The sequence below is a fragment of the Cygnus olor genome, chromosome 4 (genome assembly GCF_009769625.2).
Source record: "Cygnus olor isolate bCygOlo1 chromosome 4, bCygOlo1.pri.v2, whole genome shotgun sequence".
In the NCBI taxonomy this organism is placed as follows: Eukaryota; Metazoa; Chordata; class Aves; order Anseriformes; family Anatidae; genus Cygnus; species Cygnus olor.
The window spans coordinates 39,158,760-39,302,938 of NC_049172.1; the positions used below are offsets into that span (position 1 = coordinate 39,158,760).

Sequence of the window (144,179 nt, forward strand, 5' to 3'; positions counted from 1 at the left end):
TCAGCCCTGGCATCACACCAAAATGACTGGCTAACAAGCATCACGTCTCCAAGACAGCCAGTAATGGAGTGTTTATCTTAACACTTGGTAGAGTTTTATTAAGAATGACTGGCAATGTCCATCTTTATATTCTGACAAAGGTCAGAAATACACAGAAAGGTATTACTCTCATACTGAACATTATTCAGGCCATTTAGAAAGTATGTTTGTGTCACATCGCCTTCACATTACATTTCTGGGTTGCCTAATTGTTAACCTACTTGGATAGGTGACAACTGCATCTACCCAATGCCCAACAGCTTCTATTCCTAAAGCACAAAGAACAGTTCAAACTGATTTCTATCAATATTAAAGACTAAGGCATTCTTAAAAGAGAAGAGAGGAAGTGAATCCCCGCAAATGAAAGATATGCAGGATATATATTGAAAAGTATCTCCCAAACTGCAATTGCTTTGCCATGAGTGCAATCTGATGTCACAGGCTTACAGAAGAATCAGATTGCCAGCCTACAAACATCTGTAAACATCTGTCAACTTGCCAACTGTATGCATAGAAAGGGGGGGTGGGAAATGGAGCTAAATATATTGTAACTTTTTCATTGTCTGTTATCTGCACCTGTATAAATTTTAGTAAATTTTATGTTATGTTTAAAAAAAAAAAGTTACTTTATACACTGAGTATATCCAAAGGGCAATAGGATATATTTATAGTGCAGAACTTCATCTGGCTGCAAGGGCTAGTTTGGGAAGAGAAAACAGTGCCAGTCACCAGAAAAACACACACAGCAACACCAGTGTCCCTGATTCATGATCCTGAATGAGTAGTAGTGCCATTTATATACATATATACCTCCTGAAAGGACTTTTGAAGTGATATAGAAAAGGAGGACGTAAGACATAGTTCTGACAAAACTTCTCTATCTGATCTTTGTAAAAAACATTCTTAGCTTCTTTCATCTTTAAGAGAATCTTTGAACAGACTGACTACTTAGGTGTCAGAAAGGTTGTTTGTTTGTCTCTTCAAATAAGTTCAATATCTGCAAGCTCTTATAAATCATCTGTTTTCATACAATTTAGTATTTAAACAAAACATACAAATCACCCAATACAATCAAAAATTATAGCATCTAATGTGTACATCTACTTTCTATAAAAAATATCAAAATATTACTAGAATATAAAGATGAAATGGTTATAATGCCTAATTCTATAACCTTTTAAAAGATGGTAACCTGGGTATGTTTAATATTTTGAGGCCAAAATCCAGTTACCAGAGAACAGAGTCATCCTAAGTAATCCCTGTATTTCATTTTATGAGAGCTATCATACTATTTCAAACATCATAAGCACAAAACCAACTAGTTCCCTTAAATCTAGAAGAAACACAAAACAAAAAAATGGCTTGAAAAGACTTAATATTTCCATTTCTGTATGCTGCCTTACAAATTTACCTTGAAATTCAAGACCTCTTCTGAAAACTGTCTTTTTTCTTGATCAACCATAATATGAATACTGCTATAATCAACCTTAATGTATTGCCCAGCAACTTAAGACATTTCCACTAGCAAAAAAGTAACCTTTTCTTCATCACAAATTACTACTACAAAGCAAAGGAGAGCTTATATCAGATATTTAAATCAGCAAATTGGCACAAGTTTTGCTTCTTTAGTAAAGGATTATATTAAAGCTCTGAGGCTATGTTACCAAAACCTGACATAAAATAAGAGCTAAGAAAAACACCCTTGTGACTTTTTTTTTTAAACATATTTTTTTTTCCATTCCTAAAACTGTATTTCCTAACCTACGCTACTCATAGATCAAATCTGTATTAGCTGTAGGTAAGATTTACATTTCCAAATTATAAATTTATAAGTCTGTTTGAGAGATTTGGATCCCTTGTTTAATTTAAGATTTGAAGTTAGCAGTCCGGAGTTCATGAAGTTTTCAGAGATAACCTAAAAGGGTTTGCTCAGTAACATCTATGACAACCAGTTCACTAAAGATTGACTGTAAGAAAGTATTTCTTTCTAAGACTTGCAGAGGTGGCATTAAAAATGGATTATGCAGTGCATGAAAAGGACACTGAGCTATTTGCCTGTATCAGATAACCCTTCACTTGTCACCTGTAATATTTCCTCTTCGAAGCACAGCCAACATTTAGCAGGTAGCCTTCAAGTCTATCTAGTCTTCAATTCTCATACCAGTAAGATACTAGTAAGAGTGGAGGGGCCGGAATAACAATCTCTCTGGCTTCTACATGAGTTAATAAATAAAAAAGCCAGTGAATATGTGTTAGCTTTAGTGAACTGGATGCAATGACAAAGAGCCAGGCACCCATTGTGGAAGCATAACGTAACATTTCTATTTTATAGTGTGCACTCTTCTATTTTGTAATACACACACAAGGCACATTCAGATCAGAATTGGAGGACTTTTCCCCTCTGTGCTACTCCTTCCATACAGTTGCCATCTTCCCCTGGGACACAAGTAACAGTTAAAGAGGTGAGAGACACTCCCTTCAAAGCAATATTTGTGTTTGTACTGAACTTATCAGTGGCAGAAGCTGTAGAATATATAATGTAAAAGCTCACACTTACTTAAGTATGATAAAGTATGCAGTTTATGTGGGCAATAAATAAGGGTAGATTTTTCTTTACTCTTTCAAAGCATCTCGATACCATTACAAAGATAGCAATCTGTATCTTTGAAGCAGTCAAAAGACTTTACTTAGCTCTGAATGAGAAAAGGGGAAATAGTACAGAAATCCAGGTAGTGCAGTGAAATGCATTTAGCAGACGTGAAGCATATCCAGCATCATTGTCTGTTTTAAACAATTGCAAATTAGATACTCGAGATCAAGATGACCTAACCTGAAAATGTTTAGGGTGCTCCTAAGTATCTCACAGATCTGCTGCATCCCCCAATACAGACTTCTTTATGACATACAATTTCTGGCACATAGGGAGAAGCTATTATTTTAGATAAATTCCATCACAACTAAAAGTATTCCACATTCCCCGAAACACATCAGTAGGTCATTTAAGTGTAAATTACTGTAACAGATGACAACACCACAATCACTGAAAAAATATTCTCCAGATTTCCTGACAAGGGTGTTTTTAAGTCTAGTTGGGCACTAAGCAAGGCACTCTTGTAAGTAAGGTATAAATCCCTACAATTCAGGAAACTTGAGATTTACAAGTGCTAATTTGACAGAAGAAGAAAACATGGAGGTGCAAGTGGTAACAAACAGATATCATTCCCATGGAAAATAAGAAAAGTTAACCAAGGTATGGAATATTTCAGCAGATGAATGGCATAACATTTTATAGTATTTTATTACTATTTTCCAGTGGTTATATAAATTTAATCCACAACATGTCAGTAATAATATTTTTCAAACACATAACTCACCAAAAAATATTAACTTTTCATGAGTATTTGGAAGGGTTGCCAGAGAAATATTAAATAACTAAATAGCTTATGCTTATAGCACATGCATGAGATATTTAGGCCAACAAGCTTGTTCTAGTTTTGGCTCCTTCACAGTAGAATAGAGTAGTTCAGTTGGAAGGAACCAACAAACATCATCAAGCTGGTATGGTGCTGTGTTTTGGATTTAGGATGAAACAATATTGATAACATGCTGATGTTTTAGTTGTTGCTGAACAGCGCTTACACTGAGTGAAAGACCCCTGCCAGCTTCTCAGGCACAATCTACTACCAAAAACCACAGGTATTTATCCACTAAAAATTTAGGTACAATCTATTCATCAGTCACACATTTCCACATGGCTTCAGGTCTCAACTTTGACAGACTTTTAGCCACGGACTTGCAAAGTGTCCAACCTGAAAAATGAAGTAATGCTACTTCACTCTTTTAAAAGAGAGAGGCAGGATTGGTGCTTGTTATAGTTTTAAAACCAGTTTCCTCAAACTTTTTTGGAATTGCACTCTGTACTTATTTTCCTTAGTAAGTCATGATTTATTGGCCAATTTTAGCCTAGTTTGAGAGAATGATAGAGGTATCGAACAGATGAAGTTTCTACACGCTCTGTGGAAAAAATGGTAGCAGTCTGAAAAACTGAAGTAGGGAACATACCCACATTAAATGGTTTTAATGTGAAAAGGCAAGTGTGATGTCCGTACTTAGCTGTGTTCTGACAGAGCTGGTGACCGACCAACATGAATACATACACTTGTTAACCAGGGAACAACAGATGTGTTCTTTTAATTAAGGGACACAAGGACAAGCTGGGACTCCTGGCTGAAAAGAGATAGACACAACTGGAAGCATTCCAGAACAATAAACTTCAAAGGGAATAAAGGAAGAGCTGGAGTTACTGCAGTGGAAGTACAGGGATCAAGGCAAAATAGGCTTTCAATTACGGCTGATGAAAAAAAAGTGTTCCCTGTTGCTTGATGCAATTTCTCATGTTGACTGTGATCCTAGATTTACTAATATTAAATGGTAGCTTCTGCAAACCTCTGCATTTTAAAGCTCCAGATCAGTAATTTAGGAGAGCAAGGATACTTCTTACATCAACAGCATGCCAAGGCTACAAGAGCTTATAAAGATCATTTCAAATACCTGCTGGGCTACTGAGGTGTGACATAAGCTTTCCCGTGTATTCTAAGATAATTGTACAGTGAAAGCAAAAATGGATTCACTGCTAATCTCAGGACTCCAGCAGACAACTCAGATTTTCTGCCTACTGAAATTTAAATATGGATCAGATATAAACAACTGCAAACTAGGATAAAATGTGGAAAAAAAAAAAAAGTCAGAACAAGTTTCTCACTTTAACTGACAGGTAATCCTATCGTTCCTTGCATTTTGGAGTGTTCTTCCCATCTGAGAAACCAAATGAAATTTAATAAAGCAGATTTCTCTACTGCCCTACATTACAGTAAAAGAAACTAGAAGGAAGAGACATGCCCTTTTTGCCAAAATCACTACAAAAAATCTATGCATTCTTATACTAGGATGGAATTCCCAACATATGTAGGGAAGTGATATTTCATATTGGCAAGATCTCCAAGAGTAAACACAATTTTCATTTATATGTCTCAAATTTTGCCTTAACTAACAAGAATCACAGAAGTACTAGGGCTCAGTTTTCTTCTAGAATATTTTCTCAGTTCTGTAATCAAATCAGTAATGAACGTTTAAAAAAACAACAACAACAACAAAAACACCTTGTGCTCTACTTAATATGTTGGCCAGTTTATGGTGTAGGAGCTACTCTAGGAATACAGTTTTCTACCACTGTGCATTTAACTTCAACACAGACTCAACAGAGACACTATTTCCCCTTCTTGCTTATAAGAATGCTATACTGTATTTACGATATTGCTTAACTTTTTTTTTCTCCCTAATAAGCCCATTAGAGACAACATTCTGTGGAGAAAGAAATTAGAATGTTTTGACATCATGTTTTCTGGCTGTTTCTTCTCCCCTTTAGACACTTAAATGGTTTAGTAAGTTATTTATAAGTATTCCTTGTTATCAACATTAGTCTGACTTGTTCAAAGCTTTAATCTTCCTTCCTCTGCTTGTGTAAATGTGCTGTATTACTGTCATTCATCTAAAGCTCTATGGATGTTGTGATCATTTTGAAGTACTAAGAATTCAAATTTTTTCAGCTAACTCCATAGCTACCTGTATGTTTCATCACATTGTCCTTATTTAGATGTGTAGTTCATTTACTGTAATAAATAAACAAGTTTTACTCTGGACATACTGTTTTCCTATTCTTATTTTCATTGTCCTAATAGTTAATAGCAATTGCTTTGAAAGCATGCTCACCAATAATTAAAAAAGGTAGAAAGCAAAGGCATTAAACAACTCAGGCTCATTTATTTCACACATTATTTCCTTCTTCACTTAGGTGGCAGAGCCATGCTTTCCTTTATTTTTCCCTATTTTCAAATGTAATGTCAGTATTTCTAGAATCCTTATTCCTTAACTTGTCCATACGTGCTAATGTTATTTTACGTCTGTTTCTAGAAATATCCCCTTTGATGTTCTTGTCCAATTCTGTTTCAATTTTTAGGTCACTGAAGGGCCCTGGTAAATACACGTTTAGTATCTTGCTCTCCTTTTTAACACCAGAACAGACCATTACTGTGCCTTCAGTATCTTCCCTTTTCAAAACTGCCACGTGGCTAACCTGCATTTATTTCCTCTCAGTGAGATAAGGAATTCTTCATATACCAACTTTCTAACTTCATATTTTTTTTTTTTTTTTAATGTACAAAATTCTATGGTTCTAAAATTTGCTTTCTCCAAATACGCTATACTTTGTTTTTCACACTTGCATGTTAGCTGCTAACCTATTTAGTAGCTACTAGTTCCTCAGCAGTCTAAAATACTTTCCTCTTTTGTCTTATTAACATTATTCACAAGCATGTTGCTTAAATCTATGATACTGAAATCCTTTTTGTGCAATCATGAGTTTCTTCTACTGCAAAGAGATGGCAAGAGCAACAAATTTATCCAGGACCGAGACATCCCACTGAACACATTACTAAATTCTCTGCACACTTTGATCAACACCTGTTGATTGTCCAAGTCCCCCTTTTAAGAATAAAGCTGTTCAAATCAAAAATCAAAGATATGAGATGAAATTAAAGAACAAAGTACTTCCAGTAATAAAGATGATTATTTCTCACAGTGCCAGGTGAGGGAAAAAAAAAAAAAAAGAAACTACAGCACAAACATAAGACAACATCTACACTTTCCTTAGTACAGTCTGTCCCTCAGCATTCCTTTAGCCATGTGTAGCTATAACAGGGTCTGGGTGAACAAAAGAAAAAAAAGGTGATAATTAAGTAATTAAGCACCATCTTGTTCTTCTGCCTGCGTGATCTGCTTGATGTATTCAGTGATACTAACACATTACCTCCTATGACATACAATTTCACTACAGCTTCCAATAGTGATGATAGTGGTACCTCAGGTACCTCCATATGCATGAAGTGCAGCAGTAGTAATTGTAAAGCACAACTGGGATGTAACTGCAGTCAACTGCCTGTACCAGACGCAATCTAAGAAACAACAAATCACCTGTTCTTTCTTCATTTACAATCCCCTTCAGGCAGTTCAAGTAAGCTCCTCATTTTCCTTTTTTTTCCCCAATTGACAGTGGAAAAAATAAAAAAAAATAAAATGAACACAGTTTTCAACAAAAGCAGCATACTGGCACTCAAATTCTGAATTAAGAGTTTACTACTTTATGGCCTCATTCTCAAGCTTCCTTCATGTAATCCACTCCTGAGAGAACGTTCTGAAACTGACTGTAATTTACACCCAGGCAAAGTGTAAATTATAAGATGCTAGTGCACGCAAGGAGATAATTAAGATCTAACCTTGTTTTGCATCCACTGTGAAAAGGTGTACAAAATTTAACAAGATATGAGGTTACAGGAAATTTAGTAACTTTTTTCTTTCACTTGAACTCTTAATCCTTTTAATAATAAGAGGTTAAGCAGACTGCATACAATCATGTTAAAAAATCATATTTAATATCAAGATCTACCGTAAACATATAAAAGGAAGATTTGTTACAGGTATCATCATCTTTGTATATTTACCTACAGGGATTTTCTCCATTTCACTAATAATGTTCTAAGAACCGTAACAGTATCACCTCTTAATCAAACCCTCTGTTCTTATTTCAACTTTTTTTTTTTTTTAATCCATTACTCATTCATTCCATACAACAAAAAGGAAGATTCTCCTGCTTCTTTCTTCATCTCTTCAAGCCAAAGAAGATTGCACACAATTATTGTTTTGAACACAGCTAGTTAAGCTCATGTTACTTTTCCTTACCCTACTGCAGATCCCTCTTTGTTCAAAGATCTTTGAAGGTGCAGCCAGACAGGCTTCTGGCAATCGCAGCAAAGGGATTTAACGTATACTGCTCTGTGCTGCAGGTCCACCTCGCCCTGCTCCAGAAGGTTGAGAACAGACGCCAGAAATGATGGGGCTCACACTTCTACACACACCAACAGATAATGAATTTGACAGGTTCATTGTGTCAGCACAGTACAACTTGAGAGCAGTACCCTCCTGGTGTGGACAACGTCTTTGAGAACAGCTCTGTAAACAGGGGATCATACAGAACTAGGCCCGAACAGGCAGTTTTGTCTACTGAAGCATTTTCTTCCCCTTTTGACCAAGCTAATAAAGTCTTTTGGGAAGGACACATTTGCAAAGTTTATCTTATTTACAGATAGCCCAGTTACCACCACAAGGTACTGTATTGTACAAGACTGATGCATCTGAGGGAGCTTCAGGCTGCCAGGACTGTGAGCCCTGTTTCCAGTACAGGCAGGCATGAGGTATTGCAGGACTATGAGCTACAACTGAGATCCTAACTTGGGCAGTTACATAAAATGCCTTCAGTTAAAGGGGTATGATTACGCCCCTCAGTGTGCAGTGATAGGATAAAAATTAAGTACCTCATACTAAGTTAACAAAGGTGCTGTTCAACCACTAAAAACAAAAGACTGATAATCACTAGGGCTAAAGTAAGTGGTTTCCACAAAGCCTCATGATACTCAACTGTCTCTGCAAGTCCCATCAGCAGAACAGCCCAGTAGGAATATTAATTTTGGAGCTGAGATTTTGTGACAGCAACCAAGGAAAAAGAGGCAGATTCAAAAGAATGAGGCAAATTCACTAACGTTATTTGCTTTATGGGAGTGGGAGCTGGTAACGATAAAATCGGAGAATAATTTAGGTTGAAAAGGCCTTCAGGATGCCACCTGGTTCGGTCCCCAGCTCAAACCACAGCCACTTCACATTTGGATGAGCAATAGGAGGGGATACCCATGGCAGGCCTAAGCTGTAGCTTTGCTCCAGGTTCTGGGCAAAAATCTGGTGCCATCGCACTATCCCTTTGCACGGCTACTGAATTCCATTTATTCAGAAAGCTGATAAAGGAACTATTCTATTGAATTTCCTATATATGGACACAGCTTTCACCTTTCAACCATTTTGTTTTTTTTTTTTTCAATTGTGTGGTGGCAGTTTTAGCTAGCATATTTGAATAACTTTTATCAAATCATTTAAAGCGGTGTCCAGAGATATTTAATCATGTTTTTAATTAGGACCAGACATACAGCATTTGATCTATAATATGACTGTCCCAGCAACTTTTTATAATGATAATTCTTGAGTGATTACTATCCTTTGAGACTGATAGCTTCAAAAACAATTACAGAAAACCCTTAAGAAAAAGCAGTTCTTTCCGCAAATATTCTTCCTATTAAGCAACTCATTAAAATAGCTGGGGAAAGCAAAAAGAAAGTTTGAGCACAGGCAAGGGCAATTTAACATATTATTTTATTCAGTACAAACACAATTTTTTGAGGCATTTACTTGGCTGTAATTATTGTGATCTTGTATTAAGAAAGCATGTGTAAGTAATATTTTTTCAATCACATGATCAAGAAAGATAATCCAAAGCGCTCTACATCCAATGTTTCAATTAATTCTCTAAAGCTTTAGCTTTATTCTTGTTAAGAACACTGTGAAATTCTGAACTGTACCTCAACCTGCTGTATGTATTATTTTGTATATCACCGTTGGAGCATAATAAAGCTTTGGTTCCATTATATGTAATGCTGAAAATTGTATTAAACAGAGCTGATGTTTTCTTTGCATTTATTTAAGTTGTATTGACCAAGATACTGTGTTTCAGTAGGCAGTACACCTACAAAAATCTGTTGTGATTACTAAGTTATGAAATAAAGAATGATGATACAACATGACAAACTAACATTTGGAACATACTGTTAAAAACATACATAGCAAAAGTCAAAATATGCCAAGAGCAAAATTTTGCCACAATGTTTATTAATTAGAAAAGCAAGATCTGATATATGATTTGGGTATACATACCATGTGTCTTTCAGTATGTCGAGGCAGACAGAGCATTTTATAACCAGCTTGCCTTTCAAAGAGTAAAACTTTAATATTAGATAAAGCACGAGACACTGCATACACTATTACAGAATGATAAATGCATTTAATCAAATCAACCAACTTTTATGGCACTGTTAACATCATGAGATATGCATATAAATGGATACATAGGCAGACATGTTTCTTCTAGGAGGTCAAATTATGTGTCCAGATACTGCATATCTAGCTGACTATTAAACTCCTCTTCAAACATTAAATTTCATTTGGAACAAGTAGACCACTCTGTTTTAAATCGTTGACCTTAAATAGCTGATCATTGAAGTGTCAGCCATTTGTCTGAAAATATGAAAATGGATTTTGGATGGCTTCCAGAATCTCCAGAAATTATGTGTCAATGTAAAATGGATTATATATATTTTTTACAATGAGGAGCCCAGCCCGTCAATTTCATTTATTTCTCTTCCTGATGTGTACACAAGATATACATTATGCTTTTGAAACCTAAAGGTCAGCTTTACGTGGTGCCAATTAAACGGATAACTTGCAGTGCTGCACCTTCCTGTTTGTTCTATTATTTCTGCTGGCAAAGTTAAAAATGAGTAACACTTACTGCTCTGTCCTGTATTGAGTTTCTGATTCACTCTGACAGGATACCATTAGCAGTTATTCAGATTTTTGCCAGATACTAAATTTAGTTACATTATCTTAAGGTAATTCTGAATATTACTGAACAATTTTGTTGGAGTATTGCACACAACTCGATTTCCCCTGATGTGAATGAAAGTCAACAAATTGCAGGAAGTCTCAACAAAACAAAGCTGTTATTATGGAGTAAGAATATTTAAACAGGAAAAATCAGTTTAAAAATAACCGACAGTTGGCTGTGGTATTTAAGCAGCTAAGAAAATCTACAGTAACAAAGACAGATATCTATAAGGAATCTTATTTCATTGATTTTGAGTTTGTTTTGTAAAGTACCCTACCAGACACCGTACCATGCTGTACTGTGTACTGTCACATGCACTGCAAGAGCAAAGTAGTTTTATTACAATATCCTAAAAAAATCACATCATAAAGGAACTATTTCACACAGTACAATTAAAGTATAAATCCTAATCTCTACACCAGCAGGAGGCTTTCCAGTCATAACTGGGGAAAAAAAAAAAAAAAAAAAAAAGGGGGCGGGGAGGGCAGGATTTAAGAAAAATAAAAAAGAATGAACCACTCAAACTTTTGGTATCCTCCTAGGGTCAGGGTGTAGCAACAAGAATACATTTACAGATGCACGTAGGTATTTACAGCCTCACAAATTCTGAAGGTCCAATCTACCTCTATGCATTAAAATATGATTTGAAAACTTAAAAATGACCAGAGGATTGAGAATCAAAAACCAGACAGGCAACTGCTTTAGACACTGAGGTACATAGTATGAAAAGAAGGATTAGAAACTTTGCAATACTAACCTTCTACCGTTATTTAAAACACCCAAAATATTTTCTTGATAGCTTGTTAAAAAATTCTGAGAAAAACAATGCCTCTGTTACCTGAAATTGCTTTTACTTATCAGAGGCATGAAGAGAGCCTGTCTTTACAGAAATTTAATTTATAAATTAGATATCTGTATGAAATCCTGACTTTCAGACCATGTAAAAGACATTTTTTGCAGAGTAACTAAACCTGTTCATATGAAAAATAACAAAACAGATTGTGCCTAAGCTGCACACAGTCCTGAATGCAATGGTTTTCTTTTTAGTTTTAAAGAGGAAAAAAACAAATATACCTTCTTTAGAAATTGGTTTAATGAAAAGAACTGGTACTACCCACAAACCTTTTTACCCATTATGAAAAGCAACTGATAGTCTGTTTCTGTATGCATTATTTTTGTAAACATTCAGAGGCATATTTACTGATTTAAATATATAAGTGTTTCCATTCTCTCAAATATATGGAAACTGCTCATGTCCCTGTTTATGCCAATGATAAGAATCCTGAAATGCAAAAATCAAGTTACTAGCTATTTAAGTTTTTACAAATCCAAAACTCTATGCTTTTACTTGTCTGTTTTTCAGTTTTAAAGTCTAACAAATTTACAAGAGCAGGTATACACCTAATTTATTCTTTAACCTCCCAAATTCTGTCACAATAGTTAGACACCAACATAATTTTGACGTACATCCACATGTGTACAACTACACATGCAAAGTGCTTTTCAATGTCATTTTTTTTCCTTATGAAGTGCAACTCAACTTGTGTAAAAGTACACAAAATGCTAATAACCGAGGACACAATCACAAATTTTGCATTTTAACTAATAACTGCATTATACAAAGACATGGCAAAACACTACCTCACCAGCACTAGTTTCTCGGGATTCTTGTAGTCAAATACAGACTCCTTCTGAAATCGCTATACATTATTATGAAATTGGAAAGGTTTCCAATAGATTCCAGAAAGGTGACTGAAAAACAACCCTTTTGTTGATCTCTGCAAATTTTAATTGATTTTCATCAGGTTTGCATTGTTGGAAGCAAATTAGCAAGACAGTTGGGGTATCTAATCAGCAGGGAAAGAAGTCTGTCGTTCTTTAAAAGCAGAGTTCCCAGAATATTTGGGGAAGAACATGGATTTCAGGTAGATCTGCAGGAATTGAAGGAAAAAAAAAAAAAGTGGAATAAATTGAAATGCACATTAAAAAAAAAAAAAAAACACAACACAACTGTGGCTTAGAAACTTTGATTGAAGAAACAATATTACTCTGGTTCTAGGAAGATGAAGCTGGCTTCATCAACAAATCAAGAGAACCCAGTTAGAAGGGAACCAGGTCTCCTGGGTAAGTCAAGGCCAACACAAAAACCCGAGGACACCCTTCCCACCACCACCCCTGCCACCTGCCCCCTACAAACTCCAAGGTCTAGACATGCTGACATTTCAGGATACAAAAAGATCTGAAAGAAGAAATTCTCCCCATTTTAACAAAAGACAAGTTTTCCCAGGCTTTTAATTCAACAAATCAAGATTCTGCCTGAATTCACATGGAAGCATAATGAAGACTGTCTGTCCTAACCCAGCTTCTTTGGGCGGGAAAAAAAGCAATGCAAATGTTTTCCTTAATTGAGAAAAATATATTTTATTACATGGCATGAAGGCATGAAAATGTCTGCCTCAAGACTATTTTAATAGATGTTTTAATTCCTAGCTTGCCATCAAATCAGGGTAATTTTCTGAATATGAACATAGGAAATTACTGTAAGGTAAGCACCAGTGACATTTATACCTGGACTCTCTCCAATCTGGAATTGTATTTCCTGAACAATTCTGTAAAAGTATGCAAATGTGTACTGATTTTTCTTTTATTAAAATATTTTTTCTCATTAACTATATTTATATTTGCTACTTCAAAGGCTTTTAAGTTGCACGATGGTGTAGTGGTGGGTGGAACACTCCCTGGAGCTCTTCTTCCTCAACTCCCTCCCCGCCCCCAAGCAGTCTAAGTCATGAGAAATATTATTTCAGTCATACTGACCAGATTAGAACTAGACATAGATTTTTCTCAAGATTTGTCCAGGAAACAGGTATGAGAGATTTCATACATTTTATCATTTGTCTCATCTTTTAATCCAAGTTCATGCCAACAGGCCCACTGGTGCTTAGGTGAGTTAAAAAAAAAAAATAAAAAAATAAAAAAAACTTGCTTGTGTTTGGAATACGCAAGAAATTAATTTTGTGATTATAATCATAGCTAGTAACATTCCTTGTGTGTTTCAGTCAGAATTTCTGTCATTCAGCCTTAGACAACTGGATGATCTGGGGATTTCTATAATCTTGTCATGAAAATCTATGCATAAAGACTAGAAGGTGGTTCGTCTTTGTTCAGTGAGAAGCTATAGTCCGCTACACTTGACCCAGCATCATTCTAGAGAACAAAGATCATAATACCGTAAGACAGCTTTATCTTTCTTTCACTAGATTGACAGTAAGATGGCTATCTTCATAATGCTGTGGAATAATTCTGAAATTAAAGATTAACTTTCCACTTACAGAATCTTACTTTTCCAACTAATCAGGATGGCACTAGTAGATCCAATTCTACATTTTAAATCTGCCTTTAGCAATAAAACAGACAACGCCAAGCAACTAATAGTAAAGTAGGCTCCATTTGTTCAGCTTTCTCATTGCATTTCCTGGAAGTTACATGTCATCTTGGCAAATGTTTCTAAAAGACATTTAGCTAAATATTTTTTCTCCAGCAGAACAGGTTATTACTCTCAGAACAGGAAATCTATGTTTCTTCTCTGTGATCATATATTAAAAAGGCAAAATGTTAAGAATGTCAAGTTAGCTTGACAGTAGGGTGTTTTTTTACACACACACACACACAGTGCTACCACTCTTTATCAGAAGTTTTGTATTACTTATGCATTTTGACATTATGAACTAGTGCCTAAAAGCTTCCTCTTTAGCCACTGTCTAAGTGGCTGAATGGATCAATAAACATATAACAAATACTAAATCTTGAACACTTATCTTCAAAATTCTTTGCAAAAAGTTCAATTCTCATATCTTTGTTTTCTCAGATAAGGAATTATAATAAAAAAACTGAATCATGGGCAGTACATAACACAACTTGGTACAAGTTACAACTTCACACGTGCAAAGATTCACTCTGTGCACCCTTTCATCTTTGAGCATAGAATTGAACAAACCTAATTCTGCTCACAGTCAACAGCAATCACTTCACCTGTGTATGTACAGGGGAGAGGGGCATGTGAAGTAGCTTACTCTCCCCATAGTCTGACCTGTAAGGTTCATGGTCTCCTTGTGCTGCCCCCACATTAGTTTCTGCTGTATGAGCTCTTCTTCATTTTTCTTCTACATCTTAATGATATGCTTTGGCATTAGTGATTTTGTAGGGTCACTAAAACTCTCAAACCATTCTGAAAACTGCAAAGGAAATTGAACAGCAAGAATATGTTTTCAAATCATCTGATCTTGGTGGATGTCGTAGCATATGTAAAGAATTGGTTGACAGAAACACTGAGTCATCAATAGTACTTTGAGAGCACACAGAACATGTACGAACTATCAAATACTTGGATAAGGCCAAAGACAGTGCTGACTTCTAAGAAGTGAAATGAAAGGTCTTTCCTGATAAAAATACTGTGCAGGAGGTAAAACAGGATCTAAAAATCCTACAAGATTATTTACTGATCAAAATGGATCAACTCACCTAATGCAGTTCTGAAGGGTTTTGTCTGTTGAGATCACTTAGTTTTAGTCACTTATTCTTTAAAGCAGAGATGAGAAGTGCAAGTAACAACCTTTTATGTAATAGCTCAGAAGTTAAACTGTTCATGCAACCTGTGAGAGATCTCTACTTCTCAGCCATATCTCTTAGGAGAGTTCCCTAAAACATTTTAAGCTGTTTTACCAGATCAGAGCAAATCTGTCTCTCTTGCTGAGTCTTTTCTACTTTGTATCACATAAAAATATTAATTCAAAGAGCAGGCACAACACACCATCTTGGCACAGAGTCAGTGGTAAAAGAGGCTATGACAGCATGGAGGAAATTGTTGCTGTTCAGAAGACAAGTACCCAAAACAAACCTATTTTTTTATATAGTGGAGCACCACCTACTCCAACAGATAATCTAGAATTACAAACTACCAAGTATCATCAACTTTTGCTTTTACAACACCACATACATTTTTGATTTGCCCCGGATAATCCCTTTAAAGTATCATTAGTGTCAATGTAGATCAATAAAGTAGAGCTTTATAAGCTTCAGTGGCTTTTGGTGACATCTTGGATTTAGATTCCCTGGAGTCAGCACAACTCACAGTATAAATTGCTAAATTTTTAGATTATAATGTAAATGGTAGCTTTACTATTTTTGTTGGTCTGTACATCCCCATAACCTATGAAGTCAATGCTTCTGTCTAACACTCAGTTATGTTCTCTAGACAGCTTATTTACAGACATCCCAAAGAACAAAAGCATGTTCTGAGTAATGATCTTCAGGAAATTAAACAAACAAACAAACGAACAATAAATAAATACATTATAAAGTCTGAGATGAAAGAGGCAGCCCAGAAAAATATATATATATATATACACCACTATGCTATTTTCATAAATAGAAACCCAAATAACGTAACTTCTACCATCTAGTACCAAAAAAAAAATAAAAAAAAGCAGGCTAGATGATGGAATTCTAAACACTAAAGCATTATATAGGCCCTCCAAATAACATGTGTATACATGTATTTTTTCCTCCAATTTTTAAGTTTACTTTTTATTATGGAAGCTTTCAGGAGATGATTTCCTATCAAGTTAAAGCTGGGCCAAGTAACAGCTGGTACTTCATTTCTATCACCTGCTCCACAGAACACCTCACCAAATATCACAAAAGTCACTGAAATAGACTCCCTTTTTTTTTTTTTTTTTTTTTTTTTAAGGCATAGTTTAGTGCAATGCAAATAGCAGAGGAAATGGGCAGCTCTGGGCTGTGCCCAGCACCACCACTGCCCTCAGTGCTTCTGACTGCCAAGTCCGGCCACCACTGTAGCTGCTGATACCCACATAAGACAGTTCTAAAATGAGGAAAATCAGCAAATAAATAGAAAAAAGTCCCTTTTACCCCCCTGTCCCAGGCAGCACACAGAAGGAGGGTGCCGGCTCAGGGCCAGGGCTCTACCCACACACTACAACAACCTTCCACCTCCCTCCGACATTAGTGGAGCTGCAGGGCAGACACCCAGGCCAAATGGGGTGCCCAGGGCGGACACAGGGACCAGCAACCGGCCACGCCACTGGCGGCTAATGGCACCTGGGCCAAAGGCTACTGGCCACAGATGGTTGGGCTGGGGCCCCTAGCACCCTTCACGGTTCCCTGCCTTTCCGTGGGGCAGCAAAGCATTGTGAACCCCATTTACCATCTGAGAGGAAAAGAAAGTACCGTTCCTAAGGTAGCCAAGCCAGGTTTAGGGCCTCTTCGCTTCACACCTTTAAGGCTTCACCCTGCCCGGGGCGTGGCCCACAGGGAGAAGGCCCCAATCTAAGTTCCAAGCCCTGGTAGCTTCCTCGGCCTACAGGGCTACGCTAAGAAAAACAGCCAAACAACTGTCAGATATGTTTCTATTGTGTTTGATTACAAATTCTCTAATGGGAGGAAGGTATCTTGTTCCTCTCTTTATTTCTTTCTTTGTGGCTTTACGTGGTGATACTCAGTACATTAATGACCTGTTCCGTGCACAGCCTCTTGGCCTCTTGTGTGTGAGAAACACAGGGGAAATGCTGCAGGGATGTCTTTTCACCAGAGGTGGGAAGGGAAAGAAAAAAAAGAGGCGGGGGGGGCGGGGGGGGACACCTGTAACGTCAGCCATAAGGTAATAGTGCAAAAAACTGTAGCCTTTAGATGCTGTTTTAGGTATTTTCTGTTCCTGTAAGAAATGTAACTTACGTGTGTCATCTCAATTGACAGTTATGGGAATTTATTAATCGCAAGCCAAATAACCCATTTCATTTCCCCTTCTTTGGTTACCAAATCCACAGCCAGACAAGAGACAGCTTTAAGTTTCTCTGGCCAGGTTTACTGGCGATCTGTCTCCGCTGTTACTGTAGCTTGCCTGGTTGTAATGCTCAGCAGGGAGCATGTGTTCCTACATGCTTTCTGAAATATTAATACACAAAATTGTACTGAGGTTTCTGATAGCAGCAGATTGGCTTCTCTGTGGTTTTCTGATTAGAGGTGTATTGGTGATTCCGAGAAACCAGTGGCGCCGAAATGGGTTAAACCTAATAAGGTTTTGAAAGCTGATAGCATAATTTAAGAGAGCTCAGAGTCACAAAGCTACAGACCTGACTGACCCCAGCAAATTACAGTGTTTGTTAATGTTCCGTTATAGACATCTTCTATTCCACCAAAAGCAGATATATTAAGTGAAAAATTGACTTGTGGTTCACAAAGATAGGCTAGCCTTTCTGCCTTGTTTTTGACAGTTGGTCGACTTAGATGTAAAAGAGGGCATCATGGCTTCTGTTTTTATCAGGGCTCTTGGGAACGCAGCCTTCAAAAACATTAACTTCAGCTTCCAACTAAAGGAACATAATTGCCTTAAAATCTTTATCATCATAATCTTACACAATATGTGCCCCTTGGGAAATCTAAAAACAATTTAAGGAATGGAAGGTGCAGGAAAAATCCTTTTACTTTGAGCAGGGTGATTATAATCATATAAGCTTTAGAATCAGTGCAACTGGAATATAAAGAAAGAGTGATTAAAAAAAGCACTAAAATTTATATTGTGCTTTCAGAATCAATGTTAATTAAATGAAGTGGTAGCCAACTCGTGGCATTTTAAACTGAATCTTCTTACTAAATGTTTAATGACAATAAGTTGGCTTAGGAGCATTTCTTGCAATCTTTCAAGGGGGGGGGTTACTGAAATTCTCTTTCAAACCAGGACAAGCTGACAGCTTTAAGAGTCCAGCAACTGAATAGGGAAAAAGGATTTTCATCATTACTAAGTCTAAATTAATGCAAACAATAGACAGAGGTAACAGACTCTGACTCCTCTTATAATCTTGTTATGCTCGGAAGAGGGCATCTGAATTGCCCTGCCTCTGCTATTCAGTAAGGAAAACACTTTCTTAGGTGTAGGCCAACACAAATGGGAACAGCAGTCAGCAGATGAAAAGACTGGGCAAAACAGGAACAAAGGTGCAAAATGTCAACAGTACAGACCTTGGGTTATGTGTTAGCTGGTGTTCTTGAGACACAAACTACTAAGTCCTCTGCTACTCAAAGAATATAGCGTCAGCTGCACCATTTATTCACTAAGACTGTTTGCCGAGGTTCAATTTATCTTTTATTACAAAACAATAGTTTGAGTCCAGGCATGGCTGAGCACTCCCTTTTGGTAGCTTTTCAAGCCTGAGAACCTTGCAGTCCTGATAGGACTGTCTGAAGAAGCTAATCCCTCACAACAGCAGCAATATTGTCAGGGAGAAAAACAGACACTGGCTAAAGTCACTTTTGTTCTGTAAGCATGCTGCCTCTGCCTCTCCACATGGCCCTCCCTCCCCACTGCTTCATGGACTGAAGGGACAGTCCCAGTGTTAGAGAGAAACTGGAGTTCACAGAGAAGCGTGTGTGGAGTGTATTCAACAGTCTTGGGAAACATGAGGAGCCATGGACCACCCTACAAATGTCTTAAAACATACGCTGTCAGTGTATAATGTTGTAAACTCTCAAAACATCTTACCTCAGTATGTCACTCTAGAGGCAATTGATTTAGATGTAAAATTCTCTTTGTTAAATAACCATCTGACATGCGCCTTTCAGGAAATGAGAATTTAAGTACAGTGAGTAAAGTGAATAACCTTTGATGATCACAGATGGAATTTGAGTGTAAACCAGCATTAAAATCTGGGAGTTTCCAACTGGCAGTCTTGTCTGCGTCCACCTCTTTTAAGAAAATGAAAAATACTTTGTCAGGTGTGCATTCTACAGCAATTCGCATATTTGGTGAGATTTTTATGCCAGTTGCTTTAAAGTTTTAGCGTTTACCTGAATTCACTCTGTTCATCTGCTATGCTAGTGACTACAGTGTCACTGCTGTCAGTGGCTGCCTGAAGGCCCAGTTCCTTCAATGATCAAAATATCTTTGTCTGACAGTGCTTCTGGGGACATCATAAAGTGCCACAATTAGCTTCAGTAGGGAAGCTTTCAGCTTAGTTCTTACAGTGGCCTCTAATTCTTATTCTCAGGTAAATTTCAGAGGAGGAGACCTTGGCCTGCTGAAGGCAATATAGACTCTCACAGACTTCAAGAAGGGCTTAGAAGTCACTTCTCTTTGATTTTACTTCATTGTATTAAAGTTAAAAACAAACAAACAAGAGTTTCTAAATAAGCCGTAAGTTATCACATCAGTATATGGGAAAGGATCTGCCTCTGTGCTACCACTAATTTCAAAAGCTAAGATATGAGTGTTGAGAACACATTATTTTCAGAGAGAAAAAAAAAAAAAAAAGACAAAAAAAATAGAAAATGCTACAAGTGAAAATTGAACACTACCAATTTGAAGATGCATAAAGATTTACAGAAAAAATAACCAATTACATGGAACACCTTGGAATCAAACTGCTATTATTAAATCCTCCCAACTTTCATGTAATGATAAGTTACACTAGCAGGTCCACTTCTGAGAATGCAAAAACATCGGTATAATGTTACAATGAAAGACCAGATACATGTGTTGACACAATATTCAATGACTGACTTTTCACTCTTCCAGGTTGCAAATTGTTAGCAGAAAGAATAAAGAACTAATTCCCTTTGCCTTCTTGAAGCCTTAACTCTGCAAAGTATTCTTCTCCCAGTTCTTTAAATACATTTTTCTCTCTTCTCATTCTACTGATGGATAAAATTAAGACTGCCCTGTTGCTGATGGCAGCTCAGAATTTAGTACTAATCTGAGACAATGCAATACAGTTCAGTTACTATCAGATGAAATACAAAACCTTAAATCAAATTAAAGACAAGTTGTGTGTTTAGAGCTGTAAAAACATATTTTGTGTGAATAGAAAATAGAGGTTTATATAAACCGGTTGGTTTTATCTATTCCTGCCTAAAAATATGCAGTCAGTGTATGATTATAGATTTTTACTCCAGATTTAGGGACACTCTGAGTAGCTTTGCTACAGATCCAGCACTGTGAACTAGAATAATGGCAGCTTCAGTGACAAAAGGGAAAGCTGTTTCCCAAGAACTTTAAGGGAATTTGAGAAAACAAGTCCCTTACTATTCTTCTTATGGCTTACTGTAGTATTACATCACATTTTTAAAAATAATTATTTTAATCTTCATAAAAAATCACAACCATGATCAACGATACCTAGAAAGATAACGTGCATGAATTAATACTTCAAGGAAAGGGTAAGCTAGTGACATAATCATGAATTCCAGAATGCCTGAATGCCACCTATGTAATCTGCACAAATTAGATGTCACCTCTTTCAGATGTAACTCCTGTCTCATGAAAAGGTTTTAATTGAGAGAGACCTAAGTTCCAATATCTTCATGTATTTTTACATGTAGTATGCAGTATGTGAATCGATACAGCATCATTCAAACAAGGACTAGGTATCAAGACAGCTGTTACTGGTTCCATAGCCAATCTAATGCTGGAAGTCTTTGGCCAGCAAATCTTGAATTCATATAAGTAAAATGGAACAACTTCAGCAAAAATAAAGGCAAAAAATAAAATCTGTGCTCAAGATAATTAGGATTCTCTGAACAGATGGGATAAACAGGATTAAGAGGTCTCAGGCACCCAGTTCTCATGTTTAGAGAAGGTTTTTACATTAAACTACTATATAAACTACTATATAAAAAGCACTTCCGCTCAGCAACGAGTTAACAGAAGGATAGCTGTGTTAGTTATGGTCTGAGAACCCTTGGTATACTCAGCTCTTCAAGTCATCTAATTTATTTTTGTTAAAACACACAAAATTGCAAGGTCTAGCAGCAATGATGAAGAGTTTCCAGGAAGCAGAATCTTGTAGCTACCTGCACATGTTCTCACAATGGTTGAATATGTCTCTTACAAAATAAGAGTTTAAAGCACTTTCTCATAACTTTTGAAGGTGCATATCTGCCATGGGGAAAAAAAAAAAATATAATCAAAATTTGCAACTGAAAATTTCATTAGACATCTTTCTAAGAGAACAGATACCTCTTGTTTAAGGTGGGCAGATAACATATTTTATTTTCATGGTGGAAAGAAGAGAGAAAATGGATTTGTTGAGTGACATTTAGCATTTTCTTCACAAACAAAGACAGGAATGAGTATAGTGATGTTTCTTTGGTTTTCAAAGAAGTGCAAAGATTTCATAAGGCACAGAAATGATTAGAAATTATTTAGTGAAACCTTTTTTCATCATTCCTTTCCTCTTCATCCCTCAATGACTGAACTTTACAAAGTGCATGGCTGTTTCTTCTACTGCAATAGGAGCTCCTATCAACACATGATTAGTTTAGCCAAAGGAAAAAAGAAATGGAAATGAGGAAATGCGTAGCGCAATAAAAAGCATAAGGACTTGCACATGCAGCAGATACTCCCTAAATGGGCTGCAAAGGAAAGTAGACTGTGAATCTTAATCTGTTAGTATAAACACCTATAAAGGGTGTGCTTGTATTGCGAATGACAGTACTGATCAAACTAACAGGATCTCTCCTGTTCCCAGAAAGAGATGCAATGAACTGATTGGAATTCGACTTTGAGGTCATCTTTGATCTCAATTGTCTTTCCTAATATGTGTATATTCAATAACCACTGTGATGCTAGTGACAATATCCTATCAGTATAGCAAAATTCCCAGTGCAATCTCTGCTTGGTTTTGAATATATGCATGCATTCACTGACAGGAAAAAAAATATTTTAAAACATTCTATACTTATATAGCACCCTTCAGCCTAAAGGATTTCAGTAGGTTTCAGAAACTAAATGCCTCTAGCAGACTTAAAATAAATCACCATTGGGAATATTTGCAATGGCTCAGTGGTGTGCAAAAAAGTAGCCAAAGGCTTGCTTGGTCATCTTTGGGGATGTTAGTAGCAGTTTATTTAGAGAAAAATATATATATTTGTGTATATATATATATATATATATATACATACTTTTTTTTTTCCCAAACACATTATTTCATTTAAAAAAAAAAAAAAAAGGTTTCATATCCATTCTAAAGAAACAACTTTATTATTTCTTCCCGTAAGAGCTCCAAGTTATTTATGTGGTATCCAATTAATTTAACTTTGAAGGTTGAAAGCGACGGTCAGGTTTGTCTGAATGAGGATCCAGAGTTCCAGAAAGTCTGGAGATAAGATTTAGTGTTCAGTAGTATGGATGCAATTCTACCATATTAAATTAACTTCTCTCTGTATTCATACTAATGTAAGAACAATGTCAATATAATTCTTGAAGTGTTCTCAGTCCCATTTTTTTAAGCTAGCTGTTTAGTACTCTGATGACTTGTTCCCATTTTATTTATTTATTTATTTTTATTTTATTTTTATTGTCAGCTGCAAAGATGTCAGCATCTTCAGTTCTGTGGAGTGGTACCAAAGCTGTAAATGACCTGGTTAAGGATGCTATATCGTAATTCACAACAACAGCTGTACATAATAGAATTGTCCAATATTAATCAACTTTTAAGTTATTATATTATTATATTATATTTAAGCATTGTATTACTGCTATTATTACTACAGATGTTAAGTGAACGCTAAATAGTGAGATTTGTGACTTAAAAGGCCAGAAATTCAAAGCTGACACTAGGCTGTCACTTTTACATGGGCATCAACTGCTGAAAAAAGTAAAAAGTAAAAGTATTCTGGATTAAGGGTTAAATTTAAGTATCCTTTAGATATTGCTATGAATTAAATTCATCATTAGAATTAAGGTCACGCTTAACTTTTAGCTACATTGGACTCAAACCTTTTGGTGTTTAACTGTGTCTTTGCCTGTCTCTCAGCTAAAGCCAGAAAAATAACCCTATTTCTTTATAAAGAACATTTTAAGCATTCTTTTTCCTAGCATTTAGGCATAATAATGCACAGCTTTAAAAGCATATAATTATGCTACTTTTGCAGAAATACCTAGTGAGCACCATTTAAAAATAAATAACACAACATAGAATTGGATATTACAAGTGAAAAAATGAAAATATTTAGAGGAATAACATCAGTCTCTTTTTACTGATCTGCAAAATATATGATTTGAAATACTTATTTTGAATCCAACACTTTGCTTCCTCTTTGCTACAAACCAAAGCCAGTGCTATGACCATAGTTCAATGAATTACCTCTAATATCGTTTTTCAAATTTGCTGAGTCCAGATTACCAAAATGGATATAGTAAGATTTGTATGTAGGCTTGATCAAGCCAGAAGTTGGTTAAACCACTGACAAACATGAAAAAGTCAGCAGAAAGATCAGCCACAAATAATTAACTCGTAGAAACTGCAGATGATACAGACACATTTGTATGCTCCAGCTCCTTGAAATAACTCTTGGCAAGGAGGCACAGAGAGGCCTGGTAGTGGCAGATGGTAAAATGAGAGACAATGGCCACAAGTTGTGGCTTGGAACATTTCTTCTTGGTATTAGGAAAACCTTCTTTTACTCTAGGAGTGTGCATATAGTGTCTCAAAAAGCTGTGGAAACCACATTGCTGTAGACAGTTTTAGTCTCATATCCCTGGAGTTTTCCAAGTCTGAGCTAGAAGACGCAAATCAAGTTGTGGCGAGTGAAGATCTAAAAGGTACACCATTCACCTCTCTCTGCTTCCTTGCCAAGAGTGATTTCAAGGAGCTGAAGCTAAGCTCCCAGTCAGCCTGTCTTCTCTGGATGATGACAGGATGACATCCAGAAGCACCAAGAGATCTGTCTACTTTCATAATAATAATTATAATTTATAATAAATTATGCTAAAACCTTCAGACAAAACACACAAGTCCTGGATATGTAATTCCATGATATATATGATAAATCTCTGCCCACACTATTTTATTTTGTTGCCAGCTATACACATCTCTGCATTTTGCATCTCCCAGATGCTGTCAGTCCACAGAACTGCTGTAAAAAGTGCTGGATTGTAAGGTCTACTTAAATATTGTTGCAAATTTAACTTCAGTAGTTTAGATAGACAAAAAGTCTGACTCTCACAGCCAAAACAAAACAGGAGAATATTTTAGCCTTTTACAGAAAGCACTAAGCCATTTTACTAAAATCAATACTACAGAGGATACAGTACCAAGTTTTTGGTTTTATATCTCTTCCCTCCCTCATTCCCTTGAGAGTACTATACTGAATAGTTTACTATCTTGTGTACTTACTAATCGTACAATACTGTAATAATAAGTCATATGTCAAAGCTATGTTTTCAAGCAAAGTAATGCTGGGATTTTATACCAGACCACAGGTTTCAGAGTAATCAATGTATATTTATAGTGACTTAATTACAGTGATGAGGTATGTCTCTACTGCCATGAGGAAAATTGAAAGGAAAAATATAGTTTCAATTATATATAGCATAACCCAGCTGAGTGCAGTTTTGCAAAGTTTGCTATTAACAAAAACCACTTTGCCTCAGTGAAAATAGCTTTTTCAATAAGAGACTCTGGAGACGTACAATGGATTACAACAGGCTTAGGAACCTGTTGTTGAAAGAATCATGTCACCTGAAGCAATCAGAAAGGCTTTAACTAACTGAGATGTGGTTGAAACTCACTTGGGGTATCAGAAAAAACTAGTTCAAATCTTTCTGATATGCTGCTGTGACTTGAACCACAAGGCAGACCTAAAAAAGGGATAGTGAAGTTCTAGTCTCAGACTGTAATATTGATACCTCTTCTGAAATTTATTTTTTCAACTTCAGAAAGCAATCTTTAAAAAGTCACACTTGAAAAATATCCTTGTTTCTCACTTTTCCTAATTTATTTACAACATACCACAGCAAGAGAGACAAGAAAATTAAAAGAATTTCTGTTGTTTACTCAGGTGATTGTAACTTTGGTGTCCATAACTTTTGCCTGTGACAAGATGAAGTTTGGTAGCAAAGAAAGCATACAGATTCAGTTATTCATATCACTTAGCTACCTTCACCTATTTTGAAGTGAAGGGAACTGATAAGGAAAAAAGAAACGTATGTATTTTATTCTTCTTGACAGCAGTTCTGTAAGAAAAGAGTTCCAAAGATTCCTCACTATTCAAACCTGTGACTCTTGGTCGCTATCCAGTTCTGTGTTAGCAATTTTGGCTTGCACACTATGAGGAATAGAGGCCTATAGAAAGAGTACTATAAGAAAAAAAAAAAAGGGGGGGGGGGATCAGGATGCTTTCCATGACTCTTGAGCGCTTAGTCCACAGTTACTCTACACAACACAGCTCTGTTCTCAAGTGAGACAGTTTGCTGTCTCCTGCACAAGGCTGTCAAGTTTTCTTATACATTTCTTATACAAACAAAAAGGAGAAATCTGTACTCAAATAACAGCAATGAAAACACTTTAGTGCAATGTGAGAGATACTGTTTCAAAGCAATCTACCTGACTGATGCGTAGCATATCGTAATATCCCTAAGGAGTGCTTTGCAGTACAGTGGCTATCTTAGAGGGTTTCTCTGTCATTTTTAAAATCTAGTTTTATTAATTGATTATAAAACTAGACAAGACTATACTGACCATGGAGACTGACTTCCTATATCACATTCCTTATGGAAGTCCCCTAATAGATACTTTCAGCAGAAGACAGTAAAGTGAGTCTCATTTTGATGCAAATAATTATATATTCATCCAGCAAGTGTGTGGGCAGGGCCACTTTAGAGAGCAGCTGATAGGGCACTTCAGCAACAAAGTCAAACACCATTAACAAATTGCCTTTTTTTTTATATATATAAACATTTCTTTGTTTTCTAAGATGTTCATATGATTTTGTATTATTCTTTTTGTCTGAAACATCCAGTATAAATGTCCTGGAAAGCTATCTTACTCATATGACCTTTCTTTCTTCTTAAGGTCAGGCTCTTAAACCTGAGAGCAGATCCTCAAAAAAAGACTATAAATCTTAGAGATCTGCATTAACATAAAGTTAAGGATTTCACTGGAACATGAACATCAATAAAACATAGTAGTGAACTAAATGTGTAAAGCAAACATTTTGCCTTGATGTGCAAATGTGACTGTCAAATTAAAAACTGATTGTCAGAGCTCTGACAAAGACTGCCCAGAACTAGACTGACTATGAAACTGGCCTGTAAACATCTGAATCATAATGATTTTCTTTGTTGTTATTTCTCCTTTCCTCCCACTTATGCTACAGCCATCTCAGAGTTTGAAAGAGAACTGTGCATTTTATCCATCCTCTTTTCCTATTTCCAGCTTGCCAATCTTCTGTTATTTCGATAACAGCTCTCATTCTAAAAGGAAGGACCCAAGTTCTCCCACTAAATCTAAGATAAAAATAAAAGTTGTTAAAGGGTGTTCCATGACTTTTGCAAATGGTAACCAACCTGCTTTAAAGCACATGTCGCATCTTGCTTGTCCTGTTCCCTTTCCATTTATAAAACTATCTGCTGAAAATGAAGTTTTCTGATCCCTATACTGTAGAGTGATTGAATTTACCCACAATTTTATGAAAGTCTGCTTTGTCATACTGAAATACTCTGAAGTTAAAAATCAAAAACAAATAATCAAAAAGGAAATATAATGAGTGAATAGGATAATACCTTTACATAGTAATAACTTGAAGGTCTCTCTCTTCCCTTTGAACAAGAGATGAACAAAACAGAATTATTAAAAATAAACATCATGTAAGATAATTTCTTCATTCTAGTTTTCCTACCTCAGTATCACCTACCTAAACCTCTGATCAACCACTCTTTAAAACATGTGAAAATTTCATGCCTTAATGTTTCCATTTACTGTGCAGTTAAGTAATCAAACAACAATCCTACTTGCTTTCAAATTTGCAGTAGCTTATCATCACTTCTCTGTTCAGGATGCTGAAGGTTCTTGAAAAGGAGATGAATATTTTGTCCAATAGCTGTAATGCTAGCCTGAAGCTTTGAAAACACAGGTAGTTCTCTACTTTGCTGGAGACTTGCTGTGTGTGTGGTTTTGTTTTTGTCTTTAATTTATTTGGGGGAAAAAAAAGGAAAGGACTAGCACATGACTCTGATATTTGATACTCTTAAAGCTTCAGAAATGTACTGTGAAAAACTGTATGGTAGGCATAATGTTATATACAGATTTGAAATATGTGCTTTAGGATTAATTTTTTCCCCTAAGGATTTGTGTCACTTCTCTGTTTAGAATGTAGTATGTTCTTGAAAAGAAGACAAATGTTTGGTAAAATAGTTATAGTGGTAGCCTGAAGCTTTGAAATCTCACATAATTCCATGCTTCTCTATAGACTTACTGCATAACCTTGGAGAAGTCATTTTGCCTGTCTATTGCAATTTCACATCTGTAAAATGAAAATAATAGTAGTATTCCTCTGTGTCAGTGCGATGTTATAAAGGGGCACAGTTTTCACAGGGATGAAAACTACATCAGTGTCTTAAGTACATGAAGAATGATAAATCATGTGTAATTAGCAAAGACATTTTGTATGTATACTAAAAAAGAAGGGTGACATTATCATTGCTGATTTTGTCAGCCTTGAATGGAGGCAGCAAAAGTCCAGCTAACATTGTGGCACCTGAGAAATGAAAGGAGGAATTTGATTCATGGAAGCCCCAGAACGGTGCATGCATATTGACATATAATGCAAATCACTACGGCAATAAATACTGATGTCACACAAAGAGCATAAAAACAAACAAACAGAAAAACAATAACGTAGCTTCGGTATTATGGAACCTTATCACAACCCTCTTTTCTCATGTTAATGCATTTTGCATGCAGCAGAAATTATACTTCTGAGAAGAGCCACTTTTCTGTGTTCTCTAAAGATTATTCCTTTACTCAGTGTTGAATCATGCATATCCCTTCCTGAAATCATTTTAATCTTCTCTCTCAAGCTCAGCTGCATTGAAATGTATATTCTGTATGAATGCTACTTTGGTGGAGAAATTATTCCTTTTTGATTAGAGATGTGCTTATGAGATCTCCACAAACTAAAGTCCATTTTAAATAGATTCACTTTTGATACAGACCTGTCTCTTCCTATGAGACAAAAGTCTCCTGAGACTTCTGACATCTTTTACCACTTATGAGTGGCTTTTTTCAGATTATAGATCTAACTGGAGGTGGGGGAAAAGAGGGCAGGGAGAGAGAGAGGATCCAAAATTTTTTCATCTACTGAAAAAAAAAAGGTCTGGGAGATAGGATTTATTCTGGGACTATTTCTCCTAATGAATATGATTAGGAATGGTGAATATGAATTCTGTGTTGTGAGAAATACAAAATAAAGATAGTGTGCAAACATACAAGACCCCATTGAACAAAAGGTCTTACAATGAGTAAGCAAAAGAACCAGTTCAAGGAAGATGCAGAAAGTAGAGGGAAATCTCTCCTCCCTGCCAAATTTTTCCAGATAATCAAATTCATTTTCCTGGGACCACAGAAAACTTACTTGCGTGTATGTAATCATCTAAATAACATAGAACAACATAATTTTGTTCAGTCTTTCTTTCCTTCACATGCTTCTTATTTCTGGCCGAAACTATGAGATTTGGAAGACAAAATCAAATGTAAGGGAATTATAGCCTAAAGGAGACAGGGAGTGAACAATAAGCAGAAAATTGATATGAAGATTTTTACTGCTTATTTGCTTTTTTAGATTATCTCTATCTGTTGAAGAAAAAATTGGAAAGACAATCCTCTTCACATCAGGAAGGAATAATATAAGATGAAATGGGCATGCTATTTTGTTTTTACATATCCTTTAATTTTTCTTTTTGTTGATGTTGTCAGGTAGTGCCTAGCAAGCTGACAAATCTGAACGAAGCTGATAAAGCAAAAGAGTTCTCTGAATGAGAATTACACAAACGAAGCATAATGTTATTTTGCATGTTCTTACAAAGAAAATCTGCTTTGGCTGTGGTGCTAGCTGTGACAAATGGCCTTTCTCTATTGCCCAGTCCTAAAGCATTTGACAGACAGGTTTAATTTGCAAGAATGTTCTCATAGAGGCAAAGAGCTGAGGATACTTGCTCAAAAAGACTTGTTGAATGGTTCATATTGCAAATCTCTCTGTTATCATTTGAACTTAACTATTCATAAAACAAATTCTCAAAAATATGCTGGAGAATAGATGCTAAGTAGAAAACAACCTCTTTTGTTTATAATGCAAATAGTAAGATGAGTTATGTAAAAGTACTACAAAGCACATACAAAGATAAACAAGTTCCATACAATTAGCATTTCTCCACACAAACAGTATCTCTAACAAAAATCAATTACAAACAAATGCACATGAAGAATCAAAACCAATTCGCAAATAATTTGCAGGCAGTCAAAACGACTGAAGTCATAGAATAAACTGATCACTAGTAACAGCCTATCTCTAATTTGGAATGACACCAGCTGTCAGTAATTTACTGAGAATTCAGATTTTGGTATAGAAAGTCTTTTCATCCATCACAGTCTGACATTAGTGGGTTGGAAGATAAGGGGACAAAAAGTAAATAAATTCTGCTTGTTGCCCAAGGCAAGATTTAGTTTGTTACTCAGCTTGTTGCAGAATGCTTCACTTTTAATGAACTTTTTAATGAAATCCACTTATTTGATTGACTTTTTCTTATTATTCTGTGAAAGAATAAAACATGTTTGTATGTCTCTGATTTCAAGAAGTCCCAGCATGAGTGAAACATGAAGAATGAGACTGCCATGTTTGTTGAGATCTTGCACTACATTTCTAATTTAGAGGTTAAGGTAGCTCTCAACATGTTTGTCTCTGATCTCCATCAAGATTAATGAAATAAAAATCAGTATTCTCTTGATTATGAATAAATGAAACCAAAGAAACTACCATCCAAAAATTAAACTAAATGACCAAAAAAAAAAAAAAAAAGTGTGTGTGTGTGTGGGGGGAGGGAGTTGTAGAAAGAGGGGCCACAAGGCTCGGTTTATTCACCATTCTGTGAAAGAAACAGCCGAAAAACAGCACAGACCACAGATGGAAAAAAAACGTGAAACACTCATGTTCTTGTTATTTGTGGGAAAATAACAAAAAGAGTACAAAGTTTCCAAGATATCTTCACCTCCTGTAAATAACCCAATCAATCCTCCTTGGTTAATTGCTCAGATAAGATTAGACAGGAGAATTTTAGAGAGTATTTTTGCAAGTAAACCTTGAAGTTGGGAAAGGAGGCAATAACCAACCTGCACAAAAATTGCTTCCATTTCGCCAGTCGTCCTGATGGTGGCACTCTTCACTGTTAGATCTAGTTATCGCCTGTCACAGAAAGAACAATAAATAGGATTGATAGGATTGATTTAATGTTCAGGAATAGGTAATTTAAAGACTACCTTCCCCCATTTTTTACATGACTGGCTTAAAAAACAAACAAACAAACAAACAAACAAAAAAAACAAACAGCTGTATAAACGTGCTATTTTAAAAACAATGAATTTTAATAATGACAGAAGGAAATCATGTCATTCCAATTTCAAACGTTCTCTAGTCTAAAAGGCCTTCTCTTCTCTTTCTCTATATTTTTCTCCTCCCACTGTGAATGACTTAGAGGACTGTTTTTCCTACTCAGTGCTTTTATTTGATCCTATCACTCTCTTTTTCATCAAGTTAAAATGTTTCTGCAACATTCATGAATTCAGCAGCAGCCCAGGAGTGGGTGTAGGGTGTTGTTTTGGTACTGTTCCCCCTGCTGAGCCCCCTGCTCAAATAGAGAGTATAATCACAGTTTAGAAATTAATGGGCTCGAGTTGTGGGGGTTCTTTGGTGGTTTTTGTTGTTGTTGTTGCTGTTTTTTGTGGGTGGAACAAACAATGCTGGCAGTGTTCTTGTACTTCATACCTATGCCTGAAGGAAAAAAAAAAAAAAATTCTGAACATGATAGGATTGTATTGATAATTGCACTGGTACATTAATACCTCCTCACATTAGGTCAAAACTACTTTGTATATATACGGGTCTGGAAGTTACTGTCAAAAACCTGTAAACAGTTTGAAGGATAGCCCCAAACTGCCATCAGAAGATTAGAAATTGCATGTTTCTATGTACATGTTCCCATTTACATGTTAGAAACGACTGTGTTGAAATTTACATATATATTGGAATTTCTCAGAGAAATTAATCCTGTTCTCAGACAGCAGTTCAGTTCATTCCTCTACAAACCCTTGTGCAGATCAGCCAAACAATTTGTCAAGTGATTCAGATTGAACAGATACACCCAACCCAAGTATGACTAGACATGGATTTTAGCCTGAAATAAAACTGCTAGGTCCTTCTCTTCCCTTTCCTTCCCTCCCAGGATAACATTTGAAAAAAAAAAATAATATAATACAAGGAAAAAGTAGAGTGGTTTTTACCTCTATTGACAGCAGCGAACTAGTGAAACAATGATGCCTTTATTTGATAGCAATATTCAACAGCCTCCCCTAGGATTAGAGAATGGTTTTGCTAGCTGTGCAAACAAGTAGGGAAAAAACCAAAGCTTGGTCCAGTAAGTTTATAGATTTAAAAGGTGTAAAAGATGGATAGGCAAGAAATACAGATACAATGTTGAAGTACATAAGGGAAGAACTGATCTAACTATCAATTAGATGTTGTTACGATTTTTTTTTTTTCATTTAAGTTCAGGGAGAAGGTAGTGGGGAGCTTAACTAGAGAAAAAAAAAAAAAAGGAAAAGAAAAAGAAATAAGAAATAAGAAAAGAATGTTACAGCCTATCACTTCCCTCAACATGATTAACAACTAGAATTTTGTGGGCTGTAGGGCAAAGGTGAATCTTGAGGAAATATTTGAAAGAGCTATCATTTTTAGATCACATAAGGGAAAAAAAATATCTTTTAAATCATATTCCGCACAGGTAATACAGTAAAAAAAAAAAAAAAAAGGGAAAAAATATAAGAGAGATTTATTAGTCAGAACAGTATTACATCTGTGAATACTGTTGACAGTAAATTTGGTATTTGCATTCTTAGGTAATACAGGAGATTTATGATAAAAACTGGTGAAAGGTAAAGACAGCTGAATATTAGCAAGTGGAAGTAAAGAGTATTTTCTAAGATGAACCACTAGAGTGAAACAAAGCAAGCTGTTTTGTTGTTGTTGTTGTTGTTTGTTTAAAACAAACAAACACAATTTGCAAGAGGGAGAAGTTAATTTTACATATACTAATGGAAGAAAGAACATAGAGCTTTGTCATAAGGTGGCCACTGAAGTGAGAGAGATAATATCCAGTTTGGAGAAAGGAAAGCATAAATGATGAATTCAGGACAAGGCTGATTAGATGTCAGAGCTGAAAAAGTACAATATAGAAAAGAGACTGAGTGGTGGCCTGAGTAGCTATCTACATTTTCTTTAAAATCAGAGAACATTCTTATGCCTCAGGTTAGGGACAGAAAAAACTGATACTGCTGCAGTCTGAACAGAAACATGCAAACACAAAGTTTAAAGCTGAAGGAATGCTATGAAAAAGTGAAGTATGTTATTCGCCATGAAGTGCCGTACTTTCCTTGTGCGGTAAAACACTGCAGAATAGGTGAGAGTCCAGCAAGGATTATTCAAAGTCTGTGATTAGTATGAGGATAGGAGTGTTTGTTAGCTTTTTAAAAGTTTTTGTTTGTTTGTTTGTTTTTGAGACCCAGTTTTACAGTAGGAAGATTATTCAGGCTCTGTCCTGAAGTCATCAAGGTAAGTACATGTGTGGAAAGCATTCACTCTACATCATCCTATAAGCACTGCATGTTTTGTTTCTGGAAATAATTATCACTGCTTTTAGAGACTCAAAATGCAGCTGCTGGAACTGCTGGACTGATTTTTGATGATGCAAAATGGGTCTTACATGGCTTCCCAATGAAAGATGGGATTTCTTCTTCCACTCACTGGTAGATGGCAAAAGAACAAAGGTAAATTCTACCCAGGTAGTTAAAGATTGGTCAAATACATATTTTTAAAGTTTTCTTGGCAACGCTTTTTTGTTGCTTTCCATGTGCTGAAATAATCTATGTTAATAACACTGTATATTGTTAATAGCTTCTCATCTAAAAGTTATTTTAACAAATGATGATTATTTTAGCTGTCCTTGATGTGTGAACAACACAATGACCTTCTTTAAAATAATTCCTATTCAGTATTCTAAATACAGTTTTAAATAGATGTACAAAGAACAGCCATGTCCTCATATCCAGAAACTAATAACACTGCTGCCATCCTCTGCTTTTCATTTATGTACACTCATCTTACAATCCTGCACATCTTTCTCTGTGTCTGCCTGTACATGTTTCTGAAGAATAAAAATTGTGAAAGTCTGTAATCAGTATCAAGTATTATTTAATTGCCTAGAAGCCGGTAACAATGTTTGTGTGTGGCCAGTTGCAGGAATGATGTAATTGTCTAGGAGGCTGATAACATTCAAGGCAGCTAGAGATTGCTTTCATATTCCCTTGATGGTATCCAGCTGCACTATTTGCAAAACTCCTATTCTGTTTGCATTTGTGTATGTGTGTATGCACAGCTGCTTAGTGAAGAATGCAGAACTAAGTATATAAAAGAAGTAATCTAATCTCACTTTAGAAGATGTTTCTTCCTCTTGCTAAACAAGAATACAATTCACCAGTCTTGGCAGAGGTGGCTCAAGACATCCTAGAATGGCATAACAGAATTGTGAGAAAACATAACTGAGCTCTGGAGTCCAGAAGCACATAATATAGTATATACAGTACCTGTCTCTGCCATGCTCTGGTGAATTTTCTGAGTCTCTCATTTGCCTGAGGAATATAATTGTACACACATGCACTTGCTGTCCTCCCTTTACTTATCTCGAAAGCTGAAAGAGAACTATTGATGTGCAATATCTTATCATAAGAAAATGATAAAGAATATCTCACTTTTGGCTGAAATATATCCTCATGAAAACTACCCAGCCTTAGTTCAACCTGATCTCTGCAAAAGATTACCAATGAGAGATTTCTAGTGTCAGTACATCTTAAAGTGCACACTGTAAAGATATAATTTTTGTGGGAGAAATGGAAGGTTCTTTTTTTTTTTTTTTTTTTTTTTTTTTAATTTAGGTTCTGTAGCTGATGGAAACAGTGATTACTGTTACACAGTTACTCACCTTTCCAGTAGATGGTAGTACAGATGTGCTTAAAAGAATATTCTGTTTGGGACTGAAACAAACACTGTGTAGACATTTTCATGTACTGAATATAGAGGAATTTTTAGCCATATCAGTTTAAAATTAAGTCATGTGGAACTGCCATTGGGAAAAAAAGAAAAAAAAAAAAAAAAAGAATATTGAGACCTTTTTATTCCAGCCACTGATCTTTAGCAAAGTAAAATTTTTGTTTTGATAGAAAACTTGGTTGAAATGCAAATGTTCATAACCGAAAGGCGGGGATCTCTATAAGCCATTGACACTCATAATGATTTACTGTTATAAAATCTGAGTGGTGGTGCATAATATTCCCAGTGAATGCTAAAGCCTATGGCCGTTTTAGACTGTTTTATAAGCTGCATGTATTCATTTTTTTTTAAACAGGCTTGACTTAGCTATAAAAATAGAGAAAGAGAGAAAATCAGCTTTACAGATTTTTCCCTCACAGATCTGTCATGTTTGTGTATGCTGATAAAATCAGCAATAACTGAACATTCATATAATAACAAATGCTGTTCATTAACGTTCTAAATATACTAGGGAAATATGAGCCATGTAAGTTGGAGATATTTTTAAAATAATTTAATGTATTGCAAGTTTTCTAAGAGTTTTTTGTTTTGTTTTGTTTTCAGTATTAAAACCATTTAAAAATATAATCAAACAATGACTGATGGAAAGGAAGAGGATCACAGTTTATCTGATAACCAAAGCTCAGAATTTATTGAAGCCATTTTGATTATGACATAAATATAAGAAAAAATCAAATGTCAAAAAATTGCCTGTTAGCACATAAGTTTATAACTTTTTCCTGTTGGGGAATATTAACATATAGTCTCTTAATAGCTACAGAATATTTTCATAAATCATATCGACACATAAATTTCTTGGGATATCTTTTGTCACAATTCTTGCTATTAGCTCATCTCAGAGTTACATACACGTGTATGTATCGCTGTATATACTCTTCTGTTTAAAATAAATCTCCACAAGTTTCTGAACACTGGTATTAGCAGTGACAACTGATGTTAGTCAGTAATGCAGTCACATCACTCTTGAAGCCCTGCAGTATTATTATAAAACCATAATTAAGAAAAAATATATAAATATAAGACTTACAAGACAGATACAAAGGAGTGTAAAAAAATAAATAATTTTCTGTTTTATTGGCCTTGTCTGGTATATTGTAATGATTTCCACCAAGGAGACTCTTATGCAGGATTTACACCTGGGGGAAAAGCAGGTGGTTCATTTTAAATGACACACTCAAGAAATCAAGATTGGTAGCAAGGCAGAAGGGGAATAATTATGTGGAAGACTATGGATGCTGCTCCCATAATCTGTTTCCAGCAAAAATAGTAGAGAGATGGCAATAAGAGCTTCTACCTTCTGGATGATGTCAAAAGAGAAATTGTCTTGACAAATGAGGAAGATTTTAAATGGGAGATTTCTCTGACCTATAATACAAGAAAAGGTTATGCTAATATGTTAAGGCACAGGCCTTTACTAATGGCTGAGCTGCAGACAAGACAGTACAGCTCAAAACGAGGATCAGGTTTTTGTACTTCTTTCTCCCTGAGTGACTGAGAAACACTCATTATCCTGTCCTAGGTTATCCTATTATAAATGTTCTTATCTTATTATAAATGTTCTCTGATATAACAGTTGCAAACAGTGATTGCAGAGAGAAAAGTGTGAAGTTAGCATCTAGCACAAAGAGGACAAACTACTTCTGTTTTAAAATTAGGGACAACAATTGTCTTGTTTGAGTGACATTCTGTTCTTATGAACAGTCATCTATTTATGTAACCATCTATATATCAATTTTTCCCACAAAATACACATTTTACTGATCAAAGCCAAATTTGGCCTTGAATTATTCTACCTGCACTTTCTCCCATGAACAGTGAACTGAAAAAACATTAATCTTTTTAAAGCACCTTGAAGCCCATTGCTCTTTTCAGCTAATGAACTATGTAAAGGAGTCTCAGTCGCCTCAGGGAAGCTTGTCAAACCCATCACAAGGAGCCTTTATAAAGCCTAAAGGACATGTATCATAATGTATAAAATTTGCCATAGTATATCATTATTACCTTTTGGGAGTCTTATTACAACAATTATGGATGATTAAGCTATATTTAAAAAAGGGGGAAAAAGGCAGTTCCATGACCAATAGCACTAACAAAAGTAAGTTTTCCATATTTGTTTTGTTTTTGTTGTCATTCTTATCTAGTTTGGTGTGATAGAAAATGAAATCTTCCTTGAATATTTTCCTGCTGTACATGTGTTTATAGGAGGCCTCTGAGGTTGGGATCTCTGTGTCCGGTATTATGTTTATTCACAACTGTATGCATTTTCCCTCAGTAGATTGTCTACAGCTAAAAAACTCTAGTCTCTGTAATTATTTCCAAGACCTATACCTTCTACCAAATCTGGTTGCAATGAACCATGCAGGAATTATCAGAAGTTACTGGTGAATGTGGGAGGCATACAGGTGCATTTGGAAAGTTACTTAATGGCAGACTGATGACAACTCTGGGGAATGAGACTGAATAAGGTACTGACATTGAACCTTCTTTATTTTGATTTTTGTCCTGAATGTTTTCTCTCTCACTTGTTTTCCTTTCAGGCTGGAAACCAGTGCGAGCATGATTACACAGAGGAACTCATACAGCTCTCATCTGGCAGAAGGCTGGGAAGGACAGTTTGGTGCACGGGGCAAACCCAAAAGCACCAAATTTCTGTAATGTCAAGTACAAGCATGCCCTCCTCTCTGGTCTCCAAAAATCTTGCTCTCTTGGCAGTACAGTAAGTAGTCTCAGCCTCATCGGGAACTCAAACAGGTAGACTAGCCTCCAGGCTAGTGTTTTGGGCATACTTTGGAAAGCTGAGATTTAAAATTTTCATCATGAGGCAGGAACAGCGCTCTGGTCCTTAACTGCTCAGCTAATATGTAAAAAGCACACTAGTTTTATATCCTGCAGGCAACCTTACTCAGTATGCTGACTGTTTTGAATCTCCAACAAAAATGCTTAACTGTCCCTTTGCACTGTAGGCTTCCTTTTGTGTTTTTTGTTGTTACTGTTTTTTAATTGTATCTAAGCCTAAAATGAATTTGATGCCTGTCTACAGTGTATTTTGGGGCACCGGCCAGTAATCTCTAAACCCATCACAACCAGACCAATGGCAGTAAAGCTTGTCAGCTCAGCCATAATAAGCTGAGACAAAGTGCTGCTCTAACAGAGCTCTGATAATTTCAGGACAAACCAGTAGCTATGCACAGGAATGCATTGCACTGCACCACATGAAAGATACTCATACTAGTATTCATAGGCTAGCATTTCTAGGAGGGGTTCATAAACTTACCTTGTTTGGCACTGTTATGACTGATAACTATTGGTGGGGCTAGCAGAGGAAGATGTAAGTACCATTGCCAGTTGAGACTTCCGTGTCAGCCTGCAGATTCATATGCAATCCAGCTAAACATCAGCTAAGCATCCAAACTGAAACAGATTTCAAATGGCATTTTAAATATTATTTGGAAACAATTTTAATGAAAAAAATTAACGAAGAAGCTTGCTAAAATTCTAATCACTGTCAGTAATCTGGTACACAAATTTTGTTATACAAGCATTGAGAGTGAAACGTTGAAGAGAGCTACGTTCGGTAGAAAGTATCATTGTAAATTAGCTCTATCTAATAGACACTGCATATATATATATATATATATATATATATATATATCTCCTCTGATATAATTATATAGGACCTTTTTAATTCTGCCAATTTTTTTGATCTTCAGGAACAGCCACACTGGCTAGCAATCACGAATACAATACAATATCTACTATACAAGCAATCTATCACAAAGACAACAATTTTTAAAGTGTTCATGCAAAACAGATCAGTGCTCTGCTCCATCCTTTGTACATTTTTGAAATGAATACCACTGCCCTAAGTTATTTTCTTAAATAACATCCTTTATTATCCATGTTTTATGTTTTTTTTTGTTGTTGTTGTTTTTTTTGTGATAGCTATTTATCATAGCAAAAGCAAAGCAGAAACATACTTCAATGTGGGAGTTTTATTTTTTACAGTAGGAGGCTTTAGTGGAGATAGGATTGATACATCAAAGTCTTGATAACACATGTGTTTAAATATTTACCTTCATTTTTGTCCTCTACAGTTAATACAATATTTCCCTAACATAAGCTGCTAAATGTATTTTCTCCTTTTTTTATTCTTATTAAAATTGTGATTTGAAGATATATTCCTAAAGCTGTGCATAGTTATTAACATCTCTTTAAAGTCTTCAATATTTGAATGGCCAACTTCCAGCTTGAGTAATTACATTCTGCCTACTTAAATTCCCCACACAGTTTCAATTAGATAAGTTATTCTTCTACTCTTCATGGCCTAAAACTGTTCTGCAGCATTGCTGCCACTATTAAACAGCTGCTGAATTTTGCCCCAGAGGTGACTCCACTGATTCCTGTATACCATACAGAATATATAAAACAAACTGATTTTCTTCTGGATGAAAATTGTTAAACATAAGTTTTAAGGTAGCTAAGAATTATTTTTGAGCACCCATGTTTATGCTCATTTTAAGGGCAGCAATAATGAAACCCTTCCCACGGTATCCTATTAAAACTGCTTTAGAGAGAATAGGAAGATTCATCTTCCATAAATGCTCAGAGCATTTCCAGAGACTATCATCAAGGATACTGCCTGTAAATTGCAGGCACATTGCCTTATAGGAATGACCCCACCAAAAAGATAAAGGAACTGTGGGTGAGATTTTAAAAATGCTTTGTAGGTACTTAAAGCTTCAGAAAAGAAGCTGATAACTATGGCAGGCATACTGTGGAGGACTCTTCCACATCTGCTTTTGGAAATCCTGCCAGGGCCTTTAAAAGGAAGCACAAATCTAACTACCTTTAAAAGACTTTTACCGTATACTATGACCTCAGCCTCAAACTATCCAGTTGCACATAATTTTACTCTACCAAGCAAATCCTTTTCTTTCTACTGCTGTTAAACTGTTGAGATTTTCTTCCTTGAAGAAACAGGTAAGAAAGTATCTGAAGTAGCAAAGGACACTACCTGCATCATTAAGAACAGTTTTAGTGTCGTCCTAGGCTGGCAGTGCGTGATGCTTTAATGCACCGCAGACCTGTATTTCTGCTCCCTACAAGGGACCTGTTCAGATTAGTTGTTATTGCAACTTCAAGGTAATCCGATGCTCCTGGAGGTTGTGCAGGAAATCACAGGTAGGCCCCAGGTTTAGAAAAAAACTTATATAAACTGAAATGATTTCTGGGGTCGATTAAAAATGCATGTTTAAATACAGAACCTGTGAAGGCTGAAGGATTAAACATTTATAAATTTGAATGCTGCTGTGGCTGACTGTGGCCTTTTTGTTTTCCTTCCACATTTCCTGGAGTAGGTGACATATACTTGGCGAGGTATATGTACCTCAGAACAGGCATTTCCCTGTTTCTTTTTTGGCTATTCTGTCTTGCATAACACAAAGAGCTCTTTAGGAGAAAGATAAATACTTTTCCTGTCCACAATATTCTTTCTTAAGGGGTATAAGGTTTTTCTTTTTTCTTGATGAACTGGTGAGGTTTAGGGCATCACCTAAAACAGATTCTGCACTTTGAGTTTTCTGCTCTTCTTTTTTTTTTTTTTCTTTGCCTATTTCTTCTGATTTCTGTTTTTGTTTGTTTTTCCCCTAATCTATAATTTTCATCCACATATTTTCTGTATCTGTGAATCCTTCCTCCGTATAGTCCAATCTTTATATATATATATATATATATATTCCATTTCATATAGTGAATATCCTCTCTTGCTTATCCATCCCCATTCTGTCCGTTTCAGTTCTGTCTCAGCCCCAGGCTCTTCCTTACCACAGCATCAAGGGAACAATGCTGCTTACCAATCTATCTCATTATATTGAGCAGTACTTCAGGACACAGACCTGAGCTTGACCATTACCCACCTGCCTCTGCTTTTGCTGAGAAAAGTGAGAGAAGAGTTGTCAACCTTGGATAGCTGCTGAACTGTTCTTCACAACACCGTCTAAAACATAGGTGTTGAGATTGGTATTGCAGAATGGTCCAGGCTGCAGAGTCCTAGTGCAACTTAAGTACCTGGAGCAAATCAAACCGGGTAAGGACAGAGCAGTTTATGAATCAACACAATATTCATCTGGTAGCGTAAATCTAGAATGACACTGATAGTTTATTAGGACTATGCCAATTTTCAAAGACCAACATTTTAAATGAAACTATAATCAAAACATACTGGGATTCCTCTTAAAAATCAAGGTTGCCAGAATATTTATGTAGAGTATTTCTCTCTGCTAAACAAAAACCGCTCCTAGCTTCTTATCATTTGCACTCACTAGAGGAAGAGCACATACAGTGTTAAAGTTCCCATGGTGCTGTTGCTGCTGTGAAGACTTGACAGTGTCAGTCCCGTGCACCTCATGTTCCAAGAAAAGCTCTGCCATGGATGTGGGCTTTATTTAAAGGAGTTCATTCCAACATTTATATACTAATATATATATTTTTTAATTTCATGCTCAAATCATGCTTAAATTTTACACATTTCCCTAACAAACAAAAGCTCATTTCCACATGCTTTTGTTCTTGCTAAAAAAAAATAAAAAAATCTGTGTAGGTTAGTCAGTTGATAAAAAAATAGTGCTCTCATAGACAGATCTGTTTTTTTCAGACAGACTTCCTTATACACAGTATCTGTTCAAGATGAATCTAAAATTAAAATCTTCACAAAAATAAGGTATTGAAGCTATTTAGACATCTTACTTCTCCCCTAAATCTTTGCTCTATTTGAGTTTAGTTAGTTTTATATAACTATAAACAGTTACTTTCACTATACTTTTTAATTAGTATAATAACTGCAATAATTATAACGCCAAGATTCCATAGAAAACACCTTTAATGTTACAGAAGATTCAAACTGAAAAACTTGTACTTTTTCATGTATGAAGACAGAGACTCTTATTAGTTATTATTGAACACTGAATAATTATATTTGCCTTTTATATTGAATTTGATTTTTTTAAAATGATAATATTTCAGCACATTTACCATATGTTATTTAAGAAGCCATTATCCACTCTTGGAAATAATAGCGAAGATTCCAGGTCTCTATGTATAATTTTCGAATGTATTCTGCATTTTTCTAAAAGCCTACAAATGAAATCCTTACCGTTTAGTGACGAAAGGAATAATAGTATTGTCCTTCTGACTGCAAGAAGGAGAAAGAAATTTTTAATTTTTAAGGGAATTGCTTCAAAATCTGATATATTTTAATGATATGATTCTCTAAATGTCAGGGTTATAAAAAAAAATATGTGTTTTATTATTATTAATATATTTCCACCATATATCCTTAAATATATTTTATATATTAGAAAAGTACAGTAGCGCACACAAGCACAATGTTGAACATTAAAAATAAATAAAACTACAATGCTTAATATTCTCAGTTTGGGTTATGGTATCAAAGGTTACACTGACTCGGTGCTGGTAAGTGCATTTCTTACATTCAAAATAATTGGATTTTAAACTCAGACTATTATGCACTGGATTTATAGGACTGATATAGGAATAGGATTGATTCTCATTTTCCTCGTCATATGTGAACTCATTTCAGTGTATGACATGCAATAAGGAAACACATACAAAGTAATGTTACGGTGCACAAAATCAAATGCTTCCTTTAGACAGACATTTTGGATTTACCCTTTTCTAATTAGATTTGTTTGTCAGTGGATATTCACATGTGCGCGCGCTCATGCATGCAAACATATATATATTCCACTGTTTCTCCCTCATAACTAGGCCTAGCAGTGAGTGAAATACAAGGATCTAAGTCTGAAATGCTTCAAAGTTTGAACAAACCTCACACTTTGATCTTGGTTGTGACTGTTACTGTGATAACGAATCTTTGTTTGCAGTTTGCATCTTCACAAAAACATTTGCTTGCTTATTTTCATCAATCTTTGTGCTAGTCTCACTCCCTGAACATAAGGCAACTGCTTATTTGCCATGAAGGAGAATACTGTAAGACAATTACTGATAGTCAGGCCTATATGTTTAGTTATCTATTTTTGCATTCATATTATTAACTGATAAGCATTAAAATATTTTGGGCCTCTGAGACTGTCATTATTTAGGCCGACAGTATTTATCATGATAATCGACTTAGTTTCACTGTTTTGTCATGGTCCTTTACATTACTTCTGGACATGGGCCTAAATAATCTCTTCTGAATTTGTTCTCAGCTCAGTATGGAGGGGTCCTCAGGTCCATACGGGAAGACCCTAAAGCAATATGATAGGATAAACACAAATATGTCATTATGGCAATAGCCAAGCCTAAGCTACAAATTGGAGACCTAAGCTTCTTTGAAGTATGGGGTTGCTGGTTGGCAGTTCTCCAGTACCGAACAGTTATGTCCATGTTTAGTATTTTGCTTACAGTCTTCTCATAATTATGTTATATCAATGCCATCTCATGCAAATTGTCTATATAAAAAAGAAGCCATTCAAATGTGTTGTGTATCTGTATATGAATTTCAAAATCAGTTAAGATAATCATGTCACATTAAATAGCATAAGGTGACAGAAGGTTCAAGTGGGAGGCTTTGGCAGTTTTAGCAGACATCCCTAAATCAACAACATAAATTTTAATATAGTAATTGTATTACACCAAATGGATGTGTTAACAGGATACTGCTTCCAGACTATTTACAGAGAATGCAAGAGAAAACTAAAATAATATAAATGCATTCATATTTTTCACAACCTCTTTATTTTTTAAATCTCCTGCAAACAATCCAGCCCAAACAAATCTTTGTTTTAATAATCTACTCCATTTCTAAAACCCCTACTGGGTTAGAGTTTCCAATTAAAATATGATTCTTTATGCATGTTTTATAGAAAATGTTTACTCAGACACTGTGCAGTGTTTTCTGCAGTGTATGGCTTTGGCATTGCAAGAAAATGAAAATGACTATTTTCAGAATCTTGTTTAAAGATCAATTCTATTAATGCTAGAAGGATTCATAGACAAATGTCTGTTAATTTATCATATGAAGATAGAGGGGCCAACATATTTTGTGACTCTGTTTGGTGATGTAATTAGACTAAAATTTCTTAAGATTTTCCAAGATTCCTTTTTTTTTTTTTTTCGTATTGTGACAATGTAAAAAAAATTCCCTGATTTTATCACAATAATACCCGAAGTTCTAAGTTCACCTCTTCACCTAGTCTTGGTGCTGGTACTATTTCACCAGCCAAAAGAAATATCTAACAGGGCAAATACTACAGTACAATGGAAGCACACAAGTAAAGCAAAACAGTTCATGTTGAGAGTTCAATATTCACACTATATGTGCATTGTGAGGGCTACTTCATACTCACCCTGTGGACCGAGCATTTGTGGATGGCTGAAGTGCAGTAGGCAGCTTCTTGGAATGTGCATCTTCTAGTTTTGTTTCACCCAGAACATTTCACTTCTTAAGGTCTGAGTCTGTTTCACAAAGCAAACTGAACTTCTGTAAGTGGAGATGGGACAGGGGAACTATTGCTGTTCAGAGATCGTCCACTGAAGTTTTCACCATGGTGGGATAGCATTAATTTTTGATGGAGATGAGGATGTGGAAAGTCTGGAAAAATGCATGAGGGAATATACAAGAATAAATTGTTCCAGGTGGGCTACCTCCTAAACAACACATTGTTGGTCCTAATCCTCATTGAACATTAGAGGAGAACTGCTCAATAAGCATTGGTTGTCCAACATCCTCTGATGCATTTCCTCCAGCTCTGCAGTGGCAGTTAATTGCAAAAGCCTTCCTTTGCCTCTCTCTTTCTAGAGATAAAATCAGATAAAGAAGACATATTATAATCTTTATGTAACCACTGTTCCAGGGTGCCAATTCTGAGTTTTTTAATATAAAATCTACCATCCCAAACTTAGAAAAACACAATATCAAAATTATTCTAATTTTAATAATCAAAGAGATTTATTGTTATAATAAATCCCCAGATTTGCAGACTACTGACACAATGCATGCAAACACTGAGAAATAAAATATCAGTTGTTTACACTGATTGTAAACCAGATAAACTTTTAAGAAAGGTAATTACTATTTAACTCTAGCATCTTTGCAAGTGTCCATTTTAACCACCCACTGTCCCAGGTTTATACATAGTTTTGTAAGTATATATAGTCTATGTTGTACTGAGTTAATGTAGAGTGAGACTAATTCCTATCACTATGGAAATTAAGATTACATATTGATAAATGCCAGAACAATACCATGCTTCAGTAATCCTCATCAGTGCAGCCATGAAAATTAATACTATTTCTGGATTGCACTATTTTCTTCTAACAGTTCAAATGGAAAACATCTGATCTAGAATTGTTTGCAATGAAAAAAAAAAAGTCTCCATGGTAAAGGATCTGACATATTTGTAAACCAGCAATTATGGCATATACACAGCAATATGAAATATTTCTGAATTGTACAGCACATCTCCAAACTGCTCATGTAATGAAAGCACATGAAAATGTTATTATCATTGTTTCTAGTTGTCTTCCATTTCCCACTGGAGACTTTTTGTCAGCTTAATATATTTTTGTTTGTTTTCAGCTCTTGCTTTATTTGTTTTGGTTCTGGAATGAGAATCAGCTAATGGCACCTTTTGTTAGTCTACATAGGCTTCTGCTGTCTAGCAAGACTGGCTTAGTCAGTGCATGATCTCAGATTGAGATCGGGGTTTGCTGCTTTATTTTGAGTTATTTTGAGGGAGGGAGCTACACAATGCAGCTGTATAGGACAGTGTCATATACCCTGTCTGAAGGCAACTACTAATGAACGGTCACTTCATAACTTAAGAATGAACTCTTCACTGAGTGGTACACTTTTTTTCTAAATTAAGTGAAAAAATACAATGTAAATTTGAAGAATCTTGTGCCCAAGGGCCAACAAACCCACTCATCTTTTCAAGAGTTGAGAACAGAAGTGACTCAGAGACTAGGAATGACAGTTGCATCATTTTATCTCCTGATTTTCAGTCTGAAGTTAGTGAGGCTGGAGATCAATATTTACAGACACATTGCTTAACAGCTTAGAATAAGATACAAAAAGACAGTCACAACGTCCAACCGCAACCCCCCCCAAATGCCCCACATGTTGTTTTATAGACACTTTGTGCCCTGTTGGAAGCATACAGCAGCTGCAAACCAGATAAAATAGCTCTCAGATGATTTTCCTGCCTAATCCGTAAGTGGTATAGAGTTGCTTTATTCTCTGCAGTAACACCACCACCACAGCCCTGGACAAGTGGAGATGGCTGCAGTGCCTCTATCATCAGCTGCTGCCAAAAGGATGCCTTGTGAACACAGGCAGTCTCTTAGAAAATGGAGTTGTTCTCAGGATGCTCTGATTCACAGGGGACCAGGCTGGCACATACTAGAAAGAACTGGGAAATAAGGGAGGTTTACCTCAAAAGCAAATTAGCTAGTACAAAGAATTTTGATGATAGTGCCCAAATGAAAGCTCATAAAGAATTTAATTATGACAACTGCCATAACAACAGAAAGCATTGTTATAATACCAGATCATCTTACTAATTTGTTGTGGCATCCCTGAGGATAAGCAGGCATTTTAGTTCTCGGCTTTCCATTTTGTTTGAATGATATCAACCTGAACATCTAGACTGCAGTGCTCAAAACACAAACCTCATAGAAGAACATCAAGCTGCATGCATACAAATAAGAGATGGATTTGCCAATGCAATATATTGTCTCTGGTATAATTATTCAGTTACCAATAAAACCTTCACAAACAAGTATATCTTGCTGTTAAATATATATATATATATATATATATATATATATATATATATAAAATAATAATAATAATATATATTCTTTGAAACTGTAGAGCTAAACAAATCATCAGGCCGCAACAAAAGAATTATTCAAATTCTAAACCTAGTCATGAAGAGCAGATTTTAAGGATGTGCTTATTAGAACATAACAAAACATAGACAAAAATCAGATTACTTGGATCACCAGTAATTTCTTCTGAGTTTATACACCCTTCACAGCCCGAAGAGGCCTGGTCCATGACTGGGTCTCCTGAGCAATACTGCAATACAAGCATATGAAGAAAGTTATTAGCATATTAAAACCAACCTGAACAATTCACACCCATAGTTGGCACAGAGGGAAAAATAACGGTATGTTTAAAGTAAAAATAAATTTGTAAACATGAGGGATGCATATATCTGTTCTCTTTCTCCCACAAATTCACAGATATACTATTAGCATAGATATATGTCTTGAGGGAGGGGAAGTCATTGCCTTCACTTTCCATTTCTCAATTAAAGACCACTGGCAAAGGGACTACATTTCAAAGGCTGTGAAAGCCCACTAACTCCTTAACGATAACGTAGGTTGCGTAAGTTGGCTATCCAAAAAAAAAAAAAAAAAGTAATAATACATCTGATAAACATTTGTTAACTGTCACTTTTTACAGCTTTTATAAATAAATTTGATTCTTACAGATAAATTGCCTCCATTTTATCAGGCCTATTCTACAAGTGTACTTGTTAAATATACTACAGATACACAAATTTCTTAATTCTCATATGACAAGAATCTCTGTGCATGAGTTATTCAGTTTCATAGTCTGAATCTTGACCTGCGATGTTTATACTATGTAAAAGTGAAACTCAGCAAAATGTATTTTTATAATATCTAGTGCTTGCTAGGTTCATGATTTTGAAAAACAGAGTTATTTATTTCTTCTCAGCTTTTGATTAGAAGAAACTGTTTTTAATATTGTTTCCCAGATTTATGGGACTTATGGATTACTATGGAGTATTACTGAATACAATATGAAGTGCACAAAGTCTGTACAAGAATTAAAACATGACCAGAAATACCACTGACACTTCAGACATGCAGCTGTACTTTTGCCTGACAGTTTCTTCTTTCTTCCCTCTTACAAAGATTTTCTTTCTTAGTTTTCTTCTGGATTTCAGTATTTTCTTGAGATTACCACTGAGTTTCTTCATTCTTTTCGTCTTTGTCTGAGATCTTTTCCTGAGTCAAAATTACACTATCTGTGGTACTTTATCATTCTTGCACTAGTTTGAGTTTCTCTCATTTACTTTTTTTTATTTTATTTTGTTTTAACTATCTCTCCTCCTGTTTCTTGTCATAATGATTACAATAAATTGAAAGCAGTGGAAAAAAAAAAAAAAAAAGTTCATAATTCTCCAGTTGAAGATGAAGGGAAACAGAGGGAGAGCACTGCGGATGAGACGTCAATTGCTAAAATTACCTTGTCTCCGCGATCAGACAGGCCTTGGATTTATTGAACTACAGGGCACTCTACAAGGTCTGTTTAGTTTCTCACATTTGTTTCACAGCACTGTGCTGAAGGAACTGAATGATTTGAGCATGGTTATTGATTAATAGTGTTTATTGCATATATAGTCCCAGGCACTTAGGGAAAAATATAGGTATGTTTAGAAGGAAATAAATACATAAATAAGATGACAAGCTGGACTTCCTCTTTCTTTCTCCCTCTTTCTCTCCCACCATTTGTGTATGCATTAACATAGCTATGAAAAGCCACTTGAACAATTCATAACAATAGCAGGCACTTAGGAAAAAGTATTGGTATATTTAAAACTAAAATATATACATAAATAAGATAGTAAGGCAAGCTATATGTGTATGTCAGCAGAGATATGAAAGCTGCTTGAAGAAATCTGTCAGAAGTAAGTGCACCACAGGGCAACTGTGTGAATGTACAAAATAATTCCTTCCCTGAACAATACTCTGTGAGACTGTGGCTTGGCAATATAGAGTACATACACTGGACAACTGGGAATGTGAAAGCTTTGACTAGAGGACTGGCTACTATGTTTATCAGACTTTAAGAAAAGCTGAAATTCAGAATTCCAAACTCACACTAAGTAGTATAGGACTCTCATATTTTCATATTTTTGTCAGCTTAACTCACGTCAAGAGGAAATTTTTTACTTGAATCTGTTTTCTGAAACCAAGGTCATTAATATAGTAGTCTCTAGTCTGGCTCTTACTGCTTCTTAATAAAAACATTTTACTTTTATACCACTTGAGAAGCACATTTTAGCTAAATTGCAGAAAGGCTTTCAGCACAGACTAAGAATGCCGAAACTAAGTCAGTATGCAACAGCTCCTAATTCTTGACTCACACACTTCCTAATTTCCCAGTAGCATGCTCAAGTAGATAAATCCTTCCTAGTGACTGAAACAGAAATTCTAAGTCAAAAATGTCTCTTATATGTTGTAATGAAACAGTTTCATACTTCAAAGTGTCAAACTGTGTCACTACAAGACAAAGAGAAAACACTTTGATGTCAAAGTATGCCTACACAGTGTACTGAAAGTATGATTATAGTACAGGCAGCCATTTGAGTTTGAATTTAACTAGCATGGGTAGTGTTAAGAGCCTGCGTATCTCAGTATAAACTAGTATATTCCTGATAGGGACCCTTCCTTGGAGAGCTAAATGATAAAAGGAGCCAGTCTTTGTCAAGGGATTACTAACAAAATTAACTCATTTTATAGTCTGCAATTCAAAGGGTCCATGTGTAATGTTAGCACAGGGCAACACATTTTCATTTCATTTTATGCAAACCTTTATCAATAAGATATTGGTTTTTAATATTAATATGTTCCAGTCAGAAGACTTGCCTTATAAAATTCTGTTATGCTGGCTAAATCATAAATTCAGACTAAAAAAATACATTTTCATAGCATATTAAGATTTCCTCGTTTCTCATTTTTATTCACCATACTTCTGGCACTAGTGTGCAGCAAAGATTTGCAGCAAATTGATTCACTATTTTCCTGTTTGTATCTTCTTTGACCTTACAATGAATAACCCAGTCTTTCCCCTGTTTTTATATCCTCTTCCAAATTTTTTATCTGCTTATAATTACTTAGGACATTTTGTTTCTAAGTCTATGCAGGCCTGATTCTAGCAAAGTTATTTCGTTTTATACCATAAAAAAAAATAAAAATCTGTTTGATTCAGACAAGAGAAAATATTTCAATCAACAAGTGGCAAACATTCAGTGACAGATGTTAAAAATAAAGTATGCGTTAGGATACTTCAAACATTACTGCATGTCAGTTTTAGGTTGTAAACAGCCTACTGTTGCAGTAGGCTGCCGCTTCTGTGACACATTCAAATATACAAATAACAATAAAAAAATAACCATTTTTCTTAAACAAAAAATTCAACATCTTCAGAAAATTTAAATGTAAATTTAGATGAAACTGTTTCCTGATTGTGAAGAATATAAGATTTACATCTGCTATGAATCAGAATACAAACATATTGAAATGTCATCTTTTTTTCTTGTAAGATAGAAAATATTTTTTTTTAGCAGGGCTATTAATCCTTACTCTAAGTGTGGCTTACATGACATGAAAAGGATTTGGATCTAGGTACCACAGGAGCTGGAAGTTCCACTTGTTTGATGATGAAGAACCAAGTAGACATTCTCTTTTGTTAAAGTTCTAATTCACAGACTCTGCTAAATCTAACAGAATACTAATTATGTTAAGTGGATTTCACAGTTGACAGAGACCTTCTTTGCAGGGAAGATGAGTTTGACAAAGGCAATTGAAACTTCACTAATGAAGAATACTAGATCCACCTTTAAGGAATGTTAAGTGCGTGCTTTGTTTTTTATGAAAGGTACCTCTTTTATATGTAAAGTAACTGTAGAAATGTCAACATTTCATTCTTAGACACCTTGCTAAATTCTGCAGAGGGTTATCAAATTACTGTTAGGTTTTTCTTTTCCTTAATTATATTTATTCTTACAGCATTTCCTTGCAGTGAAGCTCTGTGGACCAATCCTGAAAAAAGCACACTCAACGTTTGCTTAACACAGCTTAATCAAACTAGTCTTCATATTGGCAGTCACTGTATGGCACAAATTTCTTCTTCAAGGGCACAAATGAGGGCTACACAGGTGTGTTTAATTATTATAGAATTGCTTGGAGTATACAAAAGTGCAGGTGAGAGCTGGGACTGTAAAAATGTTCTTTTGTGATCGTGTTACCTTAGGTAGCTCAAAATACGCAAATTGCTGTCTTTTGTAGTATTTGAAAACTAATACTAGCACATAATTAGTACAAAGTGGGATGCTTTAAAAGCTACTGAGAAATAGCAAAACAGTGAAGCCTTGGTTGGTTGGTTGCTTGGATGGTTGGTTGGTTAGCTGTGTGTTCTGTTTATTTCTTACATCATCCTTCTGTGATCATAAGCGAACTTCATATTCAATGTAAAATCTAATAGCAGTAATGTTATGTTGCTCCAGAACGCAGGACAGGAGCTGACAGGAGTGCAAGAGGTTTCTGAGAGAATATATTCACATACTTTGAAGTTCTAGTTAGAAATCTTGCGGGCACACAATCCACTAGATTTAAAATTAACTCTTTTCATACTAAAAGTTGCTTCCTCATTTTAGAAGATCTTATAATAATTGCAGCATTCTTACATTCTTACAAAGTACAATTCTGCAATTACTGTACTACTGATAAGTATTTTATAACTTACCTGGATTTTTCAGGGACTGAAATTTTTGGTTGGTTTGGTTCTCAGTACCAGTAAGACATGTTTCTATAAGCACATGAATTAAAGTTTTTCAGGTAATACAGAGTTTCAAACACTTTTGAAAGCCAGAAAACTGTTTATTTTCTAATTATTCAAGGCTTTACGGAAGAAGCCAATCAGAAAGATTTCTTTGAAAAATGATCTAGTTTAAAGTTTTTGCTATCTCTTTTCTGAATCATGTCCTACATGATAGTTTCAATTATTTATTATAAGGCAATGATAAAAAGGTGTTAATTAGGAAAGATGAAAAAGACTGACTCCATGGGAGCTCCTGTAAAGAAGCTCTTATTTCTAATGCCTGAGGTGACCACTAATTTACAGCTTTTGATAGCTTGCATGCATGGTTCACAGAATAAATTGGTCTTGGGGAAAAAATACTGTACACCTTATTCACTGTGGTTAATGAAGAAGGTCTAGGTTTTGCTTTTGTTTTGCCTTTTTTTTTTTTTTTAGGTCAGTCTGTTTAGTTTGAATAAAACGGTTTAACTTGACAGCATTAGAAATTAAAATATGAAATGAAAGAAAGTATGACTCTGGAACTGCAAGATTTTTCTCCATTGAGCTGAAATGCCCATACCCAACCCAAGGGATGAACTCTAAAAATAATCATGTTCATTTATTCTTTCTGTGCTGGTCTTAACTAGATAGTTTTTTCTGTCTTACAAAAACCTTCAAGATTATAATTTTAAAAAAATAAAATGGAATACTAGCATCACAAGATCTTTAAACTATTCTGTTTGTTTCAGTGAAAATAAGAAGAAAAACTGCATGCAATAATGAATGGTTATGTTAATAATAGGAATCATACAGAAGACAAAATTTCTCTTAAACATAATGCATCAAAATTACCTTTATATTTTATGTGTTTCTATTGTTTCATCATAGCTAGACCTATACAGCAGTGTAAAATAAATTCCTTAACAAAATGAATGATTTAAATTAATTGGAATATTCAACAAGGGCTTATAATGCAGTAGCTGGAGGTCCAGTCTAACTTTTTGTCTGTAACCTCCATTGGACATACTAACTTGTTTCTTGAAAGTTTTCTCACAGGATTTATTTTTATGATTGCCCTAACTAGATTTAAAAGAGATGTGTGATTTATACATGAAGGATTCTCTTTCTCTCTTTTTTCCTTTTCCTTTCTTCCCAACTCACCTACTCATTTTCCAAAAATGTTTTCAAATCTTTAATTTTGTTCATCCATTTTTGGCATTTAACATAGCTAGGTCAAGAGAACAATGTAAAATGTTTTGAGTGGGTTCCAAGCACCTAGGACATGTTTCACATCCCTCACACCAAGCCCTTGAAGGAAAGCAGGGGTCTTAAATGTTGTTTATCTTTTTTCTTTGCTTCACGTCACTGGTTTGGTGTTCAGCTAGTAGAAATAACTGGAATATTTTTTTCAATTATATGTGAAAATGATTTTTTTCAGCCAAGTGTCTTCCATCTATACTAATTCAGAATCCTGACTGTCCATCTTTTCTCTTTCCCCGTTCTGCTGATTTCACTTATACCTGCATATTTCATGTTGTTTCACAACATCACAACTGTGAAGGACCAATTCCTCAAACCTATAAGCAGATGAATTCACATGAAAAACTAACTGCTTTGTTAATTCCTTATGTTTGGATCTTCCAGGTCTTTCAGATCTTCCTCAATTAACACCTTTCCAATTTCCTATTTTCCTTGTTTATTTGTTCATTTTGCTGTTGTTTTCCTTATTAATGAGATATTAATTGACAGTCTCTGTGATGTTTCTTATGCTTCAAGCATTTTTCATCTCTGGACAAGCATTGCCAAACATAAAACAATGAAAAAAGTTGTTGTGAGATTTAAACTAAAAAGAACTAAAAAATAATAAAGTCCAGAATCAACAGCAACAAATAGAAGATTAACATCACTCTTCTGTTATGAGTATTTCATTATCGTCATGTTCCTAGTCAGAACAAAGGGTGAAGGGAAAGAAAGGAAGGTTTAACAAGTTTAGAATGTCATAAGAAAATAAATGAGATACCTATGGTCCATCCTATGTTGCTATAGGTATCAGGACATTTTAAATCCAGGACAGTTAAGATCCAGATTGTTAAAATACCTCAAAACTAACTGAAATCATTCCACAGTATGGATAGAAAGGTAAATTTACTGGTGTTAGTGTCTTAGACAAAGCTCTTCCTCCTCACCTGGAAGCTTTTTTTTTTTTAAACATGTTCTATTACTTGATTTTACTGTGTTTTTTTTGTTTGTTTGTTTGTTTTGTTTTGTTTTTTTTTTTTTTTGTTTTTGTTTTGTTTTATGATAGAAAGGAATGATCTTATTTTAGTTATCAATCCATTCTTCAGAAATGTATAGATTTTTATCATTCTGGAAAATACTTTGAATATTTAGCATTATTTAAGGTAGACAGATTTTTGCAAAGGCTGATTCTCGCCATTATTTTACAGAGGCTTCCAGGATAAATTTATTACTTTTTATTACTCTATATGCATTAGAGGGCCTAGGAGACCCATCAAGAGTAGATGTCTAGTTCTTACATAGCTGAGTTTGGACGTCGTGAATTTCATACAGGTTACCATACACCAATAACTGTGAAAATTTTTACTTCCTTAGATTCGTGTCCTCTGCTTAAAACACAAAAGCATATGCTATAATTGTATGAGAAGTCTTCATTTTTACCAAACAGTAGGCACTATTCAAAGAATGTGCTCTGATATTTCTTTCAGCCAGGGCCAGTGCCAACTTTAAATAGTAAAAATTAACTTGAAAATACAGTCACAGAGCAGAGGAAATCGTCTGCTGCTGTTGAGGAGGGAGCAGTTTCTTACATTGATTCTTTTTCTCTTTTGACTTTCTGGTAATGTATAAAATGTGGACTCTTGCTTTTAGAGAATGAGTCAGAGTGGATTCACTCTGGAAGCGGGCATAACCAATCAGGAAATGGGAGTCCATATCATGCAGTTTCTCTAGAGAATCATCGAAGGGGGTGAAACACAGCAAAAATGGATTTATTAAAGATAAAATTTAATTAAAAGTACAGAATATGAAATATAAGAAATATTAAAATAAAGAAATGCCTTCTGGGGCAGGTAGTGACATGAACATGGGATTAATTTTAATAAGGTGAATAACCCTTCACTAATATGAGCACTGGGGTCAGGGTCTAGCCTCAGCATTTGAATATTTTCCTTGGTTCAGATTATTCTTTTCATAGATAAGAAACAGTCATCTTTTTCTGGTTTGGCTGCATGACTATGATTTGATAATTTTGAAAATCGTTTGGTGAATGAAAAGAAATAAGAAAGGGGCGTTACAAGTTTGGATTTCATAAAACAGGGGGGGGAAAGCCTCTTCAGTTTTAATATCAGTGTCACTTGAGAAGACATTGGGGTACCAGAAGGCACACAAAAAAAAGTTGAATCTTGTACAAAAGTGAATGACAAGTAAAACTAAAATGCAAGGCATATTATGCAGATTTTTTTTTTTTTTTTTTTTGGGGGGGGGTGGCAGTTAAAGATTTACATAAAATTAGAATAACCTTTAAAATTAGGACAGCCGGTTCAGTCTAATGTGATCTGAATTACTGCGCTAGCGATAATCTTATCCCTGAATGTCCTCCAGGCACTGCCATTGAGAACCTAAACCTGTGCAGGAAAACTGGCCAGAAGACCTACCTTCGGAAAACCACTGCATACTTCTCTATTGATGATACATCTGAAGACAAGTTCTTAAGCAGATATTTAAAGCCAGAAATGACTGGAGTCAAAAATAAACAAAACAGTCATTATTTCATATTACTCTTCCATCTCCATTTCAGACCAGTGCTTCTTTATGCAGAGATTCAGTTTTGGTGCATGTTCTTAATATACTCTAAAGACCAAGACTGCACAGTCATCAGTTAGACAGCAGTAATGAAATTAGCAAATAATATTTAATTGATTTTCTAAAAAGTAAGTCAAGATCTAGCTGCATAAAAGGTACTTTTATGCTGTACTACTGGTAAAAAACAAACCTAAACTGGATTAAGTGGCCAGCTGGGGATACTGACTGCATAATTGAAGACCTGAGTGTTAAACAAATATTTTAATTATCTCAAAGAAAAGGGAGTCCTGTGTGGGGAGGAGTGGCCAGAGTACATGGTATTCTGGCAATCTTCTAAGGATCCAAGCAGCACTCAAGACTATAAATTAGAGCAATCCTAAAGGATATAAAATCAGTCATGCTTTTTCCATTTCAGACTGATGTCTGGATGCCAGAATCCAGGCTACTAGTTTTAGATAACCAGTCTTTACTGTCAGGACTGGTAATTTAACTTGGTAGTATGAGTACATCTTTTCTTCCTCTGACTCCTGTGTGTGGCAAGCTCTTTTCACTATCTTTAAAGGATAAAAAAAATGACACATTTTTTGTAAGATTTGTATATGGTTACCTGATACAATTTGTCTAAATTTACCATTAGACAAATTACAAATAGTAGTCTAGGAGCATCTCTTGCTACTAGAGAACACTTCCAACAACATATACATACATATGCTTCCAACGTACATACATATATAGGTATATGTATATATATATATACATTTATATATATGTATATATGTACATGTATATGTGTATATATACATATATATATATATAGGTATATATATGATATATGTATATGATTCTGAAGTAATTTGAGTCAAGCACTTTAAACATACAGCATTGTGGAATGATACAGGACTATGCTACAAGACCACTCTAGGATAAATGGTTCTCAATATTTTGGGCAATGATTTGGAAGTAAGCACAAAATCACTGCTGCTAAAATTTATGGCTGATGCAATGATTGGTTGAGTGGTAAATAATTATAATCAGGCCTCGCATTCATCTGGAATGATCTGGATTACAATAGTTACATTTATTTGACTTCTGTTGTTTTTGGCTCTGCTCTGAGGCAGCCAGACGCAAGCTAGCTCTGATTCAAAAGGCATGCAGATGCAGTCAGCCTCACAGCATGGTTGAAATCCCAGCAGTGTTTATTAGCTTATTGAGCACACTGTCCTGCTACTCGTGACTGTACAGCTTCCATTTTGCTGCTGTCTAGGTTTGGATTAGGGGTAGAAAGCATTTGTGCCTTCCTTAAAAATCCCTTTACCCTTGTTACTCTGAGCTCATTCCAGCAGAATGAGTTTTAAAAGAAGAAAGTGAAATGTTTTTCTTCTAATGAAAATGAATCTGAGTTCTACCTGTAGCACAGGGGACTGATCTAAGGTTTCCAAGGACAGAAGTCTATTGTAGAGATTATATGGGATAAACAAACTTAAGTACAGAAAACATGAAATTAAAATAAAGCTATCATATTCTTCTAAACTTGGAAATAATGGACAGGAGCAGTTATGTGGCGTTAATCCTTATAGGTGGCACTGAAGATACTGATGCTCAAGTGCTTTATCCCGATCTCATATCCACATTAAAAATGAAAAACTAGGAAAAAAAAAAAGAAAAAAGAAAAGAAAATGAGATGGGAACAGCTGTCACAAATACTAGATCATATTTTTGTAGTGAGAAAAAAAGACCTCAGTCTTTTTGCCTTTATAGGAAAACCATTAGGGATAGCCTGATTATGGAGTTATACGTGAAGAACAAGAAAATACTGAATTCTGAAAGGTTATTTTTTATCTCTTGTAGAAATGTATATAAAAAACCCAAGCACCATGCAAGCAGAAGTAGTTTGTATCAAAAAAAAAAAAAATCCTCATACAGGTGAGATGATTTCATTGTAATGGAGATGAAAAGTAGTGAAAGTGAAGGGAAGTTTGAGGTATTTAAGATTGGGTTATTGGAAACTATAAGGATATGCTCATGTATATGTACCTTTGTATGCAGTAAGGACGATTAACTATGAGAGAAATGAAAATAAAGCTTCTCTGTCTTTGGGCGGAATACCTGGGAGTAGGTAAAATGTAACACCTTTGGTACAGAAGAGTTCAAACTATATTATCTAATGCTTCTTTCTAGCTTTATTCTATGCATTCTTAAACTGGAAGAGCATATCAATGTGTTTACAACTAGCAGCATTTTAATTTTTTAACTACACATTTTTTTCCTACTATATTATGTATATGTCTATGTGCTTTAGTATAATATGTTAGAAGTACTAAGCAATATCATATCTTCTGAATGTAATATTGAAATGTAAATTTGCACATACACTTTAACTGTGGAACATCATGTATTTCCATCTCTTATTCATACAGATTTTCAGAATTTATTTATACATGAGACTATAGAGGATATACGAGTACTTCAGAGTCAACAAAGTTTATGCTTAATGACAATTTTTGTTACTGTGATCTTCACCTTACATTTTAGATTTAAGTGTCCAATGCGTTTCTTTCAAACCTATCCCCTGAGAATATTATCTAAAGAAATTCCGCATCCAGTTATCAAATAGGCAGGATTTCACTTCTTATTTCTTCATTTCATCATGAATGCATCTAGCTTATCATCAGTCTGTTATTATTGTTGTTTGCTAATTACTGTTTATTAATTAACTTCTTACTGGACTACTTTACTGGAAAGTAGACTTTCCAATATTCCTGGATAAAAGAGGGTCTAGATAAAATACTTTTCAGTTGCCTTAAAAATCAAATCTGAAAATAACATACTTTCCCAAAGTTCTATATCGAAAGAGAATTACGTTGATAAATATATGTATATAACTAAATAGAAAGTTGGATTTTTATTAAAAAAAAAAAAATGTTTGCTTTCACTAGCATAAGACATGTTAAAAGGTCTGATATACAGGAAAAAAAAAAAAACAACTGCCACTCACCCAGTGAAGATTTGCTCTTTTGAAGTTGCTTTGGTTGCTTCACCGTTAAACTCAGGTATCTAAAAGAAAGCAAGTAGCTACATTTAAAAATATTTTCTATTATATAGAAGTTCTTATTAATGGAGTGAACACTGATATTGACTCACATATGATAAATATTAATAAACCTCTAAGATAACCTCTAATAATATCTAAGAAAGTATTACATACATACAGAGTTTACGAGTGACTTGATCTTGATGTTCTTCCCCAGGCCACCATCATACATGTTCTGAGTTCTTTTTTACCTTGCTATTAATTTTTGCAATAATTTTGCAAAAATTTCTGCAGTGGTATTTGAATTGAGTTTTTGCTTAAGAGCTGTAAGTTCAGACACTATATACTCATTTTATCTCATTCTGTGAAAATTCATATATATATATATATATTTTTTTTTTCCATTATATTTTGACTGTATAGAACCATTTCCAAAGTTCCATCACCTTGGACATTTCATGCTACACTTCCATGGTATGGTTTCCTTATTTACTGAATGCTTCTTATGATACCCACCTTCAGAAAATATTCTGTGAAGACTTTAATTGAATGGTGGAATATGAAACTATTTAAATCAGGAGAAAGGTTGAAAAGCTGGAGGGTAAAGCTGCCATTCAAAGGGAACTTGACAAGCTGGAATAACTTCATGAAGTTCGATAAAAGAAAATGTAGAGCCTTGCACGTGGGATTCAACTTTCTTACCCACATGCACAGTCAGGTTGCTAATGGGGTAGAAAGCCACTGAAGAGTCTAGAAGAGACTAGAATATGAACAAGGCCCTGAGCAACCTCATTCTGCTCTGAAGTGGCGTCTGACTTCAGGGTTGACTCTGCTTTGGGTAGGGTGGTGGATCAGCTACCTCCAGAAGTCCCTTTGGAAACAAACAAACAAACAAATTCTATGGTTCTATCTCAGCACAGTTTCAGTGTGGCACGTGAAACAGTGGTGCTCAAAATTTGAAAGCACACAAAGGATACATTCATTCTCCGTGTTACATCCCCTGCAAAAAATAAAAGGTAATTTACAGTGTAAAAGGAAGTTATTGTCTGCTCATTTTACTGGTTTCTGATCTCTTAAAAATACAACTGCAAAGAGCGTCTTTCTTCTATGATTAGCTCTTAAATGCCAAGAGACTACACAGCAGATTGCTTTCTCAACTATAAATTTTATCACTACTACTTCCTGAGTCGCTACTTAAAATGGACAGCTTGTGAAATACTTCAACCTGTCTGGCTTCTGACAGGTCTTTCTACAAAAACCTGAGTTGTCCAAGAACAGTCTGTAGCTGTGATGGCTAACTATTACTCCACAAACCTCACTTCTAAAGAAAAATCATTTGAGAATCACAGAATAACAATAGCATTAGCCAAAAAGTCCACCTCTCCGTGGAAGACCACACGAAGAATTTATTTCTGTCGGAACTTTGAATTTGTGATAAATGTTGTTTCCAGTTTTATATAAATGACCAGATTACTGAGAACATTAGAATATGTCTATACTTGTTTTTTTTCAGGAGAACACAGATAAAGGTCAGACACTATTAAAAAAATAAAATAAAAAAAAACTCAATGGAATCTTACTGCTAGGTAAGTTATTTATTAGCTATTAATAATGACAAATTGAGTGAGTGGGTGCTTTAATCTATGGTTAAGTAGTTAAATAATGTTTATAATAACGATGAATACTGTGAATAGTGTTATATTCTACTGTTGCACTAGATACGCTCTTTGGTTTGGACACTTTCACTGTGGAAAATCCAGGGTACAAAAGGAAATATTGAATTTGTGTCAAGAAAATTGCTTACATAGTAATACACCTATTGGTTTAATCAGAAAATGCACAATGACTGTGCTTTATAACACTTAGATGACTTAATATTTCTCTTTTGACATATTAAGCTTTCTACCACCATGGCAATATATAAATGTCAGAGTTGTGCTTTTTGTTATTTGTTTGTTTTTAAGAAATGTAAGGTTAAACAATTTAAATTTGGTTTTCAACAAGCAATTATACTGGGATGGTTGGATATGATTTTACGACTATGAAGATTTCAATTTATGCTTCAATATATCTAAATTACTGGAACCTTAGGAATTAAATGAGTTTTTCTTCATGGATTCCCTTCAGTTTTCTCCATCTGGTTTTAAGTGCTCCAACTTCCATTAAGCTAAAGATTTTTAAGTACAGATCGCTTTTCTAGAGTTTCTAATGAGAAGTTTCTCCAGTATCACATTAACAAATTATATATATAGTTATAGTTATATATATAATATGCTTCAAAATACCTGTCTGGCATTCCTTGAGAGAGTTTTCTTGCCAGTACATTAATTAGGAAAGTGTTCTTTATGACTATATATTTAAATTACAAGTGTTTAATTAGATATTATTGCTAAATTAAGGACTGATTCCTCATTTCAGAATATATTGTGCCAGACTTCCACCTGATGTAGCCAAGTTCACTTGGATGAAAAGTGCAGTGAGAAGGTGTCCTTGGATTCTGGTGATGCCAGCTAATCCAATGGTTAAAGGGCAGAGAAACCCAAAGTTTGCTCTTTCTCATTTTAGTTGCCAACAACAAATAGTGATTGTACAGATAGACCTATTGCATTTATTAAGAAAGGTTTTTCTTTTTTTAAGAGCTATTATGAAAGTTCCGTGCCATCGTGCTTTCTCCAAAGACACTTTTGTTGCAGAGCAGGTGTGCTGAAAATGCCTTTGGTCTGAGGAGAACTAAGCAACGTTGGTGTAGACCACTATTGGATGCACTTCTGCACCAAAAGTTTGTTCCCTATTTTTAAGAGTTGTCTCCAAGTCTACTGAAATAAATATCCTTCTACAAATATTTGGATGCATACCTTTTGTTTATGCGGGATTAAAACTGAATAAACTATAGGCAAGATAATCTGTATCTCTAAGGTTCTGAATTGACAAAAGTTGCACCACAAACATTATCAAAAACAATACAAAAAAAAAAGACTGGAAGATTCAGCAATTTATGGGAAAAACTGGCTGGGATAAAGTAAGAACCATTTCTACTGAACAAAGAAAAATGGTTTCATTTTGTAAATCATACTAAAGAGCATATACTGAAATCATATTATTCTCTTGAGCTTCCAAATTCCTAGGCTAAGATTTTACTATTTGTGACATAAACGATTATGGACAGGATTCATGACTTCAATCCACTCCTACAGTGCAGCAGACCACTGACCTAAACTCTTGATTCATAGAAATCCATTTAACCTTTCTGGTTTTGTCATATTGGTGTTTTGAGTATGATGAAGAAATAAAGTTACAAAACCAATGGAAAATAGGCTGGTGTTGTAACATTTCTTGCCAAGATGAAACCAAACACTGCAAAATATCTCACAAAAAGAATCAGAGGTTTGAGTCTATGCTTTGGGCTTTTATTTATTAAGTACTAAAGGTGTTAATTGAAAAAAAAAAAAAAAAAAAAAAAGAATTTGTGCATACCTACCCAAGGTGATTGATGTGCAGATCATCATGGAACACCTTTTTTTTTTTTCTCTTCTTTCTCTTTTTCTTCTCCCTAGCACCTTCAGGGAAAAGCCTTATACTTGCTGGTAGGACAATAAAATGAGTTCCACCCAACTCCAACCTTTCACTAGCTTAACTCCCTGTGAAGTTTACAAATAATTATTTAAAAAAGATGATAAATAAGAACACTATCCAATACAATGGGGTCTATACACATCATCTTCATACAAACAAAATGATAATCATCATACAGAATGTACTTGCAGTGCTCTGTATTCCCATGATGGGAATATAACTGCATAAACTGAGCAGTGGCTTTATTCTAAGTTGTAGCTGCTTCAAAAAGTGAAAGGGATGAGCATCATTAAAGTATTTGGAGAACGAAAAGAGCTGTATAATTCATGGCTCCCCTCTTAAGTTGCAAATGGTGAATGGAAAATAATAAAACAATAGATGTATTTGATGCTAGAATTTAGAATACATCACTTCATAGACTCACAGTCATTATCTGATCTACATAATTATACTGAACATTTCAATAATAAAAAAAGAATAATTAAATAAAATGATCTGAACCTCATTTCAAAAGAATTCACTACAATTGGAAAATGTTTTTGCACAGCTACCTTAAAGTTTATGACAATATAAATGTCATCTAAAAATTACATAATTTGACCTTAAGGTAGGAATCTAATATATGATTCCATTATTATAAACTATTTTATTTTTAGATGATATTGCAGAGAAAAAAAAATATTTTTAACACATTGTAGCTCTCTGTGTTTTTAGATGGTACGTGATGCCACAAGGAAAAAGAAAAAAAAAAAAGTTTGTTGTTGTTTTTTTAAATGAATCAGTTCCCCAGTTCAGTTTCCTACCAAGCTGTGGAGTTGTACCAGCACAGCAGCAAGGGGAGCAGAAAGCAGTGGTTAAAGGACATTTAAGCCAGTATTACCTTCAAAGAAATGCATGTGGAACTCTTCTTCAGGGGGAGTATTCAAGTCCTTGGGAAGAGTTCATGCTCCTGATCTAAATTAGACAGCTGCTAAAACCCTCCTGTGCGTAGGCTGTACTGTGACCCCAATGGCTGTAAAAGCACTTTGGCTGTGACCACTTTCACCCCTAATCTGATCCCTAAAAACCAAGCCTTAGAAGATGTGTAAAGTACTTATTCACTTCTGAACATGTTTTAAAGCTATCCCTTGGAGCAGATGGAGTTTATTTTGTAATCTCTTTACAGCAGCTGAGCAACAGAAAATATACTGCAGTGCAGTCCAAAGTCAGTGTCTCCCTTTAAATTATTTCAAATATTATAAAAATTACTTTGTATCAAACAGAGGCACCCATTCCTTTCAAAAGTGAAAGGTTAAGTTGTTCTCAATGACATTTGATTAAATATTTGCTAATCAAATTTATTTTTCATTAATGGATGGATTTATTATTCTCTGCTTCTCAGTGATAGCTTCAAGAAATCAACACTAGAAAATCTCTGATTACCCTTTAACAGATTTATAAACACTTTAGTGATCTAATCAAAGTAAAGGAGCAATGAAATATGATTTAGGTAAGTATTATAAAAAGAGCTAGTGAACAGCTAGTCTATCTTTGCACAATCTATTTTTGAGTAATTTGGAATAAGAATGAATTCCTTAACTTCAGTCTGTTTGGGAATAATTTATGAACAGAATAAGGGCAGACATTCTTGAATATGTTATTATTTTGTTTCCTCGGTTCTAATAAATGATAAAAATCTTTGGAAAATATACCCTCACTTGATCCTGAATTTCTCTTTGAGAAGAATTTCACAGACTCTGGAAGCCCACTTTATTTATTTATTTATTTTATTTATTTATTTATTTTAAAACTGGGTCAACTGAAAGCAAAGAACAAGGAAGAGAGGCATATACTGAGAAATTTTTAAAGTACAATTTAACATGTATTTTGTGAAGATGAACACAAGTCATGATTGCATATTTTAGCTACCACTTATTTTAATATAATATACATTTTAATTGATTTTATTTGCACTTCAGCTTGTTTTAACAGTAATTGCCTACTTATCCTGTTCTCATCAGCTAAGCAGGAGTAATTATTACATCTCTAATTGACCAACAATAACTACTGTATCTTGTTTTGTTAATTAAATGCTTTTCAGAAAAAATATTTGATTTGCTATGATAACTCTTTTTTTTTCCTGGCTATCACACCAACATAACTTTATTATTCTGCCTGTAAAAGTTAGTGAATGCAAAGCTCCTAAGAAGATTATGTATAACACCTTATATCTACCATAAAAAGGCTCAGCTGAAGCTTATGTTATTGTTAAACATCTTGTAAAAGGAATCTGTAACAAAGTTTCAGTTATGATATGGAAAGAATTCCAGCACAGGATAAAGTGGAGGAAATAAGGTGATTTTCACCATAGATAATACATTGTGGATCTTATTTTGGGCTAGCTTCCAGCTTCCAGTCTTCAATGAGATCCCACAGAAAATATCATATCAATGTCACAAACTCTTTATTCATAATGCAAAGGTGACAATGACTGTGAATCAGCAGTGCCCTCTGGTCCCTGGGAATATTTAGGGAGTTCAGTCATACGGGAAACTGGACTGAAGAGGGGTGGACTAGGAGACCCCCGTGGCCATTCTTCTCTGCACACAAACTCTGTGACAGTGCTGATGCTGCTTCAGTGCAGAGTAGAAGTGTTTTTTTTTTTTTTTTTTTTTTAAAGGTCAAAGACCACAGTTATGTCAACTAATTAGTTCCAACCACATCTTCTTGTGATTTAGTTTTGTGAGCTACACATGTAACTCATAAGTAAGTTAAAGCCTTCTTAGAGAAGCAAGAAACTCTAATTCAAATTGTGCTGACTCAGTTAGCTGAAGACTGGCTAGCTTCCTTAAGTGCTTGCTGTATGGTTAAAGATCTACAATTGCTTTAGTTACTTCAGAGTTTCTAAAAAAAAGTGCACTCTCATATCATTCCATGTTGCAGTGCAATTTATGCAAGCTCATGAGCCCATACAATGTATGCAAACTGGGACTCCAGAAAGCTAAACTTGAGAGCTACGGAACTAAAAAATAAAATTATTAATTTTCCCCCTAATCAATTATTATTAATGATATAAAAGAGTAGGAGTGAAACGTTTACCTTAGTCTTATCATTTTTGAGCAAAAGAAAATCTTTAATACCTCCAAGGGTTGTTTCTCAGTGAAGATGATCTTTCTATGAAAAAGAAAGAGACAAGGACATTTCTGTCTTACAGAATTTTCTACAAATAAGTGAATTACAATAGAAAATACAGCCTAAGAAACATGTTCAGCACAAGGTTGAAAAGATTTAAATCCTGTGACATGTAGCATAATAAATAAAACCTTTTTTTTTTTTTCCAGAAAAAAAAAAGAGCTGTTCTGCATGACCTTTGTCAAATCAGAATGTTTTTCACTCAAAATAAAATACTGGTATTGTCTCTGAGAGGTCACACCTTGCATAAGCAGTGACCTTCAGTTCTCTTTCATCAGCCTGTGAAGCATAGGCATTCCTTTGAATACACGAATACCTTTTCTGCCATTCTAAAATGACTCTCCTTGTCTCAAGCAAGATTTGAAGGTAATATTTTGTAGTTCTTAGTAATTGCACATCTGCTGAAATTATTTGGCCATTATACGTTGAAGGTCACATTTACTTCATTTTGTAACTTAATAAAAAAAAAGATACATTTTGGAATCAAAAATAAATCAGTACCTTTTCACCTCATGTATGATGCTTGCACAGTTCAAGTTCTGGCACTACACAGAGGTTGGTTTTGTCTATTTATATACCAGTTTATCTGTGAAAGAGCAGCTGTTTATTTCAAGTTATATGTGATCCTGGGAATCTATCCAAACTGTAATATTTGTAGCTGATCATGTGCTTACAGGACTGCTGTATTGTATTTTACTTATGTCCTTGGTCTAGAACATTTGCTATCACATTTGGACAATTTGGCATATTTTTGTTTATAAAGGCAGAAGACCATCCAGTCTGTTTCTGAAGGAAGACATAGAAAGGAAAATAAATCCAGGATACTTCTAGTAACTAGTATGGAGTGGAATTAAATTGGAATATTTAATAAAGCTTGTATTGTTAAATATGTTGAGCTGGAAACAGCTGTTTTGAATATGTAGAAGCTTTAAAAAAAAGGTATAAGAAATTATACGTGTTTGGGAGAGTGTTTAAAAGTGCTTTTTGGCATAACACTTCGCACACCAATTACTTCATACTAAGTAGGATTCAAACTGCAAATGATTAAATAGGAAGCTGGAGAAGCAAGTGTGAACTTAAAGGGGTAGCAAATCATGATAAATAAAAGCGAAGTCTCCTAGTGCAGTGGTATAATATTTATCTGAATGAAGCAGACTAAATTAGCCTTATCTGGACATTTTACATTGATGCAAGGAAACACAAAACCATTGAGGATCCACAGCTCAAAACAGGGTTACTATAACATCTAATGTTGTTGGTTTGGAAGGTTTGCATTAAAAGTGGAGAACATTTCTATCATTCCTGAGCTGATTTTAAGCCGTTGCAGAATGAATCCACTAGTGAATTTGGCACCAAATGGAACTTGATTGTGCTGAATCTAAGTACCAGGCTTTATTCAAATTACTTTTTTTTTTTTTGTGTGTGTGTGTGTGTGTTTTCTTTAAAGAAATATACACATAGGTTTAGCTGGGTTTATTTATACATAGTGAATAAAGCACCCTTACCTTTTATGTACTGTTACATCTTAGGTTTTGTGAATGTATATGTAAGCAGCTAAATGTACAAAATTGTCCCTTCCCCTACCACTCAGACAGTTTATATCTTATTCATTGTAAGTTTTCATGCTAATAAATGTATGTTTAAGCAGGCACTGTAGATGAATAAGAGCGATATTAATAGATCTGATATGAATAAACACCAATTTCCCCATTTGTTCAATTAAGGAGTGGCTGACTAACACAAAGCTGGAAAAATGGTTGGTGTATACATAGGTAACTTCAAAACAAGATTCATAAAAATTGGATTTAAAATACCCAGAAGAGCTTGTTTTGAAGCTACACAACATGCAGAGGCAGAATTGGGAAGCTGAGAGAAAGATTGCTGTAATGGGTGAAAAGCAGCTATTTCTAATTTTATATTGAAATTCAAACCATTTGGGGCCTAAGTCCTTTGGCAATTTTCTACATAGGAATTCATTTAATGCTGTTATTTTTTTTCCCCTCACATTGATTAAATAGGACTATGGATGACATACTTTTAAATACTCTTTTCATATGTAGAAAAGATCAGAGAATACTGAACTCACCCAGATCTGATTCTCAGCTGGAGCAGAACAGAATTTCTGGCCCCATCACTGCTGTACTACCCATAAACATCCATTCACATTCACAATACTACCAGTAATGATCAGTCTTGCAATTGACAGATACAATGGTTTAGTAAAACCATCACATTACCAAAGGGTCACAGTAAGTACAAAGAACGGTGCCTCTTTAGAAATTATCCCATTCAACCAAAACATGTTGTCAAAGAAAAATTAATAGTGTACTGGTAACTGAATGAGATATAAGTTTAATATATTCAACAAAATCTTCATTATAGCAAAATAAAATACTGACATGGACCTAAAATAGAGATGGATGGTGATTTTCAAGAGCTATCACTGCCAGAACCAACTAAGCATATCCACGTAATTTTCATTTGATGGCAAGTGCAGCTGCTCTGAACACATCCTTCTAGGCTAGTTTCTAACCACACCTACTTCAAAGATTCTCCAAACCAAGTAAAATTAAAATCAAAGCAATACTGTTCATTTCTGAACTCGCACCATTTCAACCAGTCCTGAAAAGAAATCTAGATTCTTCATAGTTAAGTGTTTCTTAAGTCCCAGTTTCTTCAGCTGGAGATAAAAAGTACTCTGACTTTAAGTCTAAGAGCAGTAACAAGCTCATATATTTCAGGGTCTTTCACATATTTCATGTTAGTTTAAAACACATTTTCCACAAAAGAACTGAAGTAACTGGTAGTATGAGTAACCTGGTTTAAAAAAAAAAAAAAGGCGTGGGGGGGGGTAGGGTAGAGGGGGGTGGAAGATAGAGATAGAAGATACATAAAAATTGAGGTAAGGTAAAAAGCATGTTTGTAATTTAGTCTATTGTTTCTTCTTCAATTTGTCCTAAATTAAACTGTAATAATTTTTTTTGGGATTTGTATGAATTCCTGAGTTACTCAGTCCTGTGCCAACTTGTTTGTCATTTCACTAGAATTTGGGGGACATCCAGTAACTTCAGTATAAGTTATACAAGGGTATATAAGGACGATGCTTATCCAAATGAAAAGTTATTTTCTTTCATGAAAAGAAAGATTTTTTTTTTTTTTCAACAGTATACTGTGCAAGTACATACGTTTCATAAGTGTAGTGATTTGGCATAAACTAATAATCAAGCTAGTTTAATATGGTCTAGAAAACAGTGTGAGTTTGACTGGTGAGTTATAAATAACCCTGTACGAGCATAGCAGTGCAGGTACCTCATTGTTTACATACTTTATTCCCACCTCCTTTTCCCCAGTTTTCATAACTGAGTTTTCTCAAATACATGCACAAAACCTGTCCCAACCTCTCCTTACCCTTGTCACCTTTCTTTGTATCTTATGGAGTTTTATTATGCTATCTCTATACTATTACATTTTACTGTACAGCTGAGAAGGTGGAGCAGACCTTCACACAGTGTTCAAACTGAGGTCATGTGGCAGATGTATATATAGTGGCTAATGATGTCCTCCACTTCATTCTCTCTTTTTTGAAAATATTTGGGTTTTGACTACAGAGGAAAGTTAAGCTGAATATCATATAACATTTTCTTGTACTACTCAGCAACAAGATTCTCAGTGTAAGAGTTAATTCAGTACCTAGCGTTATGTATGTTAAGTTACAATTATTTTTCTTCCTATGTTTATCACACTGTGCATATCAACACGGAACTTGATCTTCTACTTTACCATCAGTCCCTGAGAGAGCCTTCTGCATCTTTTTTGTCATTACCCTTGTCTTCATTATGCTGAATAACTTCGCAAACTGTGTCACTTCACTGTTCATTCTCTTTCTCGGATCATTGATGAATACATCCCAGTGGGACTCCATGGTGATCCTTTTCCAGCAAGAAAACTGACCATTAACTCCTACCCTCCATATTATAAGCTGTTTCGGTGTGTGGTAAATGTGCAGAGTAGGAGGCTTCTTTATATATTTCCAAGTTTTAAAAATTATTTCATCTAACTTATAATTATTTCTAATACATGAATGACATTTTAATGATATCAATATATTCCTAAGAAGAGACCCAGCAATTATTCTTCTGAAAACTAACATTTTTTTTCTTATTAGAAGTAATTTGTTTGCCCTCTGTCACACCTTGACATTTTTGCTCAGTTTTTTTTTTAACATATGTGAATCACTATCTTTTTCATTACCAAACTGTCATAGACTTGTATATTTTGAAAAGAAGCAAAGTTTCAGTATCATTATACTTACACATTCACCCTGAAGCATAATTGTTCTAATACACAATTTTCATCCTGCAATTTAAAGAGAGTTAGCATGTCTTTTCTCTTTCCAGTAACTGTCATAGGATTTTCAGTATGCATTGGATAACACATGCCCTTTCCTGTTCCCATGGAAATCAATAGTAACACTTCATACCCATTAAACAATCAGAGAAAAAAAAATATGGGATCTAAGTAATTAGGATCTGCTTTTGTTTGGTCAGCAGTTCATTTGAAATCCAGAGAACTGTTAGCCAGGAAAACACAGGATGGTTTGCAATGAGCTAAAATGTTCAGATAGCAGAAATAAAGGTCAAATGCTCTGTGCCCCACCTTTCAGGACCCATGATACTCCTGTCCAATAACCACAGTGCTATGTTACACTGTGACTACAGGAATGCAAAGAAGGAAAACTGACTCACCTGGGCCAAGACATGCCCTGTGCACCTCAGGATCTGTGATACTCAACGCACATCCAGCGGGTAGCAGAAGACAGTGTAAGCAAACCCCATGTTTATTGTTGTGCTGAATGAAAACTTCATGTAATCCAGGAATGGGAGACCTGGGCAAATTTAAGCCACCGTGTTGTTTTTTTCAGTTTCCTATCTGACCTGAACATTTCTCAGCAGCTAATTCAGTGTGTGGTGCTGCACTATGTACCAAAGGACCAATCTAGCATAAAAAATAAAACTAATAGAAATGCAGTATCCTTTTTTTTTTTTTTTTTTTTTTTTTTTTTTTTTTTTTTTTTAAGGTTTCTGCACCCGTCTCTATGAGATGCTTCTGTGAGGTGAGATTTAAGGCAGTTTTAACCTGGTTCACTGTCAAAATGAAGGTAAGGATCTGACATTTTAAATGGGCTGTCATCATCTCTTGGTTGGCAGAATAAAATATATTTAGTCAAAATAAAAATAGGGGAAAAGATTCTTTATTTTTTCCTAAAAATCCCCCAGATTTGAAAGACTTACAAAAGCTAAACATCACATATGGCATTAATCATAGAGCACTGTAACTACAAGTTTTAATTTAATAAAAGGAAGAAGAACTTTCCAGATTTACCACGTTTTCTGTAACTGAACAATACAGAAAGTTCAGAATCAACCCAATAGCAATACTGTGTACTAGTGGCTGGATAGTAACATAAAAATATCATGAGACTCAGTAAAATGAAAAGATGAGTTAATCTTCTCAAGGAAGCATCATTATAATACCAATCCCATACACAGTGTTCAGGAACACTGAACACTGAATACAGTGTTCAGAGACAACCATTGCACTGAGTTGTGTTAGGATCACTGCAAGTTTTCTGAATGGTGTCAGCTTTTTGACAAAAATCATTGCTAACAAGAGCTAGAAGACAGTGTCAAACATTGGAGAATCACTCTGAACGAGAAGGCTGTGTGCAAGATACACTTCTATTGGTAAACTGTAACTGCACCACAGGTAACTGAGTCTGTTTAGAGACAGGTCAGTTCTTGCAGTCTTCAAAATGTCTTTCAATTGCATTTAAATGAACTCATTATCTGAAATATATGAATACTCAGTTAACTGAATCTTCTTTAACATAAGATTCCTTTATTGTGAATCTTTCTCTAGGCCCCAGAAAAAATGTAATCTATGATGCATTTCATAAAAGTGAAGTACAACATTATGCATCTGCTTTGCTGAAGCTTAAAATTTGTCTACTCTATACCTAGTGCATTTGATCTTTGATTTAACAAGTACCTAAAAAGAATAGGAGCAAGCAGACAGGCACTAACTTGACACTGTTACCCCAAATGGAAGTTTTAATTACCACTATCTCCGTTTTGCAGACCTAGTTTGTTCTCAACTCTGACCACATATTCAGCTTTAATATTACTTATGCTTACAGTGTTCTTAACAAAAAGTAGCACAAAATACATCGTTTCTTTCCAAGTCTCTCAAGCAGAATTAACTTGTTCTAGTGACAGATATTGAAGATCAACTTAATTCTTCGTTAAAGTGTACTGTGATTTGAAGAATTTCAGATTTTTTGTTTGTTTGTTTTTTACCAAAGAAATTGTGCTTGGGATCCAGGGTACTCTAAAATTTAGAAACTAGCAATTACACAAATGATGTTCTGGGGAACTCTGCCATGAATGTTAAAATAGTCTGGAGGTGTAAAATAATCATTCAAATGTCCCTGAAGAAGCACCAGATAGATAAAGATCGCTACAAATTATGTAAAACTTCCAAAACTAAATAAAAATTCTATTTGATAGAAAAGACAGCAAAACAGAAATATGTAACTACGAATAACCATTTTCCTTTTACACCCTCTTGATGCTCTACGTACTAGCACAAGGTCAGTACTTCTAAGGGCATTTCAACTTGACTACCTCACTTCTGCTTTCACCAGTCTTGCCATGTATTTTTCTATTCCTCCTAGTTTTCTTTACAGCAATTAATTGATCCTACAAGTCGTTATTTGTATATCATTGAGTTCTGTAAATTTTTTTTTTTTAAATCTATATTTTAAAAGTCATATTTTGTACTGAACAGGCCTAAAATGACACCAAAATAAGCATGATTACACAAAATCCTCGGGCTGTTCTTTAGAGCACATTATACCTATCCGATTGAGAAAAATAAAAAAAAAAAATGCAACTTTTACATTGTTTAGTTATCATAACGCTTTTACAGTTGTAAGAGACAATCCCCCTAACTAGCAAGAAGGAAAATAAGTTAAACAGTGATTACTGCCACTGATACATTTCACGGATCTTTTCTATTCTTTCAGTTGCGAATTCACAGACAACAACCTGTTATGGTAATCTGAGTTCAGATTTCATTTTTATTCAGTTTGATAATTTTTAGCAAAAATAGCTATGAAAATTGACCTATTCACAAAACTTACAAGATTTTTCCAAAATACTATTTTAAAAGGGGAGCTGAAGAACCAGAAAGGCTTCTGGTATGATGAAAAGCAAGTGATGTTTTTTAAAGCAACTCACATTGAATGAATTGATATGATGTATACATACAACATATACAGCTACATTTAGGTCTCATAACTAAAGAATATGTGTACATATACATAGACTTTGATTCTTCTAAACCAATTAACACACCTCAGAATCCACTACAAGATCAAACAATAGGTTGAACTTTAAGATGTTAGTAAGCGGCAGGACACATTACAGGGGGTTGGATAAAATCGGTATCATAATGTGCCAATGTAAGAACTTTGCTGGGTTTAAACAATGTTATGAAAAAATACAAGAGAATGAGTTAGAATACGAAAACATGAAGCAAATCTACAAGCTATACACATTGATTTCCAATATATTTGTAGTTATTTTGCCGAAGTTAGCAATGTAGAAAAGCATGAAAAAATCTGCTGTGATTTGACCATTGTAAACCTGTTTCCTATATTATTAACACTATTTTAAACCAGGAACAGCAGTAAGCAAAAAGTATAAACAAATAAAACAATGCAAAATTGTACAGGTTAAGTCAATAAAATTTTGTCAATAACTTCAGTAAGACTGACTCCAAGGAAGTGTTGCAATAGTAAGTTGGAAGGCAATACAAATACTTTCATATTTGAACTCAACTCTTGTTGAGTTCGAGAAGTAAAGTTCAGATTTTTCTGAATCTTATGGAAAGCAGTGTTCAAACCAAGCCTACAAGCTATTACATGAGAAGATTCCTGTTGCCGAGAACTTTATATTCAGAAGATGAGACAGATATCATCTACTTGACATTTCATCAGCATCTCAGAGTAAGTGCAAAGAAAGAAATTCAGTTCCAGAGTGTTTCACAGAAAAACTTTGTATTTTCTTTATCTTATTTTTATCATTTTTGTTTTAAACTAAGGTAAAGCTTGTAGGCATCTAACTTTGAAAATACGTGCAAAGTTTTAGTACAAGAAACATAAAAGAAGTGTCTTTCAGTTTTGTTTTCTTTCTAGGTAAAGGTAGGTAAATGTCAAGAAATCTCTTTAATTTTATATTCTAAAAAAGAATGATTTATGGGGAACAGAAATCAAATTATTACCCAGAATAGGAGGTTTTTGAAGGTAATTCCCAGTTTTCCTAAATGTAACACTGAAAGATCTATAATGATTCACTGGTTTATACTGTTAGGAGGCAGGAACTCCATTAATTATTCAACTCTATTAAGGAAAAAAAAAATAAATAAAAGGAAAATTAAACATAGGAAACATAGAAATGAAAATAAATATATTCACCTTTTCCTCACCCGTCAGAAGTCCCCAGAACTTTCAAATGAGAGAAACAGACGAGCTGAGACTTTGGGAAAAAAAAAACTGCTGTAATCATGGAAGAGTTTTTAAAGGTATGATGTCGTTGCTGTGGATTCTTGGTCTTTTGTAAATGAAGACACTGGTGCCTGACAGAATCTGCCAAGTGTTTGTATGGCTTGGCATGTAAACACCACTATATATCTGACCATTTGCACACCTGAGCTTGGAGGGCTATCAAAACTGTCTTTGGGTTTAGAGCCCTGAACAGCCCAGCAACACAGGCTAACATTTCATGCTTTCAGTGGAAACAACTTCAACTCGTTTAATTTGGCAGGCATCTCTTCACCTCAGTGGAACAAAATTTGTTTACTAATTACAATCTCTTAGATTTAAATGAGCATCTACATATAGCAGAAAGATATTGTGGGCACACAGTAAGTAGTAAGTGTAAGGATGTAAGTGTACTCACATGAACCCAGAGGTAAAGATCAAAAATCCACAATATATAAGTCTGAATCCTTATTCGGGAGCACACAGGTGAGAAGTTTAAAAGCAGAGGGAAGACAGAAAACACAGGTATACATCAACACAAAATTCTTATTATTTTTACTTTATTGAGCACAGAATTAGGAGTTGAATATAAAATAAAGGATATTTAAATATTAACTAAGGCAGTTTCAATCAAATTTTAAAAAAACAGCAACATTTAATAGAAATAGAAAGTTTTAGTTTATGAAAAACTTTAAATCAGAACAAAAAGCATGTAAAATAATATTAATAATAAAAAAAATCAGTCAGAACCTTCCAATTATGCTAGGAAATAAATATCTAAAATCTTTAACATATCTACCAAAGGAGAAAGAAAACTGTGGCAAACAAAAAGAGTTTTACTGTATTTTCAAGGATACAATATAACGCACTTTAAAAATACTATTTTCTCTACAATTAGTCTTAGACCTCAGAAATTTTCTTACCAGAATTGGTTCTAGCAATCTTCTCTTCTAGGCTCCCTCTTGGCCTGTATCCCAGTACAAATAAGAGAATCATTCACCATTTCCTTTCACCGTTGAAAGAACGTTCATGACTCTCTGAATTTTCATTTGGCTGATATTGATGTAACCATTAGGTATATCTAATAATTCTGTCCAGATTGTTTTTTCTGTATCCTTTCAACTTTCCTCTTTCTGCACTCAGGACAGACAATGTTAATTGTATAACCCTTAGAAAGTTTGTTGGAGGTACTCAGTGAGACAGATAACTGCAAAAGGATAAAGGTCAATTGCATGATTAAGTACTTGAGTACCACTCCAGGAGACTAGGTTGTATCCTTACAGTGTGAGAGTGATCATGAGATAGATATCCACACCTGCAGCAGGCAAGCCAAGGCAACATTTTTTTCAAAGTACTCAACACTCTGAGTGCTTAGCATTTTGCCTCATTCTCCTACAAATGTTCTAAGCAGGTATAGAGGACTTGTACGCAGTATGTAGAAGGTAGTCCTCTATATGCTTGTTGTAACTGTTAATCTAAAAAAAAAAAAAAAGACACTTTATTTCCTTAATATTTCAGAAACACCATACATTTTACCATGGTGTTAATTAAGGCTTTGACAATTATTCCTTATTAATTAAATCAAAAACAAAATCTATGCAAATTAAAATCATAACAGCAGAAGATGTTATTAGGAATCTGAAAGCTGTTTAGTTCTGGACATGAATCTATTCTGAATGTTCCAACGATTTTTGTACTGTCAGAAAGTGCTTTCTAAGGTTATTCACACAATTGATATTTGAAGGCAATCCCTAAAAGCTCCTTATTTAGTCGATAAAAAGAACCAAGATATGCCAGAGGACAATCTAGAAGTAGTGTTTAGTTTACAGTCCCTGAGGTGTCCTTCTGGGAGATTTTCTGCCCCTTTACAAACTATGCCAGTTGCAGAGGGCAACCTGCACAGACACTACTGAAGTATGGGTAGAAAAAGACAGCCTGCTTCAATGTGAACACTGAAAGTGAGGGTTTTAGCAGGGGCCTGAGTGCCATGAACAGAATGAACACAATAATATAACCGTGATTATATATGTGGTATCACACATTTTAGGTTCATCCAGTGTTCCTAAGCAACGTCCTTAGTTCTTGAACATGTACTGAAACTGAAATAGGGGAACAAAATCTGTATGAATCAGAAACTCTATGGAAAGTAAAGTTAAAGTAAAGCTTTAAGAGATCACTTCTCAGATAAAATGACTCTGTATAAACCTCTCATATGCACACACTTTCTTAACTTACATCTTTCTATCTTTAATGCATCCAACATAAGGCATCTGAACATCTACTTGAATACTCAGTAATTTCAATTGATTATTATAGATGGTTACAAGGAAGGTATAATGATTGCACATCTCAAGAGAACATGATCTATATTTGTTTAGATGTGTAGAATTAGCTTATCCAAAAGTAACTGTAAAAAACAGTCTAATAAAACCATAAGATCAGTTCCTAGAAGTGATAGTTAAATCAATAACATGTGCAACCTATTACTCTGGTTGACATAAGCCTTGAGTAGTCTGTCAGCGGAAGGTTATGCTATGAAACATAATTAAAGAAAGACAAAATTGATTACATATCTAAGTCTTGAAACTGGAAAGATATTTCTGATGATTATTGAAATATTGAAGTGTTTAATTTGTCTTCTGTTTGGAGCAAATCAGTAGAAAAATCTCTTTTGCAATTGTAATGCATTACTCCTAAATCTGCCCTTATTATACTTTTCCACTCTAAGAAGTGGTTATGAATAGATAACTGATACTCTTTGAAAATGCCAGTTTGAAATATATAGTAAATGAAACCAGATGAATACTTCCTAACATATCTCTGTACTTATTTTAATCTATCTCTACATGAGTTCTTGATGCAAATTAAAATTGTAGAAGAATGGTAATTGCTATTCCTATTTTTATTTAGGATACTTTTCTTCTAAATACAGGAAAACAAGAACAAGGAACGTATCTTGCTTTTGTGTAAGTCTCTAGGATGATTTGGATTATAATGGGTCCTGAATAAGAAAGAATCACTTCAGTGTTACATCTGACAAATCTTTTATATGTATCTACATAAGATGTCATTGTGTGAAGCCTATTTATTTTTCTTTTTGTAGGAAGGAAAATAATTTTATTGGTCTTCATGCAGACATCAGGGTTAGATGAACTGAGATCTAGTTTTAGAAGTACCACTGACAATACTGTACAACTTTAAATAGGTCATTTAACTATTGTACAATTCAGTTTGCCTTTTTGTGAAAGGAGAACAATAAGGTAGACAAAAAAATTAAAAAAAACAGTGTAATAATATTTATATGCCAGTGGTGTTGCAAGGCTTATATAATATGCTTCAGTTACCTTGATGTTATGTGGCAACTGTTACAGAACTACAATTAATCTATGACTATAATGGAAAAAAATACTGTATTTCATCATTTTTTTATTATACATCTTTCATAATAGTGTAACTTCAAAGATTTCAGTGCAAAGACATAGTACCCATGTAGCCTGACAGGAGAATACATGTGGTTGTATATCATTCCCACTTGGTGCTTCTTCTCTATATAATTCTGTTTGTTGGGAGAAGTGTTAAAATGATAAGAATGTAATCATTATTCAGCATCATAATCAAGAATCACCTTTGCATAGGAAACTTATCTAATTTAATCCATTTGAAATATATTTTAAACTGCTTTTTTTTTTTTTTTCTGCTAAATGAAAAGGATGGTATTTCAGTGATCTGCATTAGTTGCATTATGTCAACTGTATATAGTGGTTAATAGTATACATTACGCAAGACTGGGAGAGGGAAGTAGAGCTAACAAACGTTTCATAGTTTCTTATTTTCCTTCACCCACTTACACCATACTGATAGCCAAACCTAGTGGCTAAGAATTTAAAGCATCATGCACAAATTCTGGCAGGCAGGAAGCCTGTGAATTTCAGAGCTGTCAAGGCTGCATGTTTCAATCAGTTTTGACATCTCTTGGCATTTCTCTTCAGATTCTGCTTTCTATAAATAATTCCCCTACTTGGGTGTTATTTCTGGTTCATTTCTTAACACATATCAAGAATGCTTCTCACCTCTTACTATGTGTTTTCTTTGTCTTTACTTTGGAAATCCATATTAAAAAAAGAATTGAAACTTACCTGATACAAAAAAAAATATATCTAGTAGGTTTTGATGATGGTATGCATGTTGCATTTTAAATTAAATTTGTAATTTGCCCCCTGAGATCTTGGAGGAATTACCAGCATTTCCTTTTCTTATTTGAGATAGTTGGAGCTTCCTTTCAGCATTTTGTGTGAGATGGCTAATTAACAGTCTCAGTCACAGCAAAAGAGCTTAGGGAAGGAGTTACATCCCCTTCCATACCTCATTGGTTCAGAGCAGAGTAAGATATGCTGTGATTTCCTAGCATGCTCATTTACTGCTGATGACACCTCTGTAGGCTGTCAGGGGTGCGGAGAGAGTAGTCCATGTTTTTCTTATACAACTCCACATGACAGGCCACATATTTCCCTAAAAGAGGGGAGGTAGCTTAGTAAAGTCCACTTTGTGTCCTCATGCCTGGTATTTCATTTGACCAGAGCTCTCCAGGACTCTGGGGACCTCTGGAGAAAAAGTCGTGTGACCTAGGACCTAATAGCTCTTTAAATCTTCCCCGCTGATATTTGTACTTTCCTGTTTTCTTCTGCTTTCTAAAGTACACAGAACTAATAGGAATAATTGATTCTCTGAGAAGCATTCTTTAACGTAACTACTCAGAGGATTGTCAGCCAGTCACAAGACTTTTCAGCTTCCTTTCAGGGAATTGTTCTAATGAGGAAAGCATATCAGCCTCCCAATGAAGATGGAAATATTGTATGGCTTTCTGAGATGTTACCTTACCAGCATGATTCTGCAGTGTGTGGGAACAATATCTATCCCTTTCAATACCCAAAGAACTATTTGATAAGACAGTTGTTCCTGGAGAACCAGTAAGTGATTGTCTTGATGGATCTGGAATCGAATAATGGAAATATCTATTTAGGACTCTAAGAGGAACAAACTTCATAAAAATAATTAAAGGTATTTAACACATTTCTCTATACTTAAATCTTTTATAGGAGACTTGTATTTTCATTTCTTCTTCTTATTATTATTTTCGATTGCAGGCCTGATTGATGAAGCCATCTCTACTAATTTGCACTCTTCAAATCATTTTACATAACTAAAGAAAACTTATAAATTGAATGAATAGATTATGCAATAAAATGGATTTCAAGTTGAACTAAATTGAAATGTTGATAGGAACCATTAACAGATCCTAATGAGGATCCATTTTTGACAAGCAGTCTTTTGAGTTTTCCTTAATAACTCAGATTACAATAAAATGATCAGTAACTCTGCCATGCTTACATAAGTTTTTGAGGATAATAAACAAGTAAAATAACCATTAAAGAATGATCTGATCGCCAATAAATATTTTTTATTACAGAAACATTCAGTGAAATATGTATGTGAACAAAACGGTCAAGCTATGACAAAAGACCTATTCTAAGAAAATAGTGTTTAGGATTCATCAGCTACAAGCACTGCTGTATAAGCTTGCCACTGCTAAAGGACTAATGCAATCTTTGGTTATACAAAAAAAAGGGAATTTAAAGCTGAAGAATATACACAAAGTGCTAACATACTATGTATCTATCACAAGTCTTCTGTGTCTTGTTTTCAAACATACAAAAGTTCAAAGTGAGTGTGGAAAAACAAACAAAACAACAACAAAAAAGGAATTCAACAAGACCTCATTCTAATTCTCATGCAAGAGTTAAAGCACCTCAGCTTGTTCATCTCCTGCAAGAAAAAAAGTGATCATCCTGTCACAGAAAAGTAGCCACAGAAAAATACTCGAGAGTAGAAAAGAGACAACATATGGTAAAAGCTTCTCAACTTCACTGAGTAAAGCACAGAAAGCTCTGAATGTTAGAAAATGGCATCGTGCAATTCTTGAAAGAAATCCAGCATTTCTGTTTTAGCTAAGACACGTCCCTAAAAGTTCATTTGACGGACCTCAATTGTAATATCCCTAATAATGTTGCTTCACTAATTCATTACATCCTTTTACAAAGAAGTATTATTTTTGATTTGAAACTGGATTCAAATTTCTCCTAGGATTCCTTGCAATTCAGCATGCTAACTGAAAAATCATCATAAACCTCTTTGAGTGGGTACTAGAAGAGTACACTGGCCTTTCTTTAATTCCCTGCTGAAAAGCATGTATTCTTAAATCACTCCCGCAGTTCTTTCTTGAACCCATTCTAGAAATACAATGAAACTTGACCCAATGACTGATAATGCTCTCATGAATGTTACATGCAGTAGAATAGCAAATATACTCTTTTACTCCATATTCCCTTGAGTTTTCATCCAGGAATCATATCTTACAATTTTAAATAAGGAGCCTGGTTTAAACCTGTCATGCTACATGTCTCCTGAATAAGTGTGGGTTATGTCCTTATTTCAAGAGTGTGGAGCCTTAGAGATATTGATTTATACACATATAACATATAACTACATATTGGAAATATGGAAAATTTGACGTTCTAGAGAATTCTGTAAAAACTGCTTGTCTCACCAGTTTACCTCTGCAATATTACAGTTCTCTGTAAAATGTTGTACTTTGTTTTAATGATGTGTCTCATTGTAAGTATGCCAGCCCAGTGCAGCCAACTGCTGTCTTCATCTAGAACTATACCAACCTGGCCTATGGCTTCAGTTAATAGATATTGACATTAGCTAGTAATAAGCCAAGTAAAAACAAAAACAAACAAACAAAAACAAACAAAAAATACCCCCCCCCCAAAAAAAAAAAAAAATGCAAAAATTGTTAGAAATTCTCCCAGCAGAAAGTTTGAAATGTACAACTACTTTTTAAGATCTATCATTGTATTTTACAGATATCTGCTATTTAAAATGATTGGGGGGAAGAAGGAAGAAATGCACTCACCTGCAGCTTTAGAATGTGTCCTTCTTGATCCCCACCAAGGGGGACTGCATGCCATTCTACTCAAGCTATAGAGTGATTCAGAGCTGGAAAAAGATAGCAAATATATACTATTTAACATGAATCTAGAAGATTTAGTTGCTGTGTTTATTTTGGTTGTCTATCTTGTGCCTATTTAAAGAGCCCCACAGGGGAGAGCTGGAACTATAAGAATCTGCAGAAATATTTCCTGAGATGCTAAATTATCGTCAGTAGAATTAGTAGACCTTTTCCTTACTGTAATAAATAAATTAAAAAAAAATAAAAAATAAAATAAGATAAAAAAACTTTTTTACTCCCACCTCACAATGGCTGGAATCCTTTTAGCCACTTTGGTTTCAAAACCTTTTCTTCCTCATCAATTTGCCTCCGTAGATTTTCACTGCTGGCAATTAGCGAGCAAAAGAAATCCTGCTGAGGAGAGCAAGTTAAAAGGGGACTTAAGAATGACTGTGTCTGGGAAACAAGCAGCCAATCTGGAGCAGCAGATTTCCAAATTTCAAATATACACATTACAGAGATGAAGAGACAGAGCAACCTCTCTTCTTAATTTCTTTTATCTGGGTCTCCAATCTGCTCACAACAGTGTTTAGTCCAAAACTTAGTCCACTTCAGTGGGTTTGGAAAGGAAATTGCTAAGATTCTAGTATTCATTGTACCCCCCAAAAAAAAAGAACAATTTAGATAATGGCTCACTATTGTCTGGATAATAACCAAATAACGCTTTTCACATCCAAACCATTTCAGTCTGGCATCTCCCAGGAAGCCCTAATGTCTCCAGATGAAAACTAGAACATTTACACAGGGGGAAAGCTCTTCCCGCTGCCCAGCTTTGATCTGTAACATGAAGAAACTGAAGACACTTTCAGTGATTTCAATAAATCAGGGTAGTCAGACTTATGTGCCATATTTATGAGGAGGAAAATAATCTTTCAACTATGGATCAGCTTGAGATCTTTCCTTAAGGTCATAAAAACTGCATAAACACAAGGCATAAGAGCAAAACTGTTCCCCAAGTGCAGCTGTATTATAGCTGCTCTTGCAAAAAGTGTATTTTTGAACTTTCAAGATCATCTTAGTGTCCCCGTTCATGAAGCCTGCATGGTATTTTAATGGTGTGAATAAATGACAATGACTTTAGGTAAATTATCTTTAAAACATTGTCAGAATGCTGCTAAATAAAAGATGGCTTTTCAAACAGAATGTAAAATGTCACATAACATATCATCACTAAATAACTCTGTTCTTTGAGGGAAAGTAAAACCAAGGATGCAAAATTCTTTCTAGAAATATTCACATTTCACAAACAAAATCTGAGAATAATGAAAACATTTTAAAAATCAATTAATTTCAGTTTCCAGCATCAAAAAAGCAAACATACTTTTTGAAGTTGCCTGGTTCTTTTTGGTTTGACTCTGAACTATTAGAATGTAACAAGAGCTATAAAGAAGAATTATGAATAGAGAGAAGCAAGATAATGGTTTATTTATTTATATATATATATATATATATATATATATATATATATATATTTTAGTAAACTAAACAAAAAGAAAATTAACCAAGTGACATAGGAATTCACTTTGTAGCTGCTCCAGCAGGCAGGCTTCTATCACTGCAATTGTATTTTTGACACTCACACTCTTGCATACTAAAGGAAGAACAGAAGCGAGAACTGTTTTGAACAGTTTCTTGCCTCCCCAAACACAGCAATCTTCTACCCCAATCGAAAGAGATAATCAGAGAGACACCATTTGGTCATCACAGTTAACTGCCACATACTTCAGAACAATTTCTCAATAGAAGTTCTCTAGTAACTTGAACACTTTAAAAAAAAACTAAAGATGGTACTAAAAAATAACTATGGTGCTGAATTACATTTAATGTCTGATCTGAATTTTCATTATTTATGGAGGTTCTTCTATCCACTGTTTTGATTTGAAATATGCATCAACTTTTTTTTTAGGCAAGAGTAAATTGCTGAACAAGATTTCTCAATCTATAATCCTGCAACAGTTCAGCGCTGGCATATGGGTTGAAATTCTGCCCTTACCTAAGTCAGTGGGAGTTTTTTCTATAGATTTCAGTAGGGCCTGGATTTTTTATTTTTACTTTTTTTCATTTTTCAAAATTAGCATTCATTTTTCAAAATTAGCATTTTGCATTTTATTTGTCTTATTTACCTACTTCATTGGCATATTATTATCCATTTTCATCAGATGAGATCGCATACATGTACCAGCATACATATACACCAACCAGCATACATAGACACCTACAAACCTCTATCCAGTCATTTAATCTTGCCTCTCAAGCAAAATCACTAACATGTATTATGGCAACTCTGTCTTATTATCTGTTACATTGAAATGGGTGTGTTGAGGGACAAAATAAGATTAGCTATGATAAACTGGTTGTAATATATGTTCATTGCTACATGACACAAAATTATCTGATGGTCTGAACCTCAGGGTTGTAACTTCACTGTTCTCCACCCATTTCTGCATTTCAGGAGTGTAACCGGACAAAGCAAAATTAATCCTTCCTATTAAAAGTTGGATCCTTCGAGCATGGTTTTGGCCAACCACCTTTCTTGCATTCTATTCAGAATCAAATTTATCACTTCTCTGTCACTGTTTCATATGATTTCTCTTGTCTGACTACATTGATTAAAGCTAGGCAAGTAAGCATCAGCAGAACTGCTTTGCTCCTCCAGTTGTCCTCCACCTTGGGAAGCGAGCAATGGAATGCCTGCAAGACAACCTGATTTATTTTTGCTATCCTGAAATGCTCAGGAGAAAATTGCTGGTTGTAGGCAGGCAGTTCTTCTGCCTGCTTGTACAAAGTGCACCATTACTAGGAAATACAGACATACCCTTTGAAAGTGATTTTCAATGCAGACTGACAAATCCAGTTATAATTCAATGGAATGCTCTAGAGGAAAGTATGAATGTAGCATAGGGGATACAGACTATATTCTAAATATTTAATTTTAGAGTTTCTACCTGTTAAATAGCCAGAAGAGGGTGTCCATGTATCGTGCAACCCGTACATCATCCACCCTCCATTACATACTCATAATATATCACTGGAGTTTGCAGGCTTTGCCACTTCAATAATAAGTACAAAATTCTGACCTTAGGCCACCAGGTCAGCTAGTCTTCATATTAACCCTTTGCTCCTGTTAAGAACAATGAAACTGAGAGTACATGTAAAAGATCAATTTGTTGTTGTTGTTGTTTTTTAATGGCTTTATATAGCATTTTATCTGCATTTGCATTATTCCTTTTAGGAAACAGCAATGTAACTTGGCCATTTATCAATGACATGTATTGAGATATCTGCTCTTAGACCCCTGTATTTTAAGGTTCCAAATAACAAAAATGGTATACTTAATTTTATAATTTAATCACATTAAATGTTTAAATCATGAAATAAACTGCACTAAGCTGAAAGCTTCCAATAAGGTGACAATGCTGCATTCACTCCCTTTCAAAGAAATATTTAACGCTGACTTTTTAGTATCTAATCACTTTGGAAAGTTTGAGTGGTCAGAAGTATCTTAATCAAATATTAATTATTTCAATTAAAATCAAATCTGCTGAGCTCACACAACATTCTTCACAATCATTTTTATCACTCGTAGTTCTTCACCTGTATTCAGAAAGAATCTAATTTTGCACAATAGCAGTTCCAAAGGAGCATTTGCTTCACATGGGGTAAATGATGTACATTTTTGAATTTGTCTGCCTATTCATTCATCTGAAATTGCCAGGAAACTCCACTGGAAGGGAAACAGAATGCTGAACGGGAAGATACTCCTGTTAAATGGCACATAGTTCATCCTAGTTTTATTGTTTCTCCTGTAAGCAATGGAGATAATAAGAAATTGGCTTTTATTTGCTTTTGCTTTATGCACATCAAATACAGAGAGACTGAAGCAGTACAGGGATATGATATTAAAAGTCAAATTACACTACAAAATCACAACCAACACTTCTTTACAGCAGCCAAAAATTAAATGCAAATAACAAAAGTATTCCTTTGGGGTCTTTGATTCAGTAAGGTGCTAAAATACATTTATAGATTTATGCAAAATAATAGATCTACTGAAGTCGAAGATAAAGTAAAATTAGGTCCATGCTTAATAACGTTATACTGAACTCTAGCTTAAAATATATATATATTTGCTCAAAAAGATGCATGTTGAACTTTGATTGTATAGATATTACCATGCCTGTACGGTTAAATTGTCTGATACATACAGGTCCTTGTTTTGTGCCTACCTTACTAAAGAAAATCCAGATTACTCTACGGATTACAGTAGGATAAAGTAGTAAGATAACCCTCATTTCTGTCTTATAAGCACTTCTCAGGGATTTTTCATTCTATCATCCTTTCCTCCCTTCCAGTGGAAAAGTTCCTTTGCATTAAAAGCAACCCATTCTTAGAAATCTAAAATATAATTCTGTAGAGTCCCACAGAAAACATACTCTTTTAATTAAAGCTGAACCCCTTTCCTGATTTTTCGTTAAGTGACAAAAATAGAGAATTATGTATTTAGTAGGATGATGAGAGACTAATTTTGCTTTTTTCTTCTTCTGGGAAGTGTTTTATTGTTTGCCTCCTTTCTCTTGCCTGCTTGCTGTGTAATTTAAGACCGATGCCTCCCTGTATGAAACAAAACTTGATCAGAGAACAGCCTGCACTGCCATCTAAACAAATTATGTTTTAGTCACTGCTGATGTTGGCTCTGTCATAATGGAAATGCATAATTAATGCCTTTGCTTTTACTGCTTTGAAGGAGAACTCCCTGAAACTGGTTCAAGAGGGGGAATTTTAAGACTGCACCCTTTTCCTTTCTAACCATTATCACAATACATCACTATAGCTGTCACTTACTAAAAATGAATGATTGGATCAGTCATCTCTACAGTTATTTATTAAATCCACAGCCAAGGCATTAAATAATACAAAACTGCTGTGCAGTAAGAATTTGGCAAAGAATAAGAGAGAAGTAAAAACTCAGCAACAGGTGAAATCCTATATTTCTCCTTTTAGAGGAGCTTGAAAAGATTAAGCTATTTCCATTAGTTTCCTGCAGAGTTGCAAGCAGTGATAATAGACACGTGCCAATTTCACTATTGCATTGCACTATGAAATAACATTTTAGATCATCTTTCACCTGTGACATGACTCCAAATATCCCCAATTAACAGCTTGCTTTTTATTTTCAGTTTTTGTTGTTGAATTTATAGCAATGGCTAAACATCTGGTATTATGACTGCAAATGGTCTCCATCTTCTCACCTCTGGGATGTGGTATAGCTCCAAACTATTTATACTTTGATCTAAAATTCTAAATGACCAAATCATCCTGCTGTAATAGGTCCTAAGTGACATTAAATGGATGGTCTCAGCTTTTTCTTTCCAAAATGGACAGCTCTCTTACCTCTCATAGCTACCGCAGTGCATGAAAAGCTCAGCACAATGAAATAACAGGAACACCATTTTCAGAACTGAAATCACCTTTCATTTCTACAAAGACACTCATAGGCCAAGAAATGGCAAATGCATAGCAATAACTGTGCTCTATGCACATTCCCATGTCATCAGAAGCTTAGCATTTTTAGCTAAGTTTATTATCAGTGGGTCCAGCAACCACAGTAAGGAGCGAAAGGTATCTATCCCTAAAGAGTTGTGATCTAGATTGGATGAAAACATGGGCAAAACAGGCCTGCCCTCTAAAAATCAAACTGCTTCTTGTACACCATTCCCTTGCAAGATATTTCTAAATATCACTCCTATATAGAGTTCCTTATTTCCACAGAAGTTTTCTGCAAATCTCAAATTCCATTGTTCAATATCACTATCCAAGTGATAACTATCTTCATCATCCTATGTATGTATGTAACAATCATTGCCATCTTATTTTACAAAGGATAAAACTAGGGTGGCTTCTTACGTAAGGGTTCCTTTATTTTATTTTATTTTTTTTTTTTGTCAGAGTCAGAAATAGATTAGAAGAAGTTGTAAAGCCCATGTCTTGAGCTAATATGGATTAGGTAAGCTACTCTGAAGTCATCAACAGCTAAGATGAATTCAGACAAGCCTAAAATCTGTTCCCAAATCTTCTGATTTCTGGACTTGTAACTGAATAACTCATTCAATTATTTCAAATCCAAAGAGGTAAACATGGTGAATATGCTGCTAAATATGATACCATTAAGCTTGAAAATATTTAATTCACATTAAAAAAAGTTTGATACGAGTTCATACTAACAGTAGCTCACCATAAAGAAGAGAGTCATCATCAAATTTAAAGTACTACCTCCTTTTTAAATGTGAAAATTTCATTTTCATACATTAGTTGAGGGAAAGTTAATAACTTTAAAATAATCAAAACTCAGCCAGAACTTTTCTCATCTTTGGAATCTAAATTCAGATTTACTTAGATTTATTTATTTATTTTTTTCCCCCCATGGAAACTTCATCACCCCATATTTTTTATTATTCTCTCTCTCTCTTTTTTTCTTTTTTTTTTTTTTTTAATGTACTAATGTGTCCTGGAAAAACAGCTGGGACAGAAGAAGAATGGGGTAGAAATACAGACATCTTGTTACCAGCCTTATTCAAAGAAGCCTACAAAATCAAAGGATTATAAGCCAACAACAAATTAAATTTCAGATATTGAATTAGGCTGGATTTGAATCATTGTGCGGGATATCATCTTCTGTTCCGGCACTCAAATAATGAGAGACTGGGAACAGGTTCAGCTGCTTGCTCTGGCACAGCTGCTGACATCCTTTGGACGGGGGGACTTCCTTTGCAGACCACCAAAAACCCCAGTTTGTCCTGGTCCCTCCAGTCTTCTTTTCAGTCAGTATACTGCCACATAAATCTGTTTATATGTCAGCTGTCAAAACCGGTTTTTAGGTTATACACATAGCTGCAAAAGGATCAAACCTTTTGGAGGGTGACATAGGCCATGCAGGGCAGGTGTTAGACTCCAAACACCCCAATCAGGTGCTCCACGGGCAGGACACCTGTGATCTGGATGCGGTCTGAAGAGCTGTCTCAGCAGCTCACATGCCGAGGTGGCTGATGTGGGTTTCTCTTTCCCAGCAAGACAGTGTAGGCCTGCCTAGGGCCTCTTTTCTCTTCTGCAAGAGTAGCAGATTGGTGAAAACTAAGCTATTTATAGTCTGATGTGTTTAGAGACAAGAAGACCACAAGGCATATTAAAGTACGGAGAAGGCCACTTGGCCCAGGCAGCATTCCTTATTAAAATTCTTTCCTTGTTTCTACTCATTCATCACCTCAGTTGGCTCCTGCCTCTGAAACTATGAGCACCAATAAACAGATATTGGAACACACAAAACGGAGTAAAGAAAATGCCCTGCCCCAAGCTGAGAGTTTTGGGTTGTTAATAATGATTTCCTTGCAGTAGAAACTTCATGGTCATTAGCTATTCAACACAGCAGAGCCGCCTGCATTTCAAAGCCTTCAGCATTTCTAATATTCAGGACCTAAAGTTTCCAAAACACGGGAACTTTCCACTGAACATTGAGAAAAACAACAGAGGAAGACAACTAAAAGAAGCTGTGAGGTGAAATGACAATGGCTATGAGAGTCACTCATCACCATCAGAAAAACCAGCATGCATCCTCGAAGGCACCTATAGAAAGTGACTGGCAGCTGTGTTAAAGGTCACAAAAATCTCTCTTAGTACATTGAGTGTAATACCAAATAAGCAGAAAAACACAAAACAAAAGCAAACCCAACAGTTATGTGCATAAACACACACACAAGTGGAAAAGAAAAAGGCCAAAGTCTCACTGAATGCTCTAGTAATTGGGAAGTACACAATACCCCTGGGTAACCACATTTCTGAAAATCTATTACTGGAAATCCTGTCTACTAAACTTAACAATCTGACATGGAATTTCTCACACATATCACTGCAGGCAGACAAATGTATGAATCCCTTTGAGGTCTTCATAACACTGTCAACAGATATCCCTGTGTTAACCTCCCTCTTGCACAGCTATTTTTGTTTGTCTCCTTAGTTTGTAGGCTCTAAGGCTATAATTTATTTTAATTATTTGTTTTCATGTCAAATGAGTACAGACTCTGAACAAGAAAGACTATTAGGCTTCAGCATATCAAATAGCATTGTAAAGATGCTATTCAATTTGTAGGTATGAGAATTTTAGCATTTTGATTTAAGGTATTGATACACTGAACATATTTATAAAGATAACAGCAACTTACATAACAATAAAATAAATTATATAGCATTGTGATAGAGATCTTAAGATAACAGCCACTGTATACAGTATTATCAAAGGAGAAAGAAAACAGGGAGTAAATATTATAGCACATTTATCATATATATAACTTGTGAGGTTAGGACCCTTATCTTTTTCATGGATGTTCCACTTGAGTAGTATAAGGATAAATCTATTACATTGTACCTTTGTCTTCAGTTGTGCGTTGTGCCATATTTCACTCACCACGGGCAAAGGTAGAAACAGAATTATGTTACAACAAACTGTCTTTTTTCCACATTAGGTTTCATCTTCCTTATTATATGTACTGCAACACTTGCAATAAATTGCTTAATATACATTTAGCTGAGTTTGAATCTATACTTTATCCATAAAGATAATTCAGAAAGTTTTGTTTCAGTGTAACTGGGAAGTAATATCACTGGAGAGAAGGAAATTAAGCTGAAATAAAAATATTGTGAATGGAGAATTGGGACTAAAACCTCAAGATGATTGCACAGAACCATTGTGAAGTTCCTTTATTATTTTATAATTAGAAGGAAAGCACAGACTAGAAAGTTAAGATGGAAGGAAAAAAAGCTGCTACAGCTGTCTCAGAAGACCAATACCAATGAGAATATCTTCTGCTGTGCCCTCTGCCTCCTGCTGCTACAGGCAACTGCTGTGCCTTCTTTGCTTCTGTATTATCAGCTGTGTTTTCCACACTGCACACAGGAGAGTTTGGGAAAGGCAGTGTGACTAACAGTCACAGAGGCAGTGAGGTAGGCAAGGGAGTTAGAGGAATTTATAACCCTCTTGCTCTCTTAAGCTTATGCATGGGAGTCCCTGATATAGGCTAATAGGTTGTTTTAGTATAATACGTAAGCTGTTATTTTCCTCCCTATTTATATACGCAACAGGATTTTCTATGTCATGGAGTGGAAATTATATCTTCAGTGCCTGTTACGGCTTGAAAGGCCAACGTATTTGTTTTCCTTTGTAATGCTGCCATTAACGTAACATCTTCCACTGCACCCCAATGATACTTTCACAATTAAGTGAAAAAAATTGTAGAATATTTTTGTAAAACATTCATAATCCTACTTTTGCAAACACATTCTGTGATTTGGTCAAGTTCAGCTTGAATGCTAAACCCTTTTTCCCTTTTCTGAGTACTGACCAAAAATTGAGATGGCTATCTCTTGGGAAATACCTCTTATAGCAGAATTTATTTTCATCCTTAGTTTGTGTCTAATATCACTATACATCCTGAGTCTTGTTTTCATTCACAGAAGCCAAAGTGTATTATTTCACACTGACAAAAATAAATAAATAATTAAATAAAGATCCTTCTCCAGGGTTTTTTGCCTGTTTTGTCCTGCATTCTCTCAATGAGCAGTGCAACTGCTCATAGCAGTGTAATGAATATATCATTACTGCAGCAAGCCACTCCAAATGATTAGGGGAGAGCCCTTATATCATAGCCAAAAACAGATGAAGAATTGGATCCTCCATTACCCAGTTAAGCTGAAACCAGACAAACCAAGTGAGAATGAGAGTGATTTTGCATTTTAACTTTTAATAATTCTTTAATCCATCTGAAATGGGGGAGTGAGAGCAAACAAAACAGAATCCCCACACAACTTCTCTCCTTTGTGCTTTATTCATATTCCCATTTCTCCCTGAATTCTGTATTCCTCCATTTTTAGAAGCTATTGGTTGAATATATTAAAACTCTGCTATACTTTGAAGTACTAGGAACTCACAGAGGTTTTTTTTTTTTCTATTCTTCTGCTCATTTTACTAGTGAAATCTTTTGTGAAGGTACCCTATTGCATTGAAAAGTTACAGGCACATATGAACAGACAAACTTGAATTAGGGATTGCTTGTATTCTTTACAACCTCTCTTCCTTTCTATTTCACGTCCTTCTTGTAACCTAACTTTTCTATGCCATTTCTCCCTACTTTCACTTCAGCAGATTTCTTTATCACATCTTGTCTTAGTTTCTGTATTTTCCTTGTGGAGATGTGCGTATATACCTGAAGCTCCCTCAGAACCTTGAAATATTTTCTATGTTTTAAAAGCAGTCTTATCTTAATTCGTAAAGAAAAAATATTAACTTCAGTTCAAAGCTGCTTCATGAAAAAAAAAAAAAGCCCCACTTCTGAATCCATGAACCAGAGAGAATGCACAGAAATCTCTGCAGGTGTTTTTTTTTTTTTTGGTTGGTTGGTTGGTTTGGTTTTTATCAGCAATTTAAAAACTAAAGCAGCAATGAAATACAAATACAAAGAGGGAAGCTGAACAGCAAGTTTAAGGTAAATGTGATCAATTTTGATCTTCAGAACTTGAGAACCTGAAAAATCTGTGCAGACTGAGACTGCATCTTACACACAATTACATGTAATCTTAAGAGCTGAAACTGAGAGGATTACTTTACTGCTAGCTTCAGTGAATACTAGCAGCCTGATTGCATTTTCAGGACACTGGTGGGCAGCAGCAGATGGTGGTCATTTCCCTGGCAGGCCATATCTAGGATAATCACCAGACACAGTTCCAAGGTTTATGATATTATAAACCTTTCTTTCATTTCTCATTCACTGCATGTGGAAAATACGGCCCTTTCAACTCCCTTCTTATTGATTTTACACTAGTATAACACCTTTGCTTTCAATGATTTTTAAATGATTCAATGGTGGAGTAAAACATGAAAATAGACCTTAGAAAGTCAATAATTTATTTATTTTTTTTTAAAGAGAATCTTAACACTGTTCTTATTTTATGCATTTGAAAATGAGGTATATTTTTATGTTGATCAATGAAATAAAATGCAATAATTACTAGCAGAATCTGCTGCACTGTTTCCTGGCAGAATTTAATACAGTAGCTTTTTTAAAATTGCTGGTGGTTAAGATGATTCTGAAATAAATTTGCCTGTGAGCTAACTATACCTGTAAGATGAGTAATACTTGAAATGGGCCAGCCAGAATCTAGAACGCCTGTTCTAGATTTGGACTAGGTGAAACCTTTTGGTTTTATTGCTGGATTTATTGCAGTACAACAAATGAGGAAGACAAAACTCAGGGCTTTGGAAGTTTACAGGATAGATGATAAGGCAAGTTAGAGCACATGGGGCAAGACCAGGCATAGATCTGCTTCAGCAGAACACTCTTGTTCACAAAGTTTTACATCAAGGGTAAAGAAATTAACTGCTGATGAGTCTTTATAACAATGAAGACACTCACTGTAATAATAAGCTTACTTCACTGTGGTCAAATTGTCTAAGTCTGAACTTTCGAGACATTTCAGAGATCCAATCTCTAAGCACTGAGATTTACCCAGTCAGTCCAGAAAGACCTTGAAAAACTTAAGCATTTGGCCAACTGAAGTTCAACAGGAAAAAGCAGAAAGTTCTGCACCTAGGGCAGAATAACCTTGTGTGTCAGAACAGACTGGAAGCCAACCTGAAGAGTATCAACTATGCTGGAAAAGGTTGGGTAGTATCTGTGGATGCCTAGCTGAAAATGAGCTAACAGTGCACTCTCAGAGCAATGCAAACTCAAGTCCTTGGAGGTTCTTCAGACTTCAACAGACAGCTCTCGCTGACCTGATCAAGGGCTGGTAATAGTCCTACTTTGAGAGGAACATTTCGGTAGGCAACTTTCTTTTCAACCAACATTTTGATCCTTTTTTTTTTTTTCCTATATATATATATATATATATATATTTTGTTATTGTTGTTCTTGTGCATTAATTTGATGATGAACCAGTCTCTTAAGAAATGGCTCTTAGTCCCTTATAATAGGGACTAATAGTAGTAGGTGACACGCTTTATTATAGATTTTTTCTGGAAACCAACGCTGGCAACAGTACTACTAAACAAAGTACATACAAAACATGTAATTGCATTGGTAAATATTTACCCATCATGAGTTCATTTCTTCTCTTGGTTTTCAAATCAGGTATTAGCAGGTCAGGGCCAACTAGAACTCACTGAAACAAAGAACAAAGGGAAAGAGAGGTGATTAGAACTTCCACCATCTATACCTCTAATGTGTTTGTTACTTAAAATAGAAAAGCATAAGAACACTTATTTTCTCTCTCACAGAGGTTGGAAAACTCTGATTTCATCTACAGCTGATTGCAGAAAAGTCATACCTGATGGGATGAAAATGAGTTACGTCAGTTTTACAAAGTAGGGAATGTATAGGGATATCATAGATGAGGGACAAGGGGAAGAATTTAAAATAATTTAAAATGATAATTTAAAAAGCTGCTTAGAGTAATTCAGTGCTTTGTTTTCCTTTTTTTTTTTTTTTTAATTAAGTTAGTAAACAAATAGAAAGGGTTAACCTACTTCATCTAGACCAACTTGCTTCCAAAGTATGTGATATATTACAGTGGAGATGGTGCATGCTGTGAACTGTATCATTAGCAATTTTGTTTCAGATACGGAAAAACATCACACAAGTACACAGGTTATTACTGGGAGTTTGTTGTTTTGTAGAAACTATTAGAGAAAATAAAATATGTTCCTCTAACTCCTACTGAAGGTTCTCTGAGACATTCTTATAGAGTCCTGTCATACTGACCTTCCATGGCGATTTCCTTCAGAACTTGCCAGAATTGCTCCTAGGCAAGCTCAGAAACAAGAATAAAATGGGAATTGACAGAAGATACTCTTCCAAGAAGTAAATATATTGCCTCAGTAAAGCTCCCATCCTTTACTGACCCTGAGTAATAAGAGACTTGTCCTGAAGCATCCATTTGGCTTCTGAATTGCTGTAAGAAAATGAAAATAAGGTCTGTAAGATACTAATATTTCTTGAAATAGGAAGGGGAATCATTTCTGCCCTTTGATTAATCCCTCATGCACTGCTCTAGTCCATTAGAGACATAAAGGTGCCTTTAACAGGCCTCTGAGCAAAGTGCTTTATGCAACATATTCCCTATCCTTGACACAGACATAGAGAGTATCTTAAACAGTGTCTGCGACTAACGCAAAGTATTCAGAAACAGAGAAATGCCTCCAGGGAGCTCTTTCTGCCAAGAGAAATTAGAGCAGCTCGTTGTTATTCTGACGTATGTTGGAAGCCAAGCCATGCCCAGGGCTGTGGGGTCAGAGAGGTGCAGCCTGTAACCACTGCTCTCCCCTCTGCTCAGATGGGCCGTATAGAGGAACAAAGGCATGAGCATTTCCAGTTCTGTCCATGTGTACCAGTGAAGACGTCCCTTCAGCTTCAGCAGTCATTCTGGGTCCAGCTGAAATGGTGAAGGTGCTATTAATGAGGTAACAATCTTCAGAAAATGGTTGTACTAACCTTTTTGGAAAGGGAATCTGTGGAATGTATGGTTCTGTTACATCACACATGGTTCTGGTGCGATTCACATCTCGTTGTGTAAGGTTGCAGTGAAAGTCACTGAGAATTTAGCTGTTTCTCAAAAAAAATAAAAAAAATAAACAAAACAGAGAGCTGCAGTGCAAAACAGAGAATATTACATGTGTAGCTCTACTTAGACCGCACCAAGCAATAGAAAATAGGGGAAAAGGGGACTGACATTTTAAACGTTCTTTCTTTTCTGAGTCCAACTGATACAGGTAGAACCGTGCACTTACTAGTGGCATTACTAGACTACTAGTGGGTGCTGAGATACAATGTGTTAACTAACTTTTTACAAGACGCTTTCAAACATGACTGGTACAACCACCTTAGTGGGCTGTGCCTCATAACATTATAAAGCATACACATTATGATCTTATGACCATCATGGCTTTATTACCGTTTTCTCATAAGTGTTGGAAACTACAACGTTAGTATGAAACATCAACCCATTTACTCAAATACAACAAAAAACGTTCAATGAATCAATAGGGTGTAGCTGTAGAAAAAAGTAAGGAGAGCCGAAACAGAAAAGATGACTGGTCATGGAAAAATAGAGTCAAGAACTTTAACTGATAATCAGAAATCTTGGGAAAGGGGGGAAAGTCAGAACAAAATAAAGGGAGAAGGAAAAGAACATTTTACCATAGTACTTTTAGTAGAGTACTGTCAAAGTTGTAGTCCTTGCTAACATCATCAGTTCCTCATGATTACCAGCACAAGCACCAATAAAAGCTCTTGTTATGAGTTAAAGACCAGGCATATTTCGTTTCAGAATAGACTATCTGTTGGCATTATTCCAGTCTGTCACTTGTGTTTTAACAATAAGCATCACATTAAACTGGAATATTTTACTAAAAATATTATTTTCCCTCAATTATCCACCAAACATTGCACCAATATCATATTTCTCATGGGGGTATTTGCCTCAGAGAAGTATTTTACACCAATATGCTCAAAATAGAATTATAAACAATAAATTTTTAAACTAGTAGTTACCTGCTCATCTCTGACATCCACGTTTTTTTCGGAATTTAGGATATATTTATTTCTGCTGTACAGTATGGTTACACAGGAGCTCTTTCAGAAATAATTTTGCTATTGAAACTGGAAGCCAGTGTCAGGGACTGTGTAAGTGTTACTGTTTATGCAACTGAAATTCCTGTTGAATAAATGGCCTTCTGCAGTGCTGTTATATTTGTCTATTTCTGTATGCCAACTATGATATTTTCTAAAGTATATACCATCATGGTATCTAATCACTGACAGTCAGACACTCCACTTAGGTATGGTTCCAGCAGTGCATAGGAGCCATAAAGAAAACTTAATGAGCTTCCTGGGGATTGCTTATAATAGAGAAGCGTGCATGTGGCATATAGCTGCTTGGCGCTAATTCTGAAAGAAAAAAAATGGAGGTGTAAAATCTAATACAGGGAATTCTTGCACCAATGGGAGGAAACTGTCTACTGCTGAATTTACGGCAAGCCTTTTTAAAGTGCTAACCTGGAGATTAATGAAAAGATATGAGACTTCAGAAAATTTCTACATTTAAATTACATCTTTCACAAGGAGTATGGCTAACTAAATCCTTCCCATAGATTTATGACTCGCATCCTTTTATTCTCTGTCCCTCTCTACAGTACCCTCGGTTCTTTCCTATGCATTCTAGTATCCTTCTTTGTCACTTTTGCAATATTAAGTCCTTCCTCCACATCCTCCAAACTCCTCCCACTGCCCTCCCATCTCCCTCCGAAACCTATTAAGAAAGGAGAAACAGATGATTCTGCTTTCAGTAAGTCACCTAGCACATCAACAAAGCAGGTAAACCCAAGCTCCACCATGATCACCCCTTTTTTCCCCTTAATTCTTATCACTGAAACAATATACTTCCTCAAGAGAGTCACTGATCTGAAAACTGTAGGTAGTTCAAAGCTTTGGGACCTCTAGTCTTCTGTCAAAATCAAACTCCTTAACAAGTCAGAAAATCGTTTGCAGAACAAAAGAAAAACTGATGACCAGAATAAATAAGCCTAATTAACAGTAGGGAGACAGGAATTCTGCTTATTAGAGTAACTTTAAAGCATAGAATAACTTTGAAGCATACAAAATATACTGTATCATTCCTTTATTTGTTTCTCAGGTTCTTATCATTTAACCTTTTTTTGCAAGTATCTTCCTTCCAAAATGTCCAGCAGTTTTCAGAGATAGCCCTGCATTATGCCACTGTCTGTAAGCACAAGAGCTTCTGTAAAGGGGTAAAGAGACAGCATACCAAGGGAGAACCACTGGTGAGGCTGAAAGCCTTGCTAGTTCAGTTGAGATGGGAGTGGGTTCCATAGCCAGATCACATCAGTACAGCAACTATCAGTAGTGAGCCACAGCATGCCAGGTACTGCAATGGCAGAATAGATGGCTACAAACATACAACACCTTGATGGCCAGTGAGTGGCCAGAAGCAGAGCAAATAAGAGAAACCAAGTACCCTGCCCCAAAGCAGTTGCTGCATGCAGATAAACTGAACATCTTTCTCTTGCTCCTACAGTTTGTTGCACATGCAGGCTGATGCAGATTGTTGGTTTTTCATCTTTTATTGCTGCTAGGACTGGGTACCACCTCTTTTCAGACAGATGCCTCCTATTTCTTCCCTCCGTTTTTCATTGCCTTCCCTTCAACAGACTGCACCAAACTTGCAATGCCAGCCTTACCAAGGGCGACATTTAGATTTCTCTATTTTTAACACAGAGACATTTTACTTATTTTACTTAAGGCTGTTTCCATCCTCTGTTTGGTGTAGATATCTCTTTCAAAGAAGCATCATAGCCAGTTTAGGACACCTGCACATTGGACTGTAATATTAACCTGCTGCTTAATCAACAGAGAGTAGTGCTGTTACAGCAGCAGTTCTGTAGACTGACTTGTCTTGCACAGAAGGAGAATACATTAACATAGAATCACAGAATGATTTGGGTTGGAAGAGGCCTTAAAGATCACCTAGTTCCAACCCCCTGCCATGGGCAGGGACACGTCCCACTAGATCAGGTTGCCCAGGACTTCATCCAACCTGGCATTGAACACCTCCAGGGATGGAGCATCCACAGCTCCTCTGGGCAACCTGTGTCAGTGCCCCAACACCCTCTGAGTGAAGAATTTCCTCCTAACATTAATCTAAATCTCCTCTCCTTTAGTTTAAAACCATTCCCCTTGTCCTATCATTTTCTGCCCGAGCAAAAAGTTGTTCTCCATCTATTTTGTAAGCCCCCTTTAAGTATTGAAAAACTGCAATGAGGTCTCCCCAGAGCCTTCTCTTCTTCAGGCTGGATATATGCACTGAATACATCTGAAATGGGGGCACCCCAAAATTTCTAGGTCTGGTGCATGCTAGGCTACCTCTCCAGCCTGCACACTGTGGGTCAAGACGTGGCTGCACGCTATCTTCACATTCCTTGATTTCCACACAAAGGAAATCCAGGTGTGTATACAAGGAAATAGCAGTATGTTCAATAACTCAACTAAACTCCTATTAGAAGCTTTAAAATAGTTAGTTGGAATCATTCCTACAGAATCATTTCAGGCTTCCCTATACTTTATTTATTTAATAAATTTATTATTCATTTTCGTTTTATAAACAAGAATTTGTTTTCTCTCTTTACCAGGTTCTCTCATTTTAGTATCTTTCCTCTCTACCCCTGAATGCAATAAACAGAACAAAAATAGATGAACAAGATTTACTTCATAATAATTTCTTTAAAGCATAAGTGTTTTAAGATCAGACAGAGAAATGTATGTATATTTTATGAAGTTTGCAAACATCATATTAGATACTCTCTGATCAAAATATGTTGTGCTTTGTGCTGAGAATATTTGGGGTGGAAAACTTGTTGTTATTTCAGATGTACACTTGATCTTTTCTACTTAATCTGAGGTCTAGAGTTATCTGGTTCTCCAATCCCACAGGCTTTCTTATTTCAGTGATGAATGAATGGCATTAGCTACCTTAAATCAGTTTACCAACACCCAAGAATTATAACCCCAAATTGCAGTTCTCCACCTGAGTTCTGTTTTGATCAATTGGTGGAAAAAGCTTTGAGATTTGGGACCACTTGGTCACTATCCAACATTTTCCTGCTAACTAAAGCAAGGAGAAAAAATAAATAATCCTAAAAAAGTAACTTGAGATAGAGGCAATCATTTGAAGAAAAACAAGCACAATGTATTCTGCAAATTCAAATTGACACAAATAAATACTTAATATTTTTACAAGCTCAGAAATATTTGTAAATCTGCTGTAGGTTAGAGTAATCAATAACATTTAGGATAAGATTCTGCTGTTCCAGTAAAATGTAATCATTTTCAGCTCCACAGTAAAAAATATTTATTTATTCATTCCAATTAAGTAGCTATAAAATTAGAAACCTGTAGTAACACCACAAAGTGATGGTAAGATTTATTTACTGTGGTTCACATTAGCTGCAGCTACTACTTGAAAAGTCTTAAGAAAGTTTAGAAAGCTGCTGGCTAAGGTTTTGTGTAGGGAAATTGCAAATCATCATTTAACATTGTTAAGATACAGTCTGGGGTTTGGGGAATGGGCTGTCCCCCTGTTGTAGTAGAAAATTTATTTGGCTTTTGTTCTTGATTTTTTTTTTTCATTATCAAATCAAATTTAATTGCTGAATCATATTTGTACTCAAAAAACACATTTTACCAAAGTCTCTCCTAACATTTTAAAACCATCCTTTCTCTCTCATATAACAAACGTCTGGCAATTGACACCATTCTTGTCTTTATGATAAGAAAAAGAAAACATGAAAGAGCAGGACTGTACATGGTGTTTTCCAAATCTGAATCTAAAAGCAACTAACAAAGGTCAAGAAACTGGAAAGGCTGCAGAAATGCTGATTTTTAAAGGCAGACGACAGTAGAATTTAGAGTAGACAGATTAAGCAAAAAGTTGACAGATAACCAAATACTTTCATTCATCTTTTTACACGAGCATTCTCATTGGAGACAATGGGATAAGTCATAGCAAAAAAATCTATGTATGAAAATGTTGCAATCTTATTAAAGATTGTCATAGGAAGCGTTACCATTTTCACACAGATACATGCAAGAGGAATGCAAACAAAAATATAAAGCTAATCATTGCTAATAGAAATTCTGGAGTCATACCTCCCCAGTTCATTTCTTGACTTTCATTTGCCCCTCAAAGCATTCCAGGTATGTATAATAATTTACCTAATTATGGTAGACTTTAGTGATACACTTCAGCTCCTTTCACTGTCAAATGTTAAAGATTTACAAGACTAAAGTATAGGCATAATTACCTTATTTCTCCCTTCTGTAGATTATTTCTGGATTCTCAGCACCTCTATACTTATGACTCACTCTACAAGTCAATCACCTGAAGGAACAAATTAAGACATGTCAAGAAGAAATTGTGCACAGGCAAAGGAGCATGCACATTACATCTGATTCCCCTTACGGGTATTAAGCCTGGGAAAAGCAGAGAACCTCATGATGCTTCTTTTCTGAAAAAAAGTGGTATTACCAGTCCGGCCAAGAGCAAACCTTTACGCTGTGTCTACTGGGACTGCATCCCATGCAGATTACATAGCCTTTCAGTGAGATACTGTAAGGGTTCTGTTTTGAATACTGTTTTTGGATCATATGATAACCCAACCTTAAAGATACACATGCAGAGGTAATTATGGTTTTGGCCAGTGTTGATATCTAATACATGCAAGATTATTCAAATCAGATGCACTTATCAAAGTTGCTCTGGTCTGATTTATTTTCATGTAATAGGCTGCTCAGACAAGAACTTTCTAACATGAATTGATATTTAAAATTGTATTAAATCACCCATATTCATAATTTCTTTCAGCTTTCAGGAAGGAGCTCTTTCAAAACACTAACTAGGTACACAGTTTATTGGGATTGTCCTCCCTTTGCATACACTAGAACTACTAAGGTCAGATTCATTAGCTAGACATTGTATCCTTGTGACATTGAGGTAGCCTGTCCTCTCTTTTAGGTCCAATGAACAGTGGGGTTCATTTCTCTGTCTCATTTGCTACTATATTCTCACTTGCTGCTCCTGCATTAATGAGCTTGTTCAATTCAACAAGATTTTTATGCACGTTTCATTGTTGTTAAGTATTGCACTATCACAAGGTAGGATGTTTTTTTTTCTTCAGGGATCCATTGAATGGATATCCTTCCGGGGATAAAAGCAGGTCAGCTGTTTCAGTAGACAGCATCTCCAAATGTAATTTCTCTATGAATTATATACACAGATATAAACTCAAAGACATTCCTAACTACCCTGGCATTTACAAAAGACAAGGCAGGAAACTGAAGAAGCTAACTTACTATAGCAACAATACTACAGCGTGAGTTGTAGCTGTGTTGTACAGACTTTACTCCTAAAAACAGATTTCCTTTGGTTTCAGTTGGTTATTTGGTTATTCTGTTTTGTAAATCTTGTCATATATACTGTATTTAAAGAATTCTTTCCAGAGAATAGCAGAAAGAGTAATTGGCATAATTACGAACAGATAAATTGTTATATATAAATTAATGAAAGTATCCTGTAACACAGGAAATAGTAAAAATAGGATCTCAAATAAATTAAACATGTGCATTAGTAATCCTTTAGTGGATAAAATAAGTTTATTTCCTTTGCCGGAATGCAAATAGAGTGCAAAATACCTTTACAGACAGGAGAAAAAAAAAAGTATAAAATTTGCTAATAATTTAAATAGTCATTTTACCAAACAGGAGTAGAGACAAGGAACTATAATTATGTCATCTGCATATCTTTTTCAGTATCAAACTGCAATGCCTACTGATGACAATCAATATTTTGTCAACTTAGCTGTTTATCTTGGCTAAAGAGATAACACTCTAGTCCTATAAATATTATCAGAAAGTTTTCATCAGACAGTGATGTATAAGGAGTAATTCCAGAGGATATTATGTCCTGTGGGTACACTTTCTCCTTACAGTTTCTCAAACAGTTCATTTTCAGTCTGAGATTATTTGCTCCTACTTTATACCAGCAATATTGCAATTCCTAGTTGAAATGTCTGTTGAAGCAAAAGAAGGGTAGAATTGCAGACTCTTCTACTTCTCCAGCTACTTCCTACCCATATATTCAGCTATTGAGAGCAATGAGGAAAAAAAAAAAAAAAAAACACAGCACAATTCACTATTTTTGACTCCTTCCAAAGCTAGCAATTCTATGACCTATGTGTGAAAAGGTCCGCCACAAAATGTCTCCTCTGGAGAGGAGACACTGGAACTCAAGTGAGCTGCAAATTCTCAATTTGCTATTATCCACATTTAGACTGAATGGTGAACAGAAGCTTAACCAAAATGTGTCTTTCTTGATTTAAAGTAATATTCTTAAACATCAATGTTATTGATTATTATATGTCATCTGTGAGTGTTATCTCCAACTCTAAGAGCAGGGTGAACAAGATTAGAAAAGAGTTGAAGGTGGGAAGTGTAGTGTAGGAGGAAGGGAATTAAGCAAGTAACCCTGTATATAATATTTGCTTTGAAGATAAACACATTTACAAGAGCACCACACTGTCTATTAACTGGAGGTCAGAGAGACAGTAGGCCAGATTTAGGACTATATTCGTGAGATGGTATCTAGAACATCCCTATGACATTCTTTTTTACTTTGACTGTGATTAGTGAAGCTTCTTTTATTTGTTTCTGTCAGTTTGTGTTAAGTCATCGCAGAAGAAAAAGCAAACAATCTGCTTTATTTGCTTCATAAATATAATTATAAACTTGCCAGAACCAGGTTAGCCACAAATTAACATGACAGCTACATTCACTTTCACATGGATTATTTATGAACAAACTTCCACTGTACATAGCTACTGATAGGACCAGGTGTTGTTGCAGAAGCCAATAGAGTTGCTATAGTGACAGGCCACAAGAGTGGTTTAAAATAATATGATAAATGATGAACATCTTGTAATTTGCAAGCTAGCAAAGTTTGTCATTTAAGAAATATTGGTCACATCTGCAAATACATCTTCTCATATGGGAAAAGATGGGTACAGTGTTCAGAGTCCACATTAAGCTAATATGCTCCCTCTGCTCTCTTATTCCCATAAACACTGCATAGCTCTCAACATCCATGTGATAACTGAATTACTCTCTTCCTCCTTGAAGATACAGATAGTATCTCTTCCCTTCCTCTAAACATTAGACTTAACAAATGTCCATAAAATGATTCTTCTCTTTATCTCTGGAGTTGACAATACACGCTACTTGTGGTAGATTTTTAAATATTTAAAATTCATTCACCTTTTTAGATCTCTGAGCAACCATGGAAACTAGCAGATTTTCCAAATAAATAATACAAAATAAACCTATTTTATCCATCAGTTAGCACTTCCAGACTAAACAAAACAAAAACAAAAAAAAAAAATCCCAACCCCCCCATAACTATAGAAAAGAAGAGGGCCTGAAATTTTTATTAAAGCTATTAGTAAAAAACATATAGATTTGTCATTACAATTCCAGAACTTTCTGCATGGAGGTTTCATCCATTGATATTTACATACAATATAAAGTACTGTTGTGGTTTAGCCTGGCTGGCAGCCAAACACCACACAGCCGTTCGCTCACCCTCCCCCCTCCCTCTCCGGGATGGGGGAGAGAAACGGGAAAGTGAAGCCTGTGAGTTGAGATAAAGACAGTTTATTAAGACAGGGAGAAGAATAACAATAATAATAATAGTATTAATAGTAATAATGTGTACGAAATAAGTGATGCACAATGCAATTGCTCACCACCTGTTGACCGATGCCCAGCCTATCCCCGAGCAGCCGGCCCCCCCCTCCACCCCGGATAGCCACCCCTATATATTGTTCAGCATGACGTCAGATGGTATGGAATACCCCTTTGGCCAGTTTGGGTCAGCTGTCCTGGGTCTGTCCCCTCCCAGCTCCTGCTGCATCCCTAGCCTGCTCGCTAGCAGGACAGAGCGAGAAGCTGAAAAGTCCTTGGCTTGGTGTAAGCACTGCTCTACAACAATTAAAACATCAGCATGTTATCAGCGCTCTTCTCATCCTAATCCAAAACATAGCACCCTACCAGCTACTAGGAGGAAAATTAACTCTGTCCTACCTGAAACCAGGACTAGTACAGGAATCATAAGGCTAAGGAATGAGAAGAAAAATGAAAAAAATCCCTGCATTTCTGCAATAGCATAATATTGAAAGAACTGGGTACCATTTAGATGGTGGCAATGACAAACTGGTATCAGCTTTTGGATCAACACACACAAAGCTACAGCCCCAGCACGGAAAGCATGACATCTTGGCAAACTAGTCAAACAATAAAGTAATGGTAGGACAGCCACATTTTCTAAACAATGTTAGCTGCAATAGGGTCACTTGAAGAGTCCATTACAGTTCTGAGATGTGTAATGTATTTAAGGCTCAATTTAATCTTTTAGATTGCCTTCTGTATTTCTGCGTTCAGTCAGTCATGTTGTTTCCCCACTCTCTTTTTTCTATCTTGTGGTAGAAGTACTAAACATAAGTAGAAGTTTTCTTCCTTCTACATATGTGCACTCTTTCCAAAGCTAGAAACTTCTCTGACATTCATTATACTGAACTAGGAAAGGAAAAGGAACAAGCAACTAACATTGCAAATTTTAGAAACTACCTTTCTTCATAAAAATGTAGTCCGTAACTTCAGCACATGGTGTGACCTTGCTATGAGAAAGGAAGCCATCACCAAAATGATTGCATTTTAATGACTGGAAAAGCAGCAGACGTGAGTTTGCTGCAGGCTGCTAAAAGTAAACCTTTCAAAATGGTGAGTTGCATCTTCTGTAGTATGCATGGTTATACAACAAGTATCAAATGCAGCTCCTAACTCATGATGTGTGCTATCTCACTGAGAGAAGAAAAGCATAACTGTATTCAACCTCAACTCCACAAGAACGGTTTCATTCCACCAAAGTCATCTTTGCAGCATTGAAAGCTGTTGAATTAAAATAATTGCCTCACAAGCAGAGGGAGGAAGGAAAACTTCCACTGGCTGAACAGGGAGCTAGAAAAAGATTGGGGTTGCGCTCCCCATAACACTGCATGTTATACAATTACTCTTTTAACCATTGCTTTACTGCAGCCTAATTGTGTGCCAAGCAGCATAAAATGGATGGAGTGATGAACATAACTCTCTTTGTGACAGCTGTCTTTACCAGGTGGCCTTACTCTGTCTCTACCAACATCACAAGCGCTACAACTTGCCATCACCTGCTTGTTCCCCACCTCCTCAGTGCTCAGAGCAAGAATGCTTACCTCAATCTCAGGTGTTTGCTGGTCTCTTCAAGCAAAATTCTTTGCAAAGCCCTATAGCTTCAAACACGGCATGGTGATCCACATTTTAAAGAGTGTAAACCTTTCCATTTATTTCTTGCTGCATGGTTGCTCTTGTATCTTTTATCTCCTTGCTGGTTTGTCCTTGTGATGGTATCCATCACCTTGCTATACAATTCTCTGTCATCTATGGAAAACTGCCATCTCCCATGCTAGTATCACATCCTGCTGTTAATAAAAAATAAAATAATTTTAAAAAGGACAAATCAACAGAAATCTCAATAGTACATCTTTGCTGACATATCTCTCGTGAAAGAGAAGTGTACTAATTGGTGTAGACTAGTCTGATATAATCTTGTAGTATGTCAGTCTTACCCAGATTTTAATTTTTACTTACAAATTAGTCATCAACGCTCAACAGAGAAGAAATATCAGGAGTATCCTGACAGTGACCATTGGCTATACTTTGGGATGTGCTATATCTACTATACTAATACATATATATATACACTAATATATACTATATAATATACTATATTATATTACACAGTGCAAGGACACAGCATATTTTGAAGGCTCATTAAATAATTAAAAATTAAAAATGGCCTGCCTTCTATCTCTGTATCCCTCTTTCAGCCACTGGAATATTCATGTTCTCTTCTTTCTTCTTTAAATTGTTAACTTTATATGAAGCCTCACATAAAGCACTCAATCACATGAAGACAAAAATGCAAATTCTCCTTTTGTTTCTATGAATAGGAAAAAAAAATAGCAGAAGTCTGTTAACTGAAACAACTGATAGTACTACACTTTATGAAGGCTCAAAAAGTCTTATAAACCCCAGAAACTTTAGTTTGTAACATACTTTGTAAAGGCACAGCATGTCGGAGGTTTGAATTTAAATAAGCCAACCAAAAAAATCATTAAGACCTAAGAAATCATCTAGACTTCAGCAGAAGCTGTCTTGAAAGACCAAGCATGTAGACGCCTTATGTGGCTTGAGTATTCAGGGAATATTTAGAACATTAAAAATATTTATCATCATAAAAGAGAGGAAGTGGATTGTTAATGGTATATGAAGATGGTATTTACAGAGGCAAAAAAGCTACACATAGGCAAAAAGAAAATTTTTTTCTACTTTCTTTGCATTCTACCCATTTTCAATTTTGCAAAAGCTAATATTCTCCCATCAAGTGTATTTTAAGTAGCTTTACTCTGATTAAAAAAAAAAAAGTCCTTTCTTCAGTAAAATGTTATTTTCTTAATTCCTCATAATATCTTCAATCAAAACACTTTATCATAAAGATCTTCTGGCTGGTAAAAATGCAGAGGAAGTGCAACAACAAAAGGTTGATTAATAACAAGCAAACAAAAGAATTACAGCCTAATTTGAATATTATTCTTACTGAAATTGTAAAGTAGTTTCATGAAAATATTTCATAAACATTTTCACAATTATACTTCAACATTTCTACTCATTTTTCATCTTGAAACTAAAATCAATTTATCTGATTGTACTATCTGCCCCTTCTTGTGGTAGCTGAGCAGGATACAGTGAGTAACATTGTGTTTCTATACACTTGCTATGAAGTATATGAATGCTATACTAGGTCATCTCTGATACAGTGGCAGCTGTAGATATGAAACATCTGGCATCATCTAGATATAAAAAGTTGCTTCCACTAAAATTTCTGCTCTGCCAATAGCAGAAGGGCATAGTTTCCTGAATGTTTCAACACATGCTTCACGTTTCGAACTGGAAAGTGCACCGTTCATAGTCTGAGAAATTCTCAAAGCAATGAAATGTTGAACTTAGTTTTTAAATGCTTAAGATGTGTTCTTTGTTTTTCTGAAGTTACTTTGGTTGTGTTATTTAAATATCAAGTTCTTGACATCTTTCCCTTGTTTTACATAAATAGCTCAACACAAGAAAAGCTTTAGTCATAATTCTTTTTCAATTTAAAAAGAGAACGGCATTTAAAAAAATAAACTAGCCTTCAAGTGGATTTTAGACTCACACTTTTCTTTGTAAAGATAAGATATTCCCTTACTTCAGAAATACTCAGGGATTTTATTTCAATATTTATCAACAATAATGGTGGAATGGAATGTTTTGTTCTTCCTCATACTGAATAATTTAGCTTTTTATTGGTCTCAGGCTTATTTTCAATATTTGATTTTAAAATACAGCTCCAAAAATTACTTCTGCAACTTCATAAGACAAGAAGAAATAGTCATAGACTAATTTTGAAAGAATACAAATGTAAAATAGAATGTTAGGATAATTTTTGTTTTTTCTTCACCAGACTCCTCCAATAAACTAACTCCATTTCTTCAAACCTGTGATAAAATTTTAATATGGTGGTTTGAAAAGAAAAAAAAAAAAAAAAGGAAAACAGACTACATAAAATTTCTATTATTTTCAGATTCAGATCCATTGTAAAATCATAGTTCTTTTACAGTATCACCACATCATAATTCAGCTTTTTTATCATTCCTTTGTGTGCCCTATATGGCAAAATTATAACATTGTAAATTGAATAGAACAGCTTGAAGATTTGCTAAGGTATTTGCTACTATGTCAAATGATTTCTCTCACTCAGAAATGTCCTACAACCAGCTTATTTTACAATGCCCATGCAAATCACATACATTAGAATTTAAAAAGGAATGCAGAAAAGAGCCCACAAACAAATGATTGTTTCTAGATTTCCTTAAGTCTGAGAGTAATTCTATCATTTAGCATTTCAATTGTAAATATTGTGTTGTAGTATACAATAAATTGTCATTGTAATGGTGTTCTGCTTCCAGAACAAAAAAGTAGATGTAGTAGATTGATTAATCATTGTGAAACATTCACTGAGTTCTGCAATTAGAACTTTATCACTGAACAATGACATTCACACAAGTATTCTTATACATCTTTATTTTCAGGTAGAGTAACATTACCTGTCTCACATACTGTGTTCTTTACACAGCAGGAGCTAAAAAAAAAAAAAAAATAGCAAAATTTGCTACATGGCTCACAAGCCATGTGGAATATATCTGTGAGTTAGGTGCGTTAAAAAAAAAAAAAAGGAAAAAAAAGAGCCTCTTTCTCTGACTGCAGAAAACCAGACATAGCAAATTCTTAAGGAGGTTTATCCTACTTCTATGCAGATGATTTGTACATTAACTGGTCAAAGAAAGAAAATCATTTCAGAATTTTTTTTATGACTGTCACTTCTAAACATGTCCAGTTCCAAGAAAGGGGAAAGTTTGCAGACACAGACTGAATTTGAAGGACCGTTAGGTTGGGATTCATATGAATTTTGGACTGATTCCTTACAGGGATATCTTTTAAGTGCTTTTCTTCTTGGATCTTAGATAAAGTTTAAAAACATATTGAGACAATTCCAAGACCTCTACATCTTCGGAAACGCAGCAACTGATTCATGATGATGTTTCTTCAGAAACAAACAATCACTGCACCTTTTTTTTTTTAAAAAAAAAAAAGCACAGAAACACTTCAGTGAAGAAATATGATAATTATTCAAGTTAATTTTACAGAGAAAGTTTAAAAAAAGTTACTTAAAAAAAAAAGTTGTCAATCAGAACATGAAGATCAAGGAAAATACACCCCTATAAAATCAAAAACATTTTGACAAACAGCAGGAAAATACCAAAGCATTTCCACATTCTATTTGAAATTCTTTCTGTGTTGTCAAAGATCAGCTTATGACAAAAGGCTCAAAAGTGACTCTTACAGAATATCTGGCTTGAAAATACTGAACCAAACTTGGACTACTTAAAGAAAATTGCAAAAGCAGAAGTTTTGAAAGTAAATAGAAGCCTGATGACAAGTACAACTAAAATCTAGTAAAATGAGATAAAAATCAGATCATTAGAACATACTTGTGTGGGTAAATCTTATTCATTACTATCATACCAATCCTTTGGATCCAGAAGTATTACAAGTATTTGACCCTCTAGCTTAAAAGAGAAAACCCTCTAGCTTCAGTTACGGAAATCATAAAATTTCTTATATGTTGTTCTACATACAGTATTTGTTATGTTGTTGGGAGTCTGATGATGCCTATCTATATGGTTCATAACTGGTTACTACTGAGGTTCAATAAGCATAGAAATTATACAAAAGCGGTCAGAATAAATCTCTAGATGCCTTGTTTTTTATGAACAGTATTTTAGTATAATAGACATGAAGGACTTCAATCTGTAAGTAGGCAGCCTCTGTATCACAAGTAGGAGCTTGAGACAAGTAGGAGCAAGAGCAGAACTCAGGGAAACACGTTGCTCCTAATACTAGTCAAACTTTAGCAGAGTATGTGAGTACATGGAAAGCAAATATCATGCTGATTCTTTTTTAAATACAACTACTCTGAGTGAGGAAGAGACACCCAGAAATCCAACCGGATCCAGAGGTTGGAATGTGGCAGAGGCAGCTATAAGTGATGCATCTGTGCTTAAGTGCATCTAGGTTTGAGCATCTAAAGGTCTGTGCTTAAGTATATCTAAATTTGTTAGCAATTGAAGGAAAGAAAAAAAAATCTAAACAATGAAAAAGTTGTTTTATACTTATTAAATACAACTTACCAGCCACAACTGCAAAAAGTTCCTAACTTGTTCCACAGTGTTATTTACCCAGACTTAATAAACAAAACACACAGGCACACTTTTTCAGACTGCAATCAACCATGAGAAAAAGACCTGAATTTGAAAAACCAAACAAGTAGACTCTTTCCAAATTTGCGTGGATAGTTTTGAGATTTATTATGCCAGTGTAGATCCAATATGCTAATCCAGTTTATAAGTGACTGTGACCTTTTAGGAACTTGATTTTTGAGATTCGTGCCTGTCCTTGCTTACTCACTAGATCGTGAGCAGTTTTGTTGCATTAGGTATAAATTGAGCTCAGCTTCCTGACTTCTGTGGAACATGCCAGTTGGTATCAATCAAAAGGCATAGACTTTAATGAAAATTTGCATAGTACACAAAGGTGAACAATAAGCTCTTAGAGTTTAGTGTTTAGTTTTCCCTAAACCCAGGACACAGCTTTCAAAAGTAGCTGTTCAAACTGTACAACCTCATTTATTATCATTTTAGTCAATGACCTTTGTGTCAGTATATGACTTCAGAAATTCAACAATCATTGTTTGATGAGGTCCTACTTAGACAAATCAAGTTGCCAAAATTCAGAAAGAGGATAATCATTAACTGCAGATCTCAGGCTGTCTTGAGACATAAAATAATTGACTGATTACTTAGGGTGGCAAACACCTGTCTGAGTAACTGCACACAGTGTAGCAATATAACCCTATTCTATAGAATAAGTTCATGTGTGGAGTCTTCTTAGGTATTATGTCATAGGATATACTTTGGTTAGTAAATCTACATGTTTATCTGAAGTCTGACAACTGTTGCTGTATTTTAATTTATGGCAATCACAGCTAAAGGTGATCTGAACAAATAGTTGAGAATTGAAGCAGTAATTAGTGGAACCAAAGAAGTGTGGAATGATCGTGGATAAATAAAATAGTCATTTTCTGGTAGAGGGTGTCAAAGATTCTTAAGGAGAGTTTAAATTAATTGAAATTGCTTTATGAAAAATGCAGTATGGATATATCATTACAATCCATTAATGCCTATCATTTATAATCATAATAAAGTTTACTACTTGAAGTTATGTAAAATAATATTGTATTTTATACATCATCACGAAGATTTAGGACCAAACTATTTCAGATAACTATTCTTACCAGCAGGAGCATTAAGCTTCTTTGATACCTTGTAAAATAACAGCTTTCAAGGAATTACAGTTCTGTCTTGTCCGTACTGAGGGAAACAAATATATACTCCTGCCTTTCCTACAAACACCTATTCAAGTATAATCCATGAATAATGCACAAAGCATACTATCCTTAGTGTGTAAACCCCATTCTTATGGTCTTTTCCTTTTGAAAATAGCATCTGAAGAGGATGTATCTTCACTTCTTCACTTCTAAAGCTTCACCAACACAGCAGCCCCTGCAGTTCTCTATGCGAAGGTAACATGTTGTTCATGTGGGTTACACAGACCTTGGTGCCCACATTCTCTGCTTTTGCAAAGTGATTGCTTATAGTGCCAGATTAGAGAATGAAAAAAGATACTGGACACTAAATTTCTTTAATGAAGGTACAAATGAGAAGTTGCTAAGCCTCAGAAAAATAAATACTAGTGACCTTGTCCCACTGAACCATCTGCATTCACCAACAAATATTGCTAAGACTTTTAGGGGCCTCGGCAACAGTTAGTGAAGAAGTGCATGAATGGATGACCTATCAACAAGATCTTTTTTTTTTCCCTCCTCTATATGTACTTAATCGTGATGCTTGCTTAATGCCCATCCCTCAATGCTCCTGAATATTCCTGGATCAGCCACATGTGGTAGACCAGGATTATAGAGAGATAGCAATAATAAAACATTTTGTTAGATGAAGAAGCAAATGGATGTATCCAGCAACACATAACACAAGATACTGATTTGATTGCAACTCTCAAAAGGGAGAAAATCTTATCATTAGCGGTTTTGTTGGGTTGATGTTGACTCCAACCACAACTTTCAGAAAAAAAACAAGTGTTCCGACCCATCAAGGATAGTAGCAATACCTTAGGGATAAATGAAAGATTTGGCAACAGTACAGTTTGCCAAATTTCACTCATTTTTTCATATAGAAGTGGAAAATACAAATTAAGGAATATTTTGTGTACCTTCAAAAAAGGGGATGTGGGATTTGAAAATGCATTACGAGTGGTATAATTTTCTGTGGGACAAGTGGCAATCTCATCTGAGATACAGCTGTCATGATCTGACCCTTGGGCAGGATCGGATCACATTTCCATTGTCCTTGGTAATACAGTCTACACAGTGTTCAAGTACATATTTTAGAGTAGTAATTACTACTTTGATTATCTAATAAGAATGCTTCCCGTAGTCTTCAAAGAAAGTAAAGCTATTGAAACTGTTTAATTCAATGAACTGGATTTAAACTGATCTCATTCTAGTGACATTGTTTGCAGATGATTAAGTACTCTGGGAAAAAATTAAACATGATTTGCATAAGAAAAGGAAATCTAAGATGCTTCCAAAGTTCAGAAACTGGATTTGATTCATAGAACTTTTGAGGCAAGAAGAGACTATCTAATCTGACCTGTTGTATGACTAATACAAGATGTGATCTGTATGCAGATCCTTTTTCTGATTCAACAAGCTTATATTCAGATGTGCCTTTAGGCATGTAAACTTTAACTATGTTGAATTCATAAGTCTGAAAAAATGTATCTTGAATTTCCAAAGGGAATGTTATTTCTAGGAGATTCTGACATTACTATTAGTAATTTTGAATAGAAATTCTGCAATATAAACTTCTGGTAATTTTGTCTGCTTTTCTGTCACAGGCTACAGATGTATCAGTTGTAAAGATGAAAAAAAATATGCAAATTATTCTTTCAAATGTTTCCAGACACCATAGTTCCTGCAAATTCTTTCATACTGCATCTGACAGTGAAACTACTTTCTAAAATGAAACTCCACTACTTGAGTATGACTATAATAATTTAGTTCCTAATGTATTTTCAGACCTCATTCAGGCCCTTCAGTCTGACAATGCCACATCTTGATGTCCAATGTTAAATGACAATAACTTCACATTATTTAGCTTTCTACTGCTGCACAATGTAGGAGGTTACAGGCTGTTTCCTCGAACAAATGGCTTTTTTCAAATCTGATATAATTTCACTGTCATCATTTTTAGACATTAGCCTTACATTCTCCAGGAGTGGGATGTCTAACCACCAGAAAAAGACAGACACGAATCATTACTAACAGGACAAAGATTTTTGTTTGCAACTGTATCTGGTTTTGTCTTGTCATTGCAACAAGACACTCCACTTTTCTCTTACCACCTTCATTCACTTGTACTTTTTCCTCTAAACTGGTAGTTTCTGCTTGCTAGTGCGTGGTTTTGTTTTGCCTCGGGAGAACAGCAACGAAAAGGCAAAACCAAAATCTTGTAAAGTGTCACTACTCTTGCTCCTATTGTGATACATTAGTGCCCAATTAAAACAAAGCAACAACTACCTCTCTTTCAATATCTCATCTTTCAGATATTTTAAAAGGAATATATTTCAGACCTTAGACATTATCTGGATACTGCTGGTAGCACTGCCATGCAACAATCCACTACCAGAGACATAGCACTATTTCAGCTCCTTTGAATCCAATCAATGGATATGCCCAACAGCACAGTTTCCCTAGGGACAGGATTTTCACTAATGAGCAGGAGCATTGGTGTGATGCTGCATCCCTTTTTCTGGGCCTCTATTGCAGAGAACACAAGAAAAAATGGACAGATCTGTGATATCCTTAAGTCCCAGCAATTCCTATTTACCAATAAGCAGCACTAGGGCAATAAGCTTTAATTTTCTCTAAATTGTGAAGCAAATCAGACTGGTCAATGGCCAATTTTAGAACAAGAGGAGCATGACAGTAGCTAAAAGCTAGTTGGCTCCATCATAGTATGTTGTACTGTGCTAAACCTGCACTGTGCTAAATCGGAAGACTTGGTGTGCAGCTATAAAAGTGAACCAAATGTTTTAAAGTTTCCACTAAGACATAATACATAAGAAAAAAAATCAGTATTAACTAAACAGAAAGATCCCCAAGCTCTATTAGGAGGTTAAATGCAACTGATACATTCTAATAATTTAAAATGTTATCTACAGTGCTTCTGACTTTTAGACATTATTTGTCTATGGTTTTAGGAGGTTAGAAGTAAAAAGATACCAAAATTAACTCTAATTCACTTTGGAGAGTCTTGCTGGAAGATGAGTGGGTGAGAAACAATTGACTTATTACAGAGCTTGAAAGAGGGAAAGCTTGTCATTATTACTAGGTTGCCAAAGTTTGTGGACTCACCAGTGTCTACAGGCAATCAATTCTGATCCAATTTAAACCCAATTCATATCAATATAAAGTTATTTCTTCCTCATATAAACTAAATAAACAGAATCTTGAACTAAATTAGCAAAAGTGTCCATATAGGAAGTCACAGTTTTAACCAAATAAAGTCTGAAATTACTATCAACAAAAGCAATACAGCCCATGTGAAATCAAGCAATAACAGTACGCTGATGAATAGTGATATTCAATGCTGTATAGGCAGAGACTTATTTGATCAGCTTGCATTCGATATAATGTGTTTTCAAATATGTGATAGAAGACCTAAATGCTACCCCTCTCTTCTCTGAAGCAGGTTTGCAAAACTCATTGACATTGATAAGGACAGCAGTAGGCCTTTGCTATTGATTACTTCTGCCTATACATGTCCACAGGCAAGCTCCCAGTAACCTAATGCAAACCTGGCTTCTGAGACTAACTGGCTAAATAATGGATGAACTGTGACACACACACAGTGTTTATCCACAGTGATACCTCTGAAATTTCATCTGTAACTGAATTAGGCTGTTAAAGTCTAATTGCATTAGGGGTGACTATTGCTTATTGGGCTGAATTCTTACAAAGGTTGTCAATCCAGTCCTCGCTCTCCTGCTCTGGATTTCATCATATATCAAGGCTTGCAACCCCCAGGAAATCAACACAGATGATGGAATGGTGCAGTATTGTCCTCTCATTACCGAATTTCCATCCCAGATGGCTTGGCAGTAACACGTCTCCAGGTCCTGCTGTCAGATAGGAGCTTCATTTGAATTACTTCCATTCCAGGCTCCTGGACACCTTCCTGACCTTCTTGCCTACACATAATGTCTTCTCCAGACTTTTGTTCTCACTATACTTCACCCCACTGAAGCATAATGGGGACAGCTGTCTTCACCATTAATGAGACAGGATGAACAGATGCAGGTGAAAGGGCCACTTGCTGTATGAGTAGTAGTCTAAGTTCAAAACAGAGACACAGAAATTACAGTATGCTCCAATATGTGGTAGATGCTCACAGCAGTTACTTCTCATGCCCTTAGGTCTTTGTGAGTAAATCTACATTAGAGTGCATCAAGCCAATTGTTCTCATTGCTAAGCATGAATTTCTTGGTGCTTTAATTAATTCACCCACAGCATGAGCACCACTGTGTTTGAAGCACACTCATTCTTGAAGAGCTTGGGCAGATAATTACTATCATGAAATAAAGACTAATGGACTGATAGAAAGAGTAGATTAGAAAAATGCAGGAAAACAGGTACAATTTTAGTGAGACCAGCACATTTAACTTGAACTCCTGGCAGAAGCAATCACTACAAAAAAGGGTGTATGTGCGCATTTTATATATACACATATATATAAATAAAATTATCTTCATTTCCATCAGTCTCCCAAAGGCTTTCTGGGTTGAAAATATCTCTTTTTAGTTTTAGGTTTCACCTGGAGGTGTATTTAAAAAATGCCTAGTCATATTTTTATTTGTTGGCTTAAAAACACTTGGGGCAGAAGGAAAAAAAAAAACATAGTTTTCATTTGCCTTTGTTCTTAAAAAGTTGGTTTATGTACTCCATGCAGCAAGATGAAAATGAAAAAAAAGGAAAAATTAAATCACAGCAATAAAATATGTAGACACTTCTCTTACTTGCCCAATAAATGTGCTATTCCAGATAAATGGGAAATGTGTACAGTCTGTTAGAATACTTCTTAAATATGAATGGTTTTTGTTTGTTTGTTTTTCCCCCTTCTCTCTGAAATCTTCTATAGCAGGACACAGCCTTCATACTAGATTTTTGTGACATATCTGCAAGCCTTTTGCTTCTCTGAATTTCAGTTTTTTTTTGAAGTCAGGCCACAGGAATGCAAGTTTCCTTGCGATGCTTTTTTCATACGTTAGGAATGTGATCACGCTTGTAATTCATACAACTAGTATGTTTTGGGGTGCACTTTTCAAATAGAAAGATAAGGTTAATACAGCACTGCATTTACAACAACAACAAAAAAAACACAAAGAGAAGCCCATTCATACACTTAGCACAAAAGTTGTTGGTTGAAGCCAAACAGAAATTTATGCACATTCAGTTAAAGATTTTAGTCAAATCTTTAATGCAGAACAAAGCAACTCATAAAAACTGAAAAAGTCAAAATAAATCTGAATTAGATAAATAATAGAGACCATTATCAAGAAACACAACCATAAGATATATTAACATTTTAACTCACAGCATTATTTCAGTCAAATCTCTGTATTTAGACTCAACAGTAGAAAGCTGTGAAAAAAAGAAATGACACCTTTGATCTCAGATTCAGATCAAGCACCTGCATGCTGTACATCTTAAACATCTAGTAACTATCAAACATCTAACAAAAACGTAACTAATATAAATATCTAACATCTAATATAAACATCTAAACATATAACTGACAGACATCTAATAGCGATATAACTATAGGTAATAACTATCAGAATATTCGAAGGTATCATCTACTTATTCTATGACTACCTGATGTTTTCCACTTTGTACAGAAAAATATTTACTGAATGTATGACAAGCTGATTGAAGGCCAGCTACTGGGACCTCATCTGGAATGTGCTAATTGGAAGGGAACGTGTATACAAGTGTCCCAAAACCCAGATGATTGCCCTGATCAGCAGGCTATGTAATTAGGGCTCTATTTCTGGGTTTTCATGATAATTTGGAACTTAGTGGTGCAGTGTTCTCTCCAATAAAGAACAAAAATAAATGTGGAAAATATTATATTACATGCGGAATTCTTGTTTTCCAGCCAAATCTACATTTACTTTACTGTTAGCAAAACCTTTACTTCCCTTGAAAAACACTCCTCCTTCACTTTGAAGGAGTTAGGGTAACATTTTCAGACTCAGCAATATCCTATATAAATCCAGAAATTCATTGGAGAATGAAAAAGAAAAGAGAAAGAGAGAGAGAGAAGAGAGAGAGAGAGAGAGAGAGAGAGAGAGAGAGAGAGAGAGAGAGAGAGAAGAGAGAGAATAGGCACAAACAAACCAAAGCTATCATGAGGTTTTTAAGGCACATCTCAGAGAAGAAAATCCATACAAAAGGGAATAAACAAACCTTTCAGTGTAGTGGATCCTTAAAAGGTTTGCCACCTCTGTTTCACATTGACAAACTCATATGGGTCTCTTTCCTGTGTTCAGTGCTACAGCAAAATCCCAAATAAATTTCTAATTTAAGGAAGAGCTAGTGTCAGCTGCCAATCAACACACGTTCTGCTTTACCATCTATCCAATTTATTCTCTAATAGAGCCACAGCTGTAGTTTTCCTGCTTGCTTTATTTTGTATCTTTCTGACGCTGTTGCAACTTGGTTTTACGCACTTCTTTACAATCCTCTCTAAAGCTGTTGCAGTCTGTTCACATACTGCAGAGCACACATGCAATACCATGGGTTCTGTTGGTGTTCCAGAGCTATTTGTTACTGTCATCATTTCAACACTGTGCTGTTACTCCAGGCTGCCAAGTATTGTTTTTCATGTACATAAATTTTATGCCTAAAGACACCTTCCATTTATATTTAATAAAATGACTATAATAATAATACCTTACATTTATATAATCCCTTTTCATCCAAGGGTCTAAAAATACTTTATGAACATTTTAAACTTGGATATAATGCTACAGATTGTTCTACATGCCACTGAAAAACAACTACTTTTAGCATGCAACATATCTGCTTAACAGTGCAGAGCAGCACTGCACCATTTTGAATGTTTGTATGACTACGTCTGTTAGACAAAACAGCACCACAATTATCCAAGTGCAGAAGCACAGAAGGGTGACATTAGGAGGGAACAATATGGATCAATTTGCTGCTCATATGGGTAAATTTAAAGGGAAGTCAGAGGCACTGATTTGACAAACGAGAAAAACCATCCAAGGTCTGTGGAAGAAGTAGATGAGTTGCTTAGCAAAAGAAAAGAAAGAAAAAAAGTTAAAACCATTTTTCTATTCATTTCTATTCACTTCCATGGTCAAACTAACCTAACAGTTTAGGGTAAGCATACTGCTTCCTACTTTCACATAACCAGGCTCATCCCTTAGACATATTTCGATTTAGATGTTGAATCAATTCAACAATGACACAACCCGGGTATCAGTATTTCTCAAGAAGTGCTGTAGTCAAGACCAGAAAGTGAAGGGATAAGAGAAGAGAAGACGTCATGTTATTTCCACAGCAGACATTAAAACACCATGCAGCAAAGTCAAGATTGTCTATGCTCCTCATCATCTACAGTTATAATATGAGCTATTTCTTGTGAGTGTCTGTGGTTCAAAGAAAGGGCTCTGATTGCTACCTGTACAGTGCCACACTGTGCCCTTGAAGACGAAATAGGAAAACAGCAATACTTTGTAAGCTTAATTGTAAAATTAATTTATGATGCTTAATATCTAAACTCCTCTCAACCTAACAAGTAGAGAAAAAAAAGAGGTACTTTTCTAAATGTGTGTCCAAAAAGAATGCTCAGAGTTCTATATATACATCAAGGGCATCACATGACACTAAGTTTGTCTGAATCTGTTTTTGTTGGAAAAGGCTGTTATAATATTGGCCCTGTTCTTATCTCTTGAAGACAGTAGCCCAAATTCTTCCCTGTTACACAAGTCCAATCTCACATTGATTTCAATGGGTTTCAGTGGAATAACTGAAAACAGAATTTGGCCCCTAATCTCTGACTTTATCATATAACTAGTAAGTGCTTGGCTGAGATTAGATTTAAAGATAGCCCAGGGGGATAATTCAAGGACTCGAGAACCTTTGCTGATGCCAAAGTCTTCTGCCTTTGGGGAAAACGTAAAACGAAACAAAGTACATTTGTAAAACTATATTCCTTAAATGAAAGGAAACTTCACTAACACGCTAAATAGTGTTTCTCACCCTCCTTCAGTAAGAAAAATAAGAGGGAATATTTATGTTCTAGAAAATAACTCAGCATTTCCTTTTCTAATGTTTTATTTTAAAAATTTATATGCAATTATGCTTGATTGTGTTAATGAAGTGAATCCTTTTGATTTTTTTTTTACACCTATGAATAATATAATTGAAAAGAGCAAGTACTTTCATATGCATTTGTCTACAACGGTTTTCTTTTGACTTCGAGTTAGTCACCTAAATACCTGGGCCTAGCTTCTGTTACAAGCCACTCTGTGCTTCAAGTTAATCAATGAGATAAGTAATGAGACTTTTTGGAACTTTGAGTTGTTGAGTACTAAAACACAAGGCAGACTCTTACAGCCCAGGGATCTTCAACATTTGCAGCAACTATGCTTTCTGATGATTGAGGAGGTGGCTTATATAGTAGCTTTTTTTTTGTCTCCACTTACCTGTCTTCTTTGTTAACTTTAAAATCTGAGTCCAGTTCAACAAGACTCAATCCACAAAAGCAGAGGTCACTGAGTAGAAATGACTTGATTGGACTTCATAGCAATGCTGCTGCTTGCTGCTGACTTTGTGGAGACATGCATACCACTCTTAATACTTCGGGGAAAACAAACAAACAAACAACAAAAAAAACAAAGTCAAACACTTCTTAACTCTGAATTATTTAGTCATACACTACACTAGTTTATATTACTAAATACTATGAGGCCAGAAAACAAGCTGTGATTTCTATTTAGCCTCAATGAACAGAATAAGAAAGAACACAACTACATTTCCAGATTTTAGAATTATCTGCTGCAACTGCTAAGCTGAAAAACACATTCATGTAGTAAACCAACAAGGCCTTGCCCAAATAACCTAGAACCCTTAATGTAAAGGTAACTGGGAAATTAAATGCAGGTTCTTATTTTACAATCATTTTTTCTAATAAAATTATATTTCAAGGCCAAAAGAAAGAGAAGACAATGAAAGCACAGGGTCAGTGAGTTAAAATAGGTCCCAAGAGTAACAGATCACTCATGGCCACCCTTGCAAGCTTTTGTGTAGCAGTTATTAGTCTAAATTATATCCCTGGGGAAAAAAAAAAATAATAATAATCTACCCCAGACTTAGGTGGCAGTGGAAATGTACCTTATGAACAACATAATTGGAAGCTTTGATCCTGTAGAAGCCACAGCCCTGCTCATCTAACTGCTCTCCAGAGAAGAAAAGGACCAGGGCTCAAGGAAGAACCTGCCAGCAGAAGGCCTCATGCTCCCCCCACCTAATTCACCTCAGGCTATATACGTCAGGCCTGATACACATTTAATTAGCAAGCAGTTGTGGCTGTTAGAAATGCTATGGACTAACTTGTTTGTTACTGCCCCTCTGTCAGAGGTTATCATCTTCTCAGGAGGATGTTTCAAAGCTGCTTTATAATTGAACAATTTAGTTTAAGCCCATCATCACTGGCAGCACAAGGTGGGCCTGCAGACTTTGCATTCAAGGTAATGCCGTGACCGCAGTGAAAACAGCAGCCCCCAGAGCAGTGACAAGATGACACTGGTAGAGTTTTCATGCACCATAAACACTGATGAAGCAAAAGTAAGTCAGCAACCTACAGCTCCAGTAGTCTCTGTTGCCATCTAAGTTATGCTATTGTAAGCCAAAAATGAAGACATACCATGTCCACCACTCCCCTCTTCTCTTGACCCTTCCTTCTTTCTTCTCCAAGCTGAGATCTACAGTTAGAACCAGCAATGGCTGTTAAATATCATGTAGAGGGGGGAACATTTCTGCATCACTCTTAATTTCCTCAGAAATCTCCTAGAAATGCAACAAAGATACCATCTACCCTATGCTAGGTCTTGATTCTTTTTTTTTTTTTTCTCTCTGTTATGATTTCGAATGTTTTTCTTAGCTAACTGGTTGAAAAGCATAATAAATCTACTTATTTTAAAATTGTGTGGTGCGGACTCTGAAAGCTATTCTTAAAAAAAAACAACTTACACAAAAATAAAGCCATTCCAGCTTATCCCTGTATGCAACATCAGACTTGCTGCACAATTACAGGGAACTATACTCTGCCAACACTGTTAAATTGAGGACCTCTCGTTTTCTGGCTCTGCTACTGTTGGACAGCTTAGGCTCCCACTGCTTTGCCTCCATCTGTGCTAACAACAGAATCCTTTTTGATTAAAATGTTGCTGAGTTATATTGTGAAAGCTCACTTGAACTGTGCACTTTCCTCACTTTGCAATGTTTCCCCCCATTTGGATGCAAGATATAAGCATTTGATAGCTACACCTCTAGCCTGATGTATTTCAGTGAGAGGAAATGAACTAGGTCTTCTAGTTAACATGCAGTTTTTCAAGGAAGAGGAAACTTGAACTGTGGCATAGGTTTTCCCTATTGTGTGTACATGTATGTGCATATATGTTTTTGTTGCTGTTCATTGTTTTAGTAAGGTAGATTAGTTAGCAAACAGGTCTGAAAGAATGTCTGGAAGAAATGCAAATGGGAAATATCCACACATGGGGAAAGAAAGCAGAACTTTCTGAAATAAAATGAAGTCACGCTGAAGATCTGCTTAAATGAGACGCAAAAGGAACAATAATCAAGTAGAAATTGAGGTTCAAAACATTGAAATGACTATATTTCATGAAGAAATCTCAGGATACTTTGGTCTTCACACAAATCTTACTTTAAAATAAATAAATAAATAAATAAATAAGGTAAGAAATCTATAACATAAATCAAGAGTTGTTTTCCTGGGTTCTCAGTGAGACTAGCCACTGCATGGTCATTTGACTTTTGAAGGGAAACATGCATTCTGCAAAGCCACATTTCGCTATGTTTCACAGAAGGTAAAGAACAAACAAACAAACAAAAAAAAAACAGCACCTTTATATCATAGCGCAGACTACAAGGTCTGTTTCCCAATTAAAGGAAGAAGGATAAAAATGTAACATATTGAAGTAGGGATTAATAAGGAAATTACCAAAGGAAATTAAGACAAATTAGTAATTAATTAGACTGTAATTAGGAGATAATTAAGTAAATTAAGGAATTCAGGATGTACATTTTATGTTCTACCTAAAACAATAGTTCTAGTTCAACATCTAATGTCATTAAACAGTTTTCTAATTCTCAGTGCCACATCTCAGTTTTTGAAGTGTCAAAGTTTGTATTTTCATGGTCACCCTAAGTCTAAAAAAAAAATATCTGTTTTAGGAAACAGTGGAATCAAAGGAAAAGTTTAATTGATTTTTTTTTTCTCTCTCAAAACTGTTGAAAGTTTTGGGAATAATGCACTGCCTGCACTGAAACAAGATCGAGTTTGCGCCCTGGCTCAAAGTCCCTTTTGTAAGTTGAACAATAATTTGATGTTTTTATCAATCTCACTGAAAGCAGAAAATACTAATGCATGAGATGGAGATAAACAACAACAAAAAAAATAAACACATTAGGATTCCTGACATTTTCAAAGATCAGAACATGCTCACGCTTGAATTATATTTGGTGGACAGACTCAGTCTAGTCCTTACTTTAACTAACCTGCCTCTACCCATACTTTCAGGAAGGGTTACTTAACAGGTTGACACAAAGTGTGTTAGGCAGGTTTCAAAAGTATTGCAAAAACAAAAGTACTTTTCTCTCTCACACTAATGCCCAAATATTTACTAATAAAAGAAGCAGGATGCTGTTTGTTTTCACTAGTCTCCAGAGTTTCAGTGCCACTCAGATCTTACATTTACTTCATATATGCATTATTTAGTACCATACAGTTCAACCCAGGCACAGCTAAAACAGGCATTACATGCAGTTCAGAGCTTGTGTGTCTAACTTAATCATTCTTTTATATCAAGTTCTTACCCTTTTGTAAAATACAATCCTCTGTCCATAGAGGGGGAAGTCAGTTGAAGTACAATGTCATGCAGTTGTAACAAACAATTACAAAGCAATCCATTTTCCAACATGCTTAACAGGAGTAGACTTAGGATTCAAATTACTGGGCTTAAATTAGCCTCTCTGCCTATTATTCCCATCTGATATGAATTCTTCTTAGAATGAAGCTACAGAGCTAAAGCCTGATTAAAAATGAAAAACGAGCATACACTACTTTCTCTATGATAAAATACCTTTTTCTTCAAAGAGTTTAAACTTGCAATTATGTTTGAAGACTGATGTCAGATAACTGCTGAGCCTCTGTTCAGGCAGCGAGAAATATCTTTATATTCAATACGTATTGCATGGATCTGTAGACCAGCACCACGAAAATTTCTCTGTTGCTGATAAAGTAGTTTATGGGATTTTTTTTTGTGCAATCCTTAGAAAGGAGTACCCAGCAATTTTCGTTAAGAAAGGGATGCAAACATTTTCCATTTGTGCTTTAATTTTGTTTCCTCTCTTTCATCAGAAGTCTGAAGTTGATCAGAATATATATGATGCGTAAATATAAATAATCTTTTGTTTACATGGTATTAATTACCTTGCTGGAAAATGCACTTATCAAATAAATCTATATAGGAACCACGGGAGTCAGCTACTAGAACATGATCATCTAAATAAATAAAACTACATAGCAATAAATAGCAGCTGTATGCAGTAGAGTAGAATAGGAGGAGTAGAATAATATGTTCAATTGTAAATCACTCTGCATGGAAATTTAGGCAGGCATAATACAATTACCCAACGGAGGTCAAATGCAATTTCACAGGGTGAATAGCAGACTATGACCATGTATCTGTATATTCATTTTTTTAATTTCAGAATGATCCAGCCATTATTTAACATTTGGAAATATCTTTCATTTTTCATATGCTATTCCAATGAACACAATTAATTTAGTAGACAATTACAATTTGCATAATTTTCATGAGCAACACTTCACTTAATGTTTGGAGTTTTTCATTCTGATCCCCCCACTTCAACTAAAACGGAAAGGACCCGAAGTGAACAGAGAACATTAATCATTACACTTCGCTGAGATCACCTGAAAACACTACCACCTATCATTATAACCTGAAATAGAAAAGTTTGCTAGTGAGAGACAGTTCTACAAGATACAAATAACAGCAATATGGCATTATATATTTTTTTCTAATTAAAAATATATCTATGACGAAAAATTCAGAGATCTGCTTTGCCTATAAGTCTTTCGATCATACATAAGAAAAAAAATCAAAAAGTTCCAGCTTTTAGCTTTCAAATCCATACCAACGACCTCAGCAGGAGTTCTGCTTTGAAATCAGTCTCAAGTGGTCTCACAAAAACAAAGATCTTGCTCTTTAAGACATCCTTCATGCTTCATAACTATTACTTACCACTTGTATGCTTCATTTTAATTTACTGATATTCAGAGTTTTACTTTTCTTCCTTTCCTTAGGAATTTTGATTCTGTAGTACATACAAGAACAACAACAACAAAGCTATCAAAAAGGCCAGGCTCTTTCAAAATGTGAAATTTCATCACCATGTTGATTCAGAGCCAGAAGAACTCCAGTCAGAGGTGCTAGGTTCAGTTTTACCACTCAGATGCTGCTGCAAACAAATCAACATTCAGGAAAATATTTATATTGCCTCACCGGCCAGATTCTCCACTAACTTTCAAAACTAACAAAACAGAAAATCATCATTTTGTGATCAGACTGATTAACTTTTCTTTTAGAGGCCTTATATTCATATCTGAATCATGGTATCCAAAGGGCACACTGAACACAAGTAACTATAACTTGCAAAACGTTATGCTTATTACAGAAAATGACACAAATGGTTCACCACTTCAAAAACCTTTACTACTATCCACATAAATACAGTACTTCATTAACAAGACACTGGGTTGGATCAATGCTCTTCCTGACAGTTCTGCTACATACTTGTCTCATTTTGTTAGCTTAACGAACTTGTTCCTAGCTCAATCCCACAAGTACAGTGTATTGTCTGCTTTTAAAAAGTAATAATAATAAAAAAGATTAATCTGACACGTTTTTAAGTCACTCATCTATGCAATACTGAATGACTTTTTTTGGCCAGAAATCAGAAATGAGCAGCAGCATGAAGCAACTTTTTCCTGCAGCAATGCTCTTCCCCTGAGAGAACTGGAAACATTTTTAAAATACCTCTCAGTTTCATTAGTTTAAAAAATTCTTTGAAAAAGATTCACTATGCTTAGCTCTCCCGTGGGCAGAGACATGTATGCTATACTTCCGAAAAACAATTAAGACAGGCAGATATGTCCTGGTTTCAGGTAGGACAGAGTTAATTTTCCTCCTAGTAGCTGGTAGGGTGCTATGTTTTGGATTAGGATGAGAAGAGCGCTGATAACATGCTGATGTTTTAATTGTTGTAGAGCAGCGCTTACACCAAGCCAAGGACTTTTGAGCTTCTCGCTCTGTCCTGCTAGCAAGCAGGCTAGGGATGCAGCAGGAGCTGGGAGGGGACAGACCCAGCATGTTATCAGCGCTCTTCTCATCCTAATCCAAAACGTAGCACCCTACCAGCTACTAGGAGGAAAATTAACTCTGTCCTAACTGAAACCAGGACAAGATGATATACAGATGGTTCCGGTCGCATTGTTTTATGAGCCATAGAGGCAACGCCATCCTAAAGTTAAAGATTTTTATTACTTTCTGCGTGCAGACTGACAACATCATCAGAGTCACAAGTCAACAAACAAGAGGTGAAACTTGGCAGCACCAAAGATGAAAACACAGGATAAAATTTTATGTTTACTGTACACAGCCCCACTGCTCAAGAATTAAGCATGTTGGCCCCAGTCCAGTAAAGCACTTCAAGGACCACTGGGACTCCCTGTGTACCGACAGCTAAATCCATGTCTCAGGGCTTTGCTGAACTGGTGTCTGAGAACCAAGCATCTCACAACCTGGATCCCATGCCAGACTACCGTACAAGGGGCTTGGCCATCATGCTTGCTGGTAAAGGATCAGTATTTGCTGATAGCAATAATAGTGGTGATCTACTCAGAAGAACCTTTGGTATTCCAGGAAAAACATCAAGGAAATCCTTCACTGAAGTTAATGAAAATTTTACTGTTAGTTTCAATACAGATGATGTTTCATTTGGTTTCCCAATTTCTTTTTTTTTTTTTTTTTTCCTTTTTTCTTTAAAGGATTTTACAAATTACACTGGTTAATGAATGCATAGAATGGCTTTGGTCACTGAAGGAGGAAACATTTGGCTTTGAAGCACATATACAATAACTGAAACCTCACTAACAGCTGCCTTGTTGATTTTGTTGGTACATTGGCTTACACTTACACTATGTCAGTGAGAAGAAGAAGGTTTGATACTGAGCTGGTAATACTTTTTTTTTTTTTTTTTTTTTTTTAATAAGGAGTTTTGCTTATTAGATCCTGGGAGACTTTTTTTTTTTCCTGATGCTGCTACCAATGTGGTCAGAGTGAAGGATGCGTTACTTGCTTGTTTAAGGTATAGATTAGCAACAACCTATCTCCACATTTGAATATGCTGAAAGATCTCACAGATTTTTAATCTCTTGAATACTATTTGGAGCTTTGCTTTTAAAAACATGCACACTTTTGAGCCCTGACTAACATCTTGAAAAATGCTTACTAATGGTGAAATTGAAAATAATTTTATCTATGAGTTTATCAAGATGTGCTTGGGCTTATGTGATACAGTAGAATGATTTGATAACTTCAGGAGTGCAGGCCCCATAGTATTCATCCTGAAGTTTCTAAAGCCCTGAGGGCAACTTGTTGATACACAGATAAAACAAATCCACACAGGACTTTTTTTTCCCTACTTACGTTTTATGGTTCCTCTTTAATTTTTTTTTTTTTTTTGAATCTAGAGCATTCATCAAATCTTTGACATTCAGTACTAGGCTTTCTACAAGACAAACAGGAAGAACTCCCAAGCTAAAAATGCTGTGAAATAGCAGCACACTTTCATATCTTAATCCTGATAACTTGGTGGTACTCAGCCATGAGAGAGATGCAACGGGGTGGCAATCTGAATATAAAGAATGATGGGAAACAGCTGATTTCTTAACTACATTAAAACAGCAAACTTGATCGTTTTCTTAACTTCAGATAATGTTTCCCTAGGAACTCATACGAAACACCAATTCCTCTAGTACGTTTAAGGATATAATTCTACCAAACACCACTCTGTGTATGGTCAATGTTTTCAGCCTCCTGCTTTATGGTCTCCTTGTATGACTTTGCTCTGTTGTAGCCAAATATATAAATCAAGGTTTTATTCTGAAAGCCTGCCATTTTTGCAGCGATTTGCTTACCTCCTACATATGAGTCTGCTTCTTTATCATGAAATCATTGCTAATTTTCCTTCCACTTCTGCTTTTGAAAAGGTCTCCTCTAATTCCACTATTTTGAAATAGATGAGATCACCCCACAAATTTTTATATTAATGATTTAAAAACTAATTTTTCAGACCTAACATAGCACTATTCATTTCTACCTCAGCCTGCCCCCATTAAGATCTTTATGTAGATATTAGCCATCTAATATATATACGCATACGTATATATGGGTAACAAAAAATTATAAATAATTTTGGGGTATCAAATCCACAGCTGGTTTATACTGACTCTGCTAATGCAAGCTTGTTATAATACCATTAAAGGATCTGCATCCTGTTCCCTACTTCAATAATTTCCCTTCATCCGTATCTCTAAAGGCATAAGTAACTATGAAGTTTAAAGGGTTCTGTCTTTTTTTGTTAGCTTCTGTAAGTGTAACTTTCAAATGGGAGCCAATATGTATTTTTGATAGAACACAAAATGACTTTCCATTTTTTCCTCTCAGACCGACATCCTCCTCCAGTCATGCTCCTAGCTTCCCCGTAAACACCTCTCTGCATATACGAATGAGAGTTAGGAGACAGACAGTCTTGAAAATGACTTCTAGAAGAAATTCCTGCCTATCAGATTTAATATTTAATAAAAACAAACAGAAAAAAAGAAAAAAAAAAAACACCAAGAATACAACTTCCATCCTTTGAATGTAAAGGAAACTATATGGAAATTCTTCCTTTTACCATTTTTTGGTAAGGCTATTTCCATATAATTTGCAAAATTCTCTGCACTTTCCTAACACACACTGTGTATAAAATCATATCTTTGTTTCCATTAGACATTTTATTGCCAGATGCTCCATGAAGTCCACAGCCATCTCTCTACATGACTTGTATATAAAAATGAATTAAGTTTCAATTCCTTCATTGGGTGACACTTCCTACTACAAGTCATAGTGATTTTTTATTTCACCTTATTAAAACTTGGGCAAATAATAAACTACAAATAGTATTATTTGTGAAAGTACAGTTGGGCAGCAGTTGTGTAAAATATTTCTTGTAAAGGTGGGAATGGGAAGAGCACAGAAAGACACAGCTTATTCAGTGCAGCTGAGAAAAGCAACAGAGAATTTAGATCTGGCTGGTTTCCATTACTTTGTCAGGTCCTGCTGATACTACTGACATAAGAGTGAGCCATTGACTTACCTGCAAACAGAAGGGGGAAAGCTAATCTAATCACCATACCACCTTTTTATCCATAATAAGAAACAAAATGAGGGAGAAATACTGGGGGTGCAAACATATATACCGCATCATCCTTTCCTTCTCTGCTTCTTATAGACTTACTTCCTCCATTCAGTTGGTCACAGGCTAGTACTGTGAAGAGACACAGCTTTCTCTCTTAACCCAGTCTGAGCTGTATATCGTCTTAATTTAGTAATTTCAATTAAAAGAAAGAAGGAAAGGAAGAAAGCACTGTGTATGGTAAACTGTAACTTTAATTTCCTCCTATAAGAAATGCAAAAACTTATTAAAAAATTCTCATTCTGCTCCAGAGCCCTGAAACTAAATCATTGATTTCATAATGTTTAAATTTTTAATTAAAACTAAACTATTGCAAAACAAATTAGAAATACATAAATACCGTGTGTTAAGAATACCAAAGGATCATTCTGACAAGGTACAAAGTCAGTCCCCCTGTCTCTGTGGATGCAACGCAATACAAAAATGTGTTTTGAGGTTTCCTCAGTTCTAGGTTCAGCTCATGATCAAAGGAGCTTGTCAAACAAATGTCACAGAATTGTCACCACATTAAAAATGAACATAATTTTTTTTAATTGGATAAGGTTATTACCATTAGAAACTACTGAATGCCCCAGAATACACTAAAGAATGCATTTCAACAAAGAAGTCCTGCTACCCTGTGTGCCGTGTATAGCAGTTCCCTGTGGCTGGCTTTTGTGGCACAGATAATACTCTGCTGAGTGTTGCAGCATCCTCTATGATAAATACCAGAAGAGTATGCATGGGAATCATAAAAACACTTTTTTTCCTTCATAGTCTATTCATCAGGTTTCCAGTTTTAACTAGGTGGCACAAAACAAAAACAAACAAAGAAACAAAAAACACACCTGGAGATTATTTTAAGTGTAAAAATGTTTTCACTGGCATGTGTATCTCACACACCTTTGCACACAGAGCGATTTCAAGTTTTGATCTACTTGCAGAATTACAAGGGAAAACATTACAAAATTAAGATTGACTTACAAACGAATAGCAAGCTTGCACAGCACTCAAGGTTTGGTGAAAACTAGCACTGTAAACAGTTACATACCTGCAGTATCTTTATGCAGCTGAGAAGCCCAAATGATCTGAGTGGACCTCTTTCCAACAGGAAAAATCAAGCACAAGCTCATAATTTCTTCAGAGTCAGCAGCAACGAGCAAAAGTTGGGCAGGCTAAGAAAACCTTGCAGGTTTGAACCTAAGGAAAATTTGTGTTTATTGTCTTATCTTGCTTTGTTGCTGAAATATGAATACGTGCAAAACATATTTTGGTTGAAGATCTGGCTATGAACTCACAGTATAAAATAAATATGAACAAAATATATACGAAACAATACCAACAGAAAGCCAGTCAAAGAAATCTTCAACAGCTCCTGCTCTTGGCTCCTGTGGTTTTAGTTGCCTAAACTTTTTTCGTTATTTCTGTAGGAAGGGCTCATACCACTCAGTCCCCAATATTTACTTGAGAGAATTTACCTTGTACTGATATTTTACAAGGCTTTAACATAAATAAATAAATAAATAAATAAAATCTTAAACTAGTTCCAAGACTAAATTAGTGTGTGAAACTGTTTTAAATACACAAAAAATTTTGTAGCCAGTTCCTTCAAAAGCTTTAGCATCTCCAGTTTTGCAGCAGAGACTTGAAACTCTCTTGGCATTGTCTGTTGCTACAAGGGCTCCTCTTCTGCTGGATGCAGGAAAAAGAAAATGTTAAAGCCATCCTAAGACTTTGATCATACTTTGCATATGCTCAGCATTTTGGCAGATGAATTCTCTAAATAGCCCATCTGCGCTGACCTGCTCCAAACCAGGACCGCACGGACCATGTGGTATTTTATCTGTAACTGCTGCAGCTAGATGCCACTGTGGCACAAAGCACTGTAGCTGAAAACAGAGCTCCTCTCCTTCCCTGCTCGCTGCCTGCCCGGCACACAGGAGGAAGATGGAAGCAGCCAGAGTTACAGACAGGGCCAGGAGCGAGACAGGTTCAGAATGTTTCATGCACAGGAAGGGCAGTATCCAGATTTAAGAGGATGCTAACCATGCAGAGAAGGAATAAGAGAAAGAATTAGCCTCAAGAGAATATTGAGGAAATAAGCTAGGACTGTGGGCAAAGGTTTGGCAAATAAAATCAGCAGCAACTGAGGATTGGCACAAGACAGTGTGCTCAGGTGGCCAAGAAGGCCAACAGCATCCTGGCTTGTATAAGAAGCAGTGTGGCCAGCAGGTCTAGGGAGGTGATTGTCCCCCTGTACTCGGCTCTGGTGAGGCCGCACCTCGAGTACTGTGTTCAGTTTTGGGCCCCTCGCTACAAGAAGGACATGGAGGTGCTCGAGAGAGTCCAGAGGAGGGCAACGAAGCTGGTGAGGGGTCTGGAGAACAAGTCTTACGAGGAGCGGCTGAGGGAGCTGGGGTTGTTTAGCTTGGAGAAGAGGAGGCTCAGGGGAGACCTCATCGCTCTCTACAGGTACCTTAAAGGAGGCTGTAGGGAGGTGGGGGTTGGTCTATTCTCCCACGTGCCTGGTGACAGGACAAGGGGTGAAAGGGCTAAAGTTGCGCCAGGGGAGGTTTAGGTTGGATATTAGGAAGAACTTCTTTACTGAAAGGGGTGTTAGGCATTGGAATGGACTGCCCAGGGAAGTGGTTGAGTCACCATCCCTGGAGGTCTTTAAGAGACGTTTAGATTTAGAGCTTAGTGATATGGTTTAGTGGAGGAATTGTTAGTGTTAGGTCAGGGGTTGGATGATCTTGGAGGTCTCTTCCAACCTAGACGATTCTGTGATTCTGTGACACTGATTTCATATTGCAAGACAGGAGAAACCAGGTCTGAGTCTATCATTGTTTCTCTAGAGCTTGGGATAGAAACTAAGAAATTTGGTGTGGTCTCCTGACAATTCACTTCCTTAATGAAGGAGAGAAATACCCAGTAGATCTTGATGTTGATTAGACATACCTATTCTCCTGAATATTTGAATTTTCAAAACTGAGTGAAGACTGGGAGTTCGGATAGAAAAGGCAAGCCAAATCCAAGGATACTGGCAGTTCCCATAGTAAAGCTGGTAAAAGTTAATTCCTTCACTGACTTTGCTCTTCTGCTGCAAAAATCTTTCATAATATTGAGCTGTAAAACGTTTTACATGATCAACTTAAATGAACAATAAAAGTCTTAAATCCAATGTGATAACACTTGAAGAAGCTTGTTCCATTTAGAGATCTAAACCAACAAGGCACACAACACCACCACCAAGCAGGAATCAGACAGGACAACCTCTGTGAAATTGAGAGTTGTAACATGAGGACAGCTGAAAAGAATCTGAAAAGCTTTCTTTACACTATGCAAAAGAATGTTAGCCTGTGACAAATGTGCCCCTAAAGAGAAATTAAACATCTTGTTTTAGAGCTGCTGTCATAGTCTGAACTTCTTGGAATTACTATTTGATTGAAGGAGAAAGCTCTCACTGCTTTGTAAGCCATTCAACAATACTGCTCTTCCATTTCTCCTTGACAGCTGTATTTTTTTTTAATGACACTTATTTACTTAATAAGAGTTAAAAGTTTTGTCCTTATTACTTCAGATCCGTAAAAACTACAAAAATACCACAATATAAATTTCCAGAAACTGAAGCAATAGATTTGGATGAATTTTGTTGAATTTAAATCTCCAACATTGCTCTGAAAATCTAGGAGATCCATGTTGTGATACTGCCAGCACAAATAATTTTACAGAAGGCACCACAGAAGTGATCAACAACTCCCCTAGCACCAGTGGGGACTTTATCTGGAGGAAAATAAAATACTGCCCTATATTTACCTATAACAGACAAAAAATATACACACACGGAAAAGTCACGCCCTCCCCTTCCTCTGCCTCTCTCCCCCTCCATATTAACATAGCCTCTCCTCTCCCTGCTGTCTCACAGCACCCAGACTGGCTTGGTTCATGCGTTCCAAGAAAAGCTGCTTCCCCAGAGCTGGACCAGACACACACACTGGCACACAGTTTGTTGTCCATCAGCAGGAGCTGCAGAGGCTGCTGCTTGACCTTGAGGATGATGCCACTGCCCCTCGCCAGTGGCTCCATCCTCACTTGCTCTTGTTTGCAGACAGAATATTGCCCATTTAGTGCTTCAGTGAAAAGAACTGCATTTGATTTTTCAGGTTTGCTCCCAGCATTTTTTGCTATAGAACATGTTATGCCACCCACATTAGCCAGCCTCACAGTTATTAATGCATTGCAGAGACCTTGAAATCTCAATCTGATATACGGCTGCTTCAGTCCGTGCCTCTTCCTACCCCATTATAAACTTGACCTTAATTAACCCTCTTAGTGAAATGGAGTTTGTTGACTCTCAAGGACAGTCTCATTGAAAAACAATGTTGCAATGTCACTCAAAAGCTAAAGAAAGGCTGCTTTATAAAGGGATTTGTACTAATAACTCTTGAATATTAATAGCTTCTTATGCTATGTGGCTTATATAAACTTATCTATATAAGCTAGGATTGAGTTCTGTCTTTCCCAGACTTAAAAAAGGAAAAAAAAATCCCTCTACATTTAGTTTAGCAAAATCTATTTCTCTTTGGCAATTGCTACCTCAATTTCATGAAAAAGGATATTTAAATGCAAATTTAAATTCGAATATGGCAGATTAATTTCAACAGCTGTAAATTAAAACACTGTCAATTAAACTAGGATATCCAGTTAACACACTAATTTCTAATGTGGTTTCCTAATAAAAATGTTTGTTTCACCTACCGTACCATGCACGCATTTTAGTTTTATAGGCAACAAATATATGGGATAAATCATCAGGCAAGATAATTTAATTAAAAACTCATCTATGGAAGAGTTGGGATTAGCAAAGATAACATCTGCCCTGCATCATTTGAAGACCTGGGAATGTGCTCAGTTCTGATGTTGAGAGTGCTCTGTACTACAATCACCTATTTATGTGCTGCAAATACGACATAAGATAACAAGTGATATTTTAAAATTCACTTTATAGGCAATATATGCTTTCTTATAAAAATAATTGAGACCGCTCAATTCAGTAGATTGCTTTCTTTGTCCAGAGTTAAAGGTATAGGCTTCAGAGTTGATAGTCACATTTTTTCCCCTTACACAACTCTGTGCCAATCTTCACTTTCAAGAGCTATATCAAGCTGTAATTATTTCTCAGACTATTTAGGGCCTGCACAAAGATTATGAGTTGGTTTAACAATGAAAATATTCATACAGGGCATATAAGTAGCTGAAGTTATAAAAAAAACAGAACACTGGCATTTTCTGAATGGTATTTGAACATTAATGGATTTTTGCCCCTAAATTAAACTATTTTATGGATGTACAGTACATTTATTACCTTGTCACAAAATACATTTTATCCTCTAGATTTTGCATAACAGTATGCTTATATAGCACTAACACAAAACAAGGGAATTTAAGACATTTACATACCAGGGAACCAAAAGTAAAAGCTATTATTTACCAGTAGGTTAGTGTGCAAGCATTCCTCATTATTTGGCATTGTATCTGAAATTTCCAGAACCTTAAATTTTCACACCAGTCTAGAGTTTTTCTCATTCAATTTATTTTTGTACTACTGCGCTGACATATTTAAGTAAAAAGACCAAAATAATTCAATACTCCGTCCTCTGACAAGTACGTGCCATTATGCAAAGGCTGCAACTTCAGTGGGCAACAAGTGAAGCACTCCTTACATCTAAGCTGATGACTCAGTGGGCACGGCTTTGTATCCAAAGTGCCTAGTGTTTCACCAAGGATCAATGCAGCAGGAGGCTGGCCAACATTTCATGTTAGGTGTGAGCTCAAAGCACACAACCTGAGCATCTCCAGTCCTTCTCTCACCGTCCTCGTGCTACCAACTGGATGGACTGGTAGATGTGGTTCACAAACATCCAAACACCTCTCTCACCTGGCCGCTTGCAGAAACTCCTTTCCCTTACAGAGACAGGGAAAGAAAATTACTGTCATGGTTTTATGCAAAATTCAGTGCAGCAGCAAGAGCTTTTTGCTTCGCAGCGTACACAGTGACAACCGTCAGGGCCCTTTTCCTTCACCTTTATTAATCTGTCATTAGAGTGTTCGGTTGTTGAAAATTACGATTGAAGGTTTCTCTGATATGCCCTCTAATACAAACTAGTTTCCTTGAAAAATATTATAAAGACATTATCTAATCTAGTAACATCAGTGTTATTATCTAATATAGTAACATCAGAGTTACTAACAAAGAAAGAATTATGTATTACTGAAACAATTTAAAGCAAGCCAAATGCTGAAATCAGTTTATAATCAAATGCTATACAGCTTTACAAGCATCACTTTGTCTACCTCTCACTGTAAAATTATTCTTATTGGATTATTAAATCTAAGGGACACAACAATAAAAAAACCCCTCCACATTAGCACAAAATTTGAATTATTTTTTTCATATCAATGCCACATGCTATGACCACAACATACAGTACACAACGCACAATTAGAGAAAGCTTGTTTTTATAAAACCTAGAAGAGCTTCAACGGATTATAAGAATTCACAGTAATCTCACAAAAAATATTTAGGATAAAGTAATAGTATTGCCTACAGCGTATGAAATTACCAGTTGTCAGAAGAAGCCTTTAGAAAGTTTCTTTTGAATTAAATTGCTTTAATCATATCAACAAGTGGCTTTGACTGTTCTTCAGACATTTTTAGTGCAAAAGATTTTGCAGGCCTGTCATGTGTATTTCATCATTTAAATACTGTGGGAGAGGATGGTTTCAAGGCTTGCTTTATCTTACTTAGTGTGCCTTTGAAAACAATCAGAAAAAAATACAAATCAAAAAAATCCCCCAATATCAAAGCAACAAATAATTATAAGGATTCAGCATGGTCTGAATTCAAAATATAGTATGTACTATTTGTTCTCTTCTGTTTCCTTCATCAGACTTCATCCTGAGACATGATCTACTGACCACGACTTCCCTGTTGTATATAGTTACGTGTCAGTAAAGGCCAAATTAAACTACAGCTGTGTGTGATGAAGTTGGGAACTATGAATCTGAGTAGTTTATGTATCCAAGTCAAGATTTATCATCTTTACAGTCTTTATTTGCCATTCTCGCATGCACAGAGCATATTTTCTCTTTCTTCTGTGACAAATAACCTTTAGGATCTAGGACTCAATTTTTCAAATATGTCAAAGTGTTTAGCAATGCTTAAAAAGGTAACATTTCTCCATGTGGAATGGGAAACTTTTTGATTGATTACATTGTTCTGGAATATTTAACAAAAACAGGAAAATCTAACACACTGCTAGGAGCGATATACTGGTTAGTTTTTGTTTTTCCTTCCCTGTAACATCATACAAATTGAGCAAGGTAATTCTATTTACTTTCTCAGATAGCCTAATGCAAATATATTCAATAAAATATTTATTTTTTCTATTTACTTGGTATAAATCTTAAATGAAACAGCTGTTTCCAAACAAAAAATGTGGAAATATACCATAAACGTAGACAAGTAGCAGAGCTGCTCTTCCATATTTGTTTTTCTGAAGTGGAAGAACTCAACATGTTTTCTTAGGTAATAGAATAATGACAATTTCCTTTAAGCCAGCTCCATTTATTTTCAGGTGTTTGTGGCTTAGAAAACCAAATCTATATTCAGTTCTGGTATCTACGAAATTGCATCTGAGGCAGTAAACGTACATCCAAAAAGTGACACGCACCCTTTTTCAGAAAACATATATATAGGTTGCCAGGCTAGGGAAAAATAAAAAACTTTTAAAAATGAGAAGTCCATGATATGCTTTAATGTTTTTACTGAGGAAAAAAAGAAAAAAAAGACACCTTGAAAATTAACCAGATATAAGCACACAACTTGCTGAAGTTATAAGAATTTCAGCTATTATTTCCTGATTGACATCTGACCATTAATGTTTTGTTTGTTTGGTCAAAAGATGATAAACTAAATATTTTTACATATGCATAGCACATTTATTTTCCCACATGTGGTGAATAATCTCTCTTGATTAAGCACAACCAGGGAAACTAATGGGGTAAATATTATCTCATTTGATGTCATTAAGAGGCAGAACTGTGGAAAAGAGTCTGTCCTTCTGAAGCCATGTGTTAAGGAAACAGTAACTAGACTGTTGTCAGAAGATTTAAACACCATTTCCACTTGCTATCTCAAGCCCCGTGTTGAAAAAAGTACATCAAAATCTGACAGTTAGGACCTATACTATGTATACTATACACACACCCAGAGGAGTGTTTATTTATGCACACACACCATTCTAAAGAAACAAATTTGTCTTTAGGGAAACCTTCCTTATGATTCTAATGCCTACTTTTATCTTTAAGTGTTGCAGATAAAGATACTAAGAAGGGAAAGGATAAATTTCATGTTTTCAGACCCACTACTGTAATCAAATCAAACAATGCATGCATTTAAGACAAAGTCTAACAATGGATTAATATGCGAAGGACAACATTATTAATAAGGATTTTCTTCTTGTTTAATACCACACTTCAATCTGTGATACATAGCCAACTAGTGACTAATTTAAATTGATCGAAGCATTTATGTGATATCTACTGTTAATTATATTTCACCTTCACCACTTCAAAATATTCTCAAACAACTGTCAAGGATGCAGCACCAACCTGTAATTGGTGGCTGTGAAATGTGTAGCTTTAATAAGGACTGGGTGAAAAATGTGCTCGTGATTATACTAAGACATTATTTTAAAATCAGTCAGAGGCAGCTCCAACATTTAAAAACAAATGTGCACACATATTTATTTGGAGAAAAAATTCTTATGAAATGTTTAACATACTGACAGGAAACAGGAAAATGTTTGTTTGGTCTGTCTATTTTGTTTACTCACCTAAGTATAAAAAGTAACCTCATTTTTTTTAATGCTGCAACTAAAACCAGATATCACTAAAATATTAAACACTTTGATCCGCTTCAGATGAAACCAAGAAGTTATTAGTGTTTAAAAAGTTAGCTCCATTTGGGTTTTGCTTGTGTGAAGTTAGGTAAAATATATGATTATTTTTATATTTCTGAAATTTCCAGGCTTCACCCAGCACTACACATACATAGATTTTCCTCAGAGAGCTTAAAATCCAGCCAGCTGTATGCTTACATTGCATCCCATCATCCTAATTACAGATGCATATTACTAGCAAAATTTGTTTGCAGATACCAATTCTTTTTACTGTATCATGAAAAGCACGCAATACCCATTATGAGTATAATAAGGAATAGAACTGGGAAACGTTTATTAACTCGCCCAGATTTTCTTGCTGTAAATCCTCTGTTCTCATTAGTTTCAAGAAGTTCACATTTGTACTTGCTAGGTAACTGAACAGTGATAATGACATTTGGAAAGCAGATCCCTTGGACTCTCAGTTCTTGTAAAATAACCATACAGAAGCAAAAGATGAAGAAAGAATAATATTGAAGACCTCCAGGTATAGACTGCGGAGAAGGGATATATATACACACACACTATATATATATATATATATATATATATATACATATATATATAAATATATATGTATATATATAAACATAGAGAGCTGTCAGGACCATTATTAGTTCCCAACAGTTCATGTCCATCTGAAGGACAGTGTCATGACTAATGATATGACTATCGTTAGTCATATCATTAGTCCACTTCCTCTCTCTAACTTTCTATACATTTGTCCAGCTCCATTCTCACTTGTAAAGACTGAATTCATGATTGTTTTAGCATAGCTTTTCAGGGCTTTAAATTAAGAATTAGGTTTATTTTGTCTCCTTGTGAAGTCAGTTTAAACTTTCAGGCTAGTAATGAATAAAAACTTTGACAGTGTAAGAAACACCTTAGATTTGCTCTCCATTCGGTATTAATTTTTTCATTGGGGATTCAGTCTGTAACATTACCTACTCTGTATTCATAATTACAAAAAAATAAAAGCTCTAGTGAGGATAAAAACAAACAGCCCCCATCCCCAGCTAATTAATATTGACCTTTGCTTGCTGTGCAGTTTGCAGCATAAAAGTGATGGAAGTAGGAGTCATCTCAGATAATGGGCATCGCTTGACAGAAAATAGTTCAGAAGTTGCAAGTGATAGCAAAAGACAGGGGTGTTTTCTATTGCATTGCCTGTATCAAGTATTATTTGGTCACCTCTGCATCAGTATTAAGTTTGGACCAATTACTGGCATATTTCTGTATTAGCACCTTCTTACCATCTCTATGAAACAGATTGGGCCTTCAACTTCCTTCAACTGCTTCATTTGGAAAACTAATGCTGTTTCAAATCATACACGAGGAGCTTTCTTAAGAAAGTGGAAGACAAGTGCACACCTCATTTTGGAATTGACATATGACATACAAGGCTAAAAAAAAACACTTCAAATTCCTCAAGTTCAGCTCCTCAGTAGGGTAAATCCTTTGCCTTGCTAATATGGTATGGGATTCCCTGACACATGTAATGGGGCCAGACACATGTATAATGATCTTCATTTTTTTTTCCTCCTTACCCTCAGAAAAAATCAGCACTCCATTAGAGGTTCTTTATGCCCTGAAACCTTCTTTTCTTATCCATATACTTTGAAGACCTGCATTATTATAACTTATTTTACAGAATTGCACTTTGCAAGGGTAAAAACAGTCTTCCAAAGAGAATTAATAACAGAAACAGGAAATTTGATTTCCTTCTCAAAATATGTCACTAAGTTAGTATACAAGAAAAGAATATTGAACATTATGTACATGAATCTCATTCTCAGGCTGGATGTTTGATAACGTGGACTCTCAGACTAATTATCAATCCACCCAGTTCATGACAGCCAGGGAACGATAGGAAAAAGTGTGTCCTCGTGCTCTGCCAGCCGCATTTCAAGAGGTGACAGTCCTACATTTTGTGAAGGAGACAGTACACTGGCAGCCTTCTTGACATAAGGCTCCACAAGCAGCCTTAATTCCAAGTAGCAGATTAAATAATAATAACTTACATATAAAGAACTTATAGCATACCTTTCTCAGATCTGAACACCTGAATAATACTGATAGTACTTACTGGGAACTTGGAGAATACCAGATGAGACTAGTTGTCACCACTCTTCTTTTGGTAAAAGGATTCCATAGTTCAACAAATCAGATTACCAAGAACTTGACAGAGTCATTTTCTGGTAAGAATTCTCCCTGAGAGCCATTCGGACAAATCTGTAAAAGGAAACATTTTATAGTAACCCCCTGATATTCTTTTATATTAGTTTTTATTAGTTTTAGGGCAGTGGGCAATCTAAATCTAAATTCTAAATTTTATAAAAATATTATGTCACACTCCCTAATTTCTTACAATTATTAAATATTATACATCTTAAAAGCGATCTAATCTCTCTCCGTAAATCCATTTCTGATGAAACATTCTGCCTTTGCACATCTTCTTTACTAATGTAATTAAGTATAACATGTTCCCTATTTAAAAGGATGTATACGTTTCTTGAACATTACGGAAGAAAAACGTTGCCTTTTCATCTTTGGGTTTCTGAGTGTAGTATGGGGACAGTATTCATAACCATGCAGGGTGAAGAGTCAAGAACATCATGAAATGTTTAGTCTTCCACAAAAGCCAAAGAAAAGTCATTGATATAGTTGGGAACACAATCAACATGAAGCACAAAAAGGCAACCATGACATCATAGGCATGTTATCAAATCCCATTCTATAATAAAATTTGTGTCACCTGTACATCTCATACCAAAAGATAATGACTTGCTTACATAAGAGTATAAGAATATTAATTGTTTCTAATTACAATTTTCTAATTCATGAGCACAAGAGAACATAGCTTTATGTACACTGGTTACACAAAGCCCTTTCCTCGAATGCATATTTATTTAGTGTTTACCACATAAATTATTCTAATCAGAGAATGTTGTTTCAACACAGTGTGTTGAACATTCCATCTTTCTGAAAGTGAAATGCCATTGCTGTTCCTAATTAAGCTATTTTCCTTTTAAGTTTTCCAGAGGATGATGTGAAGGGTGGCAATATTGATGAAGATTAATTGGATTGAAACTAACTGTGATACAGCTGTAGATAAGGTTATTCTGCTAGTTAGCAAAAGAAAATTACAGCCATTTAAAAGCTAAGTACTCAGAGGCTTGGTTTTCCTAGTGTTCAGATGCTATACAATAGCAAACATCCAGGAGCTACAGGAAATAGAGAAATTTCAGATATACCGACACCCTTCCATTTGATTTAAGAACACAGTGAAAATGCAACATCAAATTATAAATAAGTAAATAAAATATATGCATTCTGTTAGTGGATTTTTTTTTTTTTTTTTCCCTGGGAACTTGATAGATCTGTTTAGCTTGCATAATTAACAAATTTGTCACGGGAGTAGAGTTTTGGCACTCTCTCTATGCTGCTATAAAGGTACTAAACAACTACAACTGTTTAGGAAAGACAGCTTTTCAGAAAAGATAAACAGACACTTTCTCTCTTACTTGAGGTCAATGATATCAATGATAACCTACCCAAAAGTCTAGACTTGTCAAAATCCAGTTGATAGCACAACTTACAAACTGTTAGGAAAAGCAAAAATCACAGTCCAGAAGATGCTACCTTTCAGTGTAAATAATTCAAAACCCATAATGTAAATTCAGATTCCAGATGCTGATTAGTCTTTCTATAAAAGACAAATAAAAGTTTACTAAAAGTTTACTTCCTAGTCATTTGGTTACATAATTATTGGTCAACAACACATAACACATTGTTACAACTTACTAAAAGCTGGCTAACAGGTTCTTCAAAGATCATTTCCTTTACACTGGGCAAAGTAACTACAGTTAAAGTTTTTACAAAAGCTTTAGAAACAACCATGATAGAATACTTCTTCAATTATTAAAAAAAAAAAAAGTTTTCAAAGTGTATGTCTTCCTCTGAAATCATATATACATAAACATGTTTATATAGACAAGTACAGAAAGACCTGTTAAGAAGTTAAGAAACACCTGACAACTTAAGTATTTGTGTTTTGTAGTTACTTTACTAAGCAACTTATTTTCCTGAGCATAGCATTAACTTGTATCTATGATACAGGGCAGTTACCTGGAGGTAAAACATTTTCCTCATATTAATTTTTCCACCAAAGTTAGTGTTCTGTAAAACCATTTATATTTACAATGCAGAAACAAAAGTACAAGACAAGTCTGCTAGTAGCACCTTTACCACCTGGATATGAATTATAGCACACATTTCTTCCATTACCTATCAGGTGGTGTTGAACACAAGTTAGTATTGCAACTTCTTTAGCTTCCTTTCTCCAGCAGTCACACAGCATGACTAGTTAAATAAATTTGGTTTCGCATTTGTAACAATTCTACAGAGCTAAGAAGTGTTTATTTCCTTTGTATGCACAAGTACAGAACATAGTCAATCAAGACATTTGAATTTTTATATACTTACATACACATATCATTTATATTCATTTCATACTTATTTCAGATATTATTAAAACCAATAAAATCATGTCGTATATATTTCCTTATAAGTAGCAAGATTACCATCATTATAAATCCTAATGTACTGTATATATTTGCAGTTCATAATGCAGAGATAATATATTATTTACTGCTCAGAAATAAAAATATCTTTTGCAGTCACATTTGAATGAAAACATACAGTATAACCTATAAATCTATAACACCTGCTGATATTTAATGTATTACTTTCTTAATAAGTAAGATGAGATGTATACCTCCCACTTTTCAAATTCTTCATTCATCTGCAAAATGTTTTTTCTTTTTTTTTTTTTTCTTCTCATTTTCCAATTAAGATTACAGTTGTCATCACTTAAGCCATCCTTAGGAAACAAACTACACCCAGTAACCCACAGATCTGGATCCTCTCATAATGCAGTATCTATGTCAGCATCAAGGTTTAACACACAACCATCTCAAATCTATCAGAACTTGTTAAGAAACTTTGTGATAAGAAAGCATTTTTACAACATAAAGCAGAGCTGAACCTAAAAAGTTCAGCAAAATACAGCACTCAGAACCAGGCTCCAGCAAACAAGATATCTAGATATGAAAACACGGACTGGCTTGACCCAAAGTCAGCTCTGGTTAGGTCCAGCAATTCTTAAAACTCTCAGCCCAACATGCTTCTATGGAAAACAATCTTACTATTGCTATAGTTTGCTCCTCAGCACTCATGGAGGAGTTAAGAGCCAGGACAAATTGCCACATAACTCTCTGGATCTGCTTTAAGATTCACTGAGAACTTAGCTAGTCCTAACTCCTGGGAAATGAGATAGGTGAAAAGGTATATGTAGAGAGAGACGTCTCCAAAAAAACGCTATCTGAGCTGAGCTAGCACTGAACTCTGCAGCTTTTCCTGAACTATTTACACTAACTAGATAAATTTTGATTTGGCATATTGCAGCCACATGCTACCATGTACAGTTGATGAGTATACAAAATTGCTTATAGTAGGAAATTATATTGATTAGTAAATTACAGAGTTTTTGTTTGTTTTTTAATTTTAACATACATAAAAAAGAGAGATCCTTACTTAACTTAATAAGTAATCTAAACCCTGTGGGAGGATATTCAATGACTTTCCTAGTAAATAAGAATATTTCATGAATATCATTAAGTGGAATACAGAAATACACAAGAAGCTGTTTAGCACAACAGCTCTGTTAAACTGTTGAGCACTACCACATTTTTCAAACAAACAACCTTCCCCACTCTCATAAAACCCCAAAATGGAAAACAAACAGCAGACACCCATCCATCCAGATCTCTCTCAGATACCTGGATTTACTGTTTACACACTATCAAAAGCTATGCAATAAAACAAAATGTTGAATTAGCATATTTGCAAATCAAAGGAATAGTTTGTCTTGTTTTCCTCTATGTATAATCATCTTTTTTCAAGTGTTCTAGAAATCATATTGGAAACCACCTGTATACCTTAAGTCTCTGTAAGGACTTGGCTTTTCATGAACTGTTATGGCTTGGAGAGATACACCACCCTCGTTTTTGGGGAGCTGGAACCTTTTCTATTCCATGCCGCATTCAAAACCAGTTATAATTGTTAGCATTCATTAAAAAGAATCAGAAAAAAAATCAATTATACTGCAGATGAAATAATGTACTTATTTTATAATTGTCCTAGCCCATGTTTGTGGCTGAATAACAAAGCTGACATAATTTCTCACGTCATCCATGTTACTATGCTCTTTGACTTTTAAATACAAATTAATTGCATTATCTTTGACATCAAAGATAGAGATGTCTTGGTACGGCGTTCACATTGGCAATTTGTTTCATAGACAATAGGTATGTAGTACTCTGACAAAGAGGAAATTATGAGTTGTAGTCTGGCTGCCAGTCTGAAATACATTTTCCCTGGGGCACTATGCCCCTTTCCCTCTTGTATAGACAGAAAACAGCACACCATGGGATGCCCTAGCCACAGTGCATCTTGAAAGCTGTATTTAGATTGCTACTTATCCATGTTCTCTGCATGTTGCAAATTCTTTGGCTCAAGTACAAATCTCATGAGATGCTGCAATGTCATTACAAATGTTTGCTTAATATATGAAAGACTGATTTTAAATCAAGATAGTTTTTATTAAAAAAAATGGATATGTCAAAGCCCCAAATTTCCACTACTAATCAATTTCAACAATACACTTTCCATCAACTCCACAGGACACGTGCTGGAAAACAGAAATGTTTGTGTCTTATTTTCATGGGAAACTCAGTTATCCCTTCACAAATTAGCAATATTAAAGTGCTTCAATTGTGATTGCTAGAAAAAGGTATGCACAAAAGCCTTGCTATCTACCTCTCTTTCTCTTGCTACTTTCTGTTGCACAGCTCTGTCTGATAGGAAAGGTGCAGGCCAGCCCGAGCAAGGCAGGAATGCAGCCTGCCAAGGCATTGCTCAGCATGCAGCTAGGCAGCAC

At 35.3% G+C, this 144,179-nt stretch overlaps 3 long non-coding RNA genes across 4 annotated transcripts; all 3 read right to left on the reverse strand.

Moving 5' to 3' along the window:
* Positions 1–31,982: 31,982 nt before the first annotated feature.
* Positions 31,983–73,537, reverse strand: LOC121069523. The gene is made up of 7 exons (XR_005819476.1): positions 73,444–73,537; positions 65,008–65,082; positions 46,883–46,967; positions 44,233–44,680; positions 40,780–40,930; positions 38,139–38,275; positions 31,983–32,078 (listed from the first exon to the last, which is right to left on the reverse strand). It is a non-coding gene; the product is annotated as an uncharacterized LOC121069523 (long non-coding RNA).
* A 1,087-nt stretch (positions 73,538–74,624) lies between these two features.
* Positions 74,625–94,379, reverse strand: LOC121069776. 2 transcript variants are annotated; one of them, XR_005819613.1, is made up of 4 exons: positions 94,307–94,379; positions 92,909–92,978; positions 80,679–80,761; positions 74,625–74,669 (listed from the first exon to the last, which is right to left on the reverse strand). It is a non-coding gene; the product is annotated as an uncharacterized LOC121069776 (long non-coding RNA). The 2 variants fall into 2 exon arrangements; XR_005819612.1 differs by lacking the exons at positions 74,625–74,669; positions 80,679–80,761 and adding exons at positions 81,017–81,125; positions 87,680–87,876.
* Positions 94,380–99,690: 5,311 nt separating this feature from the next.
* LOC121069997 lies at positions 99,691–119,206 on the reverse strand. The gene is made up of 3 exons (XR_005819814.1): positions 119,057–119,206; positions 104,704–104,949; positions 99,691–99,767 (listed from the first exon to the last, which is right to left on the reverse strand). It is a non-coding gene; the product is annotated as an uncharacterized LOC121069997 (long non-coding RNA).
* Between the last annotated feature and the right edge of the window lie 24,973 nt (positions 119,207–144,179).